This window comes from Styela clava, chromosome 4 (genome assembly GCF_964204865.1).
Source record: "Styela clava chromosome 4, kaStyClav1.hap1.2, whole genome shotgun sequence".
Taxonomy (NCBI): domain Eukaryota; kingdom Metazoa; phylum Chordata; class Ascidiacea; order Stolidobranchia; family Styelidae; genus Styela; species Styela clava.
In genome coordinates, this window is record NC_135253.1 from 3,551,101 (window position 1) to 3,662,602 (window position 111,502).

The window sequence follows — 111,502 nt, forward strand, 5'->3', positions numbered from 1 at the left end:
GAAATAAAAACGCTGTCATTCATCTAAAAATCGTCTGTTTTCAGTGCCTAGTTTTCGTTTTGTGACATCTTTGAGCTTTCTTAATATACGGCAAATATCTAAAATACTGAAGTGTGTAATTCTAATACCCATACGTATACATAAGATACCGGTATAATTCAATTGTTGCGAAATAAACGTGCTTAAACTGTGATAATGATGTAACAATAGACGGTATCTAAAACTCAAATAGTACTACATGAAGGGTTAGCTCGTTAAACTATTTCACTCAAGTTCGGCGGGCCATTTTAAATCGTCACGCCGGCCGTAATTGGCCCGCAGACTGCGGTTTAGAACCCCTCATCTACACTGATAAATATGCCATAGTCGTTATATTTGAATACAATTATACTTGAGTTAGGAAATAAAATGTGGAATCGCACCTCAAAATTAGGGGGGGTGTTTGAAATTTTAGGGGGGGGTGTTCACCCCCTATAGGGGGGGTGTAGGGAAATCACTGCCCTAACCTGGTACACATACTACGTTCCGGTGTCCGCTATCTTGGTTCACATACTTCAGGAGTAACAAAAACTGTACAAAAAATTCCTGTCCACCCCTCACCTGCCTCAAATGGTTTCATGCGTCTGAAACGTCTTTTGTAGCAACTCGATGTATAACGTAAATGCCCTGTGAATCTTTCCAACCAATTTTCCCCCACAAGTGCGCTCAGTATAAGAAAAGAGAGCACTGCTTGGAGTCGGTCTAGTTTTTCAATGGGGTGAGGGCAAACTATGGCTTTTTTCCAATGTACGTGGATACAATTGCACGTGTCTGCAAAAGTACGCGGGTGCAACAGTACAGGTGCTAATGTACGCGGGTACGAAAGTACGCGGGTGGGAATATGTACGGGTGCAAATGGACATGGGTGTAAATATCCGCGGGCGCACATGTACTGGGTGCAGTGGGTACAATTGTCCGTGGGTGCAAATGTCCGTGGGTGCAAATGTACGAGGGTGCAAATGTCTATGGGTGCAAATGTACGTGTGAACAAATGTTCATGGGTGCAAATATCCATTGGTGCAAATGTCCATGGTTGCAAATGTTCATTGATGCAAATATCAATTGGTGCAAATGTCCATGGTTGCAAATGTTCATGAGTGCTAAAATCTGCGGGTGCGAATGTATTGGTGCAATTGTTCGTGGTTGTAAATGTCCTGGGTGCAAAGATAATCGGACCCGTAAATATATGGTTTGTGAAAGTAAGCTAATGTCGAAAGCCCGTCATCCCATTTTAAATATAAGTTTAACGTCGCGGTTTTGACTCTTATACCATAAAACATAACATAAAAAAATAACAAAAAAAAACTAACAAAGTTATTATGATTAACGATATTATAGATTTAATGTAGCAGAAAAATATGTTAATAAAGTGATCATCTAAAATAAATTCTAGAACAAAATGCAAATTCACGGGCATTTCGCCTCGGTAATTCGATCATGCCGTCTTGAGTGTAACGCATAATCGAAACTTTAGGTTACAAACTTTGTTATTCGACTTAGACTTATACGTTTAATCGCAGACGAATTTTCAGATCTCGCTAAAAGTTTTTGAATGTGCTACCCGGGGAAACCCGAAAGACTATCCCGATGTTGGTACCCCTTTCGCAGTTACGTGCGTCACTGCTCTCTAGTCCAATCGATGAGCTCGAAAACTCTGTAAACAGAAAGTTATGTCGCACAGAGCTGCAGTCATAACGTCGATATATCTAAGCATTTGTAGTTCTAAAGTGTTTATCAGGCGTACTGGTGTTAACATTGTACATTGTCTTGCACACGTAGCCAGCTCAGCCAATTCTAATATTCTTGAACGCAACACAATACCTAAATTTGAATTAAACTATCGTTCATGACTTGTATATACTCACGTAGGGTGAAAGGATAAAGACAATGTATGGACAAAAAAATCTAATAAATTGTTTTCTAATATTCTGAGATCAGTAGCTAAAGAATATAAGCAATAGTAACTCGTTAATAAGCAAGTAGAATTAGGATATTGTTTTAGAAAAATTGAGTACTGTTTATTGACGCCAAGTAATTGCAAGCATATCAGGGCTACTCGTAGCATCACCTTAAAATAAGTTTTCATGATTGAAATGTTGGAGCAAGTGCTTTGAAATGTTGGAGCAACCGCTTTGATGATCATCATACAAGCGTAGGACGTATGTTGAAAATCCAAGATAACTTCGGCTGCTTCGAGGTTTACCAACCTTCCTTTATTTCAAAGGACAGTATTTTATTGGGCTCTTTTGTCCTTGTCCTTTCAATGGTGTTGGAAAGCAGGCTAATTGTTCCTGGCATATCTCATACTACACTAGTTGCGAAACATATAAAAGTTGAAAAATATTGAATAATGACTGGTATGCACAGTAAACAATCGTGTACCTAAGTCGTTCGTTACAAACGCGTATCGTCTTCAAGTAGTTTTGCTTGTCGATAAAGCTCAGTTGAGGGGGACAAGTTGCCAGGGACGAAATTGGAGTTCGCATGTCCGCGATAGGATATCATCTTTATAGCTAATTTGTTGGGTACCTTTAGGACAGGCACGGGGACGTTTTACAGTGGTAACTAATTGAGGCGTTTTACTGTTTCTGTGCAATACCCAGTACATGTGCAGAAATACCAATAATGAACTGATAAATTACGTCTAATATCGTTGTGTTGGAATGTCTCCATATCATGAAGTGTCACCGGTGTAGGGTGTAAACTGGCGTATTATCGTTTTAAATGGTTTTCATCCGAAAGCCGTAATTAGTCATTTTACCTTCGTATTCATTTATTTGAGCATTGATTTCTAGTTTTTATGGTATCACTCTGTGAATCTCAGAATACTTAATCAAAGTCGTACTCGTTTCGCAATTACATGCGTTTTCCTCTACTCCAGTCCGTCCATTCGATGGACTCAAAAACGTTGTAATCATGAAAAGTAAGTTTGCACAGAGATTGCTTCGTATATCTAGGATTGAATCTCCAAAACGATTTATTGCACTACATCGTAGAAGTATTTCCTTCTAGTTTTCTACAAACCAAACGAATGGTTTGCGACATACACACAAGAGCACGATGTAAGGATAAGAATAAAGTGCGTACAAAAAGAGAGTTCTGTAATAAAAATAGGCCTTAATTGCGGCTATGAAGTGCAGTTTGTAACAGTTCCTACCTATACACAATAGTGACTCCGTATATGGACAGAGTAGCATTGGTGACGACATTCACTTATTGCAAACATTGCAAATTAATGCGCTGTATCGGCCCATTCAGTTATAGACACAAAATTGCGTAAACTACCGTATATCAAATATTTTGGCGTGATTCACGGTAATAACACGGTAGCAAATTATAGCTGTGCCAAACATAATCCCAGTTTAATAACTGATTAAATTTAGCTTAATCCTCGTAGATATATGACTAATAAACGATTCAATCGATTTATTGAGAATATTGTAGATCCAGCAGAAATCGTCTGGCGTCTTGAGTGTATCACCCAATCCTACAATACTTGACATTCTAAAAAAATGTCAAATTTTCTACTTTTGCAAATGCAAACGAAATTTTAGGTTTGATAAAATACAAGCTTTTTTATTTGACTTGGTCTTATACACTTAATCGCAAACAGATTTCATAGGCGTTTTCAGATCTCGCTTAAAGTTTGTGAATGTGCTACCCGGGGAATCCCTGAATGTTAACCCGATATCAGTACCTCTTTCGCAGTTACGTGCGGTAATGCTCTCTGGTCCAATCGATGGGCTCGAAAACTTCTGTAATCAGGTGGGTTCGCACTGACGTGCAGTCATAACGTTGATATATATAATTATTTGCTGTTCTAAAACTGTTTATCAGCCTTGCTGTTTACATTGTGCATTGTCTTGTAGACGTAGTCAGCCTAGCCAATTCTAATATTCTTAAACACAATACAATATGTTAAATTTAAACTAAACTTCATTACATATATACACACTCAATGTGAAAAGATAAGGACAAGGTATGGACAGATGGCTGAGTATAAAAAACCTAACAATTTGTTTAAAGTGAGACTTTGAGATCAGCAGTTAAATGAATATAAACAATAGTAATTCGTTAGTAAGCTCAGAAGAGTTTAAGATTTCGTTTTAGAAAAATTGAGTATATTGACGCCATTTAATTGCTAACGTCTTGGTGCTACCCTTAGCATAACGCTAGTATACGTTTCATGATTGAAATGTTTGTGCCAGTGGCGTAACATCCACCCCCGCAACCCCCGCGGTCGCGGGAGGGCCCACAGCGCAAAGGGGCCCAAGCGGTTAGAATTTATAAATTTAAGCCGCAAACCAAAAGATGCAGTGCAAAACAAGTAATGCACATCTTATAACGTTGATGTTAGTTCGGCTCAAATCGTTTTGTTACGTAACAATGCCAGGAAGTCGTCGATTTTTGGCGTCTTGTGGTTTGATCACACCGGCAAAATTACGAAGGCTGTCAGAATGATGTCGAGAGCAAAACCTCTTAGTGGCGAACAGAAACGCAGAAAAAGGACAGAAGAGGAAGAACGTATGAAAAAAATTAAAGTAACCAAAATTAACGGCAAATTTTAGGTTACTATTGCCTTTTTACAGCGACATGTTGTGCTTTTTGACGAAATAAAAAAAAGCGTTGTTTTAGCTTATGTCCGAGAGTTTTTAGGGTAATTTCCACGAAATATTTTTGCGGGGGGCCCACGAAAGTCTTGCTACGCCACTGGTTTGTGCAATTGCTACCAATTACCCAGCTGCTTCGATAATTTTCAATATAAAATGTGTCGTGCAATTGAATTTTCTTTTTCAAATGTTAAATATTAAGCAGTGTCCTTTACCAGGTTCGACAAATATTTACTCTTGTGATTTCAGAACAAGAGGTATTGTGCTATCGCTTGCAGCAAGTTGGATAGCCTGTAGCTGCCACGTATTCGGCCTCAACTCTGCAAACATTTCCCAATAATAAGATGTATTCTGATATCACATTGCGATATGTACAATTCAATAAAATTTGTTTGGCCATTCCACATAAATGTTTGCCTCTAGCACAGCAGCGTCTGACAGGCGAACAATGAGCGTTCAAAAATTCTATTGGGTTATGGAGCATCCTATCCAGGTTTCGTGACGTCAAGTCAAATACAAATTAACTTCGACGGTTTGCTATAAAAACTTACTATATATATTAGGTATGCGTCGGCATCAGATTCTTGCAAAATTATAAAGGAAAGTGCGTATTCAACTTATCGTGGTGGCGGAAAAAAATTTAGTATAAGTTCCCGATATTATTGATTGTTTACGATACGATATATCAAACGACGACATAGATATATGAACTTTGCTTGATGATTGTTTGATTTTTCATGTTCATTATTTACGCATCTATATGTTAATCACATAGATTAATGGCGGACATACAGAAGGAGTTTCTACTTGAATGCGTCAATATATTATTTGATCGCTGTTTGGGCCCGAAAACGTTTCAAGACTATTCAGTATATCTATCACTTAATGACTGCATATCCAAAGGTAAGTTTCCGATTCTGCGTGTAATTAATTGAATGCACCTAAAAGATCTCCTTGTGATGAAGATTGTTTCACTGAAGGTGAAATGAAAATAAGTTTTAAGCCTTTTCGTAAAATCAAGTTAAAAATCAAGTTTCGTGAAAAATCAATACAGAATGAATATTACCTGTACAATTTTTTCAAATGTCATAACATTTAAATTTGGGATTGCAGAAAAATGATAATAGGCGTTTGTTCAATTTAGAGAGCGGAAAGGGTAATCCATTTATTCAACAATATAATATGAATATTATAATCATATTCGGATAATTTTGCATTTCAGTATTATATTCCTGTAATTCATTCAGATTTCGGATAGCCTAAATTATTTCATTTTTATCACAAATCCTATATCTGAGATTCAGTGTGGTGCATAACTTAACTATATATAATGTATTTAAAATGAATTATATTAATTGTTCGTTAATCGAATACTGTATAGTTTATTTAGAATGTATTGATTATTTGCACACGCTCATGATGAATTTTTGAAATATTTTGTTGATATGGGAGTATTTGCTAATAACCGGCATGTGGGCGAAAAATATGTATTTTATTTTATTCACAGATCAAAGAAGGGAACTTCAGACGCTCGAAAAAGCGGAAGGTTCTTTTGCTGCTATTACCCAAGCTCATAAATACGCAAATGTTACTGAAATAATTACAGCTTTTCAACAAGAAGGTACATTTCTTACTCGAAGATTTGAACAAAACTTATCTTTTTGTGCCTGGCAGGAAATGGCAATTCATATTATACGCACTCAGATAACATAACTGAATTGCAATAGAGTATTAGCAATGCTGAATCAATTTCGGAGACCAATTCATACTTGAAAAAACTAGGACAGAACTGCAGCCAGTGGGGGTTATGGTGTCCATAACAACCTTTGGTGGATTTTTTGACCATTTTATCTTCCGTTTAAAGCAGTGGTTCGCAAACGTTTTAAGCCGCGCCCCCTTTTCAAGTCTCGCGCTTTACATCCAAAATAACTAGCTAACACTAAGCTACAGATGACAGACAGTTGGGCGAATGTAAATTTTATAAAAAAAACACGTCGAAAATACGTCGCATGGAACGTAAATATCCAAAATAAAAAAATCTAAATATGCAAACTAAGGCGGGCAAGATTAAATCTAACAAAAAACTATATTTTTAATTAGCTTCACGCCCCTCGAAAAATTTAGCGCAATTTACGATCAGCGCATCACACTTTTGTGGTCCAAACTATTTTATTCAATATTTTAGTCTATTATTATAATTTAACATCTTCAGACGTTTTGATAGAATCTGAAGAATGTGACTTCTGAATATATCTCAGAAGTGTCGAATAATCGAGAAATAACAAATTAACGATAATCAAGAGAGAGGACTATTTTTTTGATCTTCCATAGAAATGCCTATGAATGACTTTGTCCCTGTCAAACGCTGAATAGCGTTTACGTCTTTTTCAACACCCTGGTATCAGTATGTTAATAATTGATCTTTTAAAAGTAGATAACTGTATTGTGTATCACGAGATACTAAACTATTCAACCTCTCAAAGCATTCACTTACTTCAATATTATTCACCATGGATTATTAATTGATTTTAATAACCTTGAAAAAAGATGAGTGTGATTTTTACAGTTCATGCACATTTAACCAATTCTATTTGTGAAGTTGTTTCTGAATGCGAACGACAAAAGACAAAATAGACGATGAGACGTTGACAAAATAGACGCAATGCAATTGATCAACGTTGTTTCGCTATTAATTAAAGTCAGTCTCGCAAGTTGTTCTCTTCAAACGCGACGACGTTACACATTTCTCGTACTGTTTTAATTCAAGTCTATACCCTTTAAAAATCCGCACTTTTATGCTAAGAGTAATAATAGTATATATTATCAAAGTTGAATCAGGAACAAACCGACTTGCTTCATCGAAAAATTGGCGACAACATTATTCCCGTATGAAAATGTCTCAGAAAGGAAAATAAAAAATATTTTACTAAATCGAAATTGATGTTTAATGTCAAGTTTTAAATCATTCACCATTGAATTAGTAAAAGTCGGTATTACTGTATCAATAAGGCACGTAAAATAGTCTCATAAATACAATCTAAATCACGGGTGAGCAACAAGCTCAAGTACTAAATGCTAATCCGACAGCTTATATTATAAAAAGCGCTCACATGGATGAAAATACACGAGTTTTTCTCTTATTGCTATTTCGCCGTTTTGCCCAGTGCCTTTATTACTTAAAGGGAAGGCGATATATGCATTCTTTTTTTCTTTCCCGCGGCTCTCTGGGTGCCGCTGGGTATTCAATTCGTTGATTGCATAGTAAACATATATAAAATTATATGTTATGTTATAAATATTATTACCATTTCGAACACCCTCTACTTGTTCGAGATTTTACTCTCAAATTTGTCATCGAATCTGTGTACGAATTCCGAAAGGCAGCGTACATGTGAAAAAGTGAAGCAAATCCAAACTTAACTCGTTTCTATGACTCCAAATTTCGGGTATAGGGGAAGAATTCCTTTTCTGCGTGTCCTACTTCTATACATACGTTAGCGGAGTGAACCGCAATCTGAACTCCTCAGAGGTCAATCAGCACACCATAGATTGCAATGCCAATGTTCATTTGTTGTAAAGTTGCAGGATCGAATTGAAATCAAACAGATATAAATCGAAATATACACTTAAGCCTTAATACCTGTTATACGGTTGATATCCAAATCAGCAATATTGCACAAAACATGAAAAACACTTTATTGTCAACTCTCGAATGGAAGCCAGAAACACGTCACAGATCGGTCGATAGAAAGAAAGGAATGCATAAAGAGTAAAGCCATTGCTACGAAATATCGCCATCCGGAAGATTGCCAAAATGACCTATTTTCATTGAATTCAACATGCTAATAATACAAAGTGTTAAATACAATAAAATCCATGGTTACATTCCACATTCGCTATTGAGGCAATTTAACTTTTTTTTCTTCATTTTTTGTCATATAACAGAAGACTTTTTCGGCAATGGAAAAATAATTGATGTTGTTCAAAAGCTTAAAGAAGAGAATGAATTTTTAACTGAAATTTATTGGCTGTTCAAGTCATGGGACGAGTTGATTTTATACCAGAAGGATATATGGCATGTTGTTAGAAAGATATGGCCTGAGTAAGTACTATGATATGCAATTCAGTACATTATAGACTATAGTTGTGCAACATATATTTATTGAATTTTTCATTCTTTGAAGTAATTAATATTGCATTGTATTACTGTTGTAATATTGTATTACTAGGAAATAAAGGAAACTCGGCTAAACCTTTTGAACCCAACCCACTTTATAACTAAGAGGAATCAATAAAATGCATAGACGTTGTTTGTTTTGTAAATAAGCTTTAAAACTGTGGTAATCAACTAGTACTTACATTTTCGTAGAATAAAAAGCGATTATTTCAAATCGGAGTACGGCTTGATAAATTATTGTTTTTCACGTGCCATTCTTTCTACTCAATATCATAAATTCAATTTCTCCAGGCTTGTCATCCATTTGCCCACTTTCGTAAACAATCATTTTTGGAATAAAAAACTAATGGCCTTGAATAGCTCGTAACGAGTTATCTGAGTTCTAAACTTACCTTTGCGATGTTCCAATCTCTCAAACGATTTTGCTTCAAATATATTGATAGAATTAACATCTTTGCGCTATTTCAAGTTAATATTAGAACATCATAAATATAAAAAAATAGGCAATTATTGAAAATAAGAACCTGAAGTTTATTTTCTGTTAGAATTAAATTGATGGATGACTGGCCATTGGATTTTGTTCATTTTATTCTCACATCTCCAGAAGGAAGAACGAATCTGAAAAATTTCGTACAAGTTGCTAATGACGTCGTGGCTGTAAGATTATTTTATGGCTGTGCATCAATAGTGTATCTATCTCTTCACGACAATTTTTGTGTACTTTTGTAATATTTAGTCTCCTTCATCATACATATTCTTGCCGTCGTGCGTACACCATCAAGTGCTCTTGATACAAACTGTTTTTAATCCAGTATTACCATTTTTAAAACCATGTCAAATCATGTTAAAAGGCAGTGAATGCGTGGCTAAATTTTCATCTAATTCTCATCTAACTTATTGCTATGTTATTTAATAGTATACAAGATTTTTTTTTTTATCAATGAAGGGTCAAAAAAAATTAGCTGGTTCTGGAAATTCTTCTGAAAGTATTCTGCAAGATTCAACTCAAAGTAAGAATGTAGAGTCACTTTTTATTCAGAAACAAAAAAATTATTAAATTATTAATTAAATTATTAATTTTTAAAAATTGACATGGTTCTGAGGTTTTGAGAAATCTTCACCTTGTTCACACATGGCAAATTGCACAATGTAGTGCATGTAATCTTAGGGATTCGCATTCTTATTGGTCGCACGTTCTGCGACTATATTTCTGTATGTTATCGTTCTTGAATCGCGTTGCCAAAGGTGCCTAAAATAAAATCATTTTGTCTAAACCAGTGTTTCCCAAATTTTTTTTTGGCAGCGCCCTCTTGGGCAATTGTTTGACGTTTTGAGTCTCATCGACTGACATGGTCGATAGGATTTCTCTTGATATCTAGTAGCACGGCACTAAGCGCGAGCATGAGCTGGCAAATGCAATAAATTATACCCATAAATGGGAACCAAATACTTCTTGAATACTTCCACGGAAATAAAATAAAAATTATTTAACATTATTTACGCTTAAATTTCTGTTTATGTATGAATATACCCAGAAGTATCAGAAATCTCGAATGCTTCGTACAAAAGTTAGGGTAGGCATTTCTAAAAATGGCGTAATCGGTGTGTATTGGTTTGAAGACGAAAATGAGTTCAAACGGTAAGTTACGGGGTTCTGCCGAGAAAGTTTGAGGTGATCAGCAGTGGTTCCAGCATGACGAGGCGACTCCTCAATACGGATTTAACAAAAAACATAATATCCTACGTTAAACGAGAAATTTCCAACACCGAAATCATAAGCAAACTAGGCTGAACCAAAACATAGCAGTAAATTCAAATGACGGATAATACCACACTTCTTGTGATTGAGTGATGTTTGCGCCCCCAATCGTCCTGTTTTACTGCCAGAGACCCCTAATTACCCAAATCGCCATCCGAGCCCCTCGAGTCATCGCAAACGCCCACAAGGGATCGTTTTCGCCCACTTTGGGAACCGCGAGTCTAAACTATACGACGTGGGTAATAAACAGTTTATGGACTCCAATTTGTTCTTGTTGCTCTCATTTCAATTCGAAAATCGATTTAATATCAGATAGAATGATTATCTGCAATATTCAATTCTGAGTCGTGAAAATCGCTTCCTAGAACCTTTCTTGGCACTATTTTATTCTTCAGATAGATAAGGGGCATTTTCTAAAAGCATGGATGCTGTGAATATGTTTTTAAACTTGTTGACGTGACTTTCTTAAGTCAAAGTTTAAAAAATGCGTAAACCAATGCAATAAAAACAATATTGGGAAACACGATTATTTTAAAAGATATAAGACATATACGTGAAGGTGATTTCGGCTCATATCGTCGTCAAAATGAATAACTTTCGATATTTCCTTGTCTCGTGTGGAACTTTCAAGTAGGTATTTTCTAATAAATTTCTCACTAAATAAATGAAATATCGCATGAACCCTAAAAATGTAACTTTGCTTTTGTGCATTTTCAATTTAAATAACGACGGTACCTTTTTAGTGAACCCAGCCTCCCCCGCGCAGTGAGCAAAAATAGTACCTATCAGATTCCAAGATTGTTCAAATATTTAAATATATAAAACCAGAACATTTTTTTTTATGAAACGAGGGCGTCTGGGAGAACGACGATGAAAACAGGGTTAATTTAATCAAAAGTTAGGCCATTCGGAGTAATAATTTGACCTACTTGTCCACGAGCAGTCACGTGTCCTTGAGCATTGCCCTTTGGTATGCATAAATTAATATTTATTTTCCATGCATGGATAGATGATGCTCTAGCACGAAAGAATTTTAATGTTTATGCAATAATACTAATAGATGTCAAAAAATAAAAGTAGTTTTAACGTTGGGGCAAACATCATTTTAGGATACCACTGGCTTAGTTATTGTCCCGCGCTCTCTCTAATAGGAGTTACGATTTACATTTACGAATATTTTATGGTACAATCGATTTCGTGCAATGTTCTGTACCTCCGCATACGAGGTCTTCGAGGAACTTTCCCCTTTATCCCGTGATCAAACGTATACTCAACTCGTTTTATCGGCTTTCGTATTTTGGAATACATGGCTAAATGCAAAAAATGAGCAAGCCTAAAAAATCAAAAGTAAATTTTTTTAAACACCTCAACCACGCTGGGCTGTTTTCGTAACCTTTTGCCACTGCTCAAACATCTGTAGAAATAACCTCGGCAGCTATTGCTACGTCAGTCACTTGCGGCAAACCATTTTATAGATATGTAGGATGAACAATAACAATCCAATACCGGTTTCCCACTTTAACACCTTCGTAGAACCTACCCATGGTGTTAATAGATTTGGCGAAAAATATTGCTTCCAAAACTTATTATTATTAAATCTTATCATCGACATTAGTTAAATCGAAGAAACACGATTAACTATACGAAGTTTTCAACAAGCATAACACATTTGGTTTAAACTAAAGCTATAAATAACCCTAAAACGCACATTGTCAAAAATAGCATTCATTAAAAAGTACATTCATTAAAAGACGCAGAATTATTTGCCGAATTATACTAAAACCAAAAATTATTTACATCTGAGAAGCACTATGAAAAAAAAAACTCTGGCAAGATACTCGTTGACGTGAACCCTCGCAGTCTAGTTTCTTCTGCCAGTAAAAATTCTGCTGCGTGGTATTTACGAGTGTCCCAAAAATATCGTGTCCCGCACTGATCCTACCTGTAAAATACTGTATATAGGTTATATAAATTCCGACATGATGTCACCGTAACAAGTTATTGTTGAACGCAGAAGTTTGAGAAATAGTATGCACATAAGAAAAACATGACTTGAACAATGAATTGGATAAATAAATTGGTTTACGGTTGTTAAAATGTACGTATCAAACAAAAATAGACGCGATGAAAATGAACAATAAAATCACTATATATAAAAAATATTTGGTTTTATTTAAATTCAAGATGGATTGAATTGTTCAAGATAACAATATGTTACAGATATTCTGGCTATTGAATTCATATCGAGTTGTGGTGATGTAAACAAGGTGTTTTCCTAATTATTCAACGTTCTACCTTAACTCTACAATACATATATATATTTCAAATTAATTGAAGGATGTACCGCGTACGATGCTTTGCTCATTTTTTATTCACCTAAACCATGGGTCATATATATTTTTGTGGTGAGAAAGTAGAATGTAGCGCATACATTCAACCCATGTCTGCATCCGTGAGAACCTTCAGTGGAAACTCAAACCAAATAATCTTATTGTGCAGTCTTCAGATATTTATTCATCCATCCCGTTATCAAGACCGATAAGTTTTTTGGTCCTTTTTCAAAACCTAATTAGCATGAATCTGAACAATTGAAAAGGGTTGACAACAATAGTTCAATCGTATTTTTACATCGTCATATCGGCATACCCAAACTATCGTTGAAGGTAATTTATTGTACTAAAAACGCTTCGGTATCCTTGACTTACACCATACTCATCAGGTGCTTGAGTGCACTTATTCATCAGATTTTTTGCCCCCTCACATTTCAAATATCAGATGTTTTGTCAACCTATATCCAATTCAAAAGTTGTTTTATCCACATACATTGAATTCAACAGGTGTTTTGTCCGCCTAGGTCTCATACACCAAAACTTATCTCACCTTCATCAGGTGTTCTGTCGGACATCTTATTCATCGGATTTTTGCCTATTTCGGATTTTGTCTGGTTTATTCTCTGTTTTACCTATATTTAAGGAGCGAAACTCTCATGTGTTATGTATTGCTGTATCGGGATTGTTTCCTTTTTTCAGATATTAAAGAAACAAATTAGATACTGCTTCAATTTAAACATTCTTAGGTCATAAGCACCTACTCGAAAGGGTTTATAATGATTAGATGCTAGCTACCTGGGTCAAAAAGCGTGTGACAATATGAACTAATGTCCCTAACTCATAAAAATTGGCAGACAAATAGCAAGATTACAGTCACATTATACAGCTGACGATTAATTTATGTTTGCTTTGGTGACCATGGCGGACGAACTCTATGCCCAGCAAACATTACTACCGTAAGTTACGGTATATTCTGTAACAGAGCTAAGAATTGCTCCTTTTATTGGTAAAGTTATCTTAGTTAAACAGGCAACAACTTTTAACTTTACTTTTAAGTATTACACATTGTCTGAGTTTCCAACCAAATGATATTTATAAGTGATAGTTGCCACTCCATTATTCTATTACATTATTTTATGCCATTGTATTAAATTTAGAATTTGAGAAACATGATAATAATTCGGAGACCAACAACAACAGTAGTTTGTCATTTTCTACTTCCTCTTACTGTTTGGTAGAAAGTGGGAATGATCAAAATGCTGAAAGATTTACGGATTTCGAAGCTGGAAGTGAGTACTTTCAAATTTAAATTATATTTCATTGAGTAGCATTTATTCTTCCACTCTGTTATAGATGTCGGGAGTGCAAATCAGAGTCTTCCTGCTGTTACAAAAGTGAAAAAATTCGAGACAACAAAACTTTCTGTTGTTCCAACAGGTAACCTCAGGTTCTTTCTCACAACTGGAGGGCTGTTGATATTTTTTAACTGGCAAAATATTTCAAAGAAACCCAATATTGTTCACTCAGATGAGTGAACTTTTTTCGGGATCCATATTACAAATAGATAGACTTCATTTTTCAAATTCAGGTAGGTATTTGGCAGAGATAGTGGCTGGCCAGCAAAGTGTCAATATAACCATTGCTGTATTGCTAGATTGACAAAAGAGTGGCATAGTGTTCTTTCAACAAATATCTTCCCCAATAGCAGTCTGAGTATTTTAAAATGGCTTATGTTCTAGTTCAAATCAATGGTGCGTGGAAGTTAAATAATTACAAAACCAATCCATAAGTGGTGCAGAATGAAGGTGCAGTTGTGAATGAATTTTATTTTGTTAGAGATGGATTCACTATCCACATTTATAGTTGCTTTCCTTTTGACTATGTATTTGACCCTTCATTAGCTTTATTCAAGCTTTGCGAGATCTTAGTCTACTTTTAGTGAGTAGAGTATTATTAATTTACCAGAAAAAAAAATTGTTAACTGGTATTTCAAGGTTTCGAAAATTAAAAATGTGGATAGAATATAAGACAGGTATTGTTTGAGCAAGGGAAACAAACTAAATATTGTGTCAAAATTCATTATTTTCTTTGATGGCCAGTCATGAGCAACTTCCTTTTTGTTTTTTCAATCGCCCGATATAAGTGGATTCTCAAGTACTGAGTGCAAGCACAGTATAGGTTTTTTAACTTAGATTTACAAGTCTCGCGCCACACCAAACGGTGTTTTTAATTAATTTCTCCAACGTTGTTTTTATTGGCAAAGCGGGACTTATAAACATTAAAATTCATTTTGGCCTTGCTTTTATTTGCATTCAACAGAGGTAAAATACAAAAATGTGTTAAAACGTTATTGAAAATATGTTACATTGGGTGACAAGACAATATCAATTATGAGCATTTTGTGTTTGATACCACAAGACAGTTACAACCTCAGACGCTTGCTGACTGATGTAGTGGTTTGGTCTCATTTCTGATCTCAGATTTTGATAAATGGATATGTTTTCTGTAATATGAATGTGTTTATATTCTCTCGCCCCAAATTAGTAGTTTGGCACAAACGGCTGCACTGCCGCAATAAAATCAGTAAATTGCACTCTTCTGTGGCCTCATAGGAAGAGTGAAGTGCATATTGTGTAAAAGTGTATTGTGCAAAAATAAGCCATTCACATAATGCGGGAAACCTTGTAGGAATATAATTTATACAATGAGCTGAAATTGAAAGTTGTATATCTATAGTTTTCTCACAACTTTGTAGTGTCTCAAGGAAAAGACATAATTACAAAATCATTGAACAAAATGTTATTTTTATTTGCAATTATTGTAAAAAATGTATTACTGGTACCTAACTTTTTCCAATCAATAGAATGAAAAAGAAAATTAGTTGTTTGTTGAATATCAGTAATCACAAAAAATCCCAATACTGATATACTACTATTTCGTATCACAAAAAATAAAATCTTTGACTTGAGTACTATATATTGCTGTCTACAAAGAGAAAAGGCATTCATAATGTGAATCATGTTTTGGTGAATTAAACTCAAAAAGCATAAAAGTGTGATTTTACAAATTAATATGGCCCTACTGTTTTATTGCAAAGTTTTGGTTGCTGAGTGTTTGGTATTTTATTAACAATATATCAATTCAAGATGAGTGCAATATTGCATTTCATATTGTTTTACATGCATGTCACCAGTCATGCTGCACTTTTCCATATGACTTCCATTCCACTTTTCCATTTAAATATTTGCTTGCTTATCAGGAGAAAATGGAATAGTTTAATGGTAGGTAAGATTTTCATTATTGGTAACCATTTTAAGATATATATATATATAGAACACCCTTGCAAACCTTGCTATCTCAGTTTTAAAGCAGAAGGCCGATGACTTCATGTCCTTATTCAGAAATGCATTAAACTCAGAAAGTATATTAATGCAATTTTACAACCCAACACGATTTCCCATACACACCATAGTATCTCAATTTGCAAAAATGGTTAAAGCTATTTTATATTTATCTCACATGCAACATAGTGCATTCCTTTTCTTCTATTGCTCCTACTTTCACGTAAACAGGTATCACTGGAAGCTGAAAAAATAATGACATAAATGTCTGCATTAGCATTATCTAACATAATACCAATGCTTTTGTAATGTTTTGTCATATCAATTTACAATTTTTGATCTCAAATTAATTTCATTCTGACAATTTTTTGTAATCCATTTAAGTCAGTGGTGGAAAGGGATACTACTTTCCTGAGCAGAGCTGACTGTAGTTCATATTGGTAAAAGTTTTGATGATGTACTTACTCACAGGTCAATTAGAACTGCCAAGCTTTAAACAATTTGAATTGCCACAATAGATTGGTATTGTTATTAACTTGTCTGTGGAATGGTCTGGGAAATCATATAAATGAGATCTCAGATGGCTATGAAATTTATATTGGTCAAAATCAAGCATTGGGAACAGATCTGGATATTTGAACTTGGCACCTTCATATTGTTGAAATCTGGTCAATGTGTTATTAATATATTAAGATCTATAGTTTTAAAAAACTTTCATTCCCGAAACATAATTAATAATCTTCCTATTTTATCTTACATTCATTATCAGCTGATCGACACTCATCAGAACCAGATTTGTGGAGTGTAGACTTTGAGCCATCACTTTTTGATACAGTTACCCCCGAATCCAGTAGTTCCACATCACAAGGTTAGAGATATATATTTGCTTACTTTATTTCATTTCAATGTATTTGTGGAAATTCAAGAAAATGAACTTTGGCATACATATGATGAACATTTAAAAATTTTACTGCATTCAAAGAAATTTCACTTTTAATATGGATCTTCAAATAAAAATGTGTGTATGTATGTGCGTGTACAGAATATTACCGGTAAATAACAACAAGGAATGTATTTTTTAAAGATAAACAAGACAGATCAAGTTCGAGCACCCAGTTGAATCAATCTACCCCAGACATGCCACAGCAACCAGTGCCACCCCAATTTGCCTTTCATTTAACACAATCAGGTAATTTTTTTGTTCGATAAGGATATATTAATAATTCATTTAGTATTGAGTATGATTTCTGTTGTGTGGTAAAACTTGAATGTAGCATTGTAGCATGATATTTTCTATGAACCTTGCCACATTTGAAATGAAAAACACTCATAAAATGCCATGTGTGGCATCTCTCAACTGAAATAATTTATAATATGTTAAAGAATATCTCTGAATGATAAAATGATATACCGGTAGTTTTCATCAGTTATAAAATTGATATTTGCTAGCTTTATCATCCCATGTATACTAAAGACTAGACAAGAAAATGAATGTAGATAAAAAAAAAAACTTTGTTACCTGAAGCTATATGATTTGAAATGGAGACCGACATCTTTATTTCAACAAGTGTAATAAAACTATAATCGATTATTTCAATTTTTTGTATCTGTTTGCTGAAATTCATTAGAATGAGAATTAATAGCATTGGTCAAAGCCAATTATTTTTTTTTTTTGCATGTGGTTTTTGGGATTCACTGCCCAAATAGTTTTTGCTGCTTTGAATTTTTTTCCATTTCTGTTGAAGTAATGAGAAGTAATAAGGCTTCTGTGGCCTCATAGGAAGAGTGAAGTGCATATTGTGTAAAAGTGTATTGTGCAAAAATAAGCCATTCACATAATGCGGGAAACCTTGTAGGAATATAATTTATACAATGAGCTGAAATTGAAAGTTGTATATCTATAGTTTTCTCACAACTTTGTAGTGTCTCAAGGAAAAGACATAATTACAAAATCATTGAACAAAAAGTTATTTTTATTTGCAATTATTGTAAAAAATGTATTACTGGTACCTAACTTTTTCCAATCAATAGAATGAAAAAGAAAATTAGTTGTTTGTTGAATATCAGTAATCACAAAAAATCCCAATACTGATATACTACTATTTCGTATCACAAAAAATAAAATCTTTGACTTGAGTACTATATATTGCTGTCTACAAAGAGAAAAGGCATTCATAATGTGAATCATGTTTTGGTGAATTAAACTCAAAAAGCATAAAAGTGTGATTTTACAAATTAATATGGCCCTACTGTTTTATTGCAAAGTTTTGGTTGCTGAGTGTTTGGTATTTTATTAACAATATATCAATTCAAGATGAGTGCAATATTGCATTTCATATTGTTTTACATGCATGTCACCAGTCATGCTGCACTTTTCCATATGACTTCCATTCCACTTTTCCATTTAAATATTTGCTTGCTTATCAGGAGAAAATGGAATAGTTTAATGGTAGATAAGATTTTCATTATTGGTAACCATTTTAAGAGATATATATATATAGAACACCCTTGCAAACCTTGCTATCTCAGTTTTAAAGCAAGAGGCCGATGACTTCATGCCCTTATTCAGAAATGTATTAAACTTAGAAAGTATATTAATGCAATTTTACAACCCAACACGATTTCCCGCACACACAATAGTATCTCAAATTGCAAAAATGGTTAAAGCTATTTTATATTTATCTCACATGCATCATAGTGCATTCCTTTTCTTCTCCTACTACTTTCACATAAACAGGTATCACTGAAAGCTGAAAAAATAATGACAAAAATGTTTGCATTAGCATTATCTAACATAATACAAATGCTTTTTTAATGTTTTGCCATATCATTTTACAATTTTTGATCTCAAATCAATTTCATTCTGATAATTTTTTGTAATCCATTAAAGTCAGTGGTGGAAAGGGATACTACTTTCCTGAGCAGAGCTGTCTGTAGTTCATATTGGTAAAAGTTTTGATGATGATGTACTCACAAGTCAATTAGAACTGCCAAGCTTTAAACAATTTGAATTGCCACAATAGATTGATATTGTTATTGTCTTGTCTGTGGAATAGTCTAGGAAATCATATAAATGAGATATCAGATGGCTATGAAATTTATATTGGTCAAAATCAAGCATTGGGAACAGATCTGTATATTTGAACTTGGCACTTTCATATTGTTAAAATCTGGTCAATGTGTTATTCATATATTAAGATCTGTAGTTTTAAAAAACATTCATTCATGAAACATAATTGATAATCTTCTTATTTTTGTCTTACATTCAGTATCAGATGAACGACAGTCATCAGGACCAGATTTGTGGGGTGCAGAGTTTAAACCATCATTTTTTGATACAGTTACCCCCGAATCCAGCAATTCAACATCACAAGGTTGGAGATATATATTCGCTTTATTTCATTTTAATGTATTAGTGGAAATGCAAAAAAACTAACTTTGACATATGTAATATGAACATATTAAAATTTTACTCCATTCAAATAAATTTCACTTTTAATATGGATCTTCAAACATAATGTGTGTATGTATGTGTGTGTACCAAATATTACTAGACAAAAAATTTTTTTTTATTTTTTAAGATGAACAATACAGATCAAGTACAAGCACCCAGTTGGAGCAATCTACTCCAGATGTGCCACAGCAACCAGTGTTACCACAATTTCCCTTCCATTTAACACAATCAGGTAATTTTATGTATGATGATGATATATTAATGATTTATTTAGAGTATGATTTGATCTGTGTGGTAAAACTTAAATGTAACATTGTAGCATGCTATTTTTTATGAATCTTGCGACATTTGAAATAAAAAATACTCATGACATGGTTTTCATAACCTGATTACATGCCATGTGTGACATCTCTCGACTGATATAATTTATAATATGTTAAAGAATATCTCTAAATGATAAAATGATATAGTTTTCATCAATTATTAAATTGATATTAGCTAGCTTTATCATTCCATGTACAAAAAAAGCTAAGAAAAGAAACTAAAGTAATTGTAGATAAAAAAGAAACAACTTTCTTAACTAAAGCGATATGATTCGGAATGGAGACCAAAATCTTTATTTCAACAAGTGCATCAATCAATAAAACTATAATCAATTATTTTAATATTTTGTATCGGATTGCCAAAATTTATTAGAATGAGAAATTATAGCATTGGTCAAAGTCAGTTATTAGTTTTTTTGCATGTGGTTCCTGAGATTCACTGGCTAAATAATCTTTGCTCCTACAGTTTTTTTTACATTTTTTTTCTGTTGAAGTAATGAGAAGTACGGTAAGTTGTTTTGAAATGTTTACATGACCATGTTAGAATGGTTGCTCAAGCTGGATGAAAGGAGTGCTCAAGTTTTTGATTTAAACCTTTGAGATATTTACAAAATATGGGAATGTCATACATCAACTGCACATTTTCAGTGCAGTCCCGGACATGCTAATCCTATGTTTGCTATGCCTGTAAAATACAAGTCAGGCAACAGTAATATATAGCATATTTTGATTAATAAAATTCAATTTGTTTGGTCTATACTAAAGTGTTTAAATTGTATACATACATACATACAGATAGTGTGTTGGAAGCAGGCCAAACTTTGTGTGTGCCAAACTTTTCTGCTGCCCTTGGCGAGTTTCTGATAATGATACCTAACTTCAAAAATAATTTGGGGATTGAACATAATCATAGATGTTGTTATACATTAGAGTGAATAAGTTAAATGTCAAGTAAGAGTGAAATGTTTGTATTTGTAATTAGAACATCAAACAAAGCAACTATACACATAATTTCAGCTTTCACTCTTATTTTATGAACCATGAGGCGCTCCTGGTTATAAGGCACAATAAGTCGGTCAGATTGAGTATTTATTCAAACTTGAGGTGCATCGAGCTATGACGCACAAATTTTAAGAAGTATCGGGTTACGTACAAATGCCAGCATAACCCCGTTCCAGCATTCTCCCTTAAAAAAAATCCTGGATGCCCATTTGATCACAATTGCTATATAACAATGCTAATTACAATTGCTCTAATTGTTCATTGTGTAAGACCGCGAATGGTATATAATACCGGTGCTGCCTCCTAAAATGTGCTGCCTGGGATCGGTTGCCCCTATGTCCTGCCCCTACCCTGCTCCACTACAAGCAACCTGTTATAGCTCATCAGCTTTATCTATATATATTTGCATCTTTGAGACAATCAAAGCAAATGCCCTTTTGTATCAAGACAAAATAAATTGTAATCACAATCAACAACAATATATATATATGTATTCAGCACATCCAATGCAAGGCCAACATAGTCAGCATGCGGATCATTTTCAGGCTTTACTGATACAACAGAACAGAGGTAAGTTTTTCTATTAAAATAGTAAAATTAGGTCAACTGAGTATGCCTTTAGTTTGACTTTTCAAACTTTTTTATCCAGACAATTGGTTTTAGCAATTACCGGTACTGAAATGTGCAAACAGAAAACTGAGGTATGTTATGATGAAAAACTCCTCTCCCAAGGTTGCGTTAATTCAAAGCTCAAAGTTTTGCTAGTGTTGGGCTAAAAACTGAAAGGGTCCTACTGGAGATTAGAGTTCCAGATTTTATTTATGAAGCAATTTAAATCAATGTCAATTTGTTTATAATTTTTGAATTTACATCTCAAGGTAAAGAACCTCTGGATTGTTATCTTTTTACAAAAATATCAGATTTAAAACGGCATACCTATGTTTTTGTTCAATTTTATTTCACTTTTTAAAATGTTCAATGCAAATATTTAATTTTATGAACACTCTTCAAAATACTAATGTAATATTATCATCTTAAAAGCATAATACAAAATATTTTTTATCAAATGTAAATGAATTTCTCCAATGCTATTGTCCCTCATAGCACTTAGAGCAACCCTGATTAGGTGGGATTATAGAACATCAGTATTTACTCAAAGTTAACTTAACTATATCAGTTATGGAATCTGTGGATGATTATTAAAGATCAATTTTAAAAGAGAATGTTCACTATTAACTCACTAAAACTGCAAACATAATACCAGGTCTGATAAATAAGCTCATAAAAGATCGGGTAATCAATGCATCTATTAAATGTATTCTACTTTTGGAGTTATTCTTTTTTTTATTTCATTACTACCAGTTTTTAATTATGAAATAACTTATAGTTCTCTCCAATTTGTTTCAAATGAAGACATCCTGTTTTCTACTATGCTTGACTGTTGACTCAAGACTTGAATATTAAAAAAAATGATAATTTGTGTTGACTTTGATGCAGGGCTTCCCAACAGGGTACTGGTGGAGCCCCATGTGTTCAAAGCACGATTAGGGGGAGTCCCCAGATTAAATTCTAATTATATTGAATCAGTACATTTTGTCAAAGTTGGTTTCCTAACCAGCAGGCATGATGTTGACAAAACCTTCCCAATCTATGCGAGTTGTCTTAGGGTTCTGAATTAAAAGTGGAAAAAAATAAAATAATGTAATAAACCTATCATAGCAAACTAATTGAAGTAATTTGACCGTGGAACATTTAAAATTGAAATGAATATGCAATTTAAGTACCAGAACCAAACAAAATGAAATTCTCAAACTCGACAAGCAATATACACAGGTATGTATACCTTCCTGGCAGCCAAAAGTGAGCAACTGATTTATCTTGGATTGTAGATATCACAAGTCAAAACCCACTGTACAAAATTAGATTTGCCAGAAATCTTAAAACAAATCGAGGTCACAGCTCTAGTTGCTTCTTTGCTTGTTGATAGTTGATGGAATCGTATGAATGATATTCAGAACTGAACATTTTTAGCAGAATTCGACAAAATCAAGTCATGGAATGAGGTTAAGATTTGTAACTATGGCATCTTCTTATTGTTAAAACTGGTGGATATGTGATTCAAATATCAATATTACAAAATTCAGTAATGTTGATGCACCAAACAAAATTAATAATTCTCTTATCTTTATCTTGAACTCAGATTCAACTAGAGGACACTCATCAGAGATTTGGAGTGGAAACTATAGACCATCATTTTTTGAGATAGTTACCCCAACATCCAGCAGAATTAAACTTCAAGGTTTATAAATATACAATATCTTCATTTCTTTTCAATGCATTAGTAAAAATTACACTTACAGTAGGTAAACATACAGTAAATATTTGAAAAAATGATGCAATCAAAGATTTTAAACATGGAGCTTTAAATTCAATATCCCTCCACACAAAAATAACCAGTTGTTGAAAATTGCTTGCATGACCATTAAAAGTTGAAGATTTTTCTTATATTAAGTTGTTTTTGTTTCTTTCTAGTTTCTCATTTATTTTTCTTATTATAAGCTACTAACTATTACAAAACTGTATCAAGTTTATATTTTTTAGATGCACATTACATATCAAGTCTGAACGTCCCATGGAGGCAACCTGTTCCAGGCATTCAGCAGCAACCATGGCAACCAAGATTACCCTTTTATTCAACACAGCAAGGTAATTTTTGTGTTCCATATTGATATTCTAATAATGATTTTATCTGTATTCATAAACAAAAGTGTAACATACAGTGTATAAAAAAGATACTTTTTTTTATTGATGTTATCTCGCATTCTTGCATACATAGCATTAAAAGTCAAGCCAGAAAAATAAACTAGATGTAGTTGAAGATTGAAATCAGAATGAAAATATATGATATATGACTCTGAGATTGGGTTATATAGGGCAGTTGATTCAAATTTCAAATGATAATGAGTTGAAAAGCATCTTTGCGGTTTTAGGTCTATAATTTTCTATGAATACCCAGACGCTTGCGGGCGCTGTTACCTATTGAAAACTACAAAAAGAAGGCTTAACGTAAGAAACACGTAACATGTATTACTGTCGACCATGTCTCCAAATTCGGAACAATTAATGGCCAGCGAACAAATGCAGATTTCGCAAAAAATAGCATCACCTTTGTTTTGAATACATTGTCAACACAAAGGTGGTCCGCCAAAATTTTGGTCAGAGGGGGTGTTACATGGGTCGTACCCCCTCCCCCCTCCCCGTTTAAGAAAAAGATTTTGATGTGAAATTTAATCTACAAAAAAAAAACAGCGTCGTTTTACGATCGCGCATCATGGTTTCGCGGTCAAAACGTTATTATTGTGTGCGTTATCACCGTGCAATTAACACCATGTCAGACTTTTTTCGTCTTCACGATATGTTATCTTTTTTATTCCGCTCTGTTAATGATAAATAAGAATGTGTAATTGTTGATTGCAATTCCAGAAAGCGTATTTTCCTTTCTCTCCACGAAACGAATTTAACCGCCGATATGGGCGCTCAAAAGAAGAAATGGGTTATAAGCTAATTTAAGAACTTTCTTTTCCCGACTCAATCACTTTTATAATACAAATCCCAGCGCATTGGAAAGTAAAATATAATTCATTAACATTAATTTACAACGAGTTACGGGTAAGAATAAATCGACGATAAATTTGAAACGATTTTTCATAAAGCGTGTCAACACCGTTTTTGTAAATTTAGAAAAGTGCAAAAAGATAAGTAAGACAAGTAAATAATTTATTTTATGAAAATTTCATTAGATATTGGGAAGAAATATTATTTTGACCACTAGAAATGCCATTATTGCCGATTTATTCACGTGTTTAGTTAGTATCAGTGTTTTAACCCAAAGCTGAGTTACCTAAATACTCAACACTGAGTATCAAAGAGATAACCAATTTGCAGAGTTTTTCAATTATTTCTTAATACGAAAGTAACACGAACACGAAATTAAGAGCATAGAAATGTCAACTATCCGCTTCACAAATATCGAATCCCGGGGTCATTAATAATAATATTGTTCGCTTGAAATTGGGACCGTAATTTACAAACTGTGATACTAATTCCTACACATAAGATAAAAAGCAGAACAAAATTAATTTTTGTTGTGAATGCACTCCTTTTACTAACTGTCTTTAAGATCTTCGCCGATGCGAATTCACAATTCTGTCCGAAATATAAAAACCAAACTACGCCGTTACCTGAGCATTAATAGTGCTAGTGAATAAAAAATTGCTTTAATATAGTTTAATAACATTAATTGGAATGTCGGCCGCCGAAACAATCGCGATGACAAAAAATTTACTGCAGCTTTCGATTATGACAAAATTATGAAATAAAAAACGCCGCATCGTACCGGAGTTTTCAGTCTTCTTGTAAAATAAAAATAAAAAAATATTTATCGTCAGGGCGATCGTTTCAGCGGCCGACATCCCAAATAATGTTGTTTAGAATGACAATACTCATTATTAGGTGTTCGTTAAAAATATTCGAATAACTCTATTAAAAAATACGATTTTGCCCTCCTCTAATCACGGCGCATGTAAATAATCATTGAATGGCAACAAAAAAATCAACTTCATTAACAATAAATTTCAAGTAATAGTTACCGCCGTCACTTACACATTTCACGAATTTGATCGGCGCTACATGCGGGCGTGTTTTTGTACATATAAACCATTATGACGCTACTGACATCTGCGAGTTATAGTTCTCTCCAAATTTAATTTTCGGGATTTTTAATGTTTTATTTCTAAATGCGGATTGCAGATACCCGCTGACTACGGATTAATGGTCGATGTTTAAAATAGGACTTGCAAAATATTCACCAAACACCGTCAGGCAAAGAGAGGCTGGCTACACGTAACTGCGGAATTTCGCTGTAAACGACCATACATTTTAGTTTACAGGACTTGTAAAATATTCACCAAACACCGTCAGGCAAAAAGAGGCTGGCTACACGTAACTGCGGAATTTCGCTGTAAACGACCATACATTTCAGTTTATAAACGCATTACGTCGTCGCGAATTGCAGTTTTGGTGTAATGTTCTAACTTCACCGTAACCCCGTTGGAAAAATCCTGGCTGCGCCCCTGCCGAGACTGCAATTCCGAAAATGTGATATGTTCATTCATCTGACAAAACACAATATGTTTAAGAAGCTAGGCACTAATTTCACATAAGAAAAAAGATTTGGCAATAAGGAGGCACTTTTACAAAAGAGGCCACTCTTCTAGAGATTTTAAGGCAATTTGCATAAAAACTCTTTTGATCATTTTATCCTTTTTAAATCATTGAAATGGCAGTATCACGATAACATTGAATGGTAACTGAACAAGAAGCCATGGTACTCTCTATAATTAAGCCATCTTATTGGCTTTCTTCTCCTCAAAATGAATATTAAATTTCTATAATATCCTAAATCTAAAAAATAACAATATTTGCGGCTTCAATAAAATCCAGCACACTACAGAAAAACTCTTTTTTGCTATCTAACGATCTTATTTTCTCGTCTATATTTTGATTGCTGAGTATAAGTTAAATCCCTTATTCGTCTATATTAATTTGAGAATCCAACTTTGAACAAACATATTTGTTGCTACATTTGAACTACATACTGGTAGTTTATCTTTTCTTATCATTAATATAAATAAACTGCTTGTCTGGCATTAGTATTCACCACTGAGAGTGAAAAGATGTTCTTTGTCTTCAACCACTTACAATTTGCTAACTCAAGGTCGTAGAACACGAATTTAAACTTACCGGTATTTATTTTATCAGACCACCCATATGGGAGAAAAAAATTTGTCATGAAATCGATACATTCGTTCACATGATGATTTTATTTTGTCAATACTCACAGGTATTAATAGGGCAGATCCAAATGGAAATTCAATGCAAAAAAACGAAATCGAACGGCAGAAAATGTTCGGTGCTTCACAAGTATGCTCACCAAGATTTCGCACAACCTGAATCCTCACCGGTACACACATTATGTTCAGGTTGTGCGCCATCTTGATGCGCATACTTGTGAAGCACCGAACATTTTCTGATACTTCTGGAGGAGACTGTACTGCTAATCCTTAATATACGCCACGGTAGCATGCAAAGCAATTTTTGGCTTTGTTCAAGCACAAATATACTCCGCAATTGGTACATCTAATTACCGGTTTGCTGTCACACCCAGCCAACAACATCGCTGTCTCTTAGCTTCTACCACAGCCATATGAGCAATAATGATTTCGAACCTCATTGTTGGGGTGTGGAGTAGCTGTGCCTCAGATTCGTGGTGAGGTAGTAGACAATGGTCTGCATCGCTCAAGTGGAGTCTATATTTTCTCAAGCTTGCAAAGAGATTCTGCCGAAAAACTTTGAAACGACAAAAGATCTTGTAGCATGTTACTCGCTACTCCCAGGGACTCACAATCTCTTCTGTGTAGGATCCAGCTCCAATGCAACGTTTAAAATCAGCCATAAAAGGACGAATCCCAATTATGTGCTGTTTGTCGCCGATGTTCCAACTTCGGACTTTTGATTTGGTCATGGCGCTTCCAAATGAACTGGCAATAGTTACACTCCATTTATCATGCCACTTCACAAATCTCATTTAGTGTCCTCAAGAACACAGGACGTCTTTTACTGATAACATCCCCTTTCTTTTTTTCAAATCCTTCCAACTCATCAATCAACTCAGATTCCAACTCATTCCTAGGAACCGATTTTGTCTCGACGTCCCTATATAATAGATGACACAGGGATGTATCTTTCCTGTATATATTTCAAAGTTGTGTACCAAACCATCTGTTCCACACAACATAAAGATTTTATACCCCCATTTGTGGGACTTTTGGGAAGATTTAGTTTCAGCCCGACTTCCCAGTGAACGGAAACATCTGCTCGTCGATACATAAAACTTCTTCTTGATGCAGTGGTTTGAATTTTGCTTTAAGCATTTCTAACGAGAGTCTGATTTTGAACAATCGATCTTGATAAACATCAGAAACATCACCATAAAGTAAATCATTGTTATTGAAATGGATCATCTTCTTTATTCTTTCCATCGATCACGGGCCATTGCATGGGCAATACAGTTAACTTTTGTTTGCGCAGCCCAAAACATACGTGTTCTCAATAGATGAAAAATAGAAATTTGAAACTACACAGCCAAGAAACTTCTTCATTTCTAGAATTGTAGGGTTTAGTTGTTTGGATCGCTTTGGTTCGCATAGATATTGGTTCACTCAACTATTTGATGCATTACACCCAAGTCAGAAAAATATTTACAATTTTTAATTGGTGCTCGTACTGTTTTCAAATAATACTTACGACAAGTCCATACAAGGAGCTCTCGTAATGATTCTGGGTTCCGTTCCTGTACAATCCTCCATTCAGGCTTCCTACATGGGATATTGATACCAATACACACCTCAATTTCAACCACGCAGAAGGTGATATCCCGCTTGACCCTCTTGCTCCATGATAACTTTCTCCTCCTTGGTTCATGGACATATGCTGGATAATTTCTTCACCATCTATACTTTCTGACAACACGGCATAGTCTTGTCTTATTTTTGGTGGTACATATTCATCTTCACTTTCTTTGCTACCATATCAACTAGGCGGAAAATGGATTGTCCAATTCTCCTTCTCATCCGTTTTTACTATTTAAATGAATTATTTCTACCACTAAACAAATTGAAGAAATTTCTTCATATTTATTTTAATCAGTCAATAGCAGAAGCAAAACTTGATTAAAATATTATTTTTTTTAACTAATCAAACATCACTACATATAAATCTCAATAACAGAGTTACGCATACTCACAATATATTAGATTATGTTCCTTTTTCTGCTCTATACTTCAAGTGTCTTGGTTTGTGCACGACACCTTGAACTGGATGACATGGACAGATGTGACGATATAGTGACAGTTAGAAAAATTAGCGTCGGCAGTAAACAACAAAATGTTCGACAAAACTCCTTTTACCAAATCAAAGTACATATATAGTCCTCATACTGTGATATACTGTGATTTTTTCGACTCTCTGCGATAAAGCTTTATATCTGAAAAAAGAGGATAAAAATAACTGCTACCGACACCGCATCCTAACCGACATCACTTTGACAAAGTTTGTGTATTGTTAGGTTGTATTGGATTTCATTGGTGTCTTTGATTGTAACACTCCTGTCAAATTCATCTGAACTGAGCATAACGTCTTGGACCAGTGCTTTTTTCCATAAACCTCTGATTGCAATTTCTCCCTTAATATAATGTCTCAGAATGTTTTGAAGTACCGTAATTCTTTTATAGTAATATTAAAATTACCTTTTTCGTAATTTAGAGTTGGACAAGTTTTCAAGAGGGTTCCATTTAAAATCAAGAAAGCTTAAATTAGATAAAATACACATTTGGTTTGCCACTATCATTCAACTTGCTACACTTTAAAAATAATATTTATCGTCAGTATCAAGTTTGCTTTTATATATATGTTTATAGTTTATACCAGCGTTGGCTTTCAACCATGATTGACTGATCATTAATAAGGTAATACACAAAATTGAATGAGTAGGCCACTGAGTATGCAGATAACTGAATACATGCATGTACAACCTCCACCGATGCCAATAAACTCACAGAGTCGCATTGTTAATAAAATTGCCATAAGAAATTTATATTTTTCATCTTCCATTTATTTGTTAATTTGAATATGTAATTGTATACGGATTAAATGTTTCATTATTTTTTAAGATTTATTCAAATAATACCATTCAGATCTAGAACCTGCATACTTTTCAGTCGTAGGTGTTGGAAATTCATCAAAAAAACATGCCAAATGTCCATATATTATTAAACCATCAGAAAATAAATATTATCAAACCATAAATGTTACATGACTGATCTAAATTACAATTTCCTTCCAAATTCGATTCTTTGCTCTCCTGGAATTAGAAAAAGGGGCATTCTGATGTCACCTCTACCTTTGTGGATAAAATTCATCACTTTCCTCTTGGTGTAAGACAATGACTTTTGCATACTGCAGAATCGTTTGTCAGTCTAGACACACAGCATTCAGCAGGTTCATTTCTAAAGCTTGGTAGCAGTGAAACTTGCATTTGTTACGTACGGTAATTATATGTTCTATTGCTTTCCCAGACTCAAACATCGAATCTGCATATCGTATTTTGCGCATGCATGCTACATTTCTATTTAAAACACAGAACAGGCACTGCATGAAACTGGTTCAAGGCAATTATTTGAGTTACGCTATAAAATTCACTCAACATCAGACCGGTCGACCTTGATCGACTTGTTGGCCACCCCCTAGTTTATACAATTTAAATTATAAAAGTTAATTACAGTAAACTATTGCACAGGGATACCTCAAGCCTTTGAAATGTTTCATTTTGGTTCTGCTCCACCAAAAAAGTTGGAAATCACTGAGTTATACGCACATGAGGTCACAAAGGATCCAGAAAGTGATCTACGTAATAGAGACAGCAGTCATACAGGTTCAGGTGTGTATCTCCTTGGAATCCAAAAAAAAAAATTTCTAACATTCAAGTCTTTTTTTAATGACATGCATGTTTAGGTGGCACAAAAGTGAATTTGGCTAATCATCTTTTAGCAATGAAAAAGTATATAATATTAGATTTTACAGAGAAAGTGGTCACCAGATTATAAATTTTGTTACAGTGGTGACTTTTTGTCTTCACTTTATCAACACAAAATTTAGTAATTTTGCCAATATCATATTCAGATATTGTTCTCACAAGTATGAACATTAATAATATATGTCAATCAAATTCATGACTGTGAAACAATCAGAACAGTAGTAGCCAAAGTAACAATAACAATGATGGTCTTCTTCAATATTGTTTAGATATGTATTGTATTAATATGTTATCTGTACATATTGTATTATTGTAACGCTATGTTATCTGTACATATTATAGGATTTGTATGGCATGCATAAATAAATTGTAATGCATATTTTCTTATATTTGTTTCAAAAGTATTTCCTAAATCATATTTTAGATGAAGAAAATGATGAGACAGAACTTTCAGTTCTATGGGATCTTTCAGAAGAACTCGAACAGAATCCAGAAATATTCAAGCCTATTGTTAAATTATGCTGGCCTCAAGATTCTGGGTGATTATCTTTGACAGTTTAATGGTTGAGTTTATTTAGGAATTGAATTTAAACTACATCCGACATGAGGTCATTTGGTCATCATTCTTTTGTTGATTGAAGTACAATGTCAGAATGTGTGAAAGTGAAGGCAACATAATTTTATCACAGTTACACCATTGTGTCAAACTGAGTGTGTTGTATACAGAAATGTTTTTTTATTTTTTAAATGAGCAATATTGCAAAATATATGGTGTGGGTGTGCCATTATTGGTGGTCCTGTGTGGCATTTAATTGGGAGTTACCCATCGTTGAAACTTGAGTTTGTTTGCAAAATTTCATAATTCAGGTAGTCTGTTCAAGAGCTATTAGCAAAAAGATTTCAAGACTCTGATGATAGATGAATTAGTCATATTCAGAGTAAATGTACTTGGGCTCACCTATTTACAATTTTTTCCTTAATGTTAAATTGTCACTAGTGAGCCCCTTCACTGGTGCCGTATGCTTTTCTCAGTTTTATTGTAAATCTTGCCACATTATATTATGTATAGACTTTGGGAAGATGAAAAGTGGCCATGGACAGTTTTAAACACAATTAATAGTATGAAGATGACAGAGATGGGGAAAAATGTTGAAAAAGCTTTTTTATTAATGGCTGATTGTATTAATGTAAGTAGTTTTATGCTAACCAGGTAAAAATTATAAATTGGAATAATTCGCTTTAGTTTTTTGAGTCTATGACTTCGAATAACTGACTGTATGAGAGAAAAATTGGACCTCCTGAAGTATGCGCATCAAGATGGTGCACAACCTGAGTTCAGGTTATGGTTCAGGTTATGCAACATCTTGGTGCGCATACTTTAGGAGCACCGAAAAATTGTTTTTATCGTAATATCATTATTTGAGATTAGGTTGCATGAATGCATTTCTGTAGCCTTATTGAAACTTTTCAGAAGTTGAATAAACCTGATTATTAATAATTCACTGTATTTATTACATGTAAATGTCACATTGTTTCAGTATAGCAAAATCATAAGTCCTTACTGAAGTAACTCTTTCCATCAGTGAAACACAAATTGGCAAATTGTAATTATTTTTTTATTGTGTTGCAGATATAGCTCTATATTTTTATTGTTCTGTCTTTATTTCTAGATTGCCAGTTTTTGATTTATAAATGGCATTCTATCATCATTTTCAGAAACCAACTGTCTGCAAAGCTGATAATTTGAAGGGAATAAATTGGATTTCTAAAAACTCCCAAGCTCTAAGTAAACATGGAGAGGCAATGAAAATCTTATTACGAATTTCTTGGCCTAATGAAAAAGAGTATGTATCTGAATAAAGTAAATGGATAAATTATTAAAAAAAGGAACTTCTGTTTTTTGCAATGCCATTAATATTTGGTCTATGCACTTGACAAAAAGGATTTCCTTCGAATATTTATCATTAAATTGTAGTCAACCTCAATGTTAAAACTTGTGTGCTTCATTTGAAAAATGTTTGTTTAGTAGCATTGTTCATTAACAACTGATATTTTTAGTGTGCAACTCTGCAAACTTTAAATAATTCAACAATTGTTCAGTTTCTTACCGTGCCACAATTTGTATTTTTTCTAAATTGGCAAATTTTGCATCATATCAGGTAAATGGCACTACTAAATTAGTGTAATAAACTTCAACTGTGTTAAAATGGAGCTAAAACTTTGATTTTTTTTTTTTTTCACGACCTCAATTTTCATAAAATCAAATCCTATGGACATAGAAATGTTGTACAATTTCAAAAATCAGTACTACATATCAGTGTAATTACCTCAATGAACACAATGTACCTGTCGCTTACAGTGAACATAGGCAAAAAATAAATGAAGCAGTCCGGCAATGCGCCAAAAAAACAGAGAAACATCGGAAGATTTGATAAACATAACATCGTGTGAAAACCACAATGTAAAAATCTCTTACCGGTAGATCATAATTATAATAGTTCTTTGGCGGAACACAAACTTGATAAAATGTGGTTGATTGTAAGGAAGCGTACGATACTTTGGAAATAGTAAGATTGCTTCTAATGCATATATTTAAAATCTTATTTAGTATATTCCAACAGTGTCTTTATTATCTTTAGTTCAATGGTGACATATTGCAGATTGCTCCATTATTAGTTAAAATAGAGCATGAAAGTAAATTAGGAAAAATCGTGTAGGGAATCACATCTTTTGAGTGCCTTTTATTACGCTAGAACTTGTGGAATGTGGTTATGTGTTTGACTGGTCGGAACTCTTCGAAAATATGTATGAAACGTCTAAATACAAAATATTGCAATCCAAAAATAAATGCAATTGTAATAAAAGTTTTACGTCGTTCGAAAAATAAATGGTGGAGTTATTGCTGAAAAATTCGAAGATAGGCACTTTTACAGTACCTGCTGACCAGCACAAATTTCACTTTCCAACGTTCCAATCCTAGGCACCTGTGTGTGCATGTAGAAATTAGGCGACCCCGAGAAATCTTCACACAGTTTTGGAACCACTGCCATAGAGAATGACTCTTGTGATAAAACGAAATTACTATGATATAATTTCAACTTTTTTCATGAATATACTATACTAAAATCTATCACTCAAAACACATTATAGAAATTTGAGACTACTTCACATGAACAATTAGCTCATTTTTTTAGTATGCCATTGTCACATGTTTTCTCAAGCTGTGGTAGAATATTTTTACATAAAATAAATGATCTTTTAGATGTATCAATGTTTAGATATTACATTTTTTCATCTTAGAATGTTGTCAGAAAAATGGCTTCATAAACTGATTAAAAGATCCAAGGAGGACAAAGAAACTGTTTGTAATTTTGCAGAAGCTGCTAAAATTATACTTCGTTGTTTCGAGGTATTAATATTTTTATAGAAATAAATATGTAGAAAGAGAATAACAAAAATATATTTTAGATTTTTCCACAATTTTGTTTATGCTGATCTTTCGGTTGTTGCAATACAACATATGTGCAACATGCTTGAAATAAAAATATGCATAAATTATTCTTTACATCATATCAGTTATTGTATCACACTTTAAATAAAATATGTAGTGATCATATGTGTGAATACACATCTGGACAATGTGATTTACAGTTATTACATTTATTTCCCAATCATTGGTTGCAACCAAATTATTTTTATGGAATTTTCGCTTTCGTAATACTCTTCTCCATGTGTTGCATCATTGTCATCCAGGGGTGAATATCATGACGGGCAAGTACAATTTGTTCAAGAGAAAATGGCTTACCGTACCTGCTCTCATACTGGTTCTCTTAGCATAATTCTAACATATTTCTCAAGACAGAGTGGCCAAAACATCTTGGTTTTACTGCTCTTCTTTTTGTGCGTGGTTTTTGAGTAGAGAGTAGCGAGATAATTTATTTGAAATTATCATTTGTGTTTGTCAATGATTTTGAATTTCCATGTTTCAATTTATATTCTACTGCATTGAAAACTAATATGTAGATATTTTTTCTTCCAGGTAGAAGCAGAAAAACCAAGTATTGGTGTTAAAATGAAAGGTTTGTCAATTAATACATCTGCAGTTTTAACAATGTAGGCTCACCTTCTGTGTGGTTTTAATAAGATAATTTGGGAAAATAATATTCTTCCGCAAAATATTGCATGTAATTTAAAACTCACTTTCGATTTGATTCAAATTTTCAATTTGATCGGCCCTGACCAATTCTCTCAACTCTATCTATATATTATATCTGAATATTTCTCCTCTGATTGGACCTCTCATTTTGATTAAAGTTTTCCAAATCGTGGTAATTTAGCATTTCACGAAAGATTTCAATTATTTGACACTTATTGGACATCTTCTGCTCCTGAACTCAGCAATTACAGCGCCGTTAGCTAGTCTTTTTGTGTGTTATTTATTTAATATTTTATTAATTTATGGTCAATATCAAGATTTGTTCACACTCAACTTTAAAATTATTTTTAATTGTTTTTAAGATCAAAATATTGTCAAAGTGATCATGAAAAAAACAAAAAAAAAATTGGGTGGCAAAGAAAAAGGTACTGTAATAGATTATCTTGAAATATTATGGTATGTAACATATATATGCCATAAAAAATGTTTCCCAATTTTAATAATATAATATTTTCAGCCAAAGCAGATCAAAAGGATGATGAAGATGATGAATTCAAAGATGCCCCATCAACTCTGAAGCAAAATATTGTTAATCCTATAATTGAATCAAAATTTGGTAAATTTCAGATTTTCAAAATCTTTAAAACAGAGCTAAGTCAGTGGTGAAGGAACAGATCAGATTTGTCGAATTCACAAAATCGCAAAACACGAATAAAAATAATCTGGCACGTTACCTCACATTTTAATGTCAGCATAATGCGGTGGTATTTCAGAATTGTAATGCTTATATTTTTTCTCAAAGCAGCCACGGGTTAGGTTGAAAACAACAAGCAGTTTCAATGTGCCCGTATCAATGCATTTTAAATATATCCTTATCGCAAAAATAGATATATATAGTATATAAAGTATATCTCACATTTTTAAATCCGCAGACAGCCGTGGTATTTTAGAGCAGACATTTTGAGCTCGCAACGCCTTCCAATGCATTGAAATATCCGCGAAACTTGTTCACCTTAAAAATGCTATGATGACAGCAAAGTTATATGAATCACGATGTTTGGCCACCAAAAAATGGTTCTAATTCCGCATTGTTACTCACTTTCCACCATTAATGACAAAATTCGGCATTGTCATGCAAGCGTTCCGTTTCTCTGATCCAATGTATTGTCTTGAAATCGCCAGATTCACGTTTTAAACTAGTTTTATTAAATGCGCTTTGAATAAAAATTCTAACAAAGGACACGAGATATAGTAGTTATTTATATACCTACTTATGGTACGTATTTAAATGTGTAATAAAATACAATAAAAACGCGCAATTGACTCTATTTAGTCCGGCCCGCCACTGCATTTTGAATATTCAATGTGGCCCGATACCAAAAATAATTGCCCAGCCCTGACTTAGATGTACCAAGCTAGTGAACGAATGAATGAAAACATTTCAATAATTACTAGCATACAACATAGGTACAAAAAAATTTTGTAATCATTTACCAACCAAAGATTGATAACAAAATCAGATTGTTTCGAAATCAAAACAAAATTTTGCCACAAAAACAAAACACATTTTTAAAAAACAATAAAAGTTTTTATATTTTAAAGGCTTGTTCCATATAAAACCGGTTTAAAATTATATAGTTTTGTTATTTGCTTAATTTTCTAATCTGGTTAGTAATTGCTGTCGCACAATTTACAGTTTATTGAAATAAAAAATAAAATGTGGTAAAATAAACATATTTAAAAAAAAACTTTACTACTGTAAGCAAGGTTTGACTTTAAGGTGCGCAACTGCGCCATTGCACAGTGCCACCAGACCATTTGCGCAATAGAATATCATTCTCACGCGCTTGCCAGATTGCGTTTTCATAGCATGGCTCCGACGTATATTTTGCAATGCCCAACTTAAATGCCTGTTCCATATTTTACATGTAATTTGCTTGCCACTGTGTATTGTGATGTCTGTTACGAAACTGTTCGTTGTTATGTCACACACGTTTGGAACAGATTATTTTTAGTCGTTACCGCATTCCAAAAAGCTATTTGAAATAAATGTGTACTTTGTCTGCGTTCTAAAATATATTATACTATTGTAATATTTTACATAGTTTGTAAATCATTTAGAACTCCGCGCAGCCCTAAAATATTCATGCGCAGTAAAACAAACATTGGCTCAGTGTAACATTTTCTTAGAGGGAACAGTCCCTTTAAGCATAAAGATAAAATATGCTAATTTAAAGTAATAAAACGTCTGCCTTGCAACTAAAAACGTAGAATGCCATTGGCTTGTTGATGCCTTGACTTTTCAGCAACAGCTTTTAATTTTTTGCTAAGCAAGTTTTGGTTCACAAACAGCATAGCACAGCAACGAGCGTCTAAATCTGACCATGTGTACATCCCATGTAATGGTTAAGCTCATTTGCTACTTTATAGATGTCATAGATCCTTGTGAACCAGTGAAGTATTTGGAGCTTTTTTCCGTTTGCATTCTCTATGATAAGATATCTGTTCCAAAAGTCGAAACAGCTCCGTTTCGACATATCAGTGTTTAAAATGTTAGCCTTAAGCCATAGTAACTAAAACTTTGAAATAAATATGCATTATGTGAGGTGACTTAAAAACAAAACCAATAAATTGCTCAATTACTTCTGTGAAAATCTTGTAAATTATTTGGTTTCGTTCACACTAGAACTTCTGTTTGTGTATGTTTTTGCACAAAAGTTATGTACTCTCTAGATTCTAGAATATTGTCAAAACGACCTCAGCGTTGAAGACAGACTTAGTTTTCTGCTAAAACGCACTTTCTGCTGCCTGGGCATGTCAATTGCAAAAATATTAATCACTTCGGTACAATGCTCAACACTCTTACAGATAACAGTATACTCAGTGAAGTGGACAGCATGCATTGGTACCAATTTCTGAACATTCCATATTTATTATGTGATCTATTTTCAGTTACCCAGTACTTCTCACTATTGTGTCACTCATTCATTGGATTTTTCTTATATTTGTGCAAACACAGCTTGGAACTGCCGTTACTGATTAGTGATTATTATTAACTGGACAACTTTTTTTTTACGAAAGAATAGGCAGACAATTTAAAAAAAGATCGGATGCTGATTTGGCAATCACAATACACATTATTTTGTCTTCATACATTCAATTGAGCAAGCCTATTTGACTGAATAAATAGGTTGTGTTGAACTTGAACAAAAAAATTTGAACAGGCTTATCATGCTTGAATTCGAAACAATGTATCCACTTGGGCTCATTCGACACGCTTCAAATAGATTTAATAATTTTCAGTGAAATAGCATTACACCTGAGTAAAGCTGAGCAAAGTCAAAGAAATAATCAGATCTAAATAATATGGTAAAATTTAGTGTCCAACAATTTTTTACTCTAGAACTATTTTAATGTTAAGATATTGTAATGAATTCATAAAAAATCACCACAAATGGAATATCATAATTACAATTCAGTTTCATATGTGCATTAATTGGTAGTAAAATTAGCTTGTTATTTTGAGTATATGTGCTTCTAAGTATAGTATTATTAACACTTTTTTGTGAAATAATAAACTATATCTGAATTTGAAAACAATCATTTAACCTTTTTCACAATTTTTTTATTTTATGCACAGTTAAGATGAGTTTCAAAACAATCATTCATTTTGAATGTGACCTGGAAGTTGAGTAAAAGCTGGTTCACGAGAATATTATTTATTTTTTTCAGACTTTATGGAGTTTCATGTCTTTCTCGATGAAGTAGAAGAAAGTTTTGGTATGTTGTGCATGGTAGAAAATTGCTGGCAAAAATGGAAACCAATCTCTATGCAAAAAAGCAGGTGATAAACTCATTATGCATACGGCTAATTGTGTTATGAATATACATTTATGAAAACGACTCCTACATTTTTTTTTTTAAGGAAAATTTTCTTTTTTTCTTTTTTTAAATTGAACCAAAACATTTTGATACAAATCATTCGAATTATCGCATTTTTTAACATTCATTATTTGCTATTCAGGTAAACTTTATTTTAAGTTTGTTCATATATATTGATGCCTCAATATCAGGCCCATGCCTGATGTAAAATATGGCATTCATCGATCGTACAAAATCCGAAAATCGATTTGTCTTATGATTCTAACCTGATGAATCATTGCATGTTAATTCAGCAACTGCAAAGTCATATAATACCAATACACATTGACAATTTGAAAGTGGAAAAAAAAACATTGCCATAGCCAACAACTAAGAATGAAAGACGTATAATGGAATGGATGTTATGTTTCTTGCTAAAAAAACTTGTGTGCACTATACATTTACATATATTCAATGAATGCATGATCTTTTGCTAAAATTATTGACACATACTGCTGTTATATGTGAGCCAGTGATCCTGCTAAATTTTTGACCATCATGACAAAATTTGAAATGGGCAATAACTGTAATGTCCTGAACTTTAACCGTAATAGTTTAGGATATATTTTACATACTCAAAATATTGCTCAACGTGGATATTACATGGGTCCATCTTTGTTACGTTTTTGCACATCTAGTTTATTCACAACATAGATTTATAAAATCAAAAAAATTTCAAAAACGAATATCTGTTACAATTTCGAATTCTATAACAACAATACCACAATTCAGGTAGTTTTAGAAAGTAATATTACGGTATATGAAAAATTTGACAAAAAGTAAGACATACCAAATTTTCTATATTGTGTGAAATATATATTTTGAATATGGACAAAAGACAAAGATCAAAATTTGTGATTGTCAATTGTTTAATTAAAAACTTGGTTAAAGATATTTGGGCTGCTGTGTGTTTTGTCAGTGTAAAATCACAGGTGTTTCTGTTAGGAATGACAGATGTACCATTGTTTCCTATGTTTTTAATTTTCAAAATTCTTCTATCACTATTTTTCACAATTGTGAAGTTCACTTGACGCAGCGCAGAAATTTTTATAAAACTATTTCTCTCCACTAGATATTCACAAATTTTTTTTTTTAATTTTTTGTAACACTTTAGGACTTTAACTGGCACTGGTGTTGATGAGTTCACCATGAATACTAGTCAAAAGTACCATTTTTAAATGATTTGCTTTATTTATGAATGGTAGTCTTTAACAAGTCTAAAATCATTGGAACTTTAATTTTTGAAAAAATTTTCAGTCCTGGCTGCTATTTTATACAAATCCCTGTACTGGATAACATCAAAGACTTATTGTATAAATATGTTCTGATCGGAGACAAGGAATTCTATGAAGTTTTATCCAATCAAAACAAGAAATTTGTGAATCGTGTGGTAAAAATGGAACAAGGTATGCATGTGCTTTTATTTGATCGGAAATTTAACACAATATACCTTTCACTACAAATTAAACGCAATATGAGGTTCCACCTTCCACTTCACCTGTCACTAAATTTTCTAAAAAAGGTTCAAATTACAAGTTACAACAATTATCACAAGATTTGTATATACTTCATAAGCCTTCTATTATTAGTTTGTTGTAACTTACTGTGCTTGTGGTTACTGTTTTAAGTCTGTTTGTTGTTTTTTGGTTTTTCTTTCTCATCAATAAAGAGCTTCAATCAATTTCAATAGCGTGCCCTAGTTGCTTTTATAACATTACTGTTAGGTAAAAAAAAAATTTAGGTTTTCATACCATTCTAATGCTGAACGTGTGGATGTTTTCCATGCTAATAGTTTTCTGGTGTAGGATTAACACTAATATAGAGATTATATTAATATGATATTTGTATCATGTAAATATGTGTATGATACTTAACATCATGGTTTTAACAATGTTTAGTATACTTTTTTGTAATGTAATTATGATGTAAGCTGATCAACAAGTTTGGGTATCAGATTCTCCACTCTCATATTAGTCCTATGACATATTCACGAAAATAATAAAAAGTTGTCACTATTATTGACTAATTGCTGATCAACCTTGCTCAAAGTGGAACATGTTTTGCATGATTAAATAACTGTAGGAGATTTTTCTACCCAGGAGGAAATGTGATACATGACATGCCAAATTTTCCGATTGGATTACCCACGGATTTGCAAACAGTTGTGAAAAGAAAATGCTGGCATCATTTGCCAATACCAAATAAAATTTTACTGCCATCTGAGGAAGGTTCTAAAAAATATTCGCTGAATCGAGACGTTTATGCTTGGTTGAATTCAATGAAAAGAGGCTGGCGAACTAATGGTACAGAACCTGTGATTTACATTTCCAATAAAGTGAGTATACGTCATGTTGACTGATAGCATCATTTAATTTTTGTTGCTTTTGACTTTTGGCAGTACTGAATACATAAAGTAACAGTCACCCAGTATGATTGTAATTGAGAATAATGAATAACCTTAAGATAATTGATTGAGAATATTTCTCATGCATTTGAGTTTCAAACTAGTAAACAATATATACAGATCCCATAGATAAGTATTGCTTTTTAACAACATGGGATACTGCCAGATTCAAATTTATTGCTATGCTTAGAACCTGAAATAACTGAACTAGTGGTTGGTTACGTGAACCACCCTACGACAGAGAGAAGTCCAGCAATCTTCTCGCGTATAACTATTCCCTGGGTAATAGGTGTTGCGGTGGTGAGCGTATTCCAAATGCTCAGGACAGTGTACCATACTGCCGGGCCATTCCTATATTTTTACTTACAAATAGTTTTTGATTGAATGAGAAGTATATAGTTCCAGTTTTATATTCTAAAGGACTCATCTTTGTCCTTTGTGATAATAGTGTATTTAAAAAGTGATGTTGCCAGAAAAATTATATTTCATTTGTTTACTGGTGAGGTTGACCCAGGCTTTTTATACCAGGTGTTTTGCCCATGTTTACATCACATCAAATATTACACATTTCGATGATGGAGGATTAAGGACTCTGCAATATGTTTGGATATTGCTGAAGTGCTAAAATTCAAAGTAGATTAGAGACATGTTGTAATTAAATATCAAAATATACAGGATTTACATATATTTATCCCGGGGGAGAGGAAAGCCGATAAGACGGCTTATCCATATGACGAACCACGGCCTCTCATCCGGTTACCATTCCAAGTCGGGTATGGGATTAGTTTTACTGTATTGTTTGTTTTCGGAAGCATGGACTTGGTGGTGGAGGAAGCCGTAACCGACCAGCGGTTACGTGAACCACACAACGACGGCGAGGAGTCCAGCAATCCTCTCGCACATAACCATCCCTGCATGGGATTCGAACCTGCGAACCCACGCAGAGTAATTAGAGGTGCGGTGGCGAGCGTATTCCTAACGCTTAGCCCGTTGAGCCACACCGCCGGGCCGAATATACAGCCTGTTATTTACTTATACAGAAAAAGAGTTAGTAATCTGTCGTAAATTATGTGTACTCCAAAATCCATTTCATATACACAGTCCATGAAAATATTTATCCGAATATATGTGCAAACAATCTTCGATTTTCCATATCTATTTTAGATAATCCATGAGTCCGCAGTACATTGGCTTCATGAAATAAATTCCTTGCCCAAACAAGAAAAGAATTTATTCATTACTGTATTATGTGGGATAAGCATTTTGATGGCTTATGACCAACTTAAAGTGACCTTGGACAGCAGAGAACTACTTTTAACACTTTCTGAATGTCTCAGCATGGATTCCCTCAGTCTTGATCAACAAAGAAATATGTACAAAGAAATATGTCTGGCATGGAAATTAGAAAAATGCAACCAAAAATGCAACCAGAGGTGTGAAATCATTGATGAACTATAAATGTTATTTGTCTAGTAGTTTGATAAGATATAATTTTTGAGAAGAATTCTTGCCATAATTTTTCATTCATTGTAAATTATTCATGAAAATTATGACTTTAATTTCAATTTGGTTTATATCGATTAAGATATTTGAATATTGTCCTGTATTCTCATTTTTTAGCATTACTTCGGCTTTTCGGTCCTTGTTCAAAGGGATTGACAACTTGAACGATTTGACAGTTGAATGGATATTAGTATTACCAACTTATTGGCTTATATATAACTATGGCGAAATACTAGAAAAACCAAGAACAACATCTGAGAATATTGAAAAATGGACTATTAATGCTGAGGCTTTTACTCCCTGTGATATGAATATGTTTCGCAAAAAATGCACATATTTTTCGGTACAAAAGTAAGTATTGATGCATTTAATAGCAATAAGGTACCATTGCAATGTAAATAGACAATGGTTATAGCCCTACTAATTCCATTATTTATTTTATAAAATTTTATCCCTTGTTGGCAACTGGTAAGTAAAACATCGCATTGAATACCTTGAAAAAATTATTTATATTAATATTTTATGACAAATTTTTCTTTATTTATCAGATCAATGATGGGAATATCAGAGAGAGTTTTCGAAATCTCTAAAACTCACCCATGGATTACTGGAACTTTTATTTCTATTTTGACACCTAAAACTTTGGGTGAAATGTTGCAGCAGCATGAAAAGTATAAGCTTTCACAAAAACTTCCTCTTGATATGATAGTTTGTGTTATACTCAAAGAATGGAAAACCAATGCAGATAAAGTGAGTTATTGGGATTTTTTTAAAATTATAATATTCCTAAATAGTGGATAAAACAATATTGTCATTAAGCAATGTGACACTTTTTTAATAACTGTTTATAATGCCTGTTTTTATAGATGTTCTCTGATACTTTTGTGATAGTTTTATATTTTCAGAACATGTCAATGTCGGTGTTAAATATGTTTTTACAATTATATTTTATAAGTGATTGATAAATAGTTTTTGCCAGATAATGCACTTATATGATGCACACATATAAATTTGGCTGTGACGATTTGAAGCAAGGGTTCTAAACCAATAAAAAATTCACCACAAGGGTACATTTTGCAATCAAGAAAGTACAAGTTTTCAAACTGGGAATTATTAGCAAATATTTGCAATAGTATTTTGTTTTCCGTTCATGAAAATTGAATATTATTCACCTTCATAATTGCTTACTAATTTTTTTACAGCCATTGAAAAATATCTTGGATGCAAAAACCTACATTGAGAGCAGATGTCAAAGCTGTGAAAGAAAACAAATAAAAGGGTATAATTAAGAAAACAATTTCTGTTCTTGGGTCTATCCCTTTTATTAACACATAACTTTATAATACAAGTGCAATAATATGATAATGTAAAATTTGAGTGCACTCAGGTGATGAAATATTATATATTTACGTCTAGGATACAAATAATTGATATAGGATAGGATAGGATTTACATATTTATCCCAGGGGAGAGGAAAGGCGATAAGACGGTTAATCCATATGGCGAACCACGGCCTTCGTCCGGTTACCATTCCAAGTCAGGTATGTGATTAGTTATATTATTTGTTTTCAGAAGCATGGACTTGGTGGTGGAGGAAGCCGTAACCGACCAGCGGTTACGTGAACCACCCAACAACATTGAGGAGTCCAGCAATCCTCTCCCACATAACCATCCCTGCATCGCTGCATGGGATTCAAACCTGCGAACCCACGCAGAGTAATTAGAGGTGCGGTGGCGAGCGTATTCCTAACGCTTAGCCCGTTGAGCCACACCGCCGCGCCATATAAAAAACTTGAGGAAGTTATAACAAATCAGTAGTCATATAAATTGCTCTACATTGGTAATAAATCCTGCAAGCCTCTCACACAAGATTTTATCTTGTTTTTACGGTATTCATCCTGCAAATTCACAGGGGGTAATCAATTGTGTGATGACAAATTTTTCCACCTGTGATCACAATGTTCCAACTATTGAGTCGAAGATTAGCTTTTAAAAATGATATAATAATGCTATTAGATATCAACTTCAAATGGCAAGGGTCTGAAAGACAGTATTACATCAGTGTATTCACCTCAGTAAATTTTATATAAAATCTTAATTCTATAGGGCTGTTAGACTCTTACCAATTTTGTGTTTGTGGGCACCTGGACTTAAAATAGGTACACAAAACCAACCTTCAAAATCTTAAAAATATTCATGAATTAGAGGTCTGTAAGAGTTTTTCACTTATATCATTACCCCTGCCTTTTCAATGTATTTCATGAATATTTTACCAATACATACAAAAAACAAATTTGAGATGGATGAAACAAAGTCGAGAGTTTCCTTCTACAGTAAAGCATTGTTCACATTTTTTCAAAACTTTTTACACTGTTGTTTTTATCAGTTGAAAAATATATTCCATATTTACAGATCGTAAGTTTCTATCTTGAGACAGTTGTAATAAGATATTTATTACTGTATCATCTTTGCCTGAAACAAAATAAATTGTTTATGATCAGCACAGACGAGATCAAAAAAATCTGATTTGCTTTTTCTCCTCTGCAATTAAAACTGTTGTGTGTATTGTTATTTTTTTATCCATCAGTTATCCACATTTATTCTTATGTGCAGATTGTCCAAAGAAAAGCTAAAAGCACAGCATCAAGCTGCTCTCAGAATTTTATCGCAAATTGTACAAGTCGTCACAGACATGGCAGATTTCAAGGTCGCGGATGACAATAATAATAACATGATATGGTTTTTGAAAATGTCTAGTCACATTGCTACATGGTCATGGAATTTAGTGGTCAGTAAAACCAAGTTATTTTATGAAATTAAGTTCATTAAAAATCTTATATAGTGTCGTTACATAAATAAACACAAGTGGAAGCAATTATTATTATTATTTTGACTTTGTTTTCAAGAAAATTTTGGAAGAATCATATGAGGAAACACGATGCATACTTACCATATTTGTGAATGCTGCAACTACAATTGTTGAAAATAATTTGAGAAAGCATAAAGATTGTTTTAAGGTACTATATATTGCAAGATTTTTTATTCTGGTTAACTAGTGTGATATTTTAATTTTGAATTGAAATAAGATAAGTTTCATTTAAATAAAAGTTTCCCAACATTTCCACCAATAATTAAACAGAGAAGTTTTGTCCAAATACCAAGTCGAAACTACTGAATTTGATCAATTATAAAAAGGATTCCTATATCATTAAAGTGCAGATAACCCAAGTCGCTATGAATTGGTAGTTAGTAATCTATATAATAATATCTATACATCGGGGTGGGTCAACCTACTTTCGGCCACAATCTACTAATATCTTCAAAATAGCTCGCAATCGACTGATTGGTGATAAGGTCATACACGGAAGGAATTAGTACTGAATATGCAGATAACTTCATACACGCATACAGAAATTTCACCGCTGCCAATAAGCTCGGCTCTATGGCACATTTTTAATAATAGCCACAAAAATTTGTATTTTCATGTTCTATTTAATCTAAAAAGCAAAAAATAAATATTTTCGAACCATAAATGTTACATGACTGCTCTAACCTCAGTATCTAACTTACAATTTCTTCGCTCGCTTGGAATTACAAAAATTGAAAAAATCGGAATATAATTTATCACACTACTCTTAGAGTGAGACAATAACTTCACATACTGCAGAAGCTATTGTAGAATCAATCGTCAGTCAAACAGCAGTGGCAGCGGCAAAACTTTCATTTGTTACGCAATAATGTACTCTATCGGGCTTGCCCAGAATCAAATACTCAATACTCAAATACTAAATGTGTCATTACAATTACCTACTCTCTTAAATTTCTCAATTACATTACAATTACAATTACTTCGTGCAAAAAATATGAAATTACAATTACATTACAACTACAATTACAACAAAGCAATGCTCAAATATATACCGATACCCTCAACGTAGCAAGAATCAAACCAGACAGCCAGTATTCCCATGGATAAAATAATACAGCGAAATCTTGGACAAAATATCAGATTTCATACGGAACTTAGAAATAAAAAAGTAATAGCATTCTAGAAAAAAATTCCATCTTCAACAACGGAAAATTTCAGAACATTTGGTCCAGTAATCAAAGAGAAAAGCGACTTTTCAATAACTATGTCAAAGAACAAGAACAACAGTTACAGAATACCTAAAGTTTTGGTCAAAACGATCATTGTGTCCACTAACCTGTCCAATACCATTTTGGTTCATAAATACAGTTTCACTTGCTCAAAAACTGTTGGATTGCACTTGATGAAAATTAGGCTGTGAAAAGTTTCTGACCCCAATAAATTTATTCTTGCCGTATAAAAGTTACCAGCAATTGAAAAAACTCATTCTGACAGGGCTGATGTTGTTATTAGTCCCAAATAATCCTTGGCTAAAGAAGCAAGCCTGGGAAATTCTTCTGATTTCTTCCTCCAATACATTAATGGGTTTTAGTTAGAATGCAAACTAACAAATAGCATTCGAAATCGCAAAATGAGGTATTGTTTACAACCATGACCGAAAATCTGTCACTAATGTTACGAAATAAAAAAGGAAGGGGATTCTCGGAAAACGCCCCTTGGAAAAATATTTTGCCCTTTTTTGTGTTATTGCGGGCCAGATAAAAGGACGCCGTAGTTTGGTGACCTCTGGTCAAATTGAAAGTGTAATTGAGCCAAAATTTTCGCAAATTACAATTACATTTACAATTACACAGAATGAAAATGCCTCAATTACATTACCATTACATGAAAAACTGTAATTTATTACATCAATTACAATTGATCCAACTCTTATGTGTATTTCATATTTTGTGCATGTACAGTGCTGTATTCTTCCTGTTTTAAAACACACAACAGGCGCTACATGAAACTGGTTCGCTGCACATTTTTAGGTCTGTTATTAAATTATTGGGCGGCAATGCTTATTTATTTTTTCAGAGGTCAATTTATTTTTCTCATGAGTCTTCTCAAACATGATTTGTGTAAACTTTGTATCTGGATTGATATATTTTTTCAATTGTATTCACTCCAAAGTCTCTGTTAATAATTAATTGACTCTGTAGTGCCGGCTGTTATTTGTCTTATATTTTATAAAAACTGGCCGGTGCCATGAAGCACCTATTTATGCCTACTATCGATACTTCAAAAAGAAAATGGGTACCACAAGATATAGTGATTGATTTTTGACCTTTTGGTTTTGCTGCTTCAGACAGCTTGTTAACTAAGCCATGGACACACAGTACTTATTAAACCATATTATTATGCCAATGTTCCAGTTTATGGGTTGTTTAAAATGACCCCTTTGTTGATTCTAGCTGAAACAAACATGACTTGCTTCTAACAATATAAAATTATGAGCACATATTAGTGCTTATCTGACCAACAGAGAAGCAATTTTTGCCTTATTATGGGAGAGCTGTATGGAAATACCCTCATTTTTAGTGCTAAAAATAGACTTCGTCATTTTTATGGCCATTAGCAGGGTAATAACCGTAGTTCTATCAGGTGCTAAAATACTGTTTTATTGCAAGGCCAATCTTAGCATAGGATATTTGTCGAATGTTTCAATCTCTTTTTTATACCAGTGTTTATTTTTTACTGACATAAGCTGCAGCATATTCCAAAAATCAACTTGTCTGGATGTTGTGGAAGAGTAAACTCAGGTGCTGTTCAGTTTGCCATCTCATAAGTACAGTAACTGTATAGTGGAAACCAGTGGTGAAATTCACAAAGGCGTAGTCTGAATTAGGCCAGTCACTGCTCGCTTATTCGCAATAGATTCTAGGGCCTTATGGTCCAAACCTATGTTTAATCAAAAAAGTGAAATTAAATGATATTCAGGATAATGTAATATTGAGCTGAATATGTGAAAATTTGACAAAGAGATAAGATTATCAGATGGAGAATTTATGGTCTGAAAGATAAAAAAAACGGCGCTTCAGAAATATGCGTATCACAATGGAGGTAACTAATTTTGTTCGCCTACTATAAATCAAGTTGTGTAAAGAGACGGAAGCTTATTGGAAGGGGATATTTTCACTTAGCTTCTCATACAGTCCCCAAACTCGTAATAGAATGAAAATAAGGAAAACCGGAATAAAATGATGTCCTAACCCTAACCTGGTACACATACTTCGGGAGTACCAAAATAACTGTGTAATCTTTAAAGGAAGGATACTTGTGAACAATAGTGAAAAATATTACAAAAAAGGAAAAAATGAATAACATGAATTAAATGAATAATAGCATGAAATGAAATTAGTCACTGCTAAATATTAATTATCTTTATTGTATGTTTTTCTTGCACAAAGTAATAATTTTGCATATTGTTGCTTTACAGTTTGTAAGCTCTGTGATAAATATCTCATGGACAGACTCAGAATTCCAAAAGACTTGGAAAAAAGAACTATGTTATTACGTTGAACAATTGTTACCGAAGGTATGTATTGGACTGCATTTTTTTGTAAATGAGTTACTTCTAGCTAGAATTGTTCTAATTTTTTTTCATTTTCAATTTATGATTTTCTATTTTTAATGTTTATGTAAAAATTGCGGGAATATTTGATTCTGCGGCAATAATATATTTCAGATATTGTTTCATTTTAAAAAAAATCATGGCTATAATTTGTAGCAAATTTTCAATTTGCCACTTTGAAATCATCAAATATTACCCAAGGTACCGTAATCCTTGACTGTAAACCTCGATTCTCCGTGTAGCACTTGTAATTTACCTTCGGTGTAAAACAATGATTTCATATTCAAGCAACAATGAAATCATGGATATTTTTTATGTGAAATAGGTCATTTCATAAAACTTCACAAGGTATTTGACCTAAATGACAGTGCCCATGAAATAAACAGCAATCGTGGGCATCCCAAATTTCTCCTATCAAAAACGAGACAATCTAGTATTTGATTGGTTAAAGCAAAACCTTTTTCTCGTAAAAGTAAGAACTAAAGATAGATAAATTATCTGGTAAATTGACAAACCCTAAGCCCATTTGAATAGAATGACTTGAGTCAAAATGGGTGGGGGGGTGGGGGCTCGGGAGGGCAAATAGAGTGGGAGAGAAAGATTAGCTGTTCTAGCTAATTATGTTGTTAGCATATCGACAATTGGACAATTCCGTTTAAGGTGCAATTTATACTTTATGATTTAAATTGTGTTTTATAAATTCTTTGTATTAATGATCATGAGTTGTTTGAACAAAGCAATAAAATAGTATTAAATAATGGTAATTGTGTTGATCTGTTAGTTTCCTAATTGAACATGTATAACTTTTGATTAACATACCAGTAATTGTTTTATATCGGAATCTAGATTGTAGGAGTCTAATATATAATTAAAATAGTAAAACTAATCATTATCATTAAACTAATCAACTACAACTAACAAATAAGATAGCCGCAACAATTTTTGTTACAATCTATCATTTTCCTTCAAAAAACTGCTGGAAAATTGAGCTTTCATTTTTTTTTCACATTTGATCAATCATACTATAAATGTAAAACATCAATTTTATTGCAGCAATGTTTCATCCGGCTCACTTATGCCTGAAATTATGACTATAGGTTTTACGGATATAAATTTCTATTGAAAGAAATATCCATAAATATAACGAATCGTCAGCTAAAATAAATATTTTGATAATTTTGTGGCATGAAGTTTAATGCAGTCTTAAATATATATAATAATAGAGTGAATAAACAATAGTTATTGTTGATTGATCCTATATTGATGAAATTGAAGGTGACATTGGCCACATAGCAGCAAATCTGAATTTAGCTTAAGAGACTATACAACAATTTTTCATACAAAATTATTTATCTCCACATTAATTATATTATTGCATTGTGCTCATCTATTTCATCAGATATTTTCATTAAATTCTTTTATTGTAAAAAGATTTGGCAGACAAAAGAAGATGATGGATTTTTAAACTTTTTTGAAAGAAGCATGCCAAAATTACAAATTGTTGATGAGCTCAATGAACTGCTTGAAAAGTATGCTTCAAAATGTTGTGAAGATTTCCTTCAAACTACACAGCATAAAAATGGGGACCATTCTACAAAAGAGGTCTTGTTGCAATATCTAATTTTTTTTATTCAGTGTTAGTGATATCTATGTTTTAGGAAATCCGTAGTTATGTTTACAAATTTTGTCATCCTTGATTCTAATTTTATATTCTAAATGTTTTGCCCAGTGCTGCAATTGACTTGTCTTATTTGGCTGAATGTGAGTTGAAAGTTTGCAGATAGCTATCATTCCATATTTCATAGGAGAGACATGATATTTATATAAAATATTCTGTAAAATTCATATAGGCTATATTTCTTTCAGAATGAAATAAGTTTGTTCTAAAATAGGGTATTGTTAATTTTCATGAAATTTCTATTGGACTTCCCTATTATTCAAATATGAAGGATTTTATATTATACTACAAATATTAACTCTTATGCAATATAAACAATACTCCAATTCATTCAGAATGCTTCGGACTTTGTTAGACAAAAGTCAAAGCAAATGCTGCAGAAGATGAAATTTCCATTGTTGGCAGATAAGTTTGGGAGGATTCTTGTGAAAAAGTTTGACTTGTGGCATTCACATCAGTCTAGCAAGGATATTCCGGAATATTCTAAAACCGTTGAATTTCTCTCTAGCTGGCCGTTTGCAATGCCAATTTTTAATCATTTCTGTAAGTTAACTATTGAATATTTTATTCCTCTAATATCTCAGACAATTTATTTAATGGCTGTCATACATATACTTCAGTTTTGCTATACAAAAACTTATCGTAGGGATGCATGAAGATTGTGGCGAAGCAGTGACTTAATTCAACACCCCTTTTTCAAAAACTAAACAAACTTGAGTCATGAATGGAATAAATCAATCAATGAAAAGTCTCGACGAGACAATTCAACTCCCCTAACTTGATTCAATTATAGTTTGATTTGGCAACCAGGTACTATTCAATGTACTGATATCCATGCGACTTTGTCATGATATCAATCACTCTTAGAAAACTGAGAAAAGTAAGAAACAAACTCTCTCTAATGTGAAACTTTTGTTGTCTCTGTAGAGGTATATCCATATATCCTGATATGTACAATATTTGGAATGTAGTATTGGGCAAGAAAATTTACATTGTTCAAAAAATAAATTCAAAAATTTTTCTATAAGATTATTGACAATGGCATTTTTATATTTATACTGGTGTTACAAAATATATTATACCTATGGCATAGAATGGATGATAATGCACCACGGGGAGGATTATATAGGTTTGAAAGTGTTATGACAGCATGAAAAACATAGTGAAATATATAGTCTCAAAACTTTTACATGTGTTTTTGTTTTCTTATTTGTTCTACAACTATTTATGGTAAATTATTCATCGTCTCTATTAAGATTCTTCCACCATGCAAAACGAAAAATTGGGCAATAAGCTGACTAAAATAGATGAATGCATCATTGAAATTATGCAAAATACTAATGATGTCATTGGTCTTTTCAAATCTGGTAAACTCAACATCAGCATGATAGAAATGTTCATTGATAATTGTGGCAATCTTTTTGAAATAAATTCTACAATAAACAAGGTATGTAATTTTGTGCACCTGCTTTCTAGGCAGAAATAGTATTAGTGTAGCAATCCACGTTTTATGTTAATGATTTTCTATGAGCTTCTTCATTCATAAGCCAGTTTTTGTGAGATGTTAAAATGACAGTTCTGAAGTTCATTGATCTGTCACTGTATTTATTTCTATTGTATCAAGCAAACAAATTTTATGTTATGTTGCATGGTCGAAATATGTCTCATATGCAATGCAGTTGTTTACTTGAATTTGAAGTATTAAACTCAAATATTTAAAAACATTAAATGCTCATAAATAATATTTTAGGAACCAAGACATGTTTCCAATCATGATAATATGTCATCGGTTGATCACACTCTTGAGGAACATGTTCGTAATCGTAAAAAACAAATTGACGCCATATCATTATCATACAAATTCATTGTGGAATTCATGGAATTATGTGCTTTGCTAAACAATGGTTTGTTGTGGTTTTGGTGTTTTGTTTTAAAAATAATGTTTTGTGTGTGTGCTTTTTGTTACATTGATTTTATCTTGGCGAACCTTTGATCAATTTTCTGAATTTAAAAAATAGTTATCATTCAGTTTTCAGGAGTTCAGTTAAAGTTTTTTATTTGTTTCGTTAGAGAAAATACAAATGGATATGGATACTTTAGGGAGTTTTCTCCACAAACCTTCTTCACTGCTGGCATCTGTAATCGATTTGTATGACATTCCTGAAAACCCAAATCAAGGAATTCATTCATATGGAAATATGGGAGGCGCAATTGCTCAAAGATTGTATCAAATTTCATCTATAAAGGTCCTGGAGTAAAACTATTAGTAAATGAATACATGCATGCATTACAATAGTAAATTTGCTGGATTGCAGAACTTTCTGTATTTCTTGAAACATATTAGTAAGTCAGAGCTTCAGAATTTCAAATGCTCAAAGCCCTATGCCAGTCAGTATCAACTGATATTCATGTAAATTGTCCACATCAAGATCTTAATTTGTCAATAATTAATTGCAACACCTCTATCGGTGAGAACTTGCGAATTTAGATTTATGCTCTTTCTTCGAGCAAACCCATACAATATTAGTATTGAACACATAATTAAATATGATTATTTCATCCAATGTTTTTTTCTTTTCCAGGGGAGTGAAGTTTTTCTAAAAATGTGGGTTGCTAAAGGCCAAGACATTTTCATTGATGCTGACTGTCATCATATAAACAAAAAAAAGATTGTATCTTGGAAAATGGCTCTGTTTGAACTATGGAATAAAGTTCAGAAAGACCTTGAGAGTGTGTTTTTCGATATACAAAAAGGTTAAATACAACAAGTTATCATTCATTTTCAATTATGTAAACTTGAATATCTTTTTTTGATCTTGATATTGCTTTAAGGCTCGTTGACGATTTCTCATGTACTTCATTGGTTTCGTTTTGCAATGGACACAGATAATCCTAGAGCGGCTGTGACTAAAGAAGTTGACAAAATTAAGCTTGCATGTGGAAAGTCAGGTAAACATCTAAATTTTAGAGTTATTTCGATTAATATTACTAACAGTTAAATTTTAATTAGGTAAGTGTTTGTTGGTAACACAGCACAAAGTAAACTGGACAAAAAATTGAAATGTCAGACATCAAAACTTGGCATGACAATGTTTGGGGAATGATCAAAAAGTACATGTAGTGGTTGTCATGCTGTGCCAACTTTAAAAGAGTGTCCACTTCAAACAGTGTGCCACAGATATAGATACTAAAAATTGGATTGTGGAAGTGCCCTTCTATGTATTATGCTCTGATGGGTTTTATTATATGTTTATATTTCATACTGTGTATGGGAAATTTATATTACATACTGTGTTCTCCAAATCCCCTAAAACAACACTCTACTTGACTGCATACAAATAAATGTGTTATAATTGAAAAAAAAACTTGTAACAGACGTACAGAATTACAAAATCAGATCAAGCACGATAACACTCGCCAAATAGTTATTAGAAAAAGCCGGTAATTAATTTTAGAGTCACTCCTTTATAACCAAATGTAGTACAAATAAATTTCTAAACAATAGGAAAATGAATATTAGATAGACCTGAATGAACATGAATTATTTACAAATACACGGCCCTTGCTGGACGACAAAACCAGCATTAACTAAGAAATACTGACAAGGCAAGTAAGGCGCCGAAATACACTAAACACACAAATGTGGACGTGTGGTTCTTAATTGCCAACAATGCACTTTGTCAATCAACAAGCATTACAGTACATACAGTTGATTGATATTTGGTAAACTCTTCAGCACCCATAGGCCATGGGTCCATTTTTTGGCTTCAAGATTAGAATTAGGATTTACATATTTATATCGTGGAGAGAAAAGTCTATAAGACAGTCTATAATCATATGGCGAACCACTGCCTGTCGTCCGGTTTTTAGTCTATTTCGATTATTGGCTTAGTTAGCCAGGTATTACAAAAATCCTAAATGGCTGAAATTCAAAATAACTCAATATGGACCGAAGCCGTGCTAATGCCATGGCAAAATTGTATAATCAAAAACATAAAAACAATTAGATATGATGAGATTTACATATTTATCCCAGTGGAAAGGAAAGCTGATAAGACAGCTTAAACATATGGTGAACCACGGCCTCTCGTCCGGTTAACAGTTTATGTCGAGTATGGGGTTAGTTAGCCAGTTATTTGTTCCAGACGCATGGACTTGATGGTGGACGAAATACACGATATAACGAGCCGGTGAATTATTTGTTTAAAACAAAACAATGTACATTTTTATAACAAAATGGCAAATGGGTGTATAAAAAGAGAATTACAAATGTGTAATCAATTTGCTGGTGAAGAATATATAAAGTGAATTGTCAGGAAGTGAAAAAAAACTAGTAACGGAAAACACAGTGAAGGAAGCGAGTATGGCAGTCATAACATCAAACCTAATGGAAGCATCAAAACTAATACGAATCACACAGTGGGAAAAAATAGTACTTCACATATCAAAATGACATGGACAATCTACCAATTTCTTACTTACTTATATACATATCAGATACTGAATTTAACTCATTTATCATGACAAAAATGTACTAAGAAATGATGCAACACCGAGTACAATAAATCTAGAAGACTGTTGAAGACATCATTAGTAAAATGTTTTCTATCCTGTTTTAGAGAAATTGTTAGAGACAACCTGGTAATTTGGGAATGCATTGAGTGTAAATACAATAGTAACTTGATGAACGCAAAATAGTATTTTAGATTATATCTTTACTTCTCTCTATGTGTTGTTTTCACACATTTTGTAAATTTGGAGGAGGAGTAATGACATAAGCAGAAATTAATATCTTGAACTAAAATAATTATAGGGACAGGGCCTTGTCAATCTTATTTGCGCAGCCAAAGAGTCAAAAAACTGCTGAGAATATTCATATGCAGCGTTATGGACAGGGAAAACTCAGCCAACTAGCAGTTTTTGCAATTACTCTGTCGTTCAAAGAATTTAAACCTGTGAACCATGAAGAGTGTAATCAGTGACAGGATTAATAATTCATTTCTCCATATGTAAACACTACCTCTAATATTACAGCAGTTAAAAATAAGCCAACAACTTGATCAGAGTATGTGCAAAATTGAGGATGATCCAATGCGATACGATGAATTTGGTCTGATCTAAATTAGCTGAAATACTTAGTGGGTGTATCAGATGACACATTTGCGTATTTGCACAGTGTTAAACGTTGTGAAAAAAATATATTGAAATGTCTGTATAAAACTTCTAACTTGGATTCAAGTACCTCATTCCAAAGTTGTTTTTAAGTACTTTATTCCAACGTTTTTGTCAACTGAAGATGTTTTTTTACCACTTCCATTCCCCATATTTTTTTGGTTGAATATTTCAATGTCATGCAGATGAAAATTTGACGTTGAAAGCCAAGTGTCGAAAGATATGTGACATTCTTAAAGCAAAATTACGTGAAGACTTTGCTGATCTCATTTATGAAGCTCAGAACTGTCTGGAATTAAATGATCAGTTTCAAGAACTACAGCAAGTTCAGGTTGGATTACTTTTAAATTCCCAATACTCGCGTTCACTAAAGGGTCAAGTTGGGTTTACACTACATAAATCAAAACAATGATGTCAAATCATGACAATACATTAATTGGTAGAAAAAATTTATTTTAATTGCTGTTATTTTTGTTGGTTTCATGTAAAGAATGATTTTATTATTTTGTGTATACCTGTACACATTACCATCTGGCATTTCATGCGAAAAATCCACTCTGATCTATACATATGAAATTATGTACATCACCCCTTTAGTGGGGAGGTTTTATGGTAACTGATTCAGATATAATGAAAAAATTAAATGCCTTCAAATTTTTTTTTTTAAAGAAAGTTGAGGAAGATATGGGAAACACTCTCAATCAGTTCAAAAAAGAAAGCAATTATGAGTTTCTAAATTTGACCTCAAGAAATGTTGCAGTTTTAAGAGCATTTCTGAATCAGCAAGAATTATTTAGATGGCTCAAACTCAATATGCAAGGTATTTTTCAGCTTAAATATTGAAAATTCTTTATTCAAATTTATACTTAAAATTATTCCTTTGTTAGATAATTGCTGTTTAAAACATCAAGTTTATTACAAGAGAAAAATTGATATCCAGTCTTTTATAGAAATCATTTTATTTTGTATATATTGAATCAGTGGTTCTCAACCTTTTTTCTGAATTACCCACTTCAGTTAATTCTGAGACCTTGTTTTAAAGCAACAGAAAAAGTTGCGATGCACTGCTTTTATTAACTGCCCATAGTGTTGCATCCCCATAATTATATATGTTTACACAACAACAAGTTGACAATCATTTTCTTCAAAATTTTGAGTACTGAGGCACCATGGTTGAGTTGTTGGCATCATGGTCATCTATCTTTGATTAGTGCTATTGTGATTTTAATTGTTTGATAATATTCATTCATTGTGTTTACTGCCTGTAATTTTTTACAAATTTGTTTACACCCCACTAGCAATCTCTCAATTGCTACAGAACTGTGTTAAACATATCAAAATATGATTAAATATTTCACATATTGTATTTATTGTAAATGTTTTATTGTTTCTTACTTTAAATGTTGTATATAGGAATCAATAAATTTGTTTCACCTTTTTATGTCGTATATTTCTGTTACGTAGTGTTTGCCTCTATTATTATGTAATGAACGAGATAGACACTCTCTGCTACAATTTTGTGAGCTGTAGTTTATTTATCTGCTGAACCTAGTTTAGCAAACATGACTGATTTTTTTAAACATTTCAATGGGAAATCGGGCAGGAATGAGGAAGAAGAATTGACTTCTTGCTTTTATTCCTTAGACCTACATGTTTACAAACTTTTAAAGGCATAAATTACACATTAACGATCACGAAAATGAGTTTTTTTCAAAAGTAGCATTTTTTTTTGTACAAGTGAGATTTTGTGCTTATAATTTGGCGCCGCACAAACAAAAATTTTGGGAATCACTGCTTTATGCTATAATATAAATTGCTATCTACCCACAAAGTAAAAGTTGAACAGCAATGATTTTAAGTCTGGATATTTTATTAATTATGAATCAGATGATACAAAATCAAACATAGGAGGAATAGTTTTATAGTATGGACCTATTTCATTCTAAAATTGTTTTTTTGTTTTTCGATGATCTGTATACAGATGGCACTCTAGCGCTGCCTAATAAACCTTTAGTAGTTTGGATCAGGAAATAAAGATGCCTATATTTCTTTAAGTAGGCTGAGGCCTTTTCAATTCGCACAAACTTGATATTTCTATTTCTGTAAAACTTTAGCTTGCTTTGAATAAAAATGATATATTAATAAACTTTTGGTTTTAAATAGGGGTGTAAGACATATTTCTTGATCTATTGCCTTTTATTGATCTTTTGAAACTTATGTTTATTGTTATTGTTTTCGTTTCTATTATATAATAAATTTAATTTTATCATTAAGCTCTCACCCACCAATTTATTAATGATTCTAATTTAGATAGAAGAGGTGTGAAAGTATTTTGTGATTTGGGAATGATATCAGCTGGGGAAAGTGCGTACGAGGTTGACAAAGTATCTTGTTTGCTTAGTGCTGTAATTGGTTTTTCACCACTTATATTTGATGTATCTGAAGATGTTAGTCTCGAAGACTTTGTAAAGTTGTGTGAAGAAGTTGGTACAAATTATGCAAAGGATGCAAATTTAATACAAAACTGGGTGTGTAACCTTTTTTGCTCAACGTTTATTATTTATGTATTGTGTGTGAATATTTGACTCTCATACACTATGGGATCCTGTACATTTTCTACTGAAGTGATTTTTATCTTGTTCTGATAATTCATGATATTTTCAACTAAATTCACTCTCAATTGAACAATTCATTTTACTTTTGTCTGGTTCACATATGTAATATTAAAGCAGTCATGAAGGTAGACTTGCCCAAATTTGTAAATTTGGCAGTAAGTGCTCATTCTTTGTGTATCAGATGATTTTTTGTTCAAGTTTTATGTGACTTTTTATTTTTAATATGTTCTAGAACGACACAAGTAATAGGTTGGAATGGTTTGAAATGATTTGTAATTTGCATGGATCAGTTGAAAATCAAAGTCTAATGCAAGTTCAAGAAATCAATAAATGTGGAATTTATGTCATAAAGAAGCCAAACAAAGGGAATATAGATATGAACAATTGCGTTCAATTGGTATTATCTGGTTCAATGGGAAAAGAAGGTGGAAGAAACATCTTTCTTCTTAACTTTAATTTTATCTAGGATTATTTTAGTTTGTAACAAAATAAACTTCATTGAAATTAGACATTTTACCCTAATGTTTGCTTTTAGATAATGGAAAGCGGGCCAGAACTAATCATACTCATCATAATTATAATCATAATTATCACAGCTTCTAGTGTAGTTAAAATTTTTGGAATAAGTATGACAATAACTATTATTGTTTGTTTATATTCACAGTTCAAAGTGAAGGAAACCATAATATAACTGATAACCAATGCTTTACATATTCGTTTTGTTTGATCAAGGAGTGAATCAATCTTTTCTATTAAAATCTTCCATTTTTAAGAGTTTCTACTTGTAAAATAGAATAATATGGAATGACGACTTATAAGAACTTACAATTTCAGGGAAAGAAGAAAAAAAAGAGAAAATTCTTGCTTTAAATGATCTCATAGATCTTCAGTCTAAATTGATGCTTATTGCTGGCGAATCTGATAAAGGACAAGAAGATGTTGCGAGATTCAATGAAGTATTGATGGCAGTTGAAACTTTTACAAAAGCTTTTGTGGATTTATTGAATATGGGTTGCATGCTGTTTGACGATTTCAATGCAAAATTCATGTAAGGCTTTAAACAACAGTCACACTTTGATACAATGAATATTTTATTGAATCTACTAAATATAAATAACATCTTCATTAAACCCTTTTAGAAGTAGTTTTATATTCCCATGTCAATGTACAATATTTTTTCAGATGTGGGAATCATGAAAATGAAATTTCAGATGAAATCTTAATGATTATTCATTTTGCTGAAGATGCCCCACCACTGAGTCAAACTGGAACTATTAAGGATATTCAAAGTATTGCACAAGTGCTTATGAAGGCTTATGAAGAGTATGAATTGATTTTATATTGTATAATATTTTAAATAACAAATTTATTATTATTATTAAAGTTAGACAGATGGATTTATCATATATTTACTACGGTAGATGAATTTATCATTTATTTGGTAAGACAAATTTATCCTATTTCTCTAAACTTTAATTTCATGAACATTTAAATTTGGTAAAACGCTAGGATAAGTATCATTAGGTGCAATGTGGACATGTATTCAAAATACAACAGGAAATGTAAATTACAGACAATGAAAGTACTGTCATTTTTATCAATTAGTAATATTTTATAGACACAAAAATTAATTGACAAACATTTAAAAAAATAAATGAATACTGTTATATTCAGCTGGATATTGCGAATTGATGATTTAAGAAACACCTATTATTACCTGAATGAATTCAGTCAAGACCAAGTTGTATATCTTTGTAAGAAATTGATGCAAAAACATTTGCCTGACCAGGTTAATGAATGTACTTCTCTACTATTGATACTTATTTATTCATTACGCTTTCCAATTTATTAAGTTGATTTTGCATAGCTTATTGAAAGATTTGATGTTTATTGCTAGATTTATGTGTTTATTCAAATTATTTTTGTGCCATTATGTTGACGTTTTAAAATACAAAAATTCTAATCTTAAATAATAAAAATAATAGCAATATCCCAAATGCAAAGATTAGATTGATGAAAGATAAATATTCTTATCATATAAATTTATTGTAATATATTTTATGTTTATCACCACACAGTAAGCATTTCAACTATTGGATATTAATATCTCTGACATGAACATGAGCAAAAGCACATGAATATCTGATTATGTTCCCATTCAGAGACTCCTTTAAAATCTATTGTATCTTAAATTCTTATCAAAATATATTATTTGTTTATATGTCATAAATGTAAATTTTTCATTCACTCCATATAGGTATTCACATTGCTTAATTGTCATTCAATACAAGATATAAAAGAAGCATTAGCTGATTTGCAAGAAGATGAGATACAGAATGATTCTTGTTTTACCTCTAACCTTCCCTCATCTGAATTGGAAGCAGGTATAATTTCTTTATTTAATATAACACGGGACATCTCATGCTTCAAATTTTAATTTATGGGTTATTATTTTGAATTTCTCCATGGTGATTTGAACACTTCTAGTGCCATTATCAATTCAGAATGCAGACTGTCATGATGTAGTAAGTCAATTACCTTATATTAATTTATACGGGAGGCAAATGAGGGTCCTACTGACATCATCTAAAATTCTGTCAATAAATTATCTTTGACGATTGAGAAGGATGCTGATTTAGTATGTGCCCTTATCATGCTGTGAACAATGGTTCTCATTGCATTTGTTAAGGCCATTTTCAATACAAATGAGACAGCTGCCTTACTGAATGAAAGTTGATTGAGTAAATATTTCCACTGAATTCTCTAGATTTTAATTCGAAAATGAGACTATTTTCGAAAGAAAAATTGCTCTCAAATTCACCTGCTGAATTAATGCATGTAGAATTATCAGTTTATTGCCCATAATAGCACGATAGCACAAAAATGTTTTATTGTAATAAATTCTTCAGAACATAAAATTCTGCTTTTTTACTATTAAGTAAGCAAATCCATGGATTTTAATATTTTAATTTATTTTTATGTTGCACTTCTCATTTAACATATAATACACTCATTTGTAAATCTTTGATTAATGATATATTTGTTTACAAAGCAAACTAATGTGTAAAAATTTAAAATATAACATTATGCAGTAATAAGACTTGAATATAAGAAAAATTATGACCTAATACCGGTTAGGGTAAAAATTGTAATCCTTCGATCTCACCAGTAACCAACATAAATCAACATAAATATACAGGCAAAATCATGACTCATGGTTCATGTTTTTTTGATTTTTATTATCCAATTATCTCATTTTTTGTCTCTATTGGCATAGAAAGGGGATAGCCAAAAGACCATTAGCTCAAGACTTGAGTTTGAAAAATTTTTCAAAATTTCAAGAAACTAGAAATAGTAATGACATTTCAAAGCAATATCCGGGCATGCTTTGATGATAACCAGTCTTTTATTGGTATGGATTGATGCAGAAGTTCTTCCTCGCAGATCCTCAGTTTTTGGCTATTTTCGTTTGTCCTTTGAAATATTTATTTGCAAGAGCGATTGTCGTGCGGTGTATGGTATGAATAACACCAACAAATTACCCGGACCGTCGATCTTAATGGCTATTAAATTTCTGTTATAAGGTCATAAAACCTCAAAATGAGATTGGGAGATTTTGTGGTTTGCGCTGTAGATTCTATTGTCAAATAACAAACTCACCTTACATGTATGTGGAGTTTTGATTTATATTTTGTTTAATTTGTTATTCAAATTAATTAGAAACAATTTGACTCCTGATTACTGATCATGGATCACCAGTGTTCCACGAAACACCTGTTGAAAATCAATGTCATATAGAGCATGGCTTGAGGCAAACCCTACTTGAATATACATAAATACATTGGATACTTTTATAAACTTTCACAATAATTTATACAGTGATTTGTTCAAATTAATTCATATTACAATTATCTGGTTGATTTTTGAATTGTTGAAGCCGTTTTTTTTTCCAGAAATAGATCCAAATCTTATTGAAAAAAAGGTTCAACTAGTAAAAAAAATTGTGGATTCTTGTGATGAAGCCAAATTTGACATGACCAGAGCAGCAGTTCAGGATTTGGGTCTGGCTGATGAACTAGACATTTTAACATGGATTTGGGATCATGAGAAAGATAAGGAACTCATAATAAAGTTATCTGAGGAATTTAAAAATGATGAAGGTACTTTTATTTATATATACAATATGACAGAGCTAAAATTATGAGAGATTTTTTTTTTAAATATTTAAACTTTTCAGTAGGGTGCTTTGGTGCAGTTTGTTATAATTATGTTTAAATTTAATTTTTTCCTGAACTTGGTTTTCTTGTTGGCGATGAATAGGTAATAGCAAATATGTTACAAATTTCTAGATAATTATTATATGAAATGGCAGAATTTTTTCAGTTGGAAAAAATTAGATGTAAATTTTTATTCATTTCATGTTCAATACGGTATATATCTAATGTTTGAATGGAATCCTATTTGATCATCTATACCTTTTCTTTCTCATCTTATTTCCTGGTCTACCAATGTTCAGTCCACAACAAATGATGATAATTTTAATTAGCTTTGGGTAACAGAACCACTATTGAATTGAACTATTCACTGCTTGTAGTGTAAATGAAATGAGAAATACCCTAACTCAGAGTTTCCCAAACTTTTTGGGCCGCAGACCCCTGTTTGTGAATTTCATTTTTAGCAGACCCCCATCCTATGCTGTATTAATTTCTAACCAACGAGGAAGGATAATGTTCCCTTCGACGAAATAAAACCCATACAATTCTGATTCAAGACATATTAAAGTTATATTACTGGTAGACCAATGGCAATTCGATAAGATTATGATCTATAATAATAACAGGCTCAAATGACCTTAGCAAAGTTGTCGTACAAGATATCAACTGGTGATGACTCAGTAACCCATATGATCAAAAATTACCAACGATGTAGCCCTGTGACGAAGGTCTATATTACAGATGCTAAAAGCAAGAATCGTTCTACAACATCTTTTCCTCTCACATTGTCAAATTTTTGTAACAATAATGTTTTGCGATTGCGGGAACTCGTGACTTTATCTCGTTTATGAATGTCTATGTGACAGTGTACATACAGTAAAATGTAATGTTTCAGACTCTTTTCATATTGTTGCGGACCTTCTGTGCAGTCATCACAGACCCCCTGTTAAGTTATCATGGACCCCCAGAGGTCCGCGGCAGAGTTGGATCAATTGTAATTTGCAGTTGATGTAATTAATCACAGTTTTTCATACAATTGTAATGAAATGAATGAAGGAATTTTCATTCTGTGTACACTTTAAATTAGACTAAATCTTAGTATTTTGAAAATGGATGAACATCAAACAAAGTATTCCGAAACCTGTGTTGAACCCCTTCCTGCACCATTGTCAGAGTTTCTTAAATCTTTGAGCTGCACTGAGGCATGCTTTAACAACTGCAAAAAGAAACTTAAGTTCTCAACCAAGGCTTCGTCAAACTTGATCACGCACTTGAAGAAATGTTCTCCCCATCCATATCCTAAATACATAAACTTCAAAAGAAAACACCATGAAGGCTAAGGTTGATCATAGCCAACCACCTATCAAGTCATTTTGTCAAACTTCTTCATCCCAGCAATGGCAGAAGATTTAAAAAAGAAAAGACCAAGAAAATCAGAAAGTGAAGTAGATACCTATTTGGGGGGAAAATTTTTTGCAATTTGATGAAGACCCATTAATGTATTAGAAGAAGAAATCAGAAGCATTTTCCATGATTGCTTTTTTAGCCAAGGATTATTTGAGACTAACAGCAACATCAGCCCCGTCAGAAAGCGTTTTACAATTGTGGGTAACTTTTATACGGCAAGAAGAAATTTATTGGGGTCAGAAACTTTTCGCAGCCTAATCCTCATCAAGTGCAATCCAACAGTTTTTGAGCAAGTGAAAATGTAAATACAAACCAAAATGATATAATTGTAAATGTAACCGTAATTTGATCTTTTTTGCACGGAGTAATTGTAATGTAATTGAACTGAATTAATGTAATTGATCCAACTCTGGTCCGCGGACCCCAGTTTGGGAAATCCTGCCCTAACTGACTATCTGATTGATTGCATGGCTCTTCAATACAGCCTAGTGTGGCCAAGATTACTCGCCAATAACAGTTCCTGAAAATTAATGAATAAAAATAATTTTCCGACCCTCCAAATCTTAAATAGATATTAGAACCTTGGTTGTCGCTGTTTGATAACCAGCTCTGGTTCCCGGCAGTCTTCTTTCATCCTAATAAAATTATGTTCTTGACATTTTTAAATATTTTCGTATTTGTTTCATTAGAAAAAAATAACTTGGAATATAATTAATATGGCTAAGCTATTTTAGTCAGGTATCAATGCTGGAATTGTACATCAGATTATAAAATAGTTCAAAAAATAAATGGATACCAGGGACAGTGGATAATAAAATGGTATTATATTTCGTAAAGAGGCACAAACTATTTATATATGCTGAGAAATATGAAATCATAAGCAATGTTTAAGGTACTGGTATCAGGTATGTCTACTGAGCCAGCATTTCTCATGTGTACAATATTTGGCACAAAGTCACATTTTGGTTATGAAATTCTTAAGGCTATTAAATACATTGCAGACTTTGCATATGCTGAGCAAAATACTACAACATATCCACAGTTACTTCAAAACAGAGATCAATTCACTTTGACAGAAATCCTTTTTCGAGCATCTATATGTGAAAAATTAGATCCTGGAAGAGTGATTAAAACCATTTGCTGTGATTACTCCGCGTTAGAGTCGGTAAGATACTGTAACAAATCATGAAATATATTCAAAATAGGTATATTTTTTTATTTAAGTTTTCAAAAAGCTGTAGCTAGCTATAACTAAATGCTAACTTATTTACACAATTTATCATTTGCTTTTACTTATTTTATCTGATAAGTTTTCATTTGTGTCATGTAAAAAAGAATAAAAACCAGAATACATTTATCTAATATTGACAGGATCTTCCCCTTGTTTAGAGAAACAAAAATTCCAAAAAAAATTAAATGAAAGTGAAACTAATCTTTGTAATTTAAAAAAAAATAATTTACCATAAGTACTTTATATTTATAACTTGTTATCCAAATTACCGTATTTCCCAGCGAATAAGCGGCTTTTCTAGACCCAAATGTTTGGCCTGATTTTTGGGGGGTCGTCTTATTAGATGAGTATGATAATTTTAATTTGTTGGTGTTCGTCTTATTATTAAATCTGGACAATAAAATACCTCCGGCGATAGCTTCTCCCACGTCCTCATCAGGTTAGTTTGAATAAATCGACATTCTCGTGCTGTGAATCTGGAATTCCAATGCTGTGATTATCATTTTTGAAGTTGCCGCATTTGTGTGGCTATCACCGATACATGTGAGATTGCAATTTGTGAATTTCGCCAATTGTTTTTGTCATCGTGATGTCTTATCTGAGCCGTAAACATCTTTCATTTCAGCATTTATTCTCCCCAAGTCAAAAATTTGCAGCGAGGACAAAGATAATTACTCTCAAGCAACCATGGCACTTGCGTTGTGAGATACGTGTTATGACATAATCATGCGTGACAAGATAAATAAAGGAGTGAATATGTGACCCGATTTTTCTTTTTTTAAAAGCGGCATTATAAAATACTGAAAATAAAACAGAAACACCATTTAAGTTTTATTTCAGGATGGTGACAGATTAAAGATGATTTTTAGGCAATAGCAAATCACAAAAACATTCTTTGTTCTACAATTGCCGACAGGGCCAGACACGACAATGCTATGTGTATAATACCGTAATTAATGTAAAGTATATTTAATTCATTTTTTTGAAATAAATTTACTCGGTGGGATATTATCCCTGACTTAAGGTTTTTTCCTACCGTAAAACCCTCAAAAACAACATATAATCCCAATTAAATCAATGAAGCAACATATTTCGTTTTGTGGAGATTTCGATGTGATGAATATGTATGTTTCATATAAACACATTATATGTATATTTATTCATAAAAACTAAATACAATCAGGTAGTTTATCTCATATTATTATGTCCGCAAATTGCCGTGTTAATTTAGATCGGTAATGTTCTTGTATGGCGGACGCAATCGCGAGTTGAACACAATTAGATTGAAACTGAAAGACAGTTTGAATTTCTGTAGTTGTTATGGACTGAATATTACACTACAAGAAAAGGTCATTATAGGCTATTTTAACCAATGCGCAAACGCGTCGACCGCTCAAAACGCATTGCATGGTAACTTAAGATTCTGACATTGATGCGATTTTACTACCCCGACTTATTGGCCGGTTATATGCAAAAACCCATTTTATCAGTCTTAAAAACGGGTTTCGTCTTATTCGCCCGGAAATACGGTAATTACTGTGTTTATATAGGCAATAATCTACATAGTTTTATACCCAATTTATTTTTACAGAGACTCAAAGTCAAAAATTTCCTAAACATCAAGCATTTAGGAAAGTTTCTTCTGAAGCTGAAAGAAAGTATATCAACAGCATCAAATATCTGTCAAAAGCTATATGATCCACTGAAGGCAGGACAGCCAAATATTGTGGTTTGTCCTGCAAATGAAATACTTATAAGAATTATTTCATTTTACAATAACAATCAGAATTTGCCTCTTCCATCTAATTCAGAAGTTCTTTTGTGTAATCGAAATACTTCAGCTGACGAGGTGGAAAGATTTCTGAAGCGTGTAATGTTCAGTTGCAATTTTAAAAGTGAGTATTGATGAACCTCTAAATGCTAATTGCAAATGTTCTGAAAATGCATAATAGATTACTAAATTAGACATTTAAATTTACAATGTTAGATAATTTGCAATCAACTTGACATGGAATCTTACTAATGAGTTTGTTTCACCATATTGTTTCAAGTATTTCAAACTTTTGAGTGGGGTATTTTTTCTAGCTACAAAATAGTGCTATAAAACACACCAACCCTCAGTATAATAAAACTTTATACTTGAAACATTATTAATACATTGAGGAATAATTTGCTTGTCTCGGCCGCGTGGCGCATCGTGCTAAGAATTAGGAATACGCTCGCCACTGTATTTCTGATTACCCCTCGTGGGTTCGCAGGTTCGAATCTCATGCGGGGATGATCATGTGCGAGAGGATTGCTGGACTCCCCGCCGCCGTAGGGTGGTTCACGTAACCGCTGGTCGGTTACGGCTTCCTCCACCATCAAGTCCATGCTTTCGAGAACAAATACCTGGCTAACTAATCCCATACCCGACCTGGACTGGTAACCGGACTAGAGGCCGTGGTTTGCCATATGCCTAAACCGTCTTATCGCCTTTCCTCTCCCCCGAGATAAACATATGTAAATCCTAAATCCCTAATGTAAAGTTATGTAATGGTAAAATCGCTTTGAGTATCAACAATTTCTTTAATATATTCTCATTACAATAAGGCTACTTATTTTTATTAAATTATTTGTAGGCCAATTGATACACTGCATGGCATGTGCTGACTATTTGGAGGACTCCGTATTCAGCCATTTGCAAAAAGTATATGAAACATTGTCTGTATCTGCTAATTTAGACCAACACTATAAATTAGTTGTTCTGGTCAGCAAGCAAAAGCATCCTATCATAACATACTTTGATAAGGTAGGATTTGAGACAAAAAGTGCTGTTAATAAGAAATATTTGATTTTGTTGAGTTTTGTTATCAGTTTCTCTATTTCATTATTATATGTTTGGTTTTAGATTTAAACTGAAATAACCAAAAACTGGATAAACTGTGTTCACAATCGAAGTCAACTATGTTATCAGATAAATCCAAATAAATGGAAGGGTGATATATATATCCCTTTCTATATAGTTGTTGAAAATACAATAAATAACAGTATTTATTGTTCAACTTTCAGCATTGTACTATTGTGTGCTAATCAAATGTTTGTATAGTAATGTTGAGCATAATATCTCAATCTTTTTCAATTCTCAATAAATTGAACATTTTGTGTTATTGTTTGTGATAAAATATGCCTCTTCCTGAACTAATATTTGTTTTTTTTACAGTATATCATAGAACTGAAATCTCATTTGGACAAAAACGAAATTTCTCAATATCTTGCAAAGAAGTTAGTCACTTGTGATGATGTGAAAAAACCTTTGATAACAATTGTCACATCTAATCGTTCTGGAGTTGGTATGACATTTTTTCCTTTATTGTCTTTGTCATTTATATAAACTAATTTGAATTTGCCCTCAAAAGTTGAGATTGACTTACCGTATTCAAACTTATAGCTTAAATATATGTACTCGAGCTTGAGACTCTCAGCTTGCTATTTAAGCATTTCTCTATTATGTTCATTCATTATGTTCGCTGTATAGACTTTTGTTCAGTCTTGTCAATATACACTTTGAGTTCTCCATTATTTTTGAAAAACTTTGTAAAGAAATGTTTTAAATGCCCTTTGTAACCATTCAATTTGATAGTTTCAGCAGAATATGTCTAATTTTTATCCTACATATATAAATCTACATTCAAAATTTTTGAAAATTCAACAGTGAAGTGAAAAAAACAATTAGATTGCTTCCACTAAAATTAATTAAGAATGATGACTTCATGGTGTCATTCATGTTTTTATGTTGAAGATATTATAATCGAGTGGTAAACTTGGGTGTTTGTATTTATTAGTAATTATATATAAAAAAATTTGTTATAGGAAAATCCCTTTATGTGCAAAGAAAAATGGACACTCTTGGTGATGAATTCAACAAGACCACTATTCGTTTATTGCAGAAAACAATATCAATTGATCAAGTAGTGGAAAAACTCTCGAGGAACGGAGTTGTCAACAATTCTAAACATTTCATTCACATGGATTTTACCCCAGCCGTATGAAATATTTATGCTATAAGTAGTAACCAACTGAATTTGTTCAAACACTAAGAGTTTCAATGTATTAACAAAATTACCAGATAGTGGTCAGATATACCTGGGGCAAAAATAAAGTTTTTAACTTTTTCAATCTCCATATTTATGCAATACATTTATCAAGCAAGACTTATGCAATGCTTAGCTGCTTTTCCTCTGCCAGTTTTGTTGTTTACAAGCTAAGGCCAAGTTGAATTATTTTACCCTCAGCTGAGATTACATGAGGCAGTACAATCTCAGCACACCTATTTCTGGGACAAGCATCATTCTAACAAAATCAGATAGCAGCATATACGAATACAGATATGACATCATATATGACACTGTTAAAGTTATGTATACTCTATGCATCAATAAAAACCATATTTCTAAAATCAATTTCATGTATTTAGATTCAGCATGGTGTTGATCAGTTAGTGTTCAATCTATTTATTCTTGGGAGTATATCAAATAAGCACGGAAAAATGTGGCGAAGATATCCACAACATACTTACGCAATTGAATTGACATCGTCAGTAGCCACTTCATTAAAAGTATTACAAATACAATGCCAATATACTGATCTTTTGTATGTCATTATTTATTCGACACAATAAAATAAACAATACTTTTTACAGGTTTCAGAAAATCAAATTTTATCCTTATTCCCCAAAATTTTGTGTGTCAGTCCAAGGAAAGCATGCCAAATTTATGAATCTGATAATGAGAAAACTAATGAAGTTCTCTTTGACGAAAAAGAGTTTCGATCGGACGTTTTTCAGCGACCATATCAGTACCTGAGTCGATTGCATTTGAAAAAAAATCTTGACAAATTTTCATATACAAGTGAAGTTGTAGAGGACAAAAGTGATTGCATCAATACATTGTTATTGTACTGTGGAATTACTGATCCGTCTTGGGCTCAAATCAAACATTTTGCTAGTTTCCTTAATCTGCAACTAGGATATTGTGAAACATCAGAATTTTGCAAGATGAGTGTAGACTCAAAAACATTCGATGTCCCATTTCGTGGTTTGAAGTCACTAGCGATCCGATTTATGATTAAAATGGCACAAGACCTTTCAACTCCCTCACTTACTGTGAGTGATGAAAGCATCCATGATGTCGAGACCAGTCTTGAATTTGCTTCTCATCAAATTCGTCGAAAATGGGAAGAGGAAAATCATCCTTTTGTATTTTTCAACAAAGATCATGTAACCATGACTTTTATGAATGTCAAGTGTGCCAAAAATGGCAATATTTTAGATGAAAATGGTATTGCAATTCCTGATACTGCTAAATTGGCTCAGGATTTGAAAATGCAAAATGTACCTCTGGGCGTGAGTTTTGACTCTCTCAAAAGAATAGAGAAACTTAGAGTTCTTTGCCAATTCATGGGTATTTCAAAAGTGTTTGATCCTGATCCCACATATGAGCTGACAACTGACAATGCTTTAAAAATGCTTGCTGTATACATGAGGCTTCAGTGCGACATTCCAGTCATAGTAATGGGGGAAACTGGTTGTGGAAAAACAAGGATGGTGGAGTTTATGAGTAAATTGAAAGCAGGTAGCCATAATCTACGAAATATGGTCACACTCAAAGTTCATGGAGGCATTGAATCTGCACATATTTATGAATGTGTGAAGTCGGCGCAAAGACTTGCCGAGGAAAATGCTGCAATTCCTGAAGATGAAGATTGTGATTTGGGTACAGTCCTATTTTTTGATGGAGCAAATACTACAGAAGCTATTTATGCCATCAAAGAGGTTGTATGTGATTTTTCCATTGAAGGAGAATCTTTTCGGGATTCTAACCTAAAAATTGTTGCTGCTTGCAATCCCTACAAACAACTGTCAGCTGTTGCTATTAAAAATTTGGAGGAATCCGGTCTTGGATATTGTGTAAGAGAGTCAAAAGATACAGAAAAAGTGGGTGGTGTATCGATGAGAACGCTTGTGTATAGAGTAGTATCTTTGCCACCGAGTATGCAACCTTTTGTTTGGGATTTTGGACAGCTTACAGATGACGTAGAGAGAATTTATGTTGCCCAAATGATTAGTCACTTTCGTGAAAGATTGAAATTGAATCAACAAGATAGAAAGTTGATACAGTCGATGATTTGTGTTGCACAAAGGCAAGTACGCAAAAGTGGCAAAGATGAATGCAGATATGTGAGTTTGCGTGATGTGGAGCGCTCAATAAAAACGTTCGAATGGTTCTACAATAATCATAAAAGTATTTTTCCTAGGATAGAAGTTGTAAATGGAAGACATGAACAGCTATCTGTTCTTGTACGAACACTTTTGCAAACTCTTAATGTCTGCTATCATGCTTCTCTTACTAACAGATGTGAGTTTCGCAACGCAATCAGCTCAGCTTTGAAAGAATGGGATATAAACTTATCACCCAACGACATTTATGAAGAGTTTATTGCTTGTCAAATTGCGTTTTTCAACGATCTCAAGATGCCTGATAACATTGCTTGCAATGAAGCTTTGAGAGAAAATGTGTTTTTAATGATTGTTTGTGCTGAATTGAGAATTCCTCTATTTCTTGTGGGGAAACCTGGAAGCTCAAAATCACTGGCAAAAACAATAGTCAGTGACAACATGCAGGGTGGAATGTCATCATCTCAATTATGCAAGAAAATGAAACAGGTTTGGGCTCTTATATTTTTCTATCTCAGATTAATACAAATATAGGTAAGTCATCAATAAATCATATATTTTTTGCAAGGTTCACATGCTATCATACCAGTGCAGTGCCCTTACTGATGCAAATGGGATTGAAGCAATTTTTAAGCAGTGCACTCAACTTCAAGCCAAGCAGGATCTGGATAAATATGTTGCTGTCGTTGTTTTGGATGAAATTGGATTGGCTGAAGATTCAGCAAACATGCCATTAAAGGTTGTTCTGATACAGTCAAATACTTGCTCTTTAAAAGCAGCAATGCATTTTTTCTGTTTTAAATAAATGTATAGGTGACATTGCATGGTGAAATTTTAATATCCAATGTAATATATGACATTTTATGAGAGTCTCACAAAGTTTTATTTCATTTTTTGTGAAGTCAACTGGAGTTGTTATTCATAAATCTTCTAGTATTGGTTCTTTTTCAAAATTTTTTTATATTTGGTTACCTGATTATTGTTTAGTTTTACAATTAATTAGAATTTATATTTTTTCTTGCGTTCTTGACAGATTGATATAGGCCTAAGTTTATATCATGAGGCAATCAAAAGTTATTGAATGAGATACTAGAAATTGAAAAAAAATATTTAAAAAAATTAATAATTATGAAATCTTTTATTTTTTTGTAGGTTTAATGAAATATTTTATATTTTTTGTAGGTTCTTCACCCTCTTTTGGAATGCGGAAGCACTGACAATAGCAGTTTAACTGATATCGACCCAAAAATGAAAGTAGGATTTATTGGTATTTCTAACTGGTCACTCGACCCAGCTAAAATGAATCGAGGTATATTTGTCACACGTACCAAGATGAAAAAGGGGGATTTGAAAGAAACAGCAAAGGGAATTTTTGCTAACCAGACAAGTAAAATAAATGAGCATGCGACACTGCTAAATCTTCTGACTAATCTGTACCTAGAAGTATATGAGAGCCAGAGGGAAGAGTATTTTGGTCTAAGAGATTACTACAGCCTTATAAAAATGATTTATTCAAAGTGCGTTCAAAAGATAAATGGATCCTTGACCCAGCGAGATGTTGAAGAAGCAGTTTCAAGAAATTTTGGTGGAGGACAGACTGATTACAAAAAAATATTCAGAAAATGTATGGATGTAATTTATCCAAAATTTCTGAGAAATCCCATATCCGTTCAGGATATGCTTGCTCAAAACTTAAAAGAAGAATCTAGTAGATTTTTATTGATTCTCACTAATCAGGTTTCTTCTGTTGACTTACTTAAATTGGCATTGAAAAACTGTCGATTTCAAATTGTTTTTGGATCAACTTTTCCAAATGATTCCACATACACAGAGCGTTGTAGAAATATTAACCGTGTCAAAGTTTGCATGGAAAATGGTCGAACTGTAGTTCTGCTCAATTTGTCAGCAATTCATGAGTCTCTTTATGATGTTTTGAACCAACAGTATGTTAGTTTACGCAATCAAAGGTACGTTGATCTTGGTCTTGGCGGACATCGTGTGAAATCTCGAATTGCTCAAGACTTCAGGTTAATTGTTTTGGAACAAAAAGATATTGCATACACAAAATACCCCATCCCATTACTCAATAGACTAGAAAAACACCATCTGACCGCTGCATCAATGATCCAGGGTGTGCAAAAGGAAACTGTTAAAAATATAGATGAGTGGGTATGTAAGTTTACAGACAGAGAAGGAAAATTTTCAACTACAGATTGTTTTATAGGCTTCCATGAGGACACTGTGGCTTCAATTTTGTTGTCCGGGTATCAAAATATTGAAGAATGCCAACATGTTTTGCTGAATTCTGCTGCTCCAGAATCGGTGTTTCGACTACCGAAATCGAGACTTCAAGTTGAATGTAAAGAACTTCAAACTACATATCTACAGATGCAAACACATGATAATTTGTGGGATTTGCTTTTGCATTTGAAGAACCATATAAATGAATCTGTTGTGAAATTATTAGAAATTCCATCTTACTCTGATATTTTATCAGGCAATGATAGGAAAGTTATTGAAACGTATCTAGATCTTCCTACTAATCATGTCATGCTTATGTCTCTACAGCAAATCAAAACTAATCAAGAATTCATTAAAAAGCTTGGGGATTTCCTTAATCAAGCTTTGCTAGTTGATAAAAAATCAGATCAACAGTCCTGCATGGTTTTACTCATTCAATGTGCACAAGCTCACAAACATGTGCAGTTGATTGCTTGTGCAAGATATGGAATTTTGAATACAATGCCAAAATATCTCGATGATCAAAAACATAAATCTGTAATTGTGGCATTTCTATTGTCTACTGATAGAACAGTCGTGCTGAACCAAAGTGATCACTCTACAACTCGTTTGTCTTCTATCTTGCAACCAACTTCTGACACAGAAACTGTATTTATTGATGAATTCAAACCTCATCAAAAACGTGTGAAAATCACTATGGAATTGAACCATCTTAGCATTTCTGAGTTACTTAGTGATGATATAAATCATGAAAATTACAAGCATGTACATATTCCTACACTTTTGAAAGATTGTGTCTGGCAAGCAATGTCGAAACTTAGTGATTCACCAGACAATGACGACAGATTGTATCATCGTATCAAAATACTTACAGAGTTATTTTCTGGAAATACTGATTGTAGCAAAAGATTTCTGAATATTTTTATTAAAAAGTTGAACATTATCCTGGATCAGAAAAACAAAGAAGATGTAGAACATGAGACATGGCTTGTGAAGGAGGCATGTGATTTTAGAAGACTCCAGGATGGTGGAAGTTTTGGCAAAACTTTGTGGCTTTGTTTAAAGAGACATGTGTCCGTAGTTCTGGCATATATTACATCAATATTAGATGAAGATGACAATTTGAATATTATTGAAGATGTGAAACTAAAAGGAATGCATAATATGTGGTTGCAAATATTTGATGGTTTTGAATTCCATTGGCATGATATACCCAAAAATCCTGAATTTCGAGTATTAAAACGACAGCTTTATATACGTGGGGAAATGCAAATTCCATTTAGTTCAAAACTTCGAAGTATAATGGATATTCAATGGATTATTGCAGGTGGTAATCGAAAAATATTTTTCAATCTGTTTCGAACATCTCAGCCAAAAATTGCTTGTGCAATAGGTGAAGCTTGGATAAAATTTAAGCAAATGGATTTTATTAAGTCGTATGCATCAGCATTGATTTATGCAGAATATAAAGCTGAAAAAGAAACTGAGTGCCTTGCTTCAGTTTTGTGTAAGGCTGCATTTCAAAAATTAGAGAGATTAAAGGAAAAGCATGAATTTGCAAATGAAGATGCTTTATCAATAATTTTTCATTTATCTAAGAAGTATTCCAAACACCTTCAGATAATACTGGATATTCTCAAAATGAATACAGAACTTTCAATAGAATATGACGAGTGGATCAAGGGCCAATCTGATTCAAAAGTTTTTATTGTTCATGAATTAGCACTTGATACTGCTATCACATTTTTAGACAAGGGAACATCATTTAAAGACGAAGAAGAATGCAGAAAATGGATAATTCTGGCTAAGAAATTGAAACATATATTTTATAGTAGTTTCGACTTGATTGGAAGTGAAGAAAAAAAACAAGACATTTTCAAAAAGTGGGAAAGGCTGTCAGTTTTGAATCTTTTACTGTTGCATTTGCTTCCTGATTTTTCTGATACTTCGAAATTTGCAAAATATGCAAAAGTAATATCTACAAGAGTTAAAATGCTTTCTACGAGTCTCAAAAATGGATTTAGAAATCAAGCTTTTTTCCGTCGTATGCTGGCTATTTTGAAACGTTACTACAATAGCATAAAATCAAACGTAAAGATGAACTGGAAGTCTGTTAAATGCTGTATTTGTAAAAATGTTGCCTGCACAGACTTTCAGGTTCTGTCATGTGGAGACTTTGCTGGTAGAAAATGTATACCAAACCATGAGAAATGCCCACTTTGTATGAAAAAAATTGATCGCAGCTCTGATATCAGGCTAACAGAACTTGAACAAAGAGAAGTTGATGTCTTTCTGGCAAACTGCACATCCTTTTTCTTGGAATTTCTTTCTCAGTTTTGTTTTTCGGAGAATGCTTTCGTGGTTGATGAAGTTCAAGATGATGATATTAGAGTCCTGCTTGAATGTATTGTGTTCAATTGTAAGTCTGACAATGAATCCAAACCCTTACTACTTCCTAATATTACAGCCTTAGATATAAATATTCATTCACAAAGTGCAATTTTGACAATGATAATTATGAAACATGATAAACTTGTTGAAAAAATGATAAATGAATGGATTTCAAATTACAACCCGGCAACATGTGAAAAAACTATGACTGTGTTGATGAGATCATTAGAACAAAAGTCTCTGAAAAGCATTAGATCATACAAAGCATATGAAAAAATTCTCAAGAATGTCAGAACTCAGTTTGCAGAATCTCTAATAACATCATCACCCACAGCCAGTACATTGTCCGTCATAAGCGACATTAGGTATTGTTTGTGTTATGTTGCGGCATTCATACAAAATTCTTCTATGAATGAAGTCAATGAAGATGATGACAATGATCTGTTATCGTTCATATATACTGCAAGAAATTTTTGCAATGATGATAAAAGTGAACAATTAAAAGAATATTTAGTGAAGATAGGCTGCCACGAATATGGAATGGAGTGGTTTAACCAATTGGTTGAAAAAAAAGCTTTCAAGGATTTCATTCCATCAAGCCTTGTAAAGACTACATCTGAACAACATCTTGTTGATTACTGGTCCCTACTTGGAAAGGATTATCTAGAGATGAGATCAATACTTAACAAAAATAACCCTACTAAAAGTGAAATGTTTTTACCATACTCTTTTCAACCAAATACACCCTTTGTTGATGTTGTATCAAAGTTACTAGCATTAGTGACGTTTATTGATGATGAACCCAAACATCTTGATAACTTCAAACATCATATCGCTGCACAGGGATGTGATACAACATTTGACTATCTTTTGTATGTTTATCAAAACATTCGAAAATCCTTGGCGAGGTATAAACTTTCTCAACAAATAACACTAACATTATTAAAGCTTTCAACTTATGCTTCTGGAGTAATGATTCATGACTCATGTATGTTAAAGGACTTGAGAATACTTATTACAGAACCAGGTCAACTGCAATTACTTTATATGCCTGGGATGCCAGAATCTCGGTATTTTTCTCTCCCATCGGAAATTCTAGCTTTAAATGGCAAAGAAGCCTATCGATGTCCTAATGGACATCTTTACTTGATTGGAAATTGTGCCATGCCAGTCACTGAAGCAAGATGTACAGATTGCAATGCCTTGATTGGTGGAAAGCAATACCACGCAGCCCCAGGAAACACCAAATTTACACCACAAAAAAGGTCACAGGCTGGATACAAACTCTTGATCAAAGAGCCAAATACAGATGACCCGACCGAGAGGCTAACCAAACAAGGAGTTGCTTTCATTCATCTACTTATACATTGTGGAATGCTATCTTCACTACAATTTTACGAATCTGAAATCTTAACGTAGGTTGACATTTTACTTATAAATTATTTTGTCCATAGGTATAGAGAATCATTTTGGTATTTAGCAATACCTTATTTTTGATATATACTCTTGTCTTGACTACCAAAAACTGGCAAACTTTTTTTATGGAATATGAATGAAAACTTAACACTGTCAAATATAACCTTTGTATACCTTCAGCTAAGACATTGGGTATATGCTCAAGATTGATTGGCACAGTTCCAGGTTGCCATACCATAATATTTTGGATTGTTGCAGTTATTGAAGCCTTCTCCTCAGATGTCAGTGTCATATATCAAATAGTAAAATAAACTCCTTTTATATGCATGGAATAAGTGATTCTTAAAAAAAAGCTTATAATAGTATAGTGAGAATAATAATCAATCTGATGAGGAGCATTTTTTATTCACTTTCTTATTTTTGAACTTTCTCACACGACGAAGTGAAGCATTAGATCAAAGCTGCATTTTCTCCACCATCCACTCAGTTTTCTTTTGTTATGGTGAAGTATTTCTTAACAAAGTTGTTTTTTGATGGTTTTTTGTACTGACAAATAATCAGTCCACCTCTGAATAAATCGTTTACCAAATTTTACTAATTTGGTATATTTAAATTTTGAGCAACATCAGCTAACTAGTCGAAATGCAAATATATTTGGCCGCTTGTTTGTAAACAAACTGTTCCCTCATTAAAAATGATATCTTTGAAACCACAAAACCTCCCTTAAATCGCATTCAAATCAATTTGAAATAGCAAGGTAAATAGTGTTACAAAATTGAAATACTGTTGTGAGCTGGACTTTTTAATACTAATTGTTTATTTGTGCTACATTCTTTGAGTAAAATTATGCATCATTTTTTTGAAATTCTGTATCATCATCATCAACATATAAAAATAGTCACAACTAAGCATTAGTTTCGACAACATACTAATTTCAATGTAAAAAATGCAATATTTCCCATAAAACCACTAACTATAATATGAACAGAAGCAATGTTTTTGTTTTGTTCTTGGAAATTTTTACAATATTGCTCTGAATTCATCCGTACTTCTGTAGAAATGAACTCGGAATGTCCCCGAAATAATATATTAGAAAACACTGGTTATCGGTTGCTTCGAGTAGCACAATATTCTTATATATTATATATAAGTATTTCATCAGTTGTTTAAACAGTTCGTTGGTTGCTATTTTTAGTATTGAATAATCAACATTGATGATGTTGTATTACCATTCACACAGTCTGTAAGAGATTAACTGTATAGCCAACGCACTAGACTTGCAACATAATAGACTTGCAATCAATATTTTATTGAGATAAGTTCAGAATCTCATTCAGTTATATAGAAATATACACTTGTGATGCTCTTGTTATTCGGATTAAAGGATACGGATGTGTGACTCTTAGTGGCAACAAGCAATGTTAGATGTAATACAGAGTATTCTGTTAACATGTTATTAAAGTACCAATTCTTTGATCACAACAATGTAGAGGAACAATGTATCTTCTTCTTGAATCAAATAAATAAAAATAAATTGTCTAATTAAAATGACGAATTTCTGAAAGTTTGTTATCACTTTTTACTGGTGTGCTGACATGGCATATTTCACATATTACTTTTTAGAATTTTAAAAAAAGATTCTGTGGATTCTGCCAATGATTATTTGGTTACAAAACTACTTGAAAACCTTCAAGATTTATCTTCTGCAATTGGACGAAACATAGATGCCACTATTCCAGTTGTGTTTGAAATCCTACATAACATGTGTGCGACTGGGGTAAGGTTTTCTACTGATGTGCATTTGTCATTAACATTTTGTAAAACTGAAGTATACAAGTACAGAATCGGGAAACATTGCTTTTCTGCTTTTCACCAACATTGTGTTTTCTCATTTTCTGAATAAAAGATGATTATGCTGCTAAAAAGAGTGCTTAATTCTAGAATGATGCTGAATATCAAGGAAACTGGAAAAGTATGGAAAATAGAAAAATATGGGAAACTGAATTTTATACTAGATATATTATGCCTGTTTTCCAAAATATCGATGGGATTTTAATTAAAGCTCAGAATAACATTAATAGTGCTGAAGATCTCACAAGTATGACATTACACAGGTACTCAAACTTAATATACATACATTTATAGTGCTAAAATATCATGTTGAGATATTTTACAGGTGACAATGCGGGCCAGGTATATTGCATTTAGCAAAAATAATTTACCTATTGGAGAATTTTTTTGATCTCATTCCGTTACTTAGAGATATAGGTAAATCATAGTATCAACATTGTTATTAGTAGGTTCGAAATTTCTAATACTCATGTTGGCTTGAAATAAGTCAATAACATGAAAACATAATTTCACCATGCCCACAGGCAATGCTTGACTTTGAATTTTGTATCATGCAAACACTATTTCTTTATTTGAAAAATAATATGAGGCATGTTTTGGTATCTGATCGTAGTTTAATAGCAGTTTACTTAATATCTTATAAGGACGGCATTTCACATTTCAGGAATGAATATATACATTGTTTATTAAATCAGTAATCAATTGCACTCCTTTTGCTATCCTTCATGTATTGTATCTAAACTTACTGTTCTGGATATACATTTCAAATTAACGGAGCAATTAAGTTTCTGATTCAACATTCATGCAACTTATTTATAGTAAAATTAGGCTTTTTCAGAATCCCAGTTAAACACAACTAAAGCAAAGCATTCGTGTTCAGAGTAATATTTTAATAATTTGTTTTACTTTTAGACTTGTGTATGAAATACAAGATTCGCCTGTTTTGACCGAGCCTTATGCTGCAGAAGAAACCCCTTCACTAGCTAATCACCCTCCAAGCCCTAAGTTTTGGTCAACTCCATCATTGTGGAACATTATAGATCATCCATCTTCATCACATTTGCTGCATTGTATTAGAACTGAAAAGCAGAAGAATAATGGTAAGGGTTGATATAAAAAAAAAATGCTTCAATTTTATGCTAATAACCACTTTGAAATTTTTATACTACCGGTATATTTCTTATTTCACCACCTTTTCTCACTAGTAGCTTGTTCTCTTGTTCATTTATATCTTGTTTTTATTTTTGCTTGCTAAATTGACATATCACTGTTTATTACATGGATTGGTATTTTGAATTTGAATTTTACATTTTATTTATTATCATATTCTATCCTTTGATGGCTAAATCTTCATATATTTTAGGTCAGGTTGTTCAAATTATCCTTGAAATGCAAGACCTCAATCTTTTACAACATTTGAAGATGGTATTAGACATTCAGGGAAATTTAATTGATCGGTATGAATGAATGATCATATTGCTTGTTATCAGATAATCTTAAGATTGTTGATAGTATAAAAAACTTGCAAAAACTCAAAGCTCAACCATGCAAGCATGCAATACAATACTCGCTTATTTGTCCAATCAAGAATATTATTTTATTTTTTGACCAACACAGAATCACGCCCCCAATGCACACTTCATATATGATGTATGTTTGATCTCTCGTACTTCTATTAAGAAATTTATTTAATATGGGGTAATGGAAAATATATATATGAATGAAGGGCCGATCATTTAAATAATGACAACAAACAAAAAAATAAATTCACAACAGAGCAGATAAAATTAAAACCAATTCCTTTCTGTCAATTTACTAAAGAAGTCAATCTAAATTAATGAAATGCTCTACTAGATATACAGTAATAACTGCTACTTATAGGTTAAAATATAGCATGTGAGTGAAATATTTTCTAATACCTGATATACTTGAAATAAAGACTAGGTAAATTCTGCCTGATTAAAATTCGAAAAAATTATAATGTGGGAGGCACTTGTATGATCAACAAGCATTCATGACAATTCAGTGACAGGCATAGTTTTCAAAATCCTTGTTGGTGGTTTCATCGATTTTTAAATTTGAGAGCGGAAAAAGAGCATAAAGTTGCATGGTCACTCAAAATAAGTAACTGAATGTCAAGGAGACTTGTTTTCAGATACTCCGACTTAGCATTACAAACCTTAACCATTGTCAGTCATAAGTAGCAAGATAATGATGCAGTAAGGACTGATGGAAAGTCAATATATATATCCCAGTGGCCAAGTCAACCATTTTCTGAGCTGTATCTATATATTTTTCTTTTTGAACAATACCTCCTTTCATATTTTTGTAAAATTGATACTGTAATAATAAATCAAATATATTACCTCCATGTGATGTATTAGTCCTACAAGTTTACAACTTTTTTCGATGAGAAGAAATTTGTTTATGGATTTATAAACATTTCACAGCTACCAAAACAAAATTGATATAAACGAAGCTGAAAAAATCACTCTAAAAAAAGCTGTAGAAGATGAATATGTTTCAGTGGAATGTGCACAGAAATATATCAATTTATGGAACACGGTACGTCTTAAAGTTTTTTAGTTCAATTCACAAACTCTACAAGTCTAATTTTTATAATAGTTACAGAATGAGTAATACAAAATTAATCGCATATATACTCATTTACTACCTGTTTACACACTGTTTGATGAATATATTTGGTTTTATCAATTCCATGCCATGATATTGTGTTGATGTTTTTGTGCCTTGTACCCACTGTTGCATGACATTTAAATAATTAGAGTAATTCTGTTATTATATCTAATTTGTTAAGCATCATAGTAAATGGGAAAGTAAGGTAAAGGTAATTAAAAAATATATATAACAGACTTTTGGATTAAAGTATAGCAAGTCTGAAATATTTTAGCACACATTTCAACAAGAAGGGGATTGGTTGAAACTTGAAGATGCAGAAATTAATATGTTTAATCAGTTTTATTATATAGATTTTAATGGTCTATATTAGTTTTCTGAATGCATAACATTCCTACCCAATAGTAAAAAAGGTTTTGCTTGCATTTGCTTGCAAGAAAAAAAGTAGTTCATCATGTTAACAAGTAGCTGTTTTCAAGGTATTTCCTCAAGTTCAATCAGATCTTAAAAGTGAATGGTTGGAAAATATTTCCCTTGAAAGTCCAATATCAGTTGCTCTGCCCAGTACAAGAGGACGTGGAAAATGTGCAAAATTCCTATCCGAGCATTTGATATATCTTCACAATACTTTCCTAATCAGATGCAAAAGGGCAATGCATCTATGTAATGAGTGAGTGTTCATATTTAATTTTAATGAAAATTTTAGTTTATATGCCACCTCCTATTTTATTCACATAATTGGTAATTCAGTATATTTTGAATTTTGTACCAATTTCATTTTACATTAGCATATTTAGCAGTAACAGAATTTTCTTTTCAAAGTTGTGCATATGTCACACATATCAAAATAACTTGCCGACCTATTTTTATTTCTACAAATGGCATATTGAGGGCTTGACTGTATTAGCCTGTGATCTGTAGCATAAATCATTCTCTTCAATAAAAAATTCAGACTTATCAGTTTTACCAATTTGGTTGAATGATGATATAGAATTAGAGTAACGGTGCACAACCTGCGGCCGTACGAAGCCGTCATGAAAAGATAATGCGGCCGTCCACATACAAAATCCTATAAACAAAAAAACAAGAAAAAAGTTCAAAATATAGGGTTTGACGGCTATGCTTTGCAAACTTTTATAGAATACAGTATTTGACATTTTATCATACTTTTGGGGACAAGAAAATGAGGACGACCGCCCTTCCCCAACTTTCGATATTTTTTAAAATTGCGCAACCATTATGCAACTTGCTGCAATATGTCATCAGCCCAAGAATAGGTCCGCCGAAAAAAAATCCGTTTAAACTGCAAATATTATACTTCCAATTAGTCCTACATACTTCGGCAGACTACACCTCGCATGGGTCAAATATGCGATTATGATGTCATAAAGGCAAAAATTTTGCCTGCCGATAAGGCCGTTTTGAATACAAATAAATGCAATGTGGCGGCCAATAGCAAAATGGTTGTGCACCCCTGAATAGGAGTGTGGGTTATAATTTAGCAGGACTGACGTCCATGAACAACATTGATTCTGTGAAGCTAGAAAACCTCCATTTTGACAAATGCACACTGAAAATGGCCCTAAGAGTGGTCCACCATGAAAATTTTATTCATAGCATATTTCTCCACCCAAATAAAACACAAACCTAACTTTAAACTCAAGTTTTTTTGGGGCAATTTGCTGAGAATAGTATTTTCCAAACAATTATTTTTCAATCATCATAAATTTAACAATCATCATATTATGATGAAAATCTGACAAGACGTCTATTTCTTCACTTGGTGTGAGAACGATGAATATTATGTTGATGATGACCAGTACTACTAAGGTATTACAATTTGCTACATACTGACTGAATTTTAGCACATTAACACCAGTCTGGAAAAGAGAATTCATAAGAATATTTATTAAAAAATTAGAATAAAATCGTAAAAAGTACGCTTTTTGAATACTGCGACAGGCATTGTAATGCTAATAAATAGGCTAAATCAAAGCTGATGTCCGCCTTCTCGCTAATAACTATGGAGATACATTGGCTTTGTTTTGTCAGCTTTTGCATCCCTTAATTATATAGTGAACTGAGGAACTTTGGCTCTGAGATGGCATTTGAACTGGCTGCTGATCTGAAATTAATCGTGAAATAAATGAAGAGAAAATAGTTTGGATTGGTTTATAAAATGACAGATGAAGTGCCAGGAAATATTGCACAAATTTCAGAATACAGTTATAAAAGTCTGTATTGAAGTATCAATGATGCAGGGACATTAGAAAAATATGGACCAACTATGGCATTGTTGTACTTATTGGCAGCCTGTCTTTCAGTTTCTATATGACACAATTTTTTTATTTCTATTTAAGTTCTATCAGTTTGTTTTGATTTTATGAATAGTAGAAATATACCAATTACGTGAGGTAATATGTGTCTGCATTCATAACTGTGCTGTTCTTATTTTGAGTTATCCTGAATGTTGGTCACCTGCATTTAATATCGCAATGCTCACAATCCTAAAGTCTAATGAGAGAGTAGCTCATCATGTTTTTTTATTTATATTTATGTATTATCATGATTTTCACAAGTTTAATTCATAATAGGAAAGTATCTCATTGTGTGTGTATGTCTCATCTTAGGATAGGATAGGATTTACATATTTATCCCGGGGGAGAGGAAAGCCGATGAGACGGCTTATCCATATGGCGAACCACGGCCTCTCGTTCGGTTACCATTCCAAGTCGGGTATGGGATTAGTTTTACTGTATTGTTTGTTTTCGGAAGCATGGACTTGGTGGTGGAGGAAGCCGTAACTGACCAGCGGTTTAATTCTTAACTGAAGTTTGTTCAATTTTTGTCCTCTGTGTTTCTCTAGTGATTTGTAATTTTTTGATGTCCAAATGGATTTGGGTTCCTTTTTTCACAATTGTTCTTATTTCGTTAACAGAATCACTGCAATTGATGTCCCACAGCTGCTTCCATCACACTTTGTTAAGATTAATCCAGAAAAGGATTTTCTTACTCTGATTGAACTGCATTCATCATATAATATTGAAGTTGATGAAACTGGATGTCGTCATCATATTATTTCTTATAACATAAGTGCTCTAGAAAAACAGGTTAGAACTTTATATAATTTAGGAACCACAATAATTTACCTTCTATTTCCAGTACTACAATTAAATATTGTGCTTCATATAATTTTACGTGAAAAGTTGCTAGTGCAAGCAATTATATGAATCGTTTTGTTATAAATTTTGTTAGCATTTTCATGTTAACAATTCATTTCCAATTTCCCTGAGACCATGGTTTGATGATGGCCAACAGGATGTTCACAACCGTCAGATTGCACGTTTTTGAAATCGAAAATCATAAAAATTTTCATTTTTTTAGGCTCAAGAATTATTTTGCATGTACAAGAAAATGATAAATGTTGAGGTGAAGTAAACCTATATTTGATTGATTTTTTTCTATTCTGATGCTGTCTTGGCTCTGCAGAATCTAAATAATAATATGAATATACTTGGAATTTGGTATGAGACAGGACAGGATTTAGATGATAAGAGTCTCCTAGAGTACTATACTATTTTATTCTTCTCAAAAATGATGTCACAAAGCTAATGTAATCAATTATTACGTCAAGATAGGCGATAGTTATTGGCTATTTCATAAAATAAAGGCATTATTAAGCTATTGAGCTAAAAAACTGTTTATCTAATTTAAATTTGTTAAGTTATATGGGTAGAGTTTATTGAATTTATGAAATTACATTCATTCGACTCTATTTCATTGTTTAAACTTGTAAGTAGGAAATATTTGAGACAAGAGTAATAGCCTTGTCAGTTTCAAAAATTATTGAACTGGTAAAACTGTTGAACAAGCCTTTTTGAAAACGACTTGAAAATGAATAACCACTCGAAATTAAATGTTTAAGCCTCTAAGGATTGGGGCTGCTAGGCTTCACCCCACCACACCTTATGTTATTCCGGCACTGGTATTAAGAGTATTTATGGAAAGCTATTTGAGATTAATAACATCGGTACGTTTCTAGTTTCAACAATGTCGTTATCTGTTTTTTATAATGTTTTAACCTGTTGGAGATAGTATGATTGTTTGATCAGCCAGCTATATTATTAAACATAACTCCTCTTTCAATTGCATCATGTTTTCAATTACCGGTATTTCATAATGACTTACATCAGCTTTGTAAAACGAGAATTAAAAAAAATTATTTTTTGAGTAATAAATGCTGGAACCCCTCCTTGAAACCAGCATTAATTTGTTTCAAAGTTTCAAAAATGTGGGGCCCAAATAGGGGGAAAATAAAATTAAGGATGCTGCAAAATAGATTTTGTTTACTTTATTCCACGTCAAGTTTTTAGTTTCTCTTGTCAACCATATTACGATGCCAAGGCGTTTTTGTGATGTAGAAATTTGATCAAGACTAATATTTGATCCTGTTTTTGTATTATTTAGTTCTCAATAGTTATCTGTTTTGAAGTGGCACTGACAAGCGCAAAAAGTTAATTAGACATGGTGAACATTTCGTTAACAGAGTACTAATATCTCGAATGCTCAAACATTTTTGTAGAAAAAATATAAAACTGTCAAATTATTTTAAGACTTTACCCTGCATGAAATATCCACAAGATATTGGAATTGGACAAGACTGGCAAGCTGTTGTTAGGAACACAGAAGAGGTAGGTATATTGCACCTCAAAAATCTAATAGCTTACATTTTTATTTTCTCTTTAGTGATTGAGAGTAGTAAAAACGGTTTTCTCTTTCCAGCAAGTTCCTCTGCCTATTAACATCATCAGAGTTCTTGAAGAAATAATTACCGAAAGTTCTCTCACTCAAATATGCGATGCTGTGAGGATATTAACTCATTCAATCAATTTTCTTGCAAAGGTTGGTGAATATAATTAAAAATTTAGAATGTTGTAGCAAGAGTAAAGACGACTACTCAGTTTAGTTTAGTGTGCAGAAAGACTCTTGAATTAAGTTGAATATTATGGGTAAACTACACATTTTCAATAAGAAATGAATGCATATTTGGGCCAAGTATTTTTGGATTTATATTGGGTCAACCATATTTAAAACACGGCATCTGATTCTTAGTTTGGTAGACAGCAGACAATATATATGCATTGATTTTAAAAGGTATTTGTAATAAATATGGTGCCAACAGCATTTTGTTTGCCTTATTGCCTCACTCGATAGCGCTTACGACAATAGCATACCTTACCGGACATATCATGCCCAATTGTCGCAAAATTTATAAGCTTGCTTTTAATCTGATTTTTCTCACCTATCTGCCAGTTTGTCAATGTTCACGACTCGGCAATTTTGTTGGTTCTTTATTCTCATTTCTATTCATTATTACTCAAAGGTAAAATGTGACTGCTCTCGTTCACTTCTGGAATATTTGAGGAAGGATTTGTTGTTTTATGCTGACACGAATTTGTTGCCAAATTCAACTGAAATTCGTCACACTTTATCTCTCTACCAGTATCTAACGTGGAAAAAATTCGTACATTTTGTTCAAATTGGCATAAATCCGTATCAAGAGGCTCTTTCTGGTGGTTAGTAAACATTTTTATAAACATGTTTTGCCTGGTTTTGTCGACTTCAATTTCAAGCGTGCTAGTGAAAAAAAAAAACTTTAGTAACATTTCTTATATTCAGTTGATAGGTTCCATCATTCATTCAAAGCACAACATTGTGCATTAACCCGTTTTTTTGCAAATTTGTTCAGTCAAGCAAGAAAGTATTCCTGATAAGTTACAAGACGAATTATTGGAAGCTTTTGAAACCATGAATGTTGGTGTTCTACAGCAGCAAATTAATGAGCTTTTGATACAAGCAAATGATTTGAAATATTGGGCAGATTACAGGTATGAAGATAATCAATATATTTCATTACCGAGATCACTTCAAACATGAAACAGCGGCTAGAATGTCGGATTCTCGCAATCAATTCTCATGTACATTGTTATATTTAACATTTGGTGTATTTGTGAGACGATGTGGAATATGGCCGAAAGTTTTATTAGAATATCGTTCTTTTGTGGTTTGGTTAAGCAGTCGTCCTTTTGGGCTCACAGAGATTGGTACACTATGTTAAAGTTTGTTTTAATTTCGTTCCCATGAAATCATTACAACTGCAACCACAAGACAATGGTGTAATCAAGATAGGGAACAAAAATTTAACTGAATTCTTTGATTACATCGTTTCTCTATGACCCATAAAACAATACTAAAGTTCATAATGTCAAACAATTTTTCAATTTACACTCACACGCTCAAACGTGCACATGACAAATATATCTCAAATTCCTTTCATCGTACCCTATAACCCTTACCTTATTGGTAAGAATATTTGTAATTACCAGTAGCGGGTGATCAGGTAAACTTCTCTTCTTTATTTTTCATTCCACCAAAGAATAGAAGAAGATTTTATGACACAAATAAAAAACGAGAATATCGGTCGGAGACCGAAGACTTATCGATCGAAACTGCGGATCGATTCATGACCCTATAGTGACACCGCGTGTCCCATCACTAATTAATAAATAACTCGCTAATTATACGACATAATTCATCCAAAATCAATAGGGTCTGGTCCGAGATATGATGAATGCACATGCAAAATTTGGAGCAGATTCAACCTCGCCTTCGTGAGATATCGCGTTCATCTAACAGACAGACAGACAAATACCTATCAACATATTTACCGATCTCTAGATCGATAAGTAATGACGGTGTCCATATTTTAAGATTTCATTATCAGATTTATTGTCATTCCAGAACTAGTCCAGTTGACGGTGACGGTGTTAATATCATTTGTTTTATCATTTTGCATTGCTGCTTTCGATTATTTTAAGATTTGGTAGATCGTAAAAGATTTCTATTGTTTTTTCATTTGATTTTTTCAGCAAGTTCCAATTATTTAGTGTCTGAGGTGACTAACATTTTATACTGGACCCCTCGAATGTATCGTTTTTCCGGAAGTTGGCAATTTTTTGTGTTTAGCAGAAAGTCTGTATTACGCTTTCTCTCTAGCCAGCCTTTTCTAAGTAGAATCTGGTAAAAAAAAATCGGAGATACCACACATCACATGTATTTAAGAATAAGAACTTCGTAGACGTAAATTCAAACGTTGTAAAAATGATTTATCATAAAATTTTGTTTTCAATCAGTGAAATTGCCATCAAATTCAATATATTCGAAATAGTGTTTTAGTATACAACTTTTTGAATGTCAATGTAAAATGGAGGTATGCACCAATTCAACAAGCATATTGAATGTGGTCTGTTGTCAAGTGCATATCGCAAGATAAAAACTGAACCATGAAACCACAAATGCACACTGACGAAAAAACCTATCAATAAAATTGAATTACCGATATATCAAATGAACCGTATTTCTCTGCCAAGCTTTGCATTTATATTTAAATAGTTACTTAATACACATTATTGGGTGCTCCCGAAGTATGCGAACCAAGATGGCGGACATCGGAACGTAACATGGGTAACAGGTTAGTGTTAGGCGATAATTTTTTTCCAATTTTCCTCATTTTAGTCCTATTATCAGTTCGAAGACTAGCCAAGAGCCTCCCGTAGTATTTATACCTAAAATTATGACCTAACCCTAACCTACTACACATATTACATTCCGATGTCCGCCATCTTGGTTCGTATACTTCGGGAACCCCCATTATTGTATACGCCCTCGCGAGGGAAACACAGATGAGGAACCTGGAAAGTTATCTATCAACGCCCCAGGGATGCGGGTAAAATGCCGAGCTAGGTAGGGCCCCTGGGTATGCGGTGTGGTGAAGCTTCTTTCCTGATTTACTCCAACGCCTAGTGTTATTATAATCGATGAATTTCGTTGATTTCCCGTCATTCAGATTGATTTTACTAGGTGATAAACTATACGATAGTGTTATCATATATAACTTTTTTTTAGCCTTGTGGAAGATATCCTGCCTTATCATGATTTTATTGGAAATGAAGAAAGTACAGATTCAAGATTCGAGAAAATGTCGAAAGATATTTGCTTCAAGCACATATCACACCTCTTCGAACTTACTGTACGGTTCGCAAAGTAGATATTTTGTTCCTTGTCAATCTACAGCATCGTAACACTGTTCTCGTAAATTAAATTACATGTGTCTTAGCGACATATTCAGCATATGATACATATAACGCCGATGCCCCCTTGCTTGTGAATAATTGTCAAAAAGCATCGACAAACCGCATGAATGAATTTGTATTTAATTGCAATACTGTATGCCATTGAACTTTGTTGTAATTCTGCGGAGCCACTATATATCAGATCGTGTTGCCACAGTTATTTAGTATTTTTCATTAGTGTGCTTTGAAAAAATGAAATGTTATTTCTCTGCAAGAGAATTCAATTAATTAGACATTAGTGTATCAATTCAGTGTATTAGTTCATAGATTAGCATATATATTATTATCCCCATTTTAACTTTATGTATATACCAAATCCGGCATATTTCATAATGTTCATCTTTCCTATTATTCCCATTTCAACTGTATGTATATATGTAATTTTATGTATATGTAACTATTATGTATCAGACTGATTTTCATAATGTTTATCTTTGCTATTATCCCCATTTTAACTTTATGTATATACCAAATTAGACTGATATTCATAATGCTCTGAAATCACCAATAGCAATGATTTTTCGTATGTTCAATGTAAATGTATTACTATCATTATATAGCTTCACGTGATGAGCCAATGGGGCACCTGGGTATAGACTATTATGTGTTTGTATGAATTAATATGTGCGGGTTCCGTTCCATGTTCCGTTTTTTCTTCTGATTACCACTGCTTACTACAGGGGTCGGCAACCTACGGCCAGCGGGCCGGATCCGGCCCGCGGAGTGATATAATCCGGCCCGCGGCGCTTCACTTAATTATAGTAACAAAACAGCCGTTTTGACGATTATATTCTTCAGACCAAATTATATTATACCCTACCAAGTATATATTTCACAATTACTCGTTAAATGAGCCCATAATTTAATTATAATGAGACAAAAGGCAACAAAACGCAGAGAAGTTAATGCTAAGTGCAGAGGGTTGAAAATATTCTAATGGAATTTTATTGAGATGCAATGAGGAAATAAATCCATACTTGATTTTTATTATAAAAAGTATAATCCGTTCGGTTTTCTACTTTGTAAAAATATGTGCGGCCCGCCAATGACTTGCAACCCCTCAATTTTGGCCCGCGAGCGACAAAAGGCCGACCCCTGGAGCCTTACTACATGCTTGATAATATGTACATTTATATAATTGACTAATAACATAAAAATATACATACGATATATATGTAGCAAAAGTTCAATGTTATTAATTTTGGTAAATGTGGGGGACGTATTCGTCATGGACTACTCGCTACAGAATAATTTAGGTCTTTGATAAGAGCATTCAAAATTTGAATAGATAGAACAACCTGAAGCTTGATTACATATGTATATATCTCCCAACCACTGCTAGGAAAGCTTGAATAAAGTCGGTTCTTTTTGTTGTTTTGCTAAATTATCAGACGAGACCTCGTGAACCCCCAGAAGAAAATCTTTACCACCCCAAAATATCATTAAATTTTATGTGTAGAACTATGTATGCGACCTTTGTTCAGTAAATGTTTATCTCGGATCGCTATGAATACAAAGACGCGCCACTGTCATTTCCCACTTTCACCCCATCACACCAATTGGCATGTCTAATCCTTTCGAGGCACCATATGGTTTAAAAAAGAGCGTTTTCTCGGTTCAATAAATAACTATGCTATATTGCCCCGTGTCGTGCAATTCCAATCCAGTGTCAAAAACACTGCACCAAAACTTAACAATTGTGAACCACTTATTCAGAAAAGGCGGACATGCTCGGGCTGCACAAATCACTTCGACAACACTGTATTCAATTTATTTCAGTGAAACATCAGTTGGCAACGGAATGGATAACCTTGTTAACATTTCCAGTATTGTAAATTTATTGGCAGACAACCTCAACGTCCGACGACGGAAACTCAAAAAAAATTTCAATAAACCCATACATATTTGTCAGCGCAGATTATTTACAGTGAACATTATTTCAACTAGAAGAACTGATAACTTCAAATCCGTATTTATGATTGAAATGCAGTGTCACAGCTGCCGAACTTACCATTAGGCAAGGTAGGCTGAATCTTATGAGTCACAAGCCATGGGAGCCTCGGCATTCAATTTCGAACTGGTATTCATTTTCAAGTCGTTTTTTTTTTAACTTTAAAGGCTGTTGTTCAAGAATTTTCACTGTATAAAAAATATTTTAAACTGACGTTAATATATTTTTTTACCGGTTCAATTTAATGTCACAAATATTTAAAGTTTACAAGGGTAAAATTAAAGCAGCAGTAAAATTAAATACAGCGGTCGAATGAATGAATATATTTCAAAATTCGAAAGACTCTACCCTACCCCTTCAACCTAACAAAATATACTAATCTAAATTACTTGAACTGTTATTACCCTAAAAATGCCTTTAATAATGTGTTTCTTAAAGTGTTTTCAAGTTCAATTTACTAACCAATCTATTTGTGTTTAGCGTACGAATTTTTCTTTTTCAATTTTGCTTTGGTCCGGCTCAAATAGCCAAAAAAATATTTATTTTAGCTTGGAACATGGCACAGTTACTTATATTATTGATTTCTTCGAGAATGCAGATGAAAGTGCGGATGGAATGCTCACTCGTTTGAAAAACACTATGAACAATTTACAATTTGATTGGAAAAGAGTTTCTTGTTTAAGTGCAGATAACGCAAATTGCAACTTTGGAGAAAAAACATTCCATTTATACTAATGTTCACACACTAAATGATGATATTATTAGGGCTGAATGCAGTGCACACATTGTACACAATACATTGAAATTTGCTTCAGGAAATTTGAATGTTGACATGTCATGTTCAATGTCAGCAAAAAGACGAGAAACTCTTATAGAATTTCATATATTTGTAGAGACGGAATTTCATGAAATTATGCGTCATGTACCTACTATGGTGGCTATCTCTGCACCCATGCATCGAAAGAATCTTACATTCTTGGGAAGCTTTAAGTTCTTATTTCTTGAGCAGACCAGCTGAATGTTCCAAACAATTACTTAAACTTTTTATGATTGACAATGAGTCAACAGAAGGTCCTCAGCTTATTGAAATGTATTTAATATTCTCACAACATGTAATGGAGATATTTAAATTAGCTGCTCAAGAACTGGAAAAAAATGAAACTTCAACAACATATGTTTTCATTATTCCTACTAAATTAAGAAATAGGTTAAAATCTCCATCTGATGAGGAATTTTTTGGGTATGATGTTCACCAACTTCTTACAAATGTGAGTGCTGCTGAAGCTCAAGAGGCAACTGGAGATTTTAGATTATTTCTCAACTCTGCAATAACGTATTTAGAAAAAAGATTTGACTTTGATGAAAATTCAACATTTGGAAAACTATCACTTTTGGATAATTTTTCTCCAAAATATCAGACACTTGTAAAAATTGTACAGCATTCGAAGACAAACTTAGTTTGAATATGGACGTCCTATTTGATGAAGTTGCACTCATTCCAAAAACTTTTGGCACGATTCAAAGCACTAAACTGTTCACAGAATGCAAAACAACAAGCAGTAATTGGCAATCTTAAGTGTGTTGAGGTTTTCAAAATAGTTTTATTTGTGCTCTCTATTCCCAGAACCTCAGCTTATTGTGAACGCATTTTTAGTGTAATGTCATATAAATGGCGCAGTGAAAGGAACAGATGCTCCATTCAACTAATGAAAAGTGAGCTTTTATTATACTTCAACTTGAAAGACACGTGTCGTGAATTTTCGGAAAAAATAAAACGTGACTCACAATTGCTGAAGTCAGCAAAGAGTCAGAACAAATATAACTTTAAGAAATATAAACTTATGCAACTGCAAAATTAGAGCTTGTTTGGATCAATGTTAAATGAACATTAATTAAATGAAAAACAAATGAAGATTTTATAATATATCTTTTTAGCTTATATATATATATATATATATATGTATTTCATTGTTTTATATTGTTCTTTCCTGCAAGTTACAAAATAAATAATGACGGTAATCTATGTCCTTTATTGAGACTTTCCATAGTTGCCAACCCTACACGCGAGCCCAATTCATTCGGCACGCAAGCGAGGCTTCGGAAACGAGATCATTTTCGTTCAGATAAAAAGTTTTGGGAGTCTGAATTATCTTATGAACCTAGGTGTTCGTTTATTCATTATTAGGCCGCGAGACGGGTCCGTTTATATTTCAGTTCCGTAGCGCACATAAGGTAACTACCTGAAAATGATTTTAAAATGTTCCTTAGAAATTTAATAACAAATAATGCCTTGTTCCCATTTCCAAAAGTTGCACGTTTTATGGAAAAGACGCGTTTACTACAATAAATATGTGTTACCATCTGTCCTATATTCTCTGCTTTTCCGGTACCATGGGCCAATGAACGCGGACTTCTGCACGACGTAACAAATCAAATTGGTCAGCTGTAGGTGGATCGCCGTGGTCGGATGAATACCAGATGTACTACTGCTCGCTTTTGCATTGAGTAGCCTTTCCATAGTCTTTTTCAGTTATTATTAATTGCGTTATTCTAAGAAGATGTTAAAAAGTATGAGTAAGCTATTAAACACTTGTATATTCATACCATAAATAACAATTTTAATTAAGCACTAACTCATAAAACGTTGTTAAATAGGTACGGTACGGTAACTCCAAGGACTGAAAGAAGGCTAGACCTAGAATAATATGTCACAAACAACGATATTTTCTTGCTTGTAGGAAAGGTTTATGATTAATTTAATTACAATTCTTGACTATTCAGCAGACTTATACTACTTTATAGGCTACGGCATATTTAATACAGAAAATAATGGCTGTTTCTGTAATGCAATTTTACTGATGTCTGGTTGGTCTAAACTCTTAATTCATAGAGTCGACAAGAACCTGGGAAACAATGATAAGTTATGCCGGAGTTGAAAGAAAGTAGCACTGGAGTATTTGGTTGTATTAAGGTACAACTAAATTGTGGTTTTGCCAACCCGCTCCAATTCTTGGTGTATTGGGAGGCCTCTCCTTCTTGTAGTTTCTTCGAGGCCACCCCGGCGTTTCTTTAACGAATTCGTTTAGTATTTCGTTAAACGCTTTGTTTGCTTGTTACCTTCGTTAACTTATAGTCCTGAGTTAGTTTATAGTTATATCGTCTACTACCCTAACAGGTAGCCTGGTTTATACAGCCTTCTAGCAGAAATCCATCTTCATAAATAGTCTGGTTGCTGAGTGTATTTCTTTATGTCTGCCAGGACACACTCGCCTCTCGGCACTGGTGTAAACCAGAGTGTCTCTGACAGACAGATGGCTGCTGAATCAGCTGTTGCAACTTCTTTTCCGGCTTCTTTCTCGGCGCCAAAGCCATTGTTTTCTAGTGTTGCTGCGTCGTTGACAACGTCAAAGACCAGTTGAACAGCTTCGTCTTTTTAAAAGCCTGGTAGAAGAAATTTTTCCGATAAATAAAAATCTTTGGAACGTAACTTTCAGTTCCGCAGATGGTGGAGAAAAGTTTTTGACATCCGTAGGAAGCCAACTCGACACCCCATCTGGTCCTATAATATTCTCTCTTTCGCGTATTAGTGTCCGCGGAATCCCAACTATTGAGCAGTTAACATCAATGCTCAATTCTCTGAAGCAGCGTTTCCCAAACTGTGTTCCGCGAAACACTAGTGTTCCGCGAGCGTCTTCCGAGTGTTCCGTGGAGAAGGAATCAAAAATGTCGCCATTGCGATATAGGGATCGTGAAGTTGTCGTCCACCTGACCGTTCAATTTCGCGTCATCGTCGGCCTAAAGCGGACTAACTAAGGTAGAGGAGTGACATTTTCGTTAACTGTCGGCGTAGCTTTTTGACTGTTAAGTACAGCAATCCTTTTGGTTTTGTTATAAGCAAACAAGTGGGTCTAAAGAATAAAGGCAAAAGGTCAACTCTTCTTCCTCCGTCTCTGCCTGGCTTTACTATGAAATGCTGAAAAATTACTCATGTTAGCTAAATTCAATTCAGCAGATACATAAACTGCAGCTCGCGAAATTGCAGCAAGTACTTTTATCTCCATTATAGGTAACATCGGAGGCAAACACTACGTGATGGAAAGTAAACGACATAGACAGGTAAAAAATTGTGAATTGGTGAATTTATTGATTCATATACACAGCATTCAAATTAGAAAACAATGAAACATTTATAATAAATGCAATATGTAAAATATTCAATCATATTTACGGTTTAACCATAGTAGTATATATTTACGGTTTAACCGTAAATATATACTAGCGAACCCATTGGGAACCGCTACATTACACCGTTTTTCTTTATCAATTTTAGCTTTCCATTTTTTGGTGTTCCGCGAGGCGAGATAAAAAGTCTAAGTGTTCCGTGGCCGAAAAAGTTTGGGAAACGCTGCTCTAAAGTTTGGGAAAATCCGCAGAGTGTATAAGATATATCTTAAAAACACGAAAGTGTATAATGGATATATCCAAGCGATCGTTGACGATTTTAATAAGACCAATTTTCCAGATTTTATCAACGTTTGCGGTATACGCTGCAAAACTTACCTGCCAGCGGACCTTTATGTCAAACATTGTTTGAATTGCTTTGCTTCCGGGCATTTAGCCCGAGAGTGTGTGAATCCCCCCTCATGCCGCAAGTGCAAACAATCTGGGCATGTGCAGAAAGACTCCCCTGCTCCGACTTCCCTGCGCTTCCACCTGCCAGGAAAGCACCGAGCGAAGATCCTCCACGTCGTGATCATCCTGTAACGGCATCACCTGTGAAAACATCCAAAGCAGTGGTGAGGACTACGAGATATAGCTTTTCTAAAGCTCCATCAACCCTCTCACCAATGCTAGTACAGGAGGATGATGAAATTAATATTATAACTGAAAAATCTTCTACTAGTAATCCTAGTAATTTTCTCAGTCGGATGACGGCGGACATCCACCCAATCCCGGCTGAAGTTAAAGAGTATTCTGATTCGCTGGAATCGGAAAACTCTAACCTGAATAAAAATAACAAAAATGAGGCAGAAAATAATAACAGTAGTCCTGGAAAGGACTCGGATGACTTGGGAAAAAATTTGCGATGAAGACAACTCTTTCGAAGTTGGCGTTCTTGACGTCGCCAAGCTTTCGGAGAGCGGCGAAGAAGATCACGCGTCGTTTCGGAAGAATTTGCGCAGCCATCGCAAATCCAAGGAGCCGGGTCCGGACTGGGACTACTCAAGTATCGAGAAACCTGTCTTTAGGGACGAAAAATAGGGACGGGAGAGTTCGTCGTCAGACGCTTCATCAGCTCTCCCCCCAGTAAATCCCGTGTTTTTTCTGAATTGCCTGACGGTGAAGAAAAACATAACGATTAACTCTAATACTTCATAATTTCTCTTTTCTATTTTTATAGAATTTTTTTCTATTGGTGGATTACCACCTGTATTAATATTAACTATAATAGTTGTACATTTTCTAATAGTTCATTACTTCAAGTAATAACTTTCGTACACATTATATTAAATTGCATTATGTCGATTTATAATGTTAGTATTTTTCTAATCTCTCTTCTGAGCATAGCCTCACTAAATGTAACTGGGCTCAAATAGACTATACTCAAATAGACTCAGGCTACGTCTCTGGTTGCAGAGACATAAACCTGAGATTATATCCTTGCAGCAAATCCATCGCTGCAAAAAAGAAGATATCGATACATGGGCTACAGAGATAGGATATACCGCGCATCTCAACACCATTCTCCTCCATGAAGATCTAATATTAGATACTTCAGGGCTGGAACGGGAATTTTAATTAAAAATAAGATCCCTTGTACGGCTTTGTCGTATAAGGTTTTAATCCCGAATAGACTCTGCCGATTGGACTTTCTCTATAATAACAATAATTTCTCTTTAATTAATTCATACGTCCCGTCGGTACGAGGTACTGTCCAAACTAACTTCATGGAGGAGATGTGTGGTATTTTTCAAACTCTCGATCCCTTGTATTCTATTATAATAACAGGAGATTTTAATTCTGTCTTGGATGAGCGTGATGTTTTAATTAATCATCATTTTAAACTCTCCAAGGCAGAAAAAATACTGGGACAATCCTTAAAAGAACTAGGCATGGTTGATATTTTTCACAGGAGACATCCTGCTGGACAATTATATACTTGCACAATAGGCACACAGTCACGTAGGATCCGATCGGATCTATGTCTCCGAAAACTACGTCTACTGTGTGAAAAATATCTTTCATATAATTAATACCGTTTCCGATCACACCCTTGTCCCAGTCCTAAAATTAAAATCTTCTATGAAGATAAGGTGAGGCAATGGTGTGTGGAAAAATAACATTGCCTTTTATAAGGATCCCTTATATATTGCAATAATTGCCAATTTGTATAAAGATTTGGTCCCACAGTTAGAAGATTTTTCTCTCATCCAGAAATGGTGGGATTTTGTCAAATATCGCATCAAGAAAGCTACTTCTGCTTATTCTATCAAAATAGCAGAAGAAAATAGAAAGAAAAGATCAGATATGGAATATTTTATAAAAGAAGGACAAAATATTAGTGAAATTATAAATTTCCGAAACGAACTTCGTCTTCAACAGGAACAAAAACTGGAATATATTAAACTAAAAGCTCGGATCTAGGACACAGAAGAGGGTGAAGAGCCCACTAAAATTTTCTTCCAAAAAATTAAACAAAGGGAACAGGAAACGACTATCGTTCAACTGAAAGATGAATTTGGCATTATAATAATAAAAAGGAAGATATAATTAACGTAGTCCATAATTTCTATCATAGTCTGTGAGGAACCACATCAGATATTGATGTGGCGACCCAAGACGAATATATAAAAATTATGGAGTCTACCCGTTTAACGGAAGAAGACAACCAATTAATTGAAGACTGAGCGACCGAAGAGAAGATTTTTAATATAATAAATGGTATGGAGAGCGGCAAGTCGCCGGGATTCGACGGCTTGTCGAAGGAATTTTATATGACCTTCTGGAATTTGATTTAAAAAAGAAATTTCTTATTCTAATTAACAATGTTTTGTTTTCTGGGATCCTCCCAGAATCTTCGAAAAAAGCGCGCGTAAAATAAATTTTTAAAAAAGTCGACGTTTCGGATTTGAAAAATTTGCGTCCGATATCAAATCTGAACATCGACTATAAAATCATACCCAAACTTTTGACAATCGTATTTTGATTCCACTCTCTGGCATAATAAATACTACCCAAAAATGTACCATCCAGGGACGTAGTATCTTCGATATTCACTATAACATCAACAGTGCAATATCTTATGCCAATATCAAGAACATTCCTATTTATATAATTTCAATAGATAATCTCAAGGCGTTTGATATGGTCAACCACAATTACCTTTTGAGACTACTCGAGGTAATTAATTTAGGACCAAACGCGAGATTAATAAAATCAATATACACGGACATAATTAGCGTTATAGAGGTGAATGGGGCGTTTACCAAAGAAATTAGCATACTCAGGGGCATCCGTCAAGGATGTCCCATGCGTATGCTATTGTAAACCATCAATGTGGAGCCCCTCAGCCGCCGTGTATTGAATAATAGCTTAATAAATGGGTTAAGAATTGGTAATTTTCATTACAAATTGGACCAGTACGCGGACGATGCCAATTTCACGGTATCGGACGTGTACTCGGTTGATGCCATATTTAAGGAATTGGAGTTATTTCGCCTAGCCACTGGCCAGACAATTAATAAAGAAAAAACTAAAATATTATGTACAAATAAAAAGGCAAGAGAATTAATATCATACTCTGCCTATAATAATTTTGACACATGATAGTATTAATATTTTAGGCATATACTTCGGAAAAAATCGCGCGAACCGAACTTGGGATGAAAAAATCGCCAAGATAGTAAAAATTATTAATTTAAATAGGACAAGATCTCTGTCTTGGTATGGCAAGATCATGGTAATTAATTCCATGGTCTTGTCTCAAATCCTTTTCAACGCGAGGTTGGTAAAAATACCACCTCGTGTAATTAAATCCATCGACAGGATTATTTTTTCTTTCCTCTGGTCGTCAGATCCTATGGAGGTCTTAGGCAGGCGGATTCTCCGGAATGATAAATCTAAAGGTGGAATGGGGGTTCCTTGTTTAACAACCAAAATAGTTGCATGCCAAGTCGAAAAATTCTTTCAACTGGCCTCTCTTGTTAATCCCACTCAATTGTGGCATAGAGAGGCCCAGTATTCGCTTGGCAGCAAAATGATCTCGGTTAAATCGAGATTATTCAGCAACTCGATCCCCATTCCATGCAAATCCCAGAATCGTGGCTCAAAGCACTCAATACGTTTAATGCTTTGAAAACATTTGGGCTTGATTGGGAATTCGCCTGTCTTTTCTCCATTTATAGGAAACTTCTGGGCGACAAAGAGGAATATCCTCCCACAAACACCGATTGGGAGCGCGTGCATCTCCTTGGTCAATATAGACCTCATTTCAGCAATCCCGAAAGGGAATTTTCTTATAGGATTGTCCGCAACGGTTTTCTTTTTGGACATCGCCGGATGCGGACGGGCTTTAAATATAATAGGCAAAATAATAAACTCCTCAAACTCAACTGTAAGTTTTGCAATAATGGTGTGGATAACACCCAGCGTATTTTTCTCGAATGCAGATATTGCCTTGGCATAGCGTCCGAAATCTTTAAAGTTTTAAACTCCATCTGTCTGAGTGACGTAAGTGTTAGTATGGATGAAATACTCTATAATACTTACGATAAAAACTCGACTCTCACGGTCCTTAAGGTTTTTCAGATCTTTAAGGTCCACTTGATTAAGTTGAAAAAGGTTTTGGACAAAGAAGACCGCTATGCTAAGGCAATTGAAGCAAATAATCTATTAAAATCTATTGTTGGTGATATTTACCAACATTTATTATCACGTGAGATTAAGTATGGGCACATTGTTTTGTATGACTTAGTTCCGAACTGGAAAGAGATCCTTTCTGGATATCAACTTTAAAGTGCTCGCGTGTAAATTCCTTTAAATCGGAATAATGTGCAGTGTTAATATAATTTTTTAATTATAACCCATTCATAGTTGCACATTAACTGTAACACTATAATATTATGACTAGTCTGTATTGTAAAATACAGCTATATTTAACGCCACACCATCAATAAATATAGTAGTATAAAACATCTAAGGATGATATAGTTTTTAATTATAGTAACCGAAACAATAGCGTAAATTAAAGCCAAATATACCAAGAAAATGGCAACTTTGCATTATTACATTTAATTTTCTCTATTTTTCTGTTATATTTTTTTCTTACCTTCTTCCTCTAGAACTTTTTCCCTCTTTCTTTCTAAACTTTCACTCCATCATCTTGACAATTTCCTCCTTCTTTTCTCCATACCCGGCCAAGACGAATTACTCGTCACTAAGGGGCTCAATGAATGTGCATTAAAGTGCATTTCTCCGAGTCCTCCTGGTGGCGAGAATGTTTCGTTGAGGCCAGGACCTCTGTTAACCCTTCATTTGGTTTATAAAAAAAGAAATACCATCTACAAGCCTCCCCTGAAACGAACGTAAGTATAAAACATGGTAAGTATAGGTGGGTCGAGGCCTACTTGCAAAGAAAAGAAAAAAAAGTAGCATTGGAAACGATTGAGAGCTGAGAAATCAAGTTGTAAAAAATAAAATATAGTCTATAGGCCATAAGGCATTCCAGACTGTGATATATCGAAATTCAGTGTAGATTGGATCTGGTATGTAAACACTGCAGGACTGTAGTTCATACAATGAGCATATACACGCTCATTCAGTACATCAGATAAAATGCATTATGTATGAGAAGTATTAGTTAGTATTTAGTGGTATTTTTACACTCATGCTGTTCCAAATATGATTTTCTTCCTCTTTTTAGATACTGTACTACAAAAGAAAACGGCAATGTTTCACCAACCCAACCTAACACAGGCTCTAATCCCTGCTGCTATCAGCGCTATAAAATGGATCGAACAAGAAGTCTTGAAGCGTAAAGGTATATGAGAATCATAACAGATGAAAACAGCTCAGGGGGGTATTCATAATGAAATACTTTGGGGCACTTTTCTGCAATTAAAACTGCCCATCAAACTGATGCTGGAGAACTTGATTGAGTTATTCAATTCATTTTTTTCTCAACTATGAAGATCTTTTGTAAATGATACCAGGGCACGTCTTTTTAACACTGGTAAACAAATGGATTATACTCTTCCACCCAAAAATGATTCACTGAGGAAGCATGTTCTGAGAGAAGATTACCAGGCAGGACTTCATCACTGTTGCCTAGAACCAAGGAAAAGTCGATTTTTCAGAATGTGGATTTTGGAAGCAATTCAGAAGTGAATTAGATATTGAAGTTGATTTAATAAATATTATTTATTAGTTTTTTTCAGACATCTGTTAGTATCGTAATCCCGTTTCTAGAAATAATATTGTCTTTGTTTCGAATAAACAACCACATATACTAAAAAAAGACTAATTGTAATATTTCTGTTCACTGTGTTATGTACATACTGTATTCATTTAATTTTCTTGACTTCTCCGGTAAATTTGTAAGTGAAAAATAACTGATTTAGTTGTGTTTTTGTGCTGACGATGTTGATTTGTGACTTCATTGCTTAAAAATAAATACGTTTGATAGCTTCTTTAAAATGAATGCAACTTCTTATGCTGTTTATTGTTGTAAACTGCTTGACTGAGGAAGTTTGATTTTGGTCAGACCAGACGTTACAGAAATACATTTGTGTTAGTGTGCAGCAGGGCTCTTGAATTGCATATTTCTTATGCTGTGCTGTTGTAAACCTATGAGTATTGCTTTTCAGGGAACCCCTAATATTAAATTTCGCATCAGGATTGTGGAAAAAGCTGTAATGCGTTCAGTATGTTCATTTTCAAACAAAACTTAAGTATTTATTTAGTTACCGAATGTGCGCTAATAAACCCGTTTTCTGGGCGTTTTTCAAGGCCACGTCTCGCGGCCTAGGCTGTGTCCATGGTAAGGATCCACAGGTGTTTAATAAATTACTTATACTTTTTAACAACGTCTTAGCATAATTTAATTAATAATAACTAAAAAAGGCTACCGACGCAAGATCGAGCAGTAATGACTGAGATTCATCCGCCAGTTAACAGCTGATCAAATTTAATTGTTACGTCATGCAGAAGTCTGCGTTCATTGGCCAATATTGCCGGAAAAGTAGAGAATATAGGACAGATCGTAGCACCTATTTCTTGTAGTAAAAGCGTCTTTTTTGTAAAACGTGCAACTTTTGGAATTGGTAACAAGGTAATATTTGTTACTAATTTCTAAGGAACATTTTAGAATTATTTGCATTAGAAATATGTGCGCTACGAAAATCATTTTCTAGGCGTTTTCCAGAGCCTCGTCTCTCGGCCTATATCGTTTGTTAACAATCCGTTATTTATTTAAACTCTTTTTGTCTTTTCACGACACATGTCTACAAAGAAATATATTATGACGTAACAAATGAGTGAGCTCTGGATGAAGAGCGCACCATTCAGTTGGCTACATTGGTACGTAATATAGCTCGACTGTGCCACCCTTTTTCTTCATTTCTGCTTGATTTATAAAGTTGTACAGCTCATGCTAGTTAGAGATAATTGCTAACTTACTGTTATAAGTTGATTTGGAAAGAAATATAAGCGATTAGGGAAGAGCATACAAGAGAGAAGTGCAGAAAACGAACTATTGCGTGATTGGGATGCCATTCCCGAAAATTTTTCGTGACCTAAAAACTTTGCACCTGCATTACTCTCCATGTTTTCATCTACATATGCTTGTGAATCTCTGTTCTCAGTTAGGAACTTCATTAAGTCTCGTAACATGATTAGCCTGAGAGATGAAATCCGTAGTTCGTGTATTTCTTTGAAAATTGCAAAATATAAACCCAATATAAAATCTCTATCAGCGGTAATGCAGCAGCAGAATTCTCATTGATACAAAATTGTTTATTCTATTTGTCGGACTGATATTTTTGCGAATACTAAATCAGTCTGTACATGTTTAAAGGTTTATTATTGTGTATTTTTGCTTTAAAAGTAGCAAAGTATTTTTTTTTAATTTTGGTCGGCACGCGGAAGAATTTCGTCGTTAAATTTAGCCGATTTTGGCACGCGAGCCGAAAAAGGTTGCCCATCCCTGGCCTAGGCCCCCAGGGGCCTCTATGTATTATCGTCCGAATCCTTGGTAACTGACCTCACAAACAAGGGTAGTTGACAGTTTGGGTATACCGAACGTTTCGTTGTTCGTAGTCGCTAGTAATCGCAATCTTTAACTATGTGAACTGTGAAGAGTTCAACGAGGCAGTGAATGCTGTATATATGTTCTATCCGCGTATACTAAATTATATTTTAAATGAGATTAAGGAGTGGAATGTATCGGTCTCTTCAGCCGATACCGGTTCAATTCCGATATCAAAAAATGGCCGATATCGATACATCGGTAAATCTGTAGATTATAATGGACATGTAATTTCATTGACATGCGTTATTTTATACAAATATCAAACAACATTGCCAAATGATATCATTTCCCTGTGAGTCTATGTGACGACGTCGCTGCAAACCGACGTCTGATTGAAATTATGGTCAGATCATGTGTTATCGCTCGAAATCCCAATGAATATATAAATCCCAATGAATATATACGGTGTTTAGGTAAATGCATTGCGGCTTTCCATCGCCATTTTCTTTAACGGAAGTGAATCCACAGTCCATGTAGATTTCACCACACTTGCGAATCTTCTTTTTAGACTTTTATTGTTGAGTATCATTTTTACGCTTGTACACTTCTGCAGTGCAATTTAATATTTAGACTATTTTTACGCATCGTTGAACAGGTACAATTCCGCCAAAAAATAAAAGTTTTGCTACTTCCTAGCAAAATTGAAACGAAGCATTTAGGGTTGCGACGCCCACTTCCAAAATCCCGGAATAAGGGCATATAATCTACAACTATTTTGACGCCAAGTTTGCGTAACGACGCAAAGGGCGACGACGACATAGTCGTGATAACGTTCATGCGACGTTTCGTGCGTAACGCTTTGCGTGAGGTAGATTGCGCAACTGCACATCTGGTCGTTCACAGCTTGAGTTCAGATTGTGTCATCATTGCATCAGTATCATATCCTCGGCCGCAGATAAAACCCTTATATTCAGACGAATCTTGATCGAACATTGTAAAATTGCTAGAATATAAAGGCCATTTTATATACGTTTGTTATTTGAATGGGGGACGTAAATGAATGGCCAAAGTAAAATATTTGATCCTCATGCATTTATGAGGCTCCGCCGGAAGCATCAAGGCTAATTATTCACCGTTGGATATCATGAAAATTGAATAGAAAAAAAAACTGATAACGGGAACGCGGAAGACATGGTGGCACCAGTAGCTCATCTGGTCAGTGTTTTACATTTTGCGGCCTCATTAGATTTTCGAAATTACTGCATATACGCTACATTCCTGATATATATCGCTATATTTACAACGGATTTTAAACGAAAGCTTTGTGCAGATGAAATATTGGATAGTATTCATCTATCGGAGGAAGAAAATAAGGCACAATAAAGTCCAGCATTGGCGCTAAACAATGCATCCATCGATATGTTCCATCATTCCGTTTTTAGAAATCCGTATTTTTGCTATTCGTATTTTTCATATCTTTATGCAATTAAAACGTCAATACCACTGCATATTGTGTGTTTTAGTCGAACAGATTTTGAGGCTAGATGTAAGGCGTAAATTCCCCGTGTATCGTTTACAATTCGTTAGTCGCTTCACGAGTATGAACTTAAGTAAATGACATTACGAGCATGCGGGGAAAAGTGTTTTTCGTGTGGAACGCAAACGCGCTATGTGCCAAGTAATTGCTTAACGTCGCTGCGTAACGGCGTAGATGTGTTAGGTCGTTATTTACGTCACCTTGACGTCGCCTCGATCTTGCGACAAACAAAATCACGAATATAAATGCTCCGAAAATTTGAATGGTGCAACATAATTTCAATCTAATGGTATCACTGGAAAGCTATTTTCAACTTCTACAAATGTTGTCGATAATGTATTAGGTTAAATCGAAAACAAATCAAAGTTTTCTCAATTAGATTTAGGAGTTTTTCAGAAGTTTTTTATGCTTTTTCATTTTGCCAATTTTCATAAGATGATCACAATGTTTTCTCTCAATTTTAAAATTATACTTAGTCTTGTAGATTATCTTTCACACGATGTAAAACTTGTCTAAAAATAACATATGGTTCGCAAGATATGAGGGTTTCAAAGTTGCATAGCTCATACGGGATGCCAAAGCCGCTTTCAAAGCGGCTTTCAGCGTCAGAAGACTTTCTCGGGAAAGCCGCTATAGTGGATTTTAGGGTTCAAAGAGTTAAGAGTCAGGGGTCACGACCTAGTTCAAAATACGTGTAATGGGTTTATGATGGTGGTATATATCGTTTATACTTGGTAAAATAATAAATACTTATTCAGTATAAATATATGGTGACCGTACATTTGAACCTACGTACATTTGAACCCATGTGTATATCCGCGGGTTCAATCTATATGCGGGTGCTAAATCCCATGGGTTAGGGTTGGTATGGGTTCAACTATCCGTAAAACAAAAAAAAATCCATATGTGCAATAGCATGCAGGTGCAATTGTCATGGGTTGAAATGTACGTGGGTTCAAATGTAACGGAACCTAAATATATACAAGGGAATGGACCTATAGAACGCATGACGAAATCAACAGTCAATGAAAAATAATAAATTGAAGGTATTGAGTCTGAACTCTGAGGTCATATTTTTTTTTCCCGACATGTAATCATTAAAAACTGGCCACACACAACATATGCTAAGATAATAACTGTAAATAGATCTTCATTTGAATTATGCTTAGAACTAGGCCATGAACAACCTGCCATTCTAACGTGAGTTGCGTCACTTTTGAAATCAGCATACAAGTCAAAATAACGTATATTTACATTTTTATGTCTGTCTTAAGTTTGACTGCCCTTGCCTAACGTCAATAAACGATGTCAGGTTTTCGCCAGTCCATTAGCTGCATTAAAAATGTCCACTCTTAATTTCGGTCAAGTGCTATTAAATCGCAATGCCGTCATTTGTAACCCGAGTAGAGTAGCCCTAATATAATCAAAATCATCACGTCACCATTCAATAGGTCTGAGATTGCAAACGAATTATCCAACCCGATCCAAGTAAGAAGTACAAGCGATGGAACTCATATGTAAACAGATTGTGGTCGATAATTCCATTTTAATCCGAGATGCCAACTGAGTGTGAATGCCCACGAGCACATGATGCACTGGGAGTTAAAAATATGTGGATGCGTGGTGTGGACAAAGGAGATGAAACAGGTCTGTTGTAAAGCCGAAATAGGCAGGTTCAATAAAATCTTATTCACGGAGAACAACTGTTTGCTGAATTTCTGCATAACACAATACTACGGCATTTCGGAAAGATTCCCAAAGCCCGTTTAGTAAAATTTATTAAGGATTTATATCTGTCTTGCAATGATGAATAAATAGGTATCTCTAATGCAGTAGTTCTTAAACCACTCGTCGCAACACTTTGGTGCTTCGTTTCCATGTTTCACTTCATTGCGACTCGTACAGTATTTAAATTCTTAGAAATACTGTACTAAATTGAATAAGTTTCAGGTATTTTTATTATTATCAGTGTCTGTCATTAGAGCGCAGTTTTATCAATTTGTACACACTATCTGCTGGCACGAATATGTTCGACTTCATTATTACTTAACTGGGACGATTGTCCACCAAATGAAAAAGCAATCCGCCTACGATTGGCACTGATTCGTTGTATGACTGGGTAAATCAACACGCTGCATTAGTGCTTTTAATATATATATATATAGTATATATCTGTGCTTCCTAACTCTCGTTTAAAAAAAAACCGAGGTCATACGATATGCGGTGATGCCGTATATGAAGAAGTCAATAATTTAAAGAAAGGTGAAAATTAGTGTTGCAAATATTATGCATAATAGACATTATGAAGATCTTCCAATGCAGGATCATATAAAGATCCCAAAAGTAGGTTTAGGGGGGAGGTTCTTCATACGATCCTATGCAGGGAAATTATTAACTGCAAAGTATAGCATCTAGTTGATGGATTACCAACTCGGTGGCAGCGGGCACCAAGTCGCCCGTAAGGAGCAAATCAATCACTCGCAGGTCTATTTCAAAATAGCTCAAATAATGGCGCTCATCAGTATGCTGCATCTATTAATTTTATTATTGCTATTCTTGTTCAAACCACACTAATATGAGAACTGGAAAACGATCAACTTATAAAAGACTATAGTAATGTCACGGGTCATTTAAAACTGTTCCTATTATGATATCACGCACACTGGGTCAGCTTGAGCCATGCATGTCATTCATTTCTAATTATTTCATGAACATACATACAGCATTAGTTTACACAGAAAGATATCTTCGAAGATCGCAAGCTTGTTCGGTTCTACCTATCTTTGTGAATCAGCCTTTTCTGACATGAACTCCATCAGAAACAACAACAGAACACGCCTCACTGATCTGAGGCGTGTGAGACTCACTCAGTGTCAAGTTACACACCAGAGTATAACACGCTGGTGGAGAGTATGCGACACCAGGTTTCCCACTAACTGACAAACAAACAGACCAGATTTGGTCCAGATTGAAAATAAGATATTTCAAGATTTTTTAAACATGTTTGTAAAATGTAACGTTTGATAGCATAACAGCTAAGTCCATTATATCTTGGGCCTGTGCAAGGTGTTTGTTAAAAATGCAGGCGCTTTATGATTTCCTATGCTGTTATAGAAGTGATAATTTGAAACTGTTCAATTTCAAAACACCAAGTTTGGAACTATAAGATGGTGTTATTGAAATAAATCATTTCCTATTTTGGTACAATTGTTGATAATTTCATGAAAATTCTTTAACATTACCAGTCTCCAGTGACGAGTCTCCTCATGACTTGATACCATTGAAAGTAATAGTCAAAAATCCATCCAACTGGTAGCCCTTAGCTCAACCCGGTACTCATAGTGTAGCGCTCGGTTTCATAAAGGTTAATGATACCTGATTTAGTTATTGTATATAACCAGCTCCCCTGTGGTTTGCTTCAAATTCCAGTAATTAATTAGTAAATAAGTCACTAGAAGCCAATTAAATTTATTTCCTTGCATTTCTGCTGGAGTTGCAGTTATATTTTAATTCATAGAAACACATTTTTCACAATATAGACCTTGTCATTCTGTTAGCCATTTTTTCAACAAATCCAATGCTCATCTACGACATCATCAGTACTGGCGTGAATTGCTATGGTAGGGTACTTGTAATTTTGATTTGAATGAACAGGGTGAAGTGTTAGTAGAAGATGTCATATGATTAGTTATCTGACCTTTGTATCCCTAAATTTGAGCATTGCTCTCTTGTTTATATTATAATCCAAAAAAATTTGACCATCAATTTATGAGTAATTTTGTTTACATTTTTCTTTTTATTGCAACTCATTCTTAGAAAATTACTAATCACCTATCCAACTATACAGTTAGAATATCAGTTATTGGAGGACATATCCACCGACGTTGCCAAATGCCAAACATAGGGAAATTATGTATTTGGAAATCTGCTCGGGTTCGTCTGATATATTCTATAAGATTTTATGATGTTTTATATGATATAGAATAATTTTGAAGACCAATGCTTATTTAGCAAAGTAATATGCGCCAATGTCTAGTTGCTGTGAGTGGTGATTGAAGGATCGAATTTGTGCTGATTAATATATATTAAACCCATACGGCTTGGCCTAAACACCTACCTAGATTAGAAAAATGTACACTTGATACAACCTTAAATTCTTCCTAATTTGTTTTCACATCAGCTGTACAATCTATATCTGTTTTTTATGGAAATTAAACATTTCTAATGGGACGGTAGAGGGCGATGTAAAGCAACAAATTTACCCTTAACGCAATGCACAGACAGACTCTGTTATGAGTTACGTGATTCAAATGTTTGAGTAGAATCCGACGTTGAGACTGCAATCCCTGTAACACATTTTTGAATATATCGATAAAGAATCAAATTCGTTTATTGTATCCTGGTACAATTTAAATACCGCCCAACACCAATTAGATTTGATTTTATCGATCTTCCAGTTAGAAGAAAATCCAGATGGAAAATGGATATATGTAACTATATGTATTTGATCCGCAATATTTGCAAAAATTGTAGATTACAAAGTACTCTGGCTAACTTTATATTGTCATTTGGAGAATCGTAATCTCTGCATCAAAAGTGACGTTTCACTGCATGTTCACTTCAATATTTTATTCCAAAAGAGAAAACGTACAAGGGAAATAACTCATAACATCCTTTTCAGTGACGTAGCAAGACTCTCGTGCCCCCCCCCCCCTCTAAAATAGTTCGTGAAAATGTCCCTAGAACTCCTGGACATAAGCTAAAACATAGGTTTTTTTATTTCGTCAAAAAGCATAACATGTCGCTATAAAAAGGCAATGGTAACCTAAAATTTGCCGTTTATCTTGGTTACTTCAATTTTTTTCATACGTTTTTTTCTCTTCTGCCCTTTTTCTGCGTTTCTGTGCGCCACTGAGAAGTTTTGCTGTCGACATCATTCTGACAGCCTTCGTAATTTTGCCGGTGCGATCAAACCACAAGACGCCGAAAATCGACGACTCCCTGGCATTGTTACGTAACAAAACGATTTGTGCAGAACTAACATCAACGTTATAAGATGTGCATTACTGGTTTTGCAATGCAGCTTTTGATTTTGCTGCTTAAATTTCTAAATTCTAACCACTTGGACCCCTTTGCGCTGTGGGCGCTCCCGCGACTGCGGGGGTGGATGCTACGCCACTGATCCTCTTGGTAATCTAGGATTCTAGGGCTAGGCCATCGCCCTTTATTGCTTGGTGTACTCCCTTCTTTTGCACATTTTGGCAATTTTGTTCATAAAAATGCTCATATATATAAAACATATATGAGATGTAGTATAACAAAGTAAGACTTATGCATAGTTAGCCTACTCCACAG

General features: G+C 33.5%; 1 protein-coding gene across 1 annotated transcript; it reads left to right on the forward strand.

Moving 5' to 3' along the window:
* Positions 1 to 5,336: 5,336 nt before the first annotated feature.
* LOC120326107 (E3 ubiquitin-protein ligase rnf213-alpha-like) lies at positions 5,337 to 92,806 on the forward strand. The gene is made up of 70 exons (XM_078112314.1): positions 5,337 to 5,552; positions 6,157 to 6,270; positions 8,595 to 8,751; positions 9,372 to 9,483; positions 9,773 to 9,836; positions 14,073 to 14,204; positions 14,269 to 14,352; positions 17,026 to 17,124; positions 17,341 to 17,445; positions 19,526 to 19,630; positions 19,838 to 19,942; positions 21,534 to 21,605; positions 23,236 to 23,334; positions 23,637 to 23,741; positions 30,451 to 30,591; positions 31,112 to 31,226; positions 31,757 to 31,874; positions 32,404 to 32,531; positions 33,988 to 34,096; positions 34,727 to 34,766; positions 35,206 to 35,268; positions 35,361 to 35,459; positions 38,576 to 38,687; positions 40,022 to 40,170; positions 40,864 to 41,099; positions 42,333 to 42,601; positions 42,789 to 43,022; positions 43,220 to 43,421; positions 43,874 to 43,950; positions 45,285 to 45,459; positions 45,578 to 45,688; positions 49,019 to 49,117; positions 50,585 to 50,755; positions 51,167 to 51,374; positions 52,088 to 52,278; positions 52,582 to 52,735; positions 52,902 to 53,077; positions 53,414 to 53,585; positions 53,664 to 53,780; positions 56,189 to 56,334; positions 56,673 to 56,823; positions 58,314 to 58,531; positions 58,851 to 59,043; positions 59,453 to 59,666; positions 59,801 to 59,941; positions 60,293 to 60,407; positions 60,876 to 61,002; positions 62,572 to 62,778; positions 65,241 to 65,404; positions 67,062 to 67,365; positions 68,092 to 68,261; positions 68,673 to 68,802; positions 69,323 to 69,495; positions 69,927 to 70,067; positions 70,152 to 72,173; positions 72,253 to 72,423; positions 72,867 to 77,731; positions 79,356 to 79,509; positions 79,674 to 79,846; positions 80,496 to 80,683; positions 80,947 to 81,040; positions 82,034 to 82,148; positions 82,700 to 82,890; positions 85,159 to 85,330; positions 85,605 to 85,649; positions 86,834 to 86,911; positions 87,003 to 87,122; positions 87,604 to 87,796; positions 87,970 to 88,108; positions 90,186 to 92,806. The coding sequence occupies exons 1-70, from the start codon at positions 5,429 to 5,431 to the stop codon at positions 90,325 to 90,327; spliced, it is 16,599 nt and encodes a 5,532-aa protein (XP_077968440.1). The 5' UTR covers positions 5,337 to 5,428; the 3' UTR covers positions 90,328 to 92,806.
* The last annotated feature ends 18,696 nt before the right edge of the window (positions 92,807 to 111,502 follow it).

Bases quoted from the DNA above. Each gene is read 5' to 3' on its own strand.
- LOC120326107 (XM_078112314.1), top strand. From the start codon at position 5,429: ATGGCGGACATACAGAAGGAGTTTCTACTTGAATGCGTCAATATATTA. The intron at 19,631-19,837 runs GTTGGAGATATA...TTATTTTTTAAG, and splicing joins CAGCAATTCAACATCACAAG to ATGAACAATACAGATCAAGT. The intron at 67,366-68,091 runs GTGAGTATTGAT...AATTATTTGTAG, and splicing joins GTTCAGTTGCAATTTTAAAA to GCCAATTGATACACTGCATG.